General features: G+C 45.3%; 1 protein-coding gene and 1 long non-coding RNA gene across 22 annotated transcripts; one reads left to right on the top strand and one right to left on the bottom strand.

The window, feature by feature from the left end:
- Positions 1-51869: 51869 nt before the first annotated feature.
- Positions 51870-80329, bottom strand: TPM1 (tropomyosin 1; the record flags this gene model as incomplete). 21 transcript variants are annotated; one of them, XM_080809012.1, is made up of 10 exons in its annotated part: positions 58198-58391; positions 59744-59822; positions 61240-61309; positions 61597-61659; positions 62124-62199; positions 62956-63026; positions 64381-64498; positions 66804-66937; positions 78743-78868; positions 79947-80329. In XM_080809012.1, 10 exons carry the CDS (start codon positions 80058-80060, stop codon positions 58388-58390), a joined length of 855 nt encoding a protein of 284 aa, XP_080665138.1. In that variant the 3' UTR covers positions 58198-58387. The 21 variants fall into 21 exon arrangements, with proteins under 21 accessions (XP_080665152.1, XP_080665153.1, XP_080665154.1 ...); XM_080809029.1 differs by lacking the exons at positions 62124-62199; positions 78743-78868 and adding exons at positions 62629-62704; positions 79073-79198 and having other exon boundaries at positions 79947-80200; XM_080809023.1 differs by lacking the exon at positions 78743-78868 and adding an exon at positions 79073-79198 and having other exon boundaries at positions 79947-80200.
- A 58-nt stretch (positions 80330-80387) lies between these two features.
- Positions 80388-85463, top strand: LOC308345890. Its single transcript, XR_013967121.1, has 3 exons — positions 80388-80593; positions 84007-84309; positions 84997-85463. It is a non-coding gene; the product is annotated as an uncharacterized lncRNA (long non-coding RNA).
- The last annotated feature ends 58716 nt before the right edge of the window (positions 85464-144179 follow it).

The raw sequence follows: 144179 nt of genomic DNA, 5'->3' as shown, positions 1-144179 counted from the left end.
AACGGGTGCTCACTTTATCATGCTTTTAAAAATTGTACATATATATTTTATGTACTCTTCTGTACCTCTCGTTGGATGAAAAATGGAACAGAAGCACAGAGCCATGCAGAGAGCAAAAACCAAGTTTCTGGTGGCCTTCTACCAGTTTAGAACCAGGAAGAGGCCACCCGAAGTATGGCTTCTGTGAAGGTAACGGAGAATAAATTCTCTCCGTGCAAGCCAGGTACCTAGGAGGCAACCAAACCAAGCAGCTGGAAGATGTATGGCTGGCTCTTTACTACTACTGTGGGGCAGGAGGCCAGAACTCCACTGTTTTAGCTTGCTCTGGACAGGGAGTCATAGAAACCAGATAGAAGAAAAGTAAAGAACTACACAGGGAGGGGAGGGGGGAAGAAAGGAATAGAGGAAAAGGACAAGAAAGAAAAGGACAAAGGAAATAAATTTTCACTAAAATAAACCCACAAACCAACTTTCTAAAACGTTTGAAGGAAAATACTTCTAAGAAATACTGGCCACAAAATCAAGAATCAAAAAGTGAAATCATGGGCAACCCTCTTGGGTCTTCTCCCTCTTTGGCAACTTTATACTGTCAATAAACTTTGTTTTGCTGCCCACCAAAAAAAGAAAAAAAAAATGAAATCACCTCAAACAAATGAAAGCAGTAGAACAATCTATAGGAAAAGAGAAAAAAAGAGGCCATTCTCTGGTTTTAAAAAAGCCCCCAAAACCCCCCCCAAAACACAGTGGGTTGACAGAAAACAAAGTATGTTCTTTTAAAGAATCCTTTGTTTTGTATTCACAAAACAAACCAGGGATTATGAAAAAACTAGGAATAAATGAAACAACATAAGGATGTAAAAAGGAAATTATCAGAAATTGTGGAAATAAAAAATCATGGGAGATTTAAAAAGAGCATCTTTTCTGAAATTGGATGTATGAATTTGGTGGGCTGTCTCTATGTGAGGTCAGCTTTCATTTTCCATTAATGTTTACTTTTGCAGGCTAACCTTCTCTAGCTGCTCTAATCGTTCTTTATATCTGAAGGTTTCCAGGCCCCAGACTGGCTCTAAGAACTAGTTAGACAGAGTGCTTGAGGGTCCACCAGTAAAGTAAGCCCATCACCTCCCCTCCTCTGGACAGTCAGTATTTTTACCAGTTGAATCACAACATTGGTTCAGAATGAATATGTGGTCAGCAATCAAGTCTTTTTTTTTCTTTTTACATAAACAATATAGTCAAACCCATCTTCCCTTCTATATCATGTATTTGCAAGATTGATTAACCTTCCTCTTATCTGTTTTGGCTAAGTATTTCCATTGGTATTATTACTGTTGTTGTTTGAGAGAGAGAAAAAGAGAGAGAGTGCTATTTTAGAGAGTGAGCACAGGTCCACAGGGGAGGAGCAGAGAGAGAAGAGAGAATCCTTAAGCTTGCTCCCTGTGCCCAGCAAGGAGCCCGACGAGGAGCTCAATCTCACGCCCCTGAGATCATGACCTGAGCTGAAATCAAGAGTTGGACACTTAACTGACTGGGCCATCCCAGTGCCTCTCCATTGGTATTATTTTTAGCCTCAATTCTGACATAGTCTATATTGTAAACCTTTTAACTTCTTATCTTGTTCAAATACTCAATATGACTGGACCTCCTACAGAACATATAGTACACCAATAGAAACTTTTCTCCAGGGGCTCGGAGATCCAGTAGCCAGTTCTCTTTATATGGTTGTTCAAACCAGAGCCCATCATTGCCATCTGTGACACGCTAGTGTGTGATGTCCCTGAAAGTACTTCTGTTTCTTCTGTTTTCCTCTTCAGAATGTTTCCCATTGCACTTTTTTTAAAAAAAGATTTTTATTTATTTATTTGACAGACAGAGATCACAAGTAGGCAGAGAGGCAGGCAGAGAGAGAGGGGAAGCAGGCTCCCCGCTGAGCAGAGAGCCCAATGCAGGGCTTGATCCCAGGACCCTGAGATCATGACCTGAGCCGAAAGCAGAGCCTTTAATTCACTGAGCCACCTAGGCACCTCTCCCATTGCACTTTTAATCTCAGGTTCTTTAAAAGCTGTCGCAGAACCCTACCCTTAAATCATCCAACACATATATATGGATATCTGCTCTTTTTCAGACGAAGTCGGTGCTGAGGTTACTAGGCTTACTCAAAAAAGGCACATGCCCAGCCCTCCTATAGATTATGAGGCTGGAGGGTACTCACTCACGAGTCCTATGAACACACAAGCACATGTAGAATTCTGGCTGTAATAAGTGCTGTGAAGGAGAGATGCATCCTGTGTTGAGAGGTTATGATGGTGAGATTTTATACCATCTAGAAGATTTCTCTGTTGATGTAAAATTAGATCTAAGATCTTAAGGATAAATGGGAATTAACTTGGTCAGAGTACAGACTGAAAGAGAGAGAAAGTATTCCATGCAGAGGAATCAGCAAGAACAAAGACCCTGAGGTAGGAGGGAGGAGGTTTCATTTGAGGAATTAAAAGGTCATGGTGGCCATGAAGAACAAAGGGGACTGGAGTGAGAGATGAGGCTGAGAACTGGCATTCAAGACCCTGTCTCCCTCTTCTATTTCTTTGGAAGAAAGACTCCTCTCCTAGAGCTGCTTCTTGCCACAAGCCCTGTTCTACGATATCTCAGTACAGTTTATAAACTGTACATATCTAGTATTGCTCTTTGTTTTCTTGGGATAATCTCAAAATTTCTTCGTCACTCATACTCTGTGCTTTGGTGTAGAGATATCAGAGGTCATAAATATTACTGTTAGTCAGCTTCCTGCCCCCCCTTCCAACCACAAGAATTCAGAGCACTTCCTCTTTCATGTTGCTACTTTCTGTGTTACATTTGTCACTCCATACTTCTAACGGTTTTGTTTGGGTGGTTTATTCTTTGATCCCTTAAAACGTAGTTGAGGGTACACCGACTTTGGATGGCAGCCTGGGAATATTTATTAACTGTTAAAGAAATGCTTATAACATATGGCCCAGCAAGATCATTTTGAGGTTATATACAACAGAGCTGTGATTTTCAAAGCATGGCATTTGGACCACCATCATTTGCATGACCCGAGTACTTGCTAGAAATGCAAATGTTCAGGTTTTGCCCAGATCTACTAAATCAGACATTCTAAGAGGGGTGCCCAGCAATCTGGTTTTTTTTTTTTTTTTTTTTTTTTGAGAGAGAGAGAGAGAGAGAGAGTGGGAGCTCAGTGGGGAGTCTACTCAGGATTGTCTCTCTCCCTCTGCCCCTACCCAGTTGCTCACTCACTCGTGCACACATTCAGTCTCTCTCAAATAAATGAATAAATCTTAAAAAAAAAAAAGGCAATATGAGAAATCCTTGCAGTGATGGACCTTTTCTCTATCTTGACTGAATTGATTCTTTGCATCCTGGTTGTGATATTATACTATAGTTTTGCAAGATGTTACCATGGGGAAACTGGGAAAAGGGTACACAAGATCTGTCTTATTTCTTGGAACTGGGTGTGAATCTACAATTATCTCAAAATTTGAAAAAGTTTATTTAAAAACAAAAGATGTAGTATGAACCGGGATGAATATTCTGAAACTGAAATACAGTCATGTGTATCCCCTGCTTAAATGCTTTAAAGCTCCCTCTACCAACAGCAGAAAGTCCAGACCCCTGTGGTTTGTCATGTGGCAGAATAACCTATTGAGAAAAACTCTTTTTTTTTTTTTTTTTTTTACCTTTTCAGAACTGGATTCACCATAAAGGAATGAATCACATCTCCTTTCTTGCCAAGAGGGCAGTGAGGCCTCTTGAGTTCTGAAGGTCTGGACTTTCCTTACCCTCTGGAGGTAGTTAATAACTGTTGAGAGGTCTCTACCCATCCAAGCGTGTGCAAGTAGGTGTGGTCTTTCCCAGCTATCTACTTTGCGGGCCAAATCCCTTCCCAGCTGGGTAGAAAGGAACTTTAGTGACATCTCTATCTGGTCCAAAACCTTTTCAGCCACAATTCGCTATGAAAGTAGTGTAATGGGGTGCCTGAGTGGCTCGGTTGTTAAGTGTCTGCCTTCGGCTCATGATCCCAGCATCCTGGGATCGAGCCTCACATCGGGCCTGCTTCTCCCTCTCCCACTTCCCCTGGTTGTATTCCCTCTCTACTACCTCTCTCTGTCAAATAAATAAATAAAATCTTTAAAAAAAAAAGGTGGGGGGGAGTAATATCAAGGGAATATTCAGTTGCTCTAGGTACTATTTCCTTTGCCAAGTGCTGTTCCACGCCTTCCCTCCAGGAGCTGGGCAGGCTGCCTCTTGCATGAAGGCCATGGCAGGGGTTGAAAGGGGGCTTCTGCTTGCTTGCTTTCATCTCCCTTTCCCTTCCTTCCAGTCCCTTGCCCTCACAATCACCACCAGGAGCAGTTGTGGGGCAGCGAGCCCACAGGAGAATAGTGGTCGGTGCAAGCTCCGAGTGTGGCCCTGGGTCTGGGCCAGGCAGCTGGCAGAGCCTTAGAGAGCCACCCCCTAGAAGGCATGGTTGCCTGTGTACATGGAGTGGGAGCCTCCCGAACCGGTGGCTTTGCAAAGCTCAGGGAAGACCTCCCAAGACCATGCTAGATGCTGATGGGGTTAAGTGTCCAGAGAGGATTCCCACCTGCAAGCAGCCTCCATGGACCTGGGGACCCCCACAGAACACTGCAGCAGCAACAGCCATAGATGAGGGCCAGCAACACGACCCCACAACTTTCTGGGGTTCTTGTTTAATACTAAGGAGGTATAAGGGGTCCCTCCCCTACAAAGAAGGTCAATATAGTGCTTTTTACCAACCTTGATGGGTGGAGCTTCTGCTAAATTTGATTTGATTTATGCAGATGAAAAGATAAGTTGTTATTTGTACCCTCAGCCCCAGGGACACTGCCTTTTTTTTTTTTTTTTTTTTTAAGATTTTGTTTATATACTTGAGAGAGAGAAAGAGAGCACAAGCCAGGGCCAGAGTCAGGGAGGGGCGTAAGGGGAGGGAAAAGCAGACTCCCAGCTGAGCTGGGAGCCCAACATGGGGCTTAATCCCAGGACCCCGAGATCATGACCTAAGCCAAAGGCAGACACTTAACCGACTGAGCCACCCGGGTGCTCCAGATACTGCCATTTAAATGAGTGGAATAATTCATTGTGTTCTTCAGCCCTGAATCAAGGTGGAGGGGATATTTGTCATTCCTTTGGGTCCCTTCAAAACCCTTCCTTTCTTTGAGAGAATTTCTTATGAATGCCACCTCCCTAAGGAATAACAATGATAATAGCAAAAGATTACACAGTACTATCCGGTGCTAGGCCAGGTCTAAGCTCTTCACACATCATTTCATCTAAACATCATGCCAACTCCTGAGGCAGCTGGTGTTCTTATCCTTTTCATCTTAGACAGGCAGAAATGGGGGTACAGGGAAGTGAAGTAATTTGCCCGCAGCCTCACAGCTGGCAGGTGGTAGCGTCAGGAATTTATTTTCCCAGTTTCCCTTCACTTGGGGGCAGGTGTGTGAGGTAGGCTCCGCCAATCAGAGGTGCCCACTTTGGGAAGCTGGTAATGCCATCAAGGGCATTTCCTTGGACCAGATTCTCGTCCAGTGTCCAGTGTCTCACTGAGCAGCAGGGCCTGGGCTGTGCTCCAGGCTGCACAGCTGCTCTCATGTTCCCAGACTCAGGGAGTGCCCCCCTGTTAACTCCCTGAGTGTCTCCTGCACATCTGCTCTCAGGCATAATTAAAAATAGTGCCCTTTCCCTCTTAAATGGGGCGAGAAAATATACAGTCATCCCACCCAGTATGTCTCAGGAAATTCCTTTCCTACTATGGGCTATAGGGTTCTCTGTAATTGGCAGCTTACAATATGCTCCCTCCTTTCCTACCTCCCTCATCTCCCACTGCTCCCCAGGGTTCTTGACTCAGTTCTCTGAAAACAGGCTGCTGGATGCCTCTAGGCCTTTGCACAGACTTTTCTTCCTGGAATGTTCTCACCACCAGTGTTCACAAGGCAAACCCCGCCCTGGAAGATGTCAGCTGCTCCCTTCCTGCCTCCATCTTGCCCTATATTCCCCTCTGTGGCACTTAGCCCTGTGGTACAACTTGACCTAACTTTTTGGATTTGCCAATGATCCGTGAGTTCCTTCAGAGTCTAGACTGTTTCATCTGGGTTTAGCCCTAGTGCCTGGCACATGGTAAGCTTTCAACAAGTATGCATTGAAAATTTATATGAAGGAGTGTATAATCATACTTTTTATAGAAAAATAGGTGCAGTCTGCTGCTAGAGTTTCCGAAGGTTTTCATTTGTTTATCTTGATTTGGAGCTTGAGAGAATCCTATCGGAGCACTGGAAAATGGAATTCACATTGGGAGAAGACCTTAACAGCACTGGGCTATCTCATCCCCTTAGGGAGGAGAGCTCGCCATTATTAGACTTTATTATGTGCTGGCTACTTTATACACATTTTGTTCATTGCGTAGTGGGCATTATCTCCTAGACAAGTAAGAAAACTGAGGCTGAGAGAGGCTAAGTTGCTTACAGAAATAAAATCAAATGGAACAACTGGAACTAGGGTTTGCTCTGAGGTCCACCCATTTCCTTGCTTTGCTCCCTGGGGATTTGTACAAAGTGATTCAGGCAAGGGAGTACGCATTTGATGTGGAGACTTACAGGGGAGGAAGGCTACATCCTCCATTCCCTGTCCAACATTTCCGCATACTGCCTTTTCAGCCTGTTTCTTTGGCTCTATCTTCAAATGGAGACAAAACAGCCTGTGGTATTACTGTAGGATGGTAAAGCTGAAAGCCATATTAGACGTTTTCTAGTGTGGTGGTTTTCATGGGATGGGGCTTTTGGAAAGGCACTGAGGTTTTTTTTTTCCCCTTCCTTTTTTTTGCTTATCCTAACTGGAGGAGGGGGAAAAGGGTCCCTGACGTTCAGTAGAAGGGGGCTCAGAATGATTCTGAAAGCCCTTCAAACTGTGGGAGAGTTGTGCTGGCAAAGATTTCCTCCCTGACCAGACTCTGGCCGGCCTCCTCTGAGCCCTTTTCTTGATCTGGCTTCAGCCTTCGCTGTAAAAAACGTGAACTGACACTAACAGTTTCTAGTGGGCCTGCTTGACCAAACTCAAGACTGCCCAAAGCATTTATAGTTTGTTTCAGTCAACGCCTGATAACAGGCCTCTGTCTCCCAGGCCCTGTGGGTGGGTAGGAACCTAACTTGAGCAAGTAGTAGCTAACAAACCCAGATGGCTTTCACACGGACAAGCACCTCACCCAGGTTTTAGTAACATGCCCTTCCCTGACCCTGTTCATTCTGGCCCCTCCCTGCTCCCTCATTCTTCCTTTGAAATACTCCCATCACCTCTGCAGGAATCAGAATGGCCCTCAGCTCTTTCCCCCACTGCCGGTAGTTCCTAAAGAGAATCTGTTTTCACCACATTAACTGATGCCCTGCTGTGTCTACATTTGACAGTGCACAGTGGATTGTTCATCCCCAAATACTACCCTTCAAAAACAGAGATCCTTGTTTTCAAAACAAGGTCTTATGGGTGTGTTCACTTTGTGATAATTCATGGAGACGTATACTCCTAATTTGTGCATATTTCTGTTTTTATTTTACATTTTAATGGAAAAGTTCATGTATAAAAAAATAAGAAAAAAATGATAATGAAGGATAAGTTAAGAAATAATCGTTGAAATAGTGTTAAGTGGAGAAAGTAAAATATTCTGATTGTCAGTGGCAAAAACACAAACATTGTATAAAGACATGAGAACATGGAGGAAAAAGAATTTGTGGGATTGTAGGGGTTTTCAGAAGTATGTTCTTTAATGGTGTACTTACAGGACACTTTGTTGAGATGTAATTGAAATATAATAAATTACATGTATTTAAAATACCAACTTTGATAAGTTTTGACATATGTATACACCTGTGAAACCATGACCAAAATCAAGATAATGAACATATCCATCACTCTCTTAATAATCCTTTCCTCCCTTTCTACTTATTCCCCTACCCACTCCCCAAACAATTACTGATCTATTTTCTGTCACTATAGATTAGTTTGCATTTTTTAGAATTTTATATGAAATAATACTATATGTGTGTGTGTGTGTGTGTGTATATGTGTGTGTATATGTGTGTGTGTGTGTGTGTGTGTGTGTTCTTTTTGGGGCTTTTCTTCTTTTATTCAGCACAATTATTTTGAAATTAATACGTCCTAATTCATGTGTTAATAGTTCCTTCCCTTTAACTGATAGGTGGCATTGCATTGTATGGATATACCACAATTTGTTTATGTACTTATCGGTTGGTAGACCTTTGAGTTGTTTCCACTTTTTGATTTCTACCAATAAAGCTGCTATGACCCTTCAAGTTTTGTGCGAACATACGTTTTCATTTCTCTTGGGAATATACCTAGGAGTGGAATTGCTAGGTCAGATGATAACCATATATTTAATCTTTTGAGAATCTGCCACATTGTTTCTCAAAGCAGCTGCATCATTTCACTGTCCCACCAGCACTTAGGAGAGTCGTCATTTCTCCATATCCCTGCCAACACTGTCTTTTTGATAGTAGCCATCCTTGCAGGTGGGAAGTAGAATCTGATCTGACTCTGCTTGATGGCTGGTGATGTTGAGGTTATTGGTCATTTGTACACCTTTTTTGGAGAAATGTTTATTCAGATCCTTTGCCCATTTATATAACATTCTCCAAATGAGAAAATTAGGGAAATGGAGAACAGATTAGTTGTTACAAGAGGTTATGGACTAGAGCAGGTGGAGTAGAGAAGGGAGGTGGGTAGGCTTATAAAAAGGTAACATGAAGGATATTGGTGATGATGGAATTGTTCTTTATCTTGACTGTGGTAGATACATGAACATACAGTATGTAGGATTAAACTACACAGAACTAAATAGAAACACACACACACACACACACACAAATGAGTGTAAGTAAAGCTGGGGAGGCTGATTTGGATTGGTAGATTGCAGTTATATCAATATCCTGGTTGTCATATTATACTATAGTTTTGCAAGATGGTGACACTGGGGGAAACTGGGTAAAGGGTACATAGGATTTCTCTATATTAATTGTCATTGCATGTGAGTCTACAATTATCTCAGAAAATAAAAAGTTTAGTTTAAAACATGCAATTTAAAAGAATGCTTATGGTCAATTCTTCAACAAAACATAGTAATTCTTAATGTGTATGCACCTGACAACAGAGGGCCAAATAAAGTGAGGCAAAAACTGATAGAACTGTAAGGAGAAACAGATGAATCCACTGTTGTAGTTAGACTCTTCAACTCCCCTCCATCAGAAATGGACAGGCCTTGCAGGCAGAACATCGTTAAGGACACAGTGGAACTCATTAACACCATCAACAAACTGGATATAATGGACATCTATAGTCCATTTCATCCAATAAGAGCAGAAAACATGTTCTTCCCAAGCTCACATGGAACATTCACCAAGGTAGACCACCTTCTGGGCCATAAAACACAAAATACTCCTTAACAAATTTAAAAGAAGAGGGGCACCTTGGTGGCTCAGTGGATTAAAGCCTCTGCCTTCAGCTCAGGGCATGATCCCAGAGTCCTGGGATCGAGCCCCACATCGGGCTCTCCGCTCAGCAGGGAGCTTGCTTCCCCCTCTCTCTCTGCCTGCCTCTCTGCCTACTTGTGATCTCCATCTATCAAATAAATAAAATCTTTAAAAAAAATTTAAAAGAAGAGAAATCATACATCTGTTCTCAGACTCCAATGGAATTAAAATAGAAATTAGTAACAGGACAAAAATTTTTAAAATTTAAAACATTTTTTTTAAAAAAAGTAGTAACAGAGAATAGCTAGAAAAATCCCAAAATACTTGGAAACTAAACAACACACTTTTTGGAAAAGATTTTATTTATTTGAGAGAGAGACAGCAAGCATGAGTAGGAGTTCGGCAGAGGGAGAGGGGGAAGCAGACTTCCCACTGAGCAGGGAGCCTGATGTGGGGCTCTATCCCAGGACCTCAGGGATCATGACCTGAGCTGAAGGCAGAAGCTTAATGGACTGAGACATCCAGAAGCTCCCACACTTCTTTTTTTTCTTAGTAAATAATAACTGAATTATCTTACAGAATTTATATATCATTTAAAATCCTTCCAAAAGTAGGAATATTCTTTATATGGTCTGGAATGAGCTTATATTCAGATTCCGAATTCACTTATTCAGCAAATATATATTAGTCCTATTATAAAGAGGTCCTATGACAGAAGCAGGGAATACAAAGATAAGTAAGACATTGGCTTACCTTCAAAGTATTTATATTTTATGGAGTACAAAAATAAATGGAAATAAAAGGGAAAAATCCAAAATGTAAGAGACACTGGAGAGACAGACACATTGAAGATTCATCCCGCTGACAGTCACTTCTGTAACTACATGTTACACCATCTCTCCAGCCTAAACAATACACTTCTAAATAACACATAGAACAAAGAAGAAACCTCAAGGCAACTAAGTTAAAAATTATTGAACTAAGGGTGCCTGGGTGACTCAGTTAAGTGTCCAACTCTTGATTTCGGCTCAGGTCACGATCTCAGGGTCTTGAGATTGAGCCCCACATCTGGCTCTATGCTGGGCACAGAGTCTGCTTGAGATTCTCTCTCTCCCTCTCTCTCTGCCCCTTGCCTTCCTCTCTCTCTCAAAAAAAATATTGAACTAAATGAAAATGAAAACACAGCTTATCAAAATTTGTGGGATGCAACAAAAGCAATGCTTAAATGGAAATGTATACCACTGGATGTATATATTAAATAAGAAAAAAAGACTAAAATCAATCATTTACATTTCTATCTTAGAAAATTAGAAAAAGAAAAGCAAATTAAATGCAAAGCAAGCAGAAGAAATAAAAATTAGAGCAGAAATAAATGAAATTGAAAATAGAAAATCAATAGGGAAAGGCAATGAAATTGCTGAACCTCAGTCTAGGATAACTAAAGAAAAGAAGAGGAGAAGAGAAGAGGAAAGGGAAGGGATGAGAAGGGAAAGGAAGGAAAGGGGAGGGGAGGGGAGAGGGAAGGGAGACGAGAGAAGAGGAGAGATAAATTATTAATATCAGAAATGAAAGGGGAACATCACCATAAATCCCACAGATATTAAAAGCATAATCAGGGAATAGTATGAACAACGCCATGCCTACATATTTATAACCCAGATGAAATGGACCTATTGCCTGAAAGATACAATCTGCCAAAATGCATACAAGAAGAAACAGACAATCTGAGTAGGCTTATACATATTAAAGAAATTGAATCAATAATTAATAACCTTCCAAAACAGAAAACACCAGGCTCAGATAGGTTCACTGTTGAATGTTAATAAACATTTAAAGAAGAAATTAAACAATTTCTCTACAATCTCTTTCAGAGATTAGAAGCAGAGGGAATACTACCTAACTTATTCTATAAGGCCAGAATGACCCTAATACCAAACCCAGACAAAGATATTACAAGAAAAGAAACTACTGGGGCGCCTGGGTGGCTCAGTCATTAAGTGACTGCCTTCAGTTCAGGTCGTGATCCCAGAGCCCTGGGATCGAGCCCCTTATCAGCTCCCTTCTCTGTGGGGAGTCTGCTTCTCCCTCTCCCACTCCTGCTGCTTGTGTTCCCTCTCTCCCTGCCTCTGTTTGTCAAATAAATAAAATAAAATCTTTTAAAAAAAGAAAGAAAAGAAACTATAGACCAATACCTCTCATGAACAAAGATGCAAAACTCTTCAACAAAATATTAGCAAATTGAATCCAACAATGTATAAAATGAATTATAGGCCATATGCCATGGCCAAGTAGGATTTATCCCAAGTATGCAAAGATGGTTCAACATTCAAATATTGATGAATGTAATACATCACATCAGCAGGCTAAAGAAGAAAAATCACACAATCATTTTAGATGCAGAAAAGCATTTGACAAAATCAATACCCATTCATGATTTTAAAAATGTCTTAGTTAACTAGGAATAGAGAATTTCCTCAGCTTGATAAAGAATATCTACAAAACCCCCTACATCTAACATCATACTTAATGGTGAGGAACTTTCCCACTAAAATCATGAACAAGGCAAAGATGTCCCCTCTCAGCACTGATTTTCCACATTGTATTGGAAGTCCTAACTAACGGAATAAGACAAGAAAGGATATATAATATAATATAATGTAATGCAATATAATATAATATAATATAATATAATATAATATAATATAATATGGATTGGGAAGGAAGAAATAAAACTTTTGTCTTTTGATGAAATGATCATCTATGTAAAAAATCCATAAGAACTGACAAAAAGCTCCTGGAACTAATAAGTCATTACAGCAAGGTTTCAGGATACAAGGCTAATATAGAAAAGCTAATTGCTTCCCTGGTATGCTAACAATGCTCAAGTGGAATTTGAAATTAAAAACAATACCATTTGCAGTAGCACCCCCCAAATGAAGTACTTAGGTACAATCTAACAAAATACAAACAAGATCTATATGAGGAAAACTACAAAACTTTGATGAATGAAATCAAAGAACTAACATTTAGTTAGTTGAAGTGGAGAGTGGAGAGATATTCCATGTTCATGGATAAGAGGACTCAATATTATCAAGATATTAGTTCTTTACAACTTGATCTATAGATTCATTGCAATCCCAATTAAAACCCCAGCAAGTTATTTTGTGGATACCAATACACTGATTCTAAAATTTGTATGGATAAGCAAGAGTCCAAAACAGCCAACACAATATTGAAGGAGAAGGACAAAATTGGAGTATTGACATTACTCAACTTCAAGACTCCCTTTAAAGCTACAGTAATTAAGTACTAGAAAAATAACAGATAAATAGATCAGTGGAACAGAATAGAGAGTCCAAAAATAGACCCACATAATTATAGTCAGCTGGCATTTTTTTTAAAGATTTACTTATTCATTTTAGAGAGAGCGTGCATGCATGAGTCGGGGGGAGGGGCAGAGGGAGAGGGAGACCCCTGCTCAGTGGGGAGGTCAAAACAGGGCTCCATCCCAGGGCCCTGAGATCTTGACATGAGCTGAAATCAAGAGTCAGATGTTTAACTGACTGAGCCACCCAGGTGAACCTATAGTCAACTGGTCTTTGACAAAGGAGTAAAGGCAACATGATGGAGAAAAGTTAGCCTTTCAACAAATGGTGCTGGAACAACCTGACATTCACATGCCAAAAAACAAAACAAAACAAAACAAAAGATACTAGGTACAGATCTTATGCTCTTCACAAAAATTAACTTAAAATGGTCCCAGACCTAAATTAAAAATGAAAACTATATAACTCCTAAAAGATAATATAGGGGAAAATCTAGATGACTCTGGGTTTGGTCATGACTTTATAAATATCACACCAAAGACTGCATGATTCATGAAAAAAATTGATAAGCTTGACATCATTGAAATAAAAAAATTACTGCTCTGCAAAAGATACTATCAAGTAATGAGAAGATAAGCCACACACTAGGAGAAATACTTGCAAAGAATATTACCTGATAAAAAACTGTTGGTGTGGGGTGCTTGGGTGGCTTAATCAGTTAAGCATCTCTCTTTGGCTAAGGTCATGATGCCCGGGTCCAGGGATCCATCCCCATGTTGGGCTCCCTGCTTCTCCCTTTCCTTCTGCTGTTCACCCTACTTGTGCTTGCTCTCTGTCAAGTACATAAATAAAATCTTAAAAAAAAAAACAAAAAACTGTTGGGGTGCCTGGTGGCTCAGTTGGTTAAGTATGTTCCACTCTTGATTTTGGCCCAAGTCATGATCTCAGGGCTGTGAGATCAAGCCCTTTGTCAGGCTCGGTTGGGCATGAAGCTTGCTTAAGATTCTCTCTCTCCCTCTCCCTCTGCCCCCTCCCTGCACACTCCCTTCCCTGCCATGCTTGTGCACATGCTCTCCTCTCAAAACAAGATGAAAAACTGTTTACCAAAAATATATGAAAAACTCTTGAAACTCAACAATAAGAAAGCAAACAACTGAATTAAAAATGTGCCAAAGACTTTCGCAGACACCTCACCAAAGGAAATACAAAGACGGCAAACAAGCATATGAAAGAGTGCTCCACATCATATGTCATCAGGAAATTTCAAGTTAAAATAACAATGAGATATCACACACCTATGTGAATGGTCAAAATCCACAATACTCCAACACTGAATGTTGGCAAGGGTATGGAGCAACAGGAACTCTCATTCATCGCTAAGTAAGTAAGTGGAGAGGTATGCAGAATGGTACAGCCACTTTGGAAAGACAGGTTAGCAATTTCTTACAAAGCTAAACATATTTTACTGTACAATCCAGCATCTCTCTCCTTGGTATCTAGCCAAAGTTGAAAACGTATGTCTACACAAAAACCTGCACATGGATACTTATAGAGCTTTATTCATAATTGTCAAAACTAAGAAGCAATTAAGATGTTCTTCGGTAGGTGAATGGATAAACTGTGGCCCATCAAGACAACGGAATACTGTTCAGCAGTGAAAGAAATAAGCTATTAAGCCAGAAAAGACATGAAGGAAACTTACATGCATATTACTGAGTAAAAGAAGCCACTTAGAAAAGGCTACGTATTATATGATTCCAACTATACCATATTCTGGGAAAGGCAAAACTAGAGAAAGTAAAAAGATCAGTGGTTGCCAGGGATTAATGGAGAGGGAGGGATACATAGGTGGAAAACAGAGGACTTTTAGGGCAGTGAAACTACTCTGTATGATACTATAACGCTCATTAAAATTTGGCCAAACCCATAGAATGTACAACACTGATCATCAACACTAACGTAAAGAGTGGAATTTGGGTGATAATGTTGTGTCAGTTTGGGTTCATCATTTGTAACACATGTACTGCTCTGGTGGGGGATGTTGATGATGGAGGAGGCCATGCATGGGTGGGGGCATGGGATATATGGGAAATCTCTGTACCTTCTGCTCAATATTGTGGCTATCCTAAAATTGCTCTAACAATAGTCTATTTTAGAAAACCTAGGGTACAAATGAAATTGTGATGAGTTCTGAAGTGGGTTCAAATCCCTTCTCTGGCACTAACTGTATATTAGAAAATTCAATCTCACCACCTGCAGAATGTTTTCATGTCTTTTCCCGAATGTGATTATTGCACAACTTCCAAGTTCCATCTCCTGCATGTAGACTTCTTTGATTAAATCAGCCCTAAATGTTCTCTCCTTGACCTCGATCTTTTGTTTTGCAATTACTGCCCATGTTGTTTATTCTGATTTAGTTTGCAAACCACTGAAGGCATAACTTTGTCTTAGACATGTTTGTGTCTCTCCTATACAAAGCTCTGGACCTGTGTTGTGGTCTCTTGGGTCTGATTTTGGGTGATGAGTCCTGAAAACCTCCCACCTCAGTTTCTTCATCTGTAAGTTAGGGCTAATCATAATGACATTGAAAGCTTGTTGCGATGAGAAAATGTGCTTCAACTTGTCAAAAAGATGAAATACAGGAGCGCCTGGGTGGCACAGTTGGTTAAGCATCTGACCTTTCATTTCAGCTCAGGTCCTGATCTCAAGGTTGTGAAATTGAGCCCCACGTTGGCTCGGCGGCCAGGGCAGAGTTGGCTTGACTCTTTCTCCCTCAACCTTGGCCCCACCTCCCCACTCTCTCTCTATCAAACATATAAATGAATCTTTTAAAAAAAGATGAAATATAAACTTTAATGAGGAGACTGGCTGATTAGGAGTAAAAATCCGAACAGTTTATTCCCCTCTAATATTATTTTTAGTGAAAATACAAAAACAAGATGTCAACTACTAAAGTCACCGGCTCTTTTCCTGCTGCATGGGAACTACTCTTCCAGTTTATACTTGGATGGTTTGTCTTCCTCCCACCTCTCTTTCCCTCCACTTGTCAACCTAATTGTTTGGTCACTGCCTCAGTGATTAAAGACAAAATAGGAATTCAATTCTCTGCCTCTCCTGGATTGGGACTGATGGGAAGTTAACAAACAGCCCCATCTTGAAATGTCATAATGACCTTTTTGAGGAAAGGAATGGAGTCACACAAGCATGCGTTCTCACTGGAGTAATAAGAATTTTAAACTCTTGGGAACTGGAAGCAAACCCTGCACCACCACCACCCCCCCCCCAGTCTGTGCCCTATCTCTACAGATCAGCAGGGAGTTGGAAACTCTGCTCCACTGTTCCTGTGGCTCTGGGTCTCCCAATATAGCCACGGGGAACCTGATGGGGATCCCCACTTTGCTGCTGGTCAGCTTGTGCTCAGAAGGGATCCAGTGGAGGGTCTTTCAGAGAGGTGATTTCTCCTGTGGCCTTAATAACAACTAGCCTCAGACAGAGATAAGCTCTGGGGAAAGTAGATTTTTTTCCCCCCAGATCCAAAAAGTAAAGAATGAGGTAATAGACTGCCGCAGGCATCTATTTTAGCCTCAGAGCTCTGAACAATTTGCAGTTGCAGATGTTAAAATAACCAGAATCCATGGAGAATAGAACAGATGACATTATTCCGCCCGCCTCTGCAGCTCAGGGGGCCTCCTGCAATTCACAGCATTTGATGACTCATGTGGGGAGCAACCCTGCGTATGCTCCCATCCCGCAGACAATTCACTTCAGCTTATAAAACCTTTTACAGAGAATCACTGCAGGGCCAGACTTCTGCTCTGGGGATATACAAAGATGAATAAGCTCCAGGGGACCCTCGGGAGCTCACAGCAGAGAAGACAGGTGGGGAAGTGCTGCACATGGTCCAGCAGGCTCTGTCCCGCACACGGGTGCCCGGGGAGGACGAGTGGGCTGAAATCCAGCCTGGGCTCCTATTGCCAAGCCGCATGCCTGGGCCTGGAGGCAGGAGTGCCTTCTTCTAACACACACAAAGGAGCAATGTATGTTCCTGGCAGCCCTGGACCGAGTTACAGACCTAGAACTTAATCACACAGTAACATAAGTGCTCTGATAGAGACAGGGATCAGTAACTGTGACAATAGAGGAGAGAGGAAGGAGTTAGGGAGAGGGACAGAGAGGGAGGGACATTTCCTGAGGGTCTTGGAGGAGAACAGGAAGAGTAGGAATTCACCCCATAGAATCAGTGAAAGAAAGACCAAGAGGCAGGGGAAACAGAGTGAGCGAAGATGCAGAAGCTTGGCAATATAAGGCCTGTTTCTGGAACAGAGAGTGGTTCAACCTGGCACATGGAGGTGAGGCCAGAGGGTGGGCAGGTGTTACAAATCACACTGAGGATGCTGAGCCTCTGCCGGTAGGCTGCCTGGTGGTTCTCCATTCTACGGGTTCATTCATCTCCATTCTATAGGTTAGGAAATGATGATTGAAGGAAGTGATTTGTTTATAATCATTTAACCATTGAGGGGCATAGAGAAGGGATTTTAACTCAGGCCCTTCTAGTGCCAAAGTCTATGCTCTATTTCCCAGAGCTCACCTAACAGCCCACACAGAACGAATAACTATCAGTGACCAGTGTGGTCCTTACAGAGAAGAGCCAGTGGTTCCTGAGGCCAGGCCAGGCTTCCCAGTGGAATGACCTTAGAGGGAAGCTGAAGTCAGTTGTCTGTGTTTCCCACTATGTTTCTGAAATTCATGCAGAATGTTCCATGAGAATAAAATCTTAAAAAAAAAAAGGGGGGGAGGATACCTGAGTGGCTCAGTCATTAAGCGTCTGCCTTCAGCTCAGGTCGTGATCCCAGGGTCCTGGGATTGAGCCCCGAATCCGGCTGCCTGCTCAGCGGGAAGCCTGCTTCTCCCTCTCCCACTCCCCCTCCTTGTGTTCCCTGTCTCTGTCAAAGAAATAAATACAATCTTAAAAAAAAAAAAAAAGAAATGTTCCATGAGAACCTGTGTGTGTGCCAGGCTTGCAGGAAGGACCTAGGTGTACAATAGTGAGCAGACTGACCCCGGCTTTCATGGAACCTAGAGACCAGTAGGGAAGATGGATTTTTGTCAAATAATCACACTCATAAATGTGTAATTAATAATGAAGGTAATTGCTCTTAAGGAAAGAAACATGGTTAATGAAAACTTAAAATAAGGAGACTTGTCCTAGATTGGGGGTCCTCAAGGGACACTTCCTCAGGAAGTGCCATCTGAACTGTGATCATCAGGTGGATGGAGGGGAGCAGAGGAGGAAGCCGTGAGGTTAATATGACCACAGGCCGAGGGGGTTGAACAGGAGGAGGGGTCAGGATGAGGCAGCAGAGGCAGGCAGGGGCCAAGGGAAGCATTTTGAGTTTCAGCCTAAGAGTGAAGGGTCAGACTTGGGTGCTGAAACCATCATTCAAGTTTGAGCACGGATAACAGATTTTAGGTGAGGAGAGGGTGGAACTGGTGCACAGAGAGCAGTTAGGAGGAGGCTCTCCAGGTAACAAAGGCCAGACACGAATGTGACTTGGCCACTGTGGTGGCCATGGAGAAGAAAAGTGATTGGCGGGTTCTTTGTGGAAATCTGGAGGTAAAATCCATGAGGGCATGGTGAGAGTTTGAATACGAAGGCAAAGAGTGGAAGACTTCAAAGAGGAAATGATGCTAAATGGTTTACATAAACTCCAACTAGCGGCACTGCTGTTTACATTCAATTTGCAGTGAAAGACTGTTGAAAGGACAAAATGCCGGCTCTTGTGTATTTTATGAGAGGCCTGATGAGAACAGCTGCCTTGCATGTGAGAGGGCTGCACATCCTCGTGAACCTCAGACATGACCACGTTGGTGGCTTCCGGAAGAAGTTTACATACCCCAGTTCAAGCCCTTGGGTGGCCGACATGGTTACCACTTTTCCCGTCAGAACCCCCTAAGAGTCTCTGTCGTAGGGGGAGGGGCTGCCTCTAAACAGAACCACCAGCCAGAGCCTGCTGACCTCAGAGTGAGAGGCTTACAATAAATCGGAGCATTCTGGGAATCCAACCCCAAGAATGCTGGCCCCCTTCCCCACTTGTGACTGTCTTTCGAACTTTAGGATTTGGCAGTTGTTCAAACCAAATAACTCCGGGGTGCAAAAGGCAGTGGAGCCCAAAACAATCTCTGCCGCGTTGTTTCACATTAAATGTCTCAGAATCCTTGCCCTTTTCCCTTTTCAGTTAGAGTTATCCTCTGCTATAATGAGAATTTGCATAAATATTTTTTTCTCAATATACTTTCCGCTAACGAGGCATTTGGTTGTTTCACTGGGAGAGAATTGCCGACATTTCAAACTTGAGTGTCTGGTCCTAAGTATTCTGGTGGCACCACCTGGACGTCCCGATTAAAGTGTAAAGTCAAGGTCACTTGTTAAAGGCAGCGGGTACCTTTGGAGCAAACATGTTGTCGTGTTCTGCTATCCAAGAGTCAGACACCCAGCCTCCCAGCTCAGCAGAGAGGCAGTGGGGGACAGGAGTGTGTCCCCTGGGATGAACACTGCAGGCTCCTGAACAGGGACCATGGCCAATGGGCTCGGATCGGGACCATTACTTGTGTTCAATTACATGTCAGGAGAAGGGGAAGAAATAAGGAAAGCAAATTAATACTTAATAACCAGTGCACCCAACACATAACTAAGGCTCCAAAATTTTATAGCTGAGATCTATGCACACCTGAGCTCTGACTCCCACCAACCCCCCTACTTCATCATCAGCATCTGTGATTCTCAATCTGCACTTTGAATCATGGGGACTAGGGTTAGGGGCAGAGATGGGAGTGTTAAAAAACAAACGAAGGCCTTTGGTAATGACTTCATGCATTACTGCACAATATGTAAGTCACCCCAACTCACTCTATTTGGGGCCTCTATCTTACCTGATGGCCTATGAGGCAAGCTGTGGCCACTTCTGTTCTGTCATTTCTTCTGCCTGTCCAGCACACTCTTTCCCCCAAAAGGCACACACCTCTGTTTCCTATTTGCGCTCGGTCCCTGTATCTTGTGTTAGCATTGAAACCTTGTACTGTTAAGAACGTGAACATTCACTCATCCCTCTGGCTCTCTCCTTTCTGGCCTCCTCTAATTCTGGCTTCTCTGAACCAGATCTTGGTTCTGACCTGCTTGGTCAGTGCCTACCCCTGGCCTTGGGGAATGTGGGGCAGATACTTAGATTCACATAAGCAATTTGTGAAGTGGAAACCAATACATTCCTCATTTTACAGCGGGGGAAATAAACCTCAACCAGGAAGTTTAAATTGTTATGCCCCAATAACGGGTCCGTGATTAAAGGAGCGAGACTGATACAAAGCGAAGTCAAGCAAAGCTTTATTTCGCGCCAAGCATCAAGAATCTAACCGAACGTTCGGGGCCGCACCTCTTACAAGAGAGGGCGACCCTTCTCTGTTTCACAGTCTAGCTTTTAAGGGCAAAGACCATGCGGTCGGGCCTGGCCACGCACAGGTGGCCAATGAGATTGTAACACACCCAGGAAACTCCACAGTGATGTTAGGTGACCAATTGAATTATAATTTACCCTAGTAGACATTTGAATCAGCCTATTACACCTTGATTAGGATTGGCGCCAAAAGGGTACCCAAAGGGCGGGGGGCCCATACTCTTTGGTAGCTAGGGAGACAGTATGCAACCCCCTACTGATCGGATGTCTCCACCTGGCCTGACCCACCTTTGTATCTGGGCATTGTTACCTGGAGCTGGTTTCCGGGACCGCCTTTAAGTGAATTCCCTGAGGGAAGGGGAGCGAGGACAGTTCAAGGGCTAAACAAGGTTTTGTTTGACCTCAATGAAAGCCTCTTGACAGAATATAAACATAAAATAGGTCCTTACAAAATGATCCACGTGATACCACCCAGCTCTTCACTGCTTTTGAGTCTGTAATCCCAATAATCTATTATTCTAGTTTTAGCTGCAGAACAGAAAAAAAAAAATATGACCCATTTACTTGGATGGTGAGGATTAAAGAGATAGAGATGTAAAATTAGAGAGACTGACATACATAAGACTCGGGTCATTGGGAGCCAACTGAATAAACTGTGGGTGTGAAACGTTACCCACCAAATACCCAGTATTTTGTATTAGTCAGCTCTGGCTTCCATAACAGAATGTCATAGACTGGATGGCTTAAATAGCAGAAATTTGTTTTTTCATAGTTCTGGAGTCAGAAGTCTGAGATCAATGTAGCAGCAAGGTCAGGATCCTGTGACGACCCTCTCCCTGCCTTGATCACATGGTGGACCTTGAGTTTGTTCTTGGGAGGATACCAACCCCGTGGTATCAGATCCTCACCCCTGTGACCTCGGTTAATTATAATTATGGCCTTACGGGCCCTATCTCCAAGGACAGTCACATTGGGGATTTAAACCTCAACTTACAAATTTTGGGGGACAGAATTTAGTCCATAGCAGGTTCCTCTAGGGCTCACTAAAACTTGGAAATCACACAAAGTCTTTCTTTTCTTGCACATTCCTTCCTAGTAACTCATGGATTTGCTCAGCCTTCTTTCCTGTGGTAGGGTGGAGGGAGGGGTACCTTTTGTTTAGATTCTACCCTTAGGCTCCAGGAAAGGTTATCCAAACAGATTTTAATTGTTTCTTTCAAAGGTTTTTCCTGGCCTTGGGTTACTTAGTCACACAAATATATCAGGGATTCCCAGAGAAAGTCACCTAAATTCTAAGAGGCTGGCTTCTACCCTGTATTCAATGATTTGTTCCCTTGTTCACTCAGCCAATCTTTCCATGTTAAGGAAAGGGAAAAACTAAACTGCACAGCAACTTTTCATATCCCCCGAGCCATTTTACGCTTTAGGTAAAGAGGATGTTGGAAATCAGTCCCAAGTGTAGGCTGGAAGGACTCATCCCAATGATAGTATTGGCCTCCAAAAGCATCCTCTGTAGGACGAGGGCAAGCTTCTCTCTGTAAGGTCGTACCTTCCCATTTTTGTCCTAAGAGGCTTTTTCTTATTAAGTTGTTAGAAGCTGTTAGAATCTGGGCTCACTGAGAAAATCTGAAGAGGCCCTTGCCATGATACTCACAAGAAGCTTAAGTGAAGCACTATCAGCAGGCACTCCTGTGAGAGGGAAGCTGGAACACATTACTATGTCAGGGACTTCAATCACACTTAGGAAAATCACAGTTGGGAAATTTCTAGAATGGGCGGGGCCCTCTCTCAGAGATCTGTACTATCAGAATGCAGTAAAGGGGTGAGGACTCAGGAAAGAATCCCCAAGGTCCTTCCACTTCAGAGGATCCGCTCAGGCTTCAACTGACCCACCAAAAGGTAAACCCTGTCTCTGTGGTCTACCATTTTGTTGCCAAGTCCCCCTGGTCAGTCTCCTCTTTCCTGAGCATAAGCCTAGGAGGGAGTGCCTCCTTAAATTTGTGTTAAATGAGAAAAAAAGAAAGAAAGAAAAAAATGGTGTTAAATGTGCCTCCTTAATTTTGAACCCCAAGTGCCTTGTTCCTCTCACCCTAGCCCCGCCCTGGATGATCACATCTGCTTCGTGGGGCTTTGTGAAGATGAAATTATGGAATGTATGGAAGTGCCTGGCAGGAGGTGTACATCGACTAAATGCTAATTTTCTTTCTTGTTCTTCTTCTAAAAATATCATTGTAGGAGGGACTCTACCTTTAGTCATCACCTAAAATCTGACTAACGATAACTGCCATTCATTCAGCTCTCATGTTCCAAGCATTACGCTAAGAATGATCATTTATTGAGTTCTTTCTAGGTGTCAAGAGCTTTATAAGCATGATTCTAAATAGTCCATTCAATGAGGTAGAGATTGTAATCACCTCCAATTTACAGATGAGTCTGAAGCGAGAGGCCGGATAATTTGTTTAAGGTCCTCTCGCTAGGGTGGAACTAGCGCTCAGGAACTGGGCTCCAGGGCCAGTCCTGAGAACAAAATTAGGGAATAAGGCAGTTCTTGAAAGGGGAGAGAGAAGAAACAAAGAGTGAAATGCTTTTTAACATCTTCTTTTAGAAATCAAAAATGGCTGCATACTTTCATCTCTAAGTGAATCCCTGTAATAATCCTGTGAGATAGGTAGATACACTCCTATTTTACGGAGGAACTCGAAGAAGTAAAATTTCTTGTCTAGGGGCACCTAAAATTTCTCAGCAGGTGGACACACGTCCGTGTGGGTTTTCCACTGATAACGACAACATTGTCAGCGTCTCTGGGCTCACGAATATTGTACCAGTCTCAGCCACTAGTCAAGGGCTAATTTTCGGCTCATACTTGTCTTTTTTGGGTCAGGAATGCTTCACAGTGCTGCAGAGGCAGGTATGTATTATCTGGGTTTTGTGACTCTGTACATATACAATAGGTTTTGTATTTGTAGCCGTGTAACTGTTAAAAGCACAAGGAGTTTATATGTAATTCCACACTATGATATATTTAAGTAGCATTCAAATAAAATTAATTTTGGCAAGCCTAGAGGTCTGTAAGATACTGCTCTTTAAATGTATATAACTGTGAACTCCAAATAACTCAAATCAACAACATCAATTTAAAGATGTTTTGCTAGGGATGCCTGGATGGCACAATCAGTCAAGCGTCTGACTCTTGGTTTCAGCTGAGGTTGTGATTTCAGTGTCGTGAGATTGAGCCCTGCGTCGAGCCCCACATCAAGCCCCATGTTGGGCTCAGGCTTAGCATCTAGTCTCTTTGAGATTCTCTCTCCCTTTCCCTCTGCTCCCCCCACCTCTTTCTCTCTCCCTACCTCTATTTAAAAAAAAAAGAAAGAAAAAAAAAAGAAAGAAATTACCATTTGTCGAATTTTGGTGTAATACCAAAGAAGAATGTCCCTAACTATCTGAAAGTCTATTAAAATACTCTTACCTTTCCAACAACATATATGTGTGAGGTCGTATTTTGCTCATAAATTCAACCAAAACAATATTGCTCATAAATTCAACCAAACAATATTGCTCATAAATTCAACCAAAACAATATTGCTCATAAATTCAACCAAAACAAAAAAATGGGTTGAATACATAAGCAAATATGAGAATCCAGCTGTCTTCTGTTTAGCCAGACACTAAATGGATTTGCAAAAATGTAAAATAATGTTACTCTTCTCACTAAAATTTTATTTTGCAAAATATATCTTCATTAAAAATGTTAGTTATGTTAACACATGAGTTGTTATTGTCATTAAAAATAAATTAGTAAACAAATCCCAATTTTAATATGTAATACATAAATACTGATTGATACAACTCATAAGCAAAAGGTCTTTGGGGGAGGTGGGTAGGGAGAGGGTGGTGGGGTTATGGACATTGGGGAGGGTATGTGCTATGGTGAGTGCTGTGCAGTGTGCAAACCTGGCGATTCACAGACCTGTACCCCTGGGACTAATAATATATTATATGTTAATAAAAAATAAAAAATAAAATTTAAAAAAAGCTCTTTGGGATTCTCAATAATTTTTAAGAGCGTAAATGGATTCTGAAACCCAAATCCCTGTGCGGGCCTTCATCCCTATATGCCCTGGAAGGGACACGCTGCTCACCTTTTTTGGGTATCTTCTCTTGACAGGGCTCTCATGTACTTGTTATGTCTGTACCTCAAGAGCTGTGTGGTAACTTTGCATAACTACCAGTTTTCTGGTTGACCGACTGGGAAAGTTTTCCTCATACAATGTTATGTGATGTCTTTGGCCTCTGCTTCTTGACACTACATATATCTCTATTCTTTTTTCCTCTAGTTGTGACAATTCACACAGCATTATTTGGCCCCAATACTATCTAACACAGCGTCTGTGGAGACACTGAAGTCGTGTGGCCCAGAACTTGCAGACATTAATATTATTTTAAATAGGCTTCAAATGACAGGATAAAATCTGAAAGTCCTCACGGAGCATTCACAGACGCCTGAAGGGGGAGTCTGTAGCTCCCAGCTGGCAAACTCCCCGCTAGCTGGCCCAAGCACAGTGGCCAGAGCCCTGTGTTGAATGAACCTCAGAGATACTGGAAATGCTGCTGTTCTCAGCACCAATTACATAGTTACTTAGTAGTTTCTTAAAAGCTGTGCCTAAATACCATCTTAAGAACTGTTCTTATTTCTATGCCTGGGACTCAGTTTAAAATTCTTTCCTCTCAGCCTCCTGGGTCACCAACGCACCAAGATCTACGTCCAAGTCTGCACTTAGTTCTTCCTCCCGCAGTTTCCATCAGACACATCATAAGCCTTGTCTCTCAGATGCCTCCTTGTGTGCGTACAGATGTCCTGAGTCATTTTCCTTCAACCATTCCATACCCTGGCTTCCCCACCTTGCTGCTAAGCTCTCCAACAGGCCATTGTGTGTGTTTCCCAGGTACACTAAACCAAAACCTTCCTTTCTTCCCAAAAAGTCAATCAATGTTTCCTCCATAATCCCTATACTCCACAGTTGCATGCAGACACTCATGGGAGTCTGGTCATATCCTCTTATGTCAAACGGTTCTCAAGTGTTCAGTTCCAGCTCTTCCACTTACTAGCTGGGTGAACTGGGCAAGTCGCTTAGCTCCCTGAGTCTCAGTGTCCCCATCTGTAAAGTGGTCACAATACCACAGGCACTGCCTCTTGTATGGAGTTGTTATGGAACAAAATGTGATCATCTGAAGGGTGTGAACGTAGTTTGAAAACTGTAAAGTGCTAGTCAAAGGCAGGTTGGTAGAAAGACAGACACTGACAAAGTTAATAGCCACTTTATGATTCCTCCCATTGAGGCTGGACATCAGCACAACTGAGGTACTGAAGATTTAGGAACATGAGATTCTTTTTTTTTTTTTTAAGAGTTTATTTATTTATTTGACAGACAGAGATCACAAGCAGGCAGAGAGGCAGGCAGAGAGAGATGGGGAAGCAGGCTCCCCGCTGAGCAGAGAGCCTGATGCGGGGCTCGATCCCAGGACCCTGGGATCGTGACCTGAGCCGAAGGTAGAGGCTTTAACCCACTGAGCCACCCAGGTGGTTAAAGACCCGGAACACGAGATTCTTAAAGAGAAGATTTCTTCCCCCTGCATAGTATCTGCTTCTTATAATTGCAGTATATCGCGTTTGAATGTTGTAGTGCTTGATGACATTTTTTGGCAACCTGTTACTGATGGAAATGAGAAATCATTTGCCTCTCCAAACAGATTGTAACCGCCTCCTTATTCCAAAAAGAGGTGCTCTGTAAAGTAACTAGGTTCAATTTAGAAATAGAATATCTGCACCCTGAAAGGCCAGGCTTCTTTTTATAATGTAACCATATTTAAGACTAGTTGGAAATAAAGAAATAAAAATAACCCAGAATCCTACTCTCTGAGTACATCTTTTTGTGTACTTGCCCATTACTGCCCAGTTATCACCCATAAGCACAGACAGCTTAAGATAGCTGTAATTATAATGTACACACCATTTGGTATTCTACGTTTTTTCTCCTTCAACAGTGTAGCAAACATTTCTCCCCATTTCTACATAGTCTCCATGTTTATCATTATAATGGCAAAATAGTATTCCATGAACCTGATCCCCTTTGGGTTAATCATAATCCCCTTCGGGTCAGGATTTAGGTTGCTTCAGGTCTCTCTTTTGCTACTATTAATGATGCACAATGGATAGCTTCCTAAACATAACGTTTTGCCTTACTGAAAGATAAACTCTCAAGGGTAGAATTATTCTATTCAAAGGGTATGAAAAATCTTTAGTTTGTATATTTGCATTGCTTTCCAAAAGGATTTCCCAAATTATAATGCCATTAGGTGTATTTGATTTTTTTTATTTCATTGCAAACATTCCACAATTGATCAATTTCTTGTAAAATTTTACGGAGTAGGTGTGAAATGCTCTCTTAGAGTTGATTTGTTTTTATCTCCATAAAGGAAAGACAGTTTTCAAGGGCTACATTTTAGAGGAGAAAGTCTGGGCACCAAGAGGAGAAATCCAGGCAGCAGATAGTATCTTCATTTAACAGTTTGTTCACTGCAAGAAGGCAGAGTGTGAGCTGGTTCCTGGTCTCTGTTTCAGAGGATGAGAACAACCAGACCTGCCCTGGAACCCACATGGCACCCAGGCCTAGAGTATGCAGCAGAGGAAGAGTCCTGCAGTAGTCTACACATACTTGCTGGAACTCACCAATAGAGACTTTCAGTTTTGCTGAACTTCAAAACCAGCAATGCAAGTTGTAAATATTCCAGGAAGGGATATTACATTGGCAACATGAAAGTTGATCATCACCCAACTACTGGCATCCAGACCCAGTCAGAAGGAATTTTCAGGCAAACAGAATCTGGTGTGATGTTTATCGCTACTTAGAGGGAGCCAGGCCTCCTTGCTTTGCTAGTTGGACAAATTCTGAAGGGAACTTGGGTGGCAAAAGCCCACTCTAATTTTCTCAGTTTCATGTTCCCCATTTGCTAGATGCTTTGCCTGAAAGAAGTGCTATGAGATGTGTGAACTGGAATCTTGGAAATAACTCTGAGAGTTTCAGAAGCTACAATTTTAATTATGAAAGCTTGTTCCATTAAAGAAAAATCAGCCAACACCAAAGAAATACAAACAATTATAAGAACACATTATGAGAAACTATATGCCAACAAATTAGGCAATCTGGAAGAAATGGATGCATTCCTAGAGACATATAAATGACCAAAACTGAAACAGGAAGAAAGAGAAAATTTGAACAGATCCATAACCAGCAAGTATATTGAAGCAGCCATCAAAAATCTCTCAACAAACAAGAGCCCAGGGCCAGATGGCTTCTCAGAGTAATTCTACCAAACATTTAAGGAAGAATTAATACCTATTCTTCTGAAGCTGTTTCAAAAAATCAAAATGGAAGGAAAATGTCCAAACTCTTTCTATGAGGTCAGAATTACCTTGATTCCAAAACCAGACAAAGACCCCACCAAAAAGGGGAATTACAGACCAATATCCCTGATGAACATGGATGCAAAAATTCTCACCAAAATACTAGCCAATAGGATCCAACAATACATTAAAAGGATTATTCACTGCACAAAATGGTATTTATTCTTGGGTGCAAGGTTGGTTCAACATCCGCAAATCAATCAATGTGATACATGACGTCAATAAAAGAAAGGACAAGAACCATATGATCCTCTCAATAGATGCTGAAAAAGTATTTGAAAAGGTACAGCATCCTTCCTTGATTAAAACTCTTCACAGTGTAGTGATAGTGGGAACGCACCTCAGTATCATAAAAGCCATATACGAGGGGCACCTGGGTGGCTCAGTGGGTTAAGCCTCTGCCTTCGGCTCAGGTCATGATTCCAGGGTCCTGGGATCGAGCCCACTATTGGGCTCTCTGCTCGGTGGGGGGCCTGCTTCCTCCTCTCTCTCTCTCTGCCTGCCTCTCCGCCTACTTGTCATTTCTGTCAAATAAATAAATAAAATCTTTAAAAAAAAAAAAGCCATATTCAAAAAACCCACAGTGAGTATCATTCTCCACTGGGGAAAACTAAGAGCTTTCCCTCTAAGGTCAGGAACATGACGGGGATGTCCACTATCACCATTGTTGTTCAACATAGTACTAGAAGGCTTCAGCAATCAGACAACAAAAAGAAATAAAAGTCATCTGAATTGGCAAAGAAGAAATCAAACTTTTACTCTTTGCAGATGACAAAATACTTTATGTGGAAAACCCGAAAGACTATACCCCAAAATTGCTAGAACTCATACAGGAATTCCGCAAAGCAGCAGGATATAAAGTCAATGCACAGAAATTAGTTGCATTTCTATACACCAACAATGAGAAAAAAAAAAAAAGAGAAATTAAGGAGTCGATCCCATTTATACTTGTACCAAAAACCATAAGATACTTAGGAATAAACCTAACTAAAGAGGCAAAGGATCTGTATTCAGAAAACTACAGAACACTCATGAAAGAAATTGAGGAAGACACAAAGAAATAGAAAAACATTCCATGCTCATGGATTGGAAGAACAAATATTGTTAAAACATCTATGCTACCTAGAGCAATGTAGACATTCAGTGTAATCCCTATCAAAATAACATCAACTTTTTACACAAAATTAGAACAAATAATCCTAAAATTTGTATGGATCCAGAAAAGACCCGAATAGCCAAAGGAATGTTGAAAAAGAAAACCAAAGTTGGTGACATCACAATTCCAAGCTTCAAGCTCTATTACAAAGCTGTCATCATCAAGAGAGTATGGTACTGGCACAAAAACAGACACATAGATCAATGGAACAGAATAGAGAGCCCAGAAATAGAACCTCAACTCTATGGTCAACTAATCTTTGACAAAGCAGGAAAGAATATCCAATGGAAGACAGGCAGTCTCTTCAACAAATGGTGTTGGGAAAAGTGGACAGCCACATGCAGAAGAATGAAACTGGACCATTTTCTTACACCACAGAAAAAAAGACTCAAAATGGATGAAAGACCTAAATGTGACGCAGGAATCCATCAAAATCATTGAGGAGAACACAGGCAGCAGCCTCTTCGACCTCAGCTGCAGGAACTGCTTGCTAGACACGTCTCCAAAGGAAAGGGAAGCAAGGGCAAAAATGAACTATTGGGACTTCATCAAGATCAAAAAGGAAACAGCTGACAAAACCAAAAGATAACTGACAGAATGGGAAAAGATATTTGTAAATGTCTTATCAGATAAAGGGCTAGTATCCAAAATCTATAAAAAACTTATCAAACTCAACACCCAAAGAACAAATAATTGAATTAAGAAATGGGCAGAAGACACGACAGACATTTCTGCAAAGAAGACATCCAAATGGCCAATAGACACATGAAAAAGTGCTCAGCATCACTCGGCATCAGGGAAATACAAATCAAAACCACAATGAGATACCACCTCACACCAGTCAGAATGGCTAAAATTAACAAATCAGGAAATGACAGATGCCGGCGAGGATGCAGAGAAAGGGGAACCTCTTACGCTGTTGGTGGAAATGCAAGCTGGTGCAGCCACTCTGAAAACAGTACAGAAGTTCCTCAAAAAGTTGAAAATAGAGCTACCCTACAACCCAGCAATTGAACTACTAGGTATTTTCCCCAGAGATACAAGCATAGTGATCCAAAGGGGTACCTGCACCCCAGTGTTTATAGCAGCAATGTCCACAATAGTTAACATCCATCCATCAACAGATGAATGGATAAAGAAGATGTGATACACACACACACACACACACACACACACACAATGGAATATTACTCAGCAACCAAGAAAATGAAATTTTGCCATTTGCAATGATGTGGATGGAACTAGAGAGTATTATGTTAAGTAAAATGAGTCAATCAGAGAAAGACAATTATATGATTTCACTCATATGTAGAATTTAAGAAATAAGACAGAGGAGTGTAGGAGAAGGGAGGGGAAAAATAAAACAAGACAAAATCAGAGAGGGAGACGAATCTTAAGAGACTTTTTTTTTCTTAAGAGACTCTTAATCATAGGAAACAGATGGAGGGTTGCTGGAGGGGAGGGAGTGGAGTATGGAGTAACTGGGTGATGGACATTAAGGAGGGCATGAGATGTAATGAGCGCTGGGTGCTATATAAGACTGATGAATCACTGACCGCTACCTCTGAAATGAATTATACACTATATGTTAATTAATTGAAATTTAAATAAAAAATTAAAGAAAAATCAGACACTCCTTTTCACTATTTCATATTCTGGTTCAGATATTCTTTTTAATTTTTAATTTTTTTTTTTTTTTAAGAGAGGGAGAGAGAGAGGTGGGGGAGGGAGCAGCAGACAGAGAGGGAGAGAGACAATCTTAAGCCCATGCTGGGCATGGAGCCCAAGGTGGGACTCAATCTCAGGACCCTGACATCATGACCTGAGTTAATATCAAGAGTTAGACACTGCACCGACTGAGCCACCCAGAAGCCCTGGTTCAGATATTCTTTTTAAATATTTTTTAGGGGGCGCCTGAGTGGCTCAGTGGGTTAAGGCCTCTGCCTTCAGCTCGGGTCATGATCCCAGGGTCCTGGGATCGAGCCCCATATCGGGCTCTCTGCTCCGCAGGGAGCCTGCTTCCTCCTCTCTCTCTGCCTGCCTCTCTGCCTACTTGTGATCTCTGTCTGTCAAATAAATAAATAAAATCTTTTTAAAAAATAAATAAATATTTTTTTAGATTTTGTAAAAAACTATTATTTTTCTGATTTAAATTCAAGTTAGTTAACAAAGAGTGTATTTTTGGTTATAGGGATAGAATTTAGTGATTCATCAGTTGCATACAACACCCAGTGCTCATTACATCAAATGCCCTCCTTAATGCCCATCACCCAGTTACCCTATTCCCCACTCACTTCCCTGATTTTCAGATATTTTTTTAAAAGATTTTATTTATTTATTTGAGAGAGAGAGAGAGACAGAGCATGAGCAGGGGCAGGGGAGAGGGAGAAGTAGGCTCCCCAATGAGCAGGGGTCCTGATACGGGGTTCCACTCCAGGACCCTGAGATCATAACCCAAGCAGAAGACAGATGCTTAACCAACTGAGCCACCCAGGTACCCTGTTTTCATATATTCTTTTTTTTTTTTTTTAAGATTTTATTTATTTGACAGAGAGAGACACAGCGATAGAGGCAACACAAGCAGCGAGAGTGGGAGAGGGAGAAGCAGGCTTCCCGCTGAGCAGGGAGACAGATGAGGGGCTCGATCCCAGGACCCTGGGTTCATGACCTAAGCTGAAGGCAGATGCTTAGCTTACTGAGCCACCCAGGTGCCCCCATTTTCACATATTCTTAATAAAACAAAAAATGACTTGAGCCTTAATTTTGAAAAATTCAAAAGCAGTAGCAAAATATAAAGGGGAACCCTCTATTAGAAAGAATGTTTCTTTTTTTAATCTTATTTTATTGTTCTCAAATATTTTTATTTATTTGAGAGAGAGAGAGAGAGAGAGAGCGTGCGTGCGCATAAGCAGGAAGAGGGGCAGAGGCAGAGGGAGAAGCAAACTCCCCGCTGAGCAGGGAACCCAACACGGGACTTTATCCCAGAACCCTGGAATCATGACCTGAACTGAAGGCAGATGATTCACCGACTGAGGCATGATGGTGCCCCAGAAAAGACATTTTTTTTAAAAAGATTTTATTTATTTATTTGACAGAGAGATCACAAGCAGGCAGAGAGGCAGGCAGAGAGAGGAAGGGAAGCAGGCTCCCCGCCGAGCAGAGAGCCAGACACGGGGCTCGATCCCAGGACCCTGGGATCATGACCTGAGCCGAAGGCAGAGGCTTTAACCCACTGAGCCACCCAGGCGCCCCTGAAAAGACATTTTTTAATTGTTAAAAATGTTAATGTAAGCAGAGGTGATTTCAGGCTTGTACGCACGTTTACTTGTTCCCTATCCTGGCTGGTCTTTTACAGATCTAATTTTTTGTTTCTGGTAAGTAGGTAGAATGTAGAGTGGAAAAAAAAGTCTTATTTCATCTTAAAAACAATTCTATGGAGCAGATATTACTGTTGTCTTCATTTTACAGATGAAGACACAGACTCAAAGAAGCCAAGGGCCTTGTCTCCAAGGTCACATGGCTCAGAGCGAATCTCTGCTCTCCTCTTCCAGCCCTTCTACTAGGCTAAGAGTTCACTCTTCCTGCATCTGAAATTGAGCAAAGGTTGATACTCTTCTACCGGGTGCTAGAAGGGGTCTAGGAAAGACAGTGATGAGGATCCTGAGAAGCCCTTGGACGGAGAACGTGTGAACAGCAGGTGGCAGCAGTGTCCTTGGAGTCGTGGTTATCCCCCGAGTGCTTGGAAAGCGAGGTCAAAGCGCGCACAGAGCAGTGGAAAGTGGAGGGTGTGGATCTGATGCCTGACCTCTGCTCTATGACCTGTCTCCCACCCTCCATCCACCTCCTCTGGAGCCAACTGGACTATCTGACACCTAGGATGTTTGATAGAGAAAGGGTTTCCCTTTCTCTGCAGTAGGTATCCCTGAGGAACCCGTGTGGAAGATTGGGGGAAATGACCCAGAAGTCATTTACATTGGAAAGTCTCCATCTAGATAATCATGTACAGTTGTGTGATCGTGGCATGTTGCCCTCTCTGTTCCTTGATATCCTGTTCTGTAAAATGGGGATCATAATGGCCACCTGCTTCTCAGGGTCATTGAGATGATTGAAGAAACATGATCTATGCAAAGCCTTAGAATAGCTACTCGTCAGTACTATCCTTTGTAGAGGGCTTTATCATTTGCAGTGGGCTTTCATACCTATCATCTCATCCCATCCTCCCTCCATATTTTGAGATGCAGATATTATGTCCATTTAACAGAGAAGGACTCTTCAGGTGAGTCAGAAGAAATAAAACTTAACGTGAACTTTGAGGTCAGACGGAGGAAGTCAGATTCCCCTGAGCCGTGGGCACACATGCAAGTTGATCTATGGTTCAGAGCCTCAGTTTCTTTGCAAAATGGTGAGAATCTTACCTATCTTGTGTGCTTGTTATGAGGATTAAATAAAACAACATACATGAAGCTCTCTGGTGTAGTTCCTCTTACGTAAGGAACAATTAACATCATTAAAGTTACGTCTTAAAAATCAAACATACAGAAAAGTCACATGGAAGGCAAATTACACACAGTCCCACCACCCAGAAATAACTCTGTTATTATTGTGGTGTGTTTTTTCCCTTGGTGTTTACGTGCAATGTGGCTGAGATCGCATCATGTGTGTAGAAATAACCTGACCAAAGTGCGGCCCCCAAGAAGGGGCAGAGCTGGGCTGGTGCACCAGCTGGCACTGTCCTGTGTAACCTCTTCTCTACCCTGCCTCTACAAAGTTAAGGCTTACGTGACTTTTGAGAAACTGAGGAAAAAATGTTGAACTGCTTCAAGTCTGAAAATACATACTTATATTCAAAAGCATGTAAAGGAACCAGAAGCAGCCAAAACAATCCTATCGTATAGTTAAAGGCTGGAATTTTGCCTGGAAAAAGGGTTTCATGTGGGAAAATTATTTTAATTTCTGCCCATTTCTATTTAGCCAACATTTTAGTCGTTAAAATATTACTGTTCAGGCTGTTATCATTACAATGAGTAAATTTGGTAAAACCAGTAAACTAGTCATCTGACAGATTGATTAAATTGATAAACTGCGTGAATTGATCATTCAGCAGCCTGGGTTCTGGGGTGCACTGATCTTTGGCTAATTGGCTTGCATCTATTGGATGTGGAGTAGCGTTCAGTATATAAACTTGTTGAGTAAATGAAGACATGAAGGAATGAATGCACTGAATCTTGCTATAAACAAGATGATCTTTCTTTCTAAAATTCAACTTTTCAATCTACAGATTCAATACAATCCCTCTCAAAACACCAAGAGCATTTTTCACAAAACTAGAACAAGTAACACTAAAATTTGTATGGAACCACAGAAGAGCCTGAATAGCCAAAGAAACCTTAAGAAAGAAGAACAAAGCTGAAGGTATCGTAATTCCAGATTTCAAGCTATACTACCAGCTGTAGTAATCAAACGGTATGGTATTGGCAAAGAAAGAGACACAGATCAATAGAGCAGAGAGACCCTAAATATAAACCCATGATTACACGGTCAATTAATTTATGACAAAGGAGACAAGAATATAAATGGGGAAAAGACACTCTTTTCTTTTCTTTTTTTTTTTTTTAAGATTTTATTTATCAGAGCAAAAGCAAGCACAAGCAGGCAGAGGGAGAAGCAGGGTCCCTGTGGAGCAAGGAGCCGGATGTGGCGCTCGATCCCAGGACCTTGGGATCATGACCTGAGCCAAAGGCAGCCGTTTAACCAGCTGAGCCACCCAGGTGCCCCAAGACAGTCTTTTCAATAAACAGTGCTGGGAAAACTGGACAGCTACATGCAAAAGAATGAAACAGGACTACTTTCTTATGCCATACACAAAAATAAACTCAAGATGGATTAAAGATCTAAATGTGAGACCTGACACTATAAAAATCCCGGAAGAGAATACAGGCAGTAACTTCTCTAACATTGGCTGTAGCAAATTTCCTAGATAGGTCTCCTGAGGTAAGGGAAACAAAACTACAATGAACTATTGGGACTACATCAAAATAAAAAGCTTTTGCATAGCAAAGGAAACCATCAACAAAACAAAGACAACCTACTGAATGGGAGAAGATATTTGCTAATGATTTTTCTGAGAAGGAGTCAATATCCAAAATATATAAAGAACTTACACAACTCAACACCAAAAAAAGCAATCCTATTAAAAGATGGGCACAGGATCTGAATAGACATTTTTCTAAAGAAGACATATACATGGCCAACAGACACACGAAAAGATGCTCAACATCATTAATCATCAGGGAAATAAAAATCAAAACCACAATGAGATCTCACCTTACACAAGTTAAAATGGTTAAAATAAAAAAAAAGATAAATAACAAGTGTTGGTGTGGATGTGGAGAGAAAGGAACTGTGTACTGTTGTTGGGAATGTAAATTGGTGCAGCTATTGTGGAAAACAGGATGGAAATTCCTCAAAAAATGACAAATAGAACTATCATATGATCTCATAATTCCACTACTGGGTATTTATTCAGGGAAACCAGAAACACAAACTCAAAAAGATGTGTGCACCCCTATGATTGTTACAGCACTATTTACAATAGCCAAGACATGGAAGCAGCCCAAGTGTCCATCAATAGATGAATGGATGAGGAAAATGTAGTATATATATGTAGATATACAATGGAATATTACCAGCCTGAAAAGGATAAGATCGTGCCTTTTGAGACAACATGGATGGACCTAAAGGGTATCATGCTAAGTGAAATAAGTAAGACTGAGAAAGACAAATACCATACGATTCTACTCATAAGTAAAATCTAAGTTTAAAAAAAGCCAAATGAATAAACAAATAAAAAGCAGAATCAGAGAACAAACTGATGGTTCCCAGAGGGGAGGGTGTCAAGGGTTCGGCAAAATGGGTGAAGGGGAGTGGGAGGCACAGTTTTCCAGTTATGGAATGAATAAGGAATCCATAGGCCCAGCATAAGGAACACAGTCAATGATCCTGTAACAGTGATGTGATGGGACGGATTGTACTGCACCTGTGGTGAGCAGAGCATACCATATAGAGTTATGGAATCACCGTGTGGTACACCTGAAACTAACGTAACACTGTGTGTCCGCTAGACTCATATCAAAGAGGGAGCCAGAGGGAGGGATCAGATTTGTGGTTACCAGAGGCAGAAGAAGGAGGGAGAGAAGTAGGATGGGGGTCAGAAGGTACAAACTCCCAGTGATCAGTAAGGTAGTACTGGAGATGTCCTGTCCAACACGATGACGAGAGCTAACACTGCCGTATGAGGGACAGGGAAGTTGTTAAGAGAATCAATCCTAAGAGTTCTCATCATAAGGAGGACATTTTTTTCCTTCTATTCTTATTGTATCTATATGAGACAGTGGAGGCTAGCCAAACCTACTGTGGTCATCAAGTCACAATACATGTGAATTACACCATCACACTGTATGCCTTAAATGTATACAGCGATGTATGTCAATTATTTCTCTATAAAACCAGAAAACAAAAATAAGATAAAATAAAGTAACACACACACGCGCACACACACACACTCAATGACTTTACATGATGTCAGCATTTTAAGAGCCTTGCAAGTTTCGTGAGACAGAAATTCTGGTTCTAGAATTACATTCGGTATACCCCTACTCCAAATCCATGCTTGGGGCCCGGATGGCTGCTTAGCGACAGCCAGTGCGTCCCGGTGGTTCAGGGTCAAAGCCCACACACTTTGGAGTCAGAAGAACCAGGTTCCAACTTCACTCAGCTCACCCACTTACCAGCCCCAGAACACTGGCCAGCCGGTTCACCCTTGAACTGTTTTCTCATCGATCAAATGGGCATAGTTCTGATGTCTGTCCCCTCCCTTGTTTCTGGCATCACTGTCAAAATAAAAAAAAATAAGTAAATGTTCGTTGGGAGCGGGGGAGTGCTAGATGAATGTGAGTTCATTATTGTGACACTATTAGACCTTGGCGTCCAAAGGGCACATGATGGTGAGGAAGGGGTAGGATTTCCCTGGGGAAGGAGGGCCTGGTCTACTCCCGAGGAAGGCCACTCCCCGACTGTGCTCTTCGGCCTCTGCCCTTCTGGTCACTGACACCAGCGGCAGAGAGACCCACGGACCTCTTAACTGCCCCATGTAGGTCACCTGCCAGGAAAGAGCAGACAAACAGCAGTGGCCTCATAACCAGCACCTCCTGCCTGGACACGTTAGCCTGAGGTTGTTGGTGCAGAGCCACTGAGGGCAGGGTGAGGAGAGCAGCCTGGCCTCTCCCACAGTCACTCCCGGGCCTGTGAGGCCCAGCTGCAGATATCCCCCTCGTCTGGCCTCTCCCTCTCGGCCATGCACAGCTCTGAAGCTAGCCTCCCAGTGTTCAGAGCCAGTGTCTACAGGCCACCTTTGCTGACTGGCAGGAAGAAAGCTATCGTCAACGAAAGCTAGCTGGGGAGGGCCGGGGACAGGACAGAACACAGCTGCATGAGACAAGACAGCCTGGGAACACCAAAGACAGAAAACTGGTGGGAGATTGGGGAGAAGGCTGGAGAGCACTGTTTCTTTTCTCCTCCCTTTCCTCAAGTGTAAGAGTGAATGAAGGGAGGGGAAGGGCATTTTTCAAGGGGGAAACCAGCAACCAGTGTCAGCGTCCAGAGCTTATATGGGTGACGGGACATTCTTGCAGCTGTCAGGAGTCCTACCATCACTCAGTGATGCTGCAGGACAGCCGGTCCAGGCCAGACGCCCCCCCACCTCCCCGCTCCAGCTCCTGGCCTCACACCCAGGCCATGGGACCCGTGCAGGTCTCCCGCCACTAGCCAAGCAGTAACGTTTCACCTCCTCACTCTGGCTGACTTTCTCTTTCATGACTTAGATTAGCCCTGGTAGAGACTAAGCCTAGCAGTTCACTGTACCTGTCAGGGACTTCTTTCCAGAAAGCTTCTCACCTGCCATCTAAACCTTGCACACTGGAACAGCCCTACACGGGTTTAAGCAGCTGTGTACAGATGGACTCTGCATGGAAAGGTTCTGAGCTTCTCAATACATTTATGATCTCATATCAGCTGGGGCCTCCATCTTACCCCTCAGAGATCCGGTTCAAGTTAGCCCGAAGCCCAATTCCACGGCCTGTGACAAGGGCTGGTTTTAGATGGTAACAGGCCCCAGTGCCTTTCAATTAATTATGGAATTCACATTCCACACCATACCAAACACATTGGAATAAACCTTTCACATTAAATATAACATTTTTGGATAGCAAAAAAAAAAACAAAATGAATTTTGCTTTTGAAATTATGTAGCTACTGGTCATCCATTTACTATATGATCGTGAGTTCTGAGCCGTCATCACACATGCACAGGAAATTTTATGAAGTGAGAAAAGTCAAACCATAGCATTATTTCCAAATATGAAGGATTATAAATACAAAATTTAAAAATGCAGTTGACATAATCATATGTTTTATAGATGTTTAATTAAAATGCTTTACTTTCAATTCTATACTTTCCTCCTTGTTTCAGATCCAGTCATTGTTTTTCTCATCTCACATGTTTTCACAGGCCTTTGAAAACTGTTCCTCTGCCAGAGGCCCTGTGCCAGCGGGGCCTGCACACCAGACGGCCCTGTCTGAGGTTGCTAAAAGCCCTTCCTAAGATTCTGGCCTGTCCCTCACCTCATTTCTAGCCTCTTTCTGTTCCCTTACTCCTGCACATCTGCTCATTCTTCGGCTTTAGCTCGTACCCAAACTGGTCACAAGGCTCAGTTCCTTCCCTGTTTCCTATAAAAGACCACCAAGAGGTACTTTTGGTGGAATCTGGATCAGGGCTGGTCACCACAAAGACCAAGGACAATCGGGCGCTTAGAACTTTCAGCCTCAACCCCCTTTCTCTGGAGAGGACAGGGGCCTAGAAAGGGTGTTAATAAACAACCATGCCTACATGATGAAGCCTCCATAACAATCCCAACAATACTGGGTTGGGGGGCTTCTGTGTGGCTGAGCACACCTGCAGGCTGGGATGGTGGCTGACTCCCCCTGCACAGGCATGGCAGGTCCTGGGCTCGGGACCCTTCCGGATCTTGTCCTCCGTAGCTCTTCATCTGCCTGTTTATTCATTACCTTTACTGTGTCCTTTGTAATAAACTGGTAAGACCTAACTGTTTCCCTGATTCCCCTGAGCCGTTCTAGGGAATTATGGACGCCAAGGAGGGGATCATGGGAACTCTGACTGCGAGCTGGTTGGTGAGAAGTACCGGTGACAGCCTGGACTTGGGATTGGCTCCTTAAGTGGGGGCAGTCTCGCGGGATCGAGCCCTGAACCTGTGGGATCTGATGCCAACTCAGGTACACAGTGTCAGGACTGAACTGAACTGCAAGACGCCCGGGACTGTGAGGTGTGAGCGTCGGGGAAATGCCTGAAGTGTAGAAAAGCCACACGTCTGGTGTCAGAAGTGTTACGAGTATGGTAGTACTTTGATTTCATGATTCTGGGCAAATTCAAAGTTTCTTCACATCAGGAAAAGATTGAGGATTCTTTGTTTAAAGGTATTTCATGACATCTAACACATTACACTACGAAAACAGGGAGATGGAAAAATTCACCGGTGCAGGTGGAATGGAAGCCTGCTGTTTTCCATTAACTCCCTTCAGTTCACGTCCTGGAGGTGGAGCTGATTTTAAATTGCTCCCCAGCAATCCAGAGTGTGGCTCCAACACTTCCATATTGCTACCGCTCTGTGAATTCTCACAGTACTGGGCTGAGACACCCTAAGGTAAGAAGGGAAAATGGAGCTTCAAGGCTCATACTGGTGAGAACAACAGAATCCCTCTGGCAAATCTAGGAAAATGTAGAATTCCAGAAAGCCATGGGAAATCACAACTTTCAGACTGGGATCAAACTTCATCAACTCTCCTAACTGGGAGGTGACCTCTAGCTTGAAAACCTTGTGCTGCCAGCTCAATCCAAGTCCACTTTCCTTGAAGCTGAGCGGCTGCAAAACTGGAAGTTTGGGGAGAGAGCACTTGTGGGGATGTGGGGGCCCAAATGACAATCCCATCTTTACGGATAAGCTTGAGGGTGGGGTGGGGGACAATGGAAGAAATACTAATTCTGGAATTCCTGTCCTTGTTTTGTTCCTGTCTTGTCCTCCCCACATTTCCCCTCCCTGCCCCCACCCCATCCTCCTAACACACACACACACACACACACACACACACACACACACACACTCCTTACAGGATGGAAACCATTTAGCCGCAGACAGATGATGTCCCAGGCATACTGCTGGGAGTACCTGGAGTACATCGCTTCCTTTTCTACCCCTGGGAAAGGTCTCCCTCTTGCTTGAATCACAATTCAGACAGTCTGCCTCCAGTGAGCTGAGACTGAGATGAAGTATGGGGTGCATCAGCACCAATGGCCTGAGCTCCGAGAATTAGGAGCAGAGAAAAGGTAAGATAAAGAGAGGGTGCCTCTGGGAAAACGCAGTGGTTGCTTCAGACAAACCTGACTGCCAAAACTCAGAACATTTTCATTTCTCTAAACCAAAATAATTATTTTAAGTAGAAATATAAGAAATATTCTGAAATATGATTCTAAGGACACCCGGGTGGCTCAGTCATTAAGCGTCTGCCTTCGGCTCAAGTCGTGATCCCCGGGTCCTGGGATGGAGCCTCCATCGGGCTCCCTGCTCAGTGGGGAGCCTGCTTTTCCCTCTCCCTCTGCCCCTCCCCCTGCTCATTCTCTCTCTCTCTCTCTAAAATAAATAAATAAAATCTTTTTTAAAAAAATAGTTTTATTCATAAGATTTCTATTTGCACACTGCTTTCCGGGAATCTATGTATCTCATAAAATGAGTGTCACTTCCTCACTAGATTCTATCTAGTGATTTTGTAAAAACTATTGGAACAAGCTGACGGGGTAAGTAGACGAGCCTCCCTTTAGAGTAGACAATCAGCAAACCTTTTCTGTAAAAAGCCAGACAGTAAATATTTTAGACGCTTGGACCATACGTCTCTGTTATGACTACTCAGCCCCATAGCTGTAGCACAAAAGCAGCCCTAGACATCACATAAACGAATGGATGTAAGTGTTCCAATAAAACTTTATAAACAATGAAGTGTGAGCCTCATATACTTTTCACATATCATGAACTATAATTCTTCTTTTGAATTTTTTCCAACCATTAAAAAAATGTGAAAACCAAGCTTAGCTCTCGGGTTGTACAAAAACAGATGGTGGGTTGAATTTGGCTCACAGATAGTAATCTGTCTAGTTTATAAAATTTCCAGGACAAAGACATGCAAAGGTAAAGTTTTGGTTTTGGTTAATGTAGTCCTTCCCTTGCGGTTCTGGTATTTTATTTTACTTTATTATTTATTTATAAATGAGATTTATTTATTTATTAGAGAGAGAGAGAGAGCACGCAAGCACACAGTGGTGGGGAAGGGCAGAGGGAGAAAGAGAATCTCAAGCCGATTCCCTGCTGAGCGTGGAGCCCAGTGGGGCCCCGTCTCACAACCTGGAGATCACAACCTGAGCCTAAACTAAGAGTTGGACCCTTAACCAACTGAGCCACCCAGGCACCCCTGGTTCTAGTATTTTATTTTATTTTAAAGATTTTATTTATTTATTTATTTATTTATTTTAGAGAGAGAGATTGGGGGGGAGGAGAAGAGGGAGAAAGCGTCTCAAGCAGACTCCCTGCTGAGTGCAGAGCCTGACATGGCGCTTGATCTCCCGACCCCAAGATCACGACCTGAGCTGAAACCAAGAGATCAGTCATCTAACTGACGGCACCATCCAGGCACCCCGGTTCTGGTATTTTGAAACAAGACAAGTGGGTAAGGAAAATGAAAGTCAAAGGAATACATTATTAATACAGGAATTCAAGAAGAATAGAGAGAAATATTTTGGAGGTCTGTCATCTGACACTTTGTAAAACAAGTACGGACTTCACCTTCAGACGGAATGGGTTTCACCTCTATCAAAGTCACACTCTTACTGACCTCTGTTATTTTCTAGGAACACACTAAGTGCAAAGACCATGAAAAAACAGCCCCTGCCCTTTGACAGGGGCAACTGCTCATCAGAGGTCCTTTCCTTTTAGTAATAGTATCCAATCATTCACGGAACACCAACTTCACGCTAGGTCCTGGGTTAGGTGTCACACCTTCCAAGATAAATAAATTCTGAGGAAGTTTATGGTAAAGTAACTTTCTTCCCTGCTTTCATTTAGTTATTTTTTTGAGGGAAAACCAAAGGCACAGAGGGTCTAGCTGGCTGTCTCACATGGACTGTCCAAGTGGGAAACCAGAGCACGACTAGTCCCGGCCTTAGCAGGGCTGGCGCTAGGGTGAGGTGAGTGAAGCCTCAAGGACACAGAGGTCAAGGAGGCCTCACACACAAGTACTACATGACCTTGAGAGTGAGCACCTCCTTAAATTTTTCACCTGGTGCCTCACTTGCCTCATGCCAGTCCTGGCTGGTGCCTTAGATTGCCAAAGGCCAGCTGTGGTCCTGGAAGGGCTGGAATGGGCTTGGATGAACCTCACGTTCATATCCCCATCCTGAGATGCCCTAACTTCCTGGTGAGGAATTCCTTCTTTCTTGTGGTGTAGTCTTGTGGAACTCCTTGTTGGCCTCACGCCCAAATGTGAGGCCCTGAGCACAGTGTGGGCATCGTGTCTAGACTGTGACTTCTGAGCTGGATGAATTGTTTTCTGTTTCTTCTCACCACCCACAGGAAATCTATAGTCTCTCTGAATAATGCCCATGTTACATTCCAGGGCCCACCTGAGAGCCCTGCTCTTCCAACCGTGGTCCACAGACCAGCGGCACTGGCATTGTCTGGAGCTGGTGAGAAATACAGACTCTCCAGCCTGCCTCAGACCACAGCCAGAATCTGCATTTGGACGAGGTTCCAGGTGATTCCTGTGCTCATTTAGATGTGGGAAGTGCTAATGCACACTTTCCCCTCACCGTCCCGCCAGAGTCCCCTCGGGCTTCACAGCCACAGGGGCCTGGGGAAGGGCCTTCGTGGGAAATGTATAACCTGCTGAAAGTCTAGAAGGTGCAGGGCTGGCCCTCCCCTTCCCAGATGGGCTTGCTCCCTGAAGAATCCTCGGCCCAGGGCTCCCTAGACACACTCCTACGGTCTCCAGTTGATGGCTGACACCAAAAGAAAAAAATAGGCACTGACCTCAGAAAATGGTGACAGCATCACCCTTTGAATAAGCCCCTCTCCAGGGAAGCTCCTCCCCTTTTAAAGTTTGGGGTGGTGGAGGCAGGAGATTCAGGAAACTATTTCAAAGGGTGACGTTTCCCTTCAAAGTCCCTCAGACTAACACGGGGTGGTTGGGGATGGTGGTGGCTCTCTCAGAGAAGAGACCTGTTCTATCTACCTTTCAGGATGGGCCAGGAGTGAAGAAAGGGCATCGACGGTCCTACTATTTATTGACAGCCTGTCATGTGGCTGGGACACATTTTACCTTTTATTTTTTAACATAACCATAAAGGACAGGCTTTCACAGAGGAGAGACTGAAATTCAGAGAGGTCAAGTAACTTGCCTCGAGTTCCCCATTTGTTTGCTGGGAAGAACCAGGGACAGAACCAGGTTTTGTCAGTGGTGCAGCTTCACAAAAACACATGAAACATAACACCTAAGATGTAACCACAGTTGGCGTTTGTCCCATGCGGGTACTGGTGGTGGCAGTGATGATGGCTCGGGTGTGGGCGTGTGTGAGCTTCCGTTGGATGATGGTGGGATGGAGTCCTTGGGAGAGTCAAGGGCACAAGTGAGAAGCAAGAAGCTGGCAGAGGAACCCAGCCCATCTTGGTGGTGGACAGCAATGAGATACGCGGTCCACTTATGACACCATTTACACATTTATAATTCGAAATAAAGCATCATTATAGAATAAGTGGAAGTAGACCGAGGATATACAGATGTTTCCGGTGATGACTTTATCAGTGCTCTTTTTTTTGGGGGGGGATATAAAATATTAAATTCTGTCTCCTTTTCTTTTGAGGGCTCTTCTTTTGCTGATGCAGTCAGGACCCATCCCTGTAGGCCTATCTTAACAGCAACACTGAGGCCGAGAGACGCTCACCCGGCTATCTGGAGGTGGTGCTGACACCCTCCTCTTGGAAGACCGGCAGCGTGCCTCATTGTTAGAGAGGTGGGGACACTGCAAACCTGAGAGAGTCACTGCTTTGAGGATTTCTGGAGTGCCTGCTCTCCCCATTCCTGGGCTCTGAGTCAAGAATGTAACTGAAGCCCCAGACAATAGGGTGTGAAAGAAAAGATGTTCCCGAGTGTCAGATACCCGGGCCAACCAGACCCAAAAGCACAGAGCAGGTGCTTGGCGTTAGTTCCTGGTGCTGGCTGGGTCCCTGCGTCCTGCCCCACACCCCACACCTCTCTAGACAAAAGCCATAGCTAAGAAGCTTGAACCCCTGCCTCCTCCCACATATCTAGGAACAGCTCCAATGAGAACAGCCTGCTTTCTCTGGCCAACCTCTTCTTTCAAGGCTAAAGATATGGAAAGCAGGAACTGTGTCCCAAGAGCGGAAAGCATGAAGCAGGGCCTTACACATAAAGGATTTCACCAGAGGAGGATGAGGGTATTTTATCGTCTGAAGGAAACTTTCAAGTGCCCTAAGTAACCTTCTAGTGTCTGAGAATAAGATCAACAACCAGGTGGGCTGAGTTTTCTGAGTGTTACTGAGAAGTCCCCAGGAAACCAATCCCTGGAGGCAGACCCCCATCAGGCTCTGGTGGAGACACAGGACCTAGGCACGCTTTTCTGGAAGAGGGGACTCCCTGAGAGCTGGTCATCGAGGGTCTACTCAGGCCCCTCTCCTCCCCCCTGCAGAGGGGCTGTTCTGCTCCCAACACTGGATTTGAATCCTGAAGGACCATGAAACCTTGCCACCTTGTGACTTCAGGGGGGAGAACCCACTGAGCTTTCTGGTCCTATACTGGCCTGATGGGCATCCAAGGCAGCCTCACAGGTGAGTATGGAAGGGACGAGGGCAGCCTTTCCTTTGAAGCCTGGGCAGAGTGGCTATAAGGGTGGGTTGCAAGGACACAAAACTCAGGTGTGTTTAAGGGATGATAACACAACAGAAGTTGTCTGTCATGGAGTTTTATATCAGGCACTGTACTAACTTCACAGGCACTATCTTCTTTAGTCATGACCTTAGTGCAGGTACTATTAGTTACCTCCCCGTTTTGCAGAGAGAAAAGTTAAGTAGCTTCCTTAAAGTCACCCAGCCACAGGAGGCCTTCCAATTCTGCTCTAACTTCCACACCTGGGATTGTAACCACAGTCCTAGGCTGTCTCCTCTGAATTGACTTTCATTGCTGCTGTTCCCCTCCATCACTGTTCATTATCCCTAAGGAAGGGGCTTCCTAAAACTGAAGCAAGAATGGCCAAAGATGGCGCCTCTGAGCCCACACACCGTTATTCACTTTTATCAGTTCCGGGTCCAGACATGGGGTAAGAGCAGGGAACTGCTGTGAGAGTATTGCTCAAAGTTCAAGTTTCTGTGTTTTTGTTGGCAGGAGGAGATTGGGGAGAAACCGAGATCACATTTCTCAAAAGTCTCTATTTCAACCAGTTTGGGAAGTGTTTGTTTTGTTTCTTTTTTAAGAACCCAAAGCCTGGAACCCAAATGGGCTGTGTAGTTCTGGCTTGGGCATTATATTTAGGGTAGGCCTGTACCTAAAAAGAAAAAGATTTTTTTTTTAACTGTATGTTTTTATGTCCCATCCGTCAGGAAATATCCAAATTATAATGAATCTCTTCTTATTAGTTCTCGTTATGAAAGCAAAAAAAAAAAAAAAAAATCAGAAACATTCCAGATGATTAAAACTAGAGTAACGAATTATGGCACATTAACCAGATGGAAGAGCATATAGTAATACCAGGAAGGCTAGTGTAGCACCATAGAAAGTAGATACCTATGCAAAATTTTTTTGGATTTAAAAATAATGGAGTTTTGAATAAAAAGACTTAAATATACACACAGGCAAAACATGAAAAATAATTATTTTTAAAAGTGGTTGTGAGGTTATGAATGACTTTTCCTTTACTGATTTTCTCTATAGTGTTAATAACATGTGACAAATGAAACACTCAAAGTGTATACAATTATATGATGGTGTGCACCTTATGTATATGTCCTGGCTTATTTACTGTGGAACCTTGTATCCAAATATGGCAGAGCTTTTCATTTGAACTTGCAAATCACTGCATGAAATTTACATGTCCCTTTAAATACATAATACACATTCACTGCTCTTATACAAATTGGGATTAATTCTTTGGGTTAGAGTCTTTGTCACCCAATTTAATTATACCATATTGATCCCTAGCACTTGCCTTTTTGAGTAGAAATGCACAAGAAGTGCCCCCGACCCCCAGCAGTTTCTACCAATGCAGTAGCAAAACTCAGTTTTCTCTCACACACCACCTTATTTTTCATCTTTCCATGAAAGCTGGAAAATGAATTATCTGGAGATGCCCAGGGCCCCTAACCTATTAGGAAGGTTAAAGTCTGAAGGTTGAAGACCAGCAGATCAGGTCATTGTCTTCTCTAAGGGCTACAAAAAGAGTGCTGGGGAATCTTTCCACGGAAGAAGGGAGTGTTCATGCCATCTCTCAACCATTTGGTTTTCCAGAAATCCCTGCAAATTTCCCTACTGGGATAGAATGTCTCTAAAAAGTCTATGTAATTATTCATTTATACTCTACTGTTTGCTCTGAAGATTGAGAGATGCTCTCAGATAAAAGCAAAGGTACGGTAAGACCAAAACCAAAGATTAATTTAAAACAAGTTAAATAGCATAAAACAAAGAACAGGAAGGTGGGGGAAGAAGGTAGAATTTTTCAATTAGAGTCTGGTAAAAGAAAACTACAGTGAAGAACGAAATGTCTGGTGGCCTGAGTAAAAAGCAAAACCAAGGTATCTGAAATGAGCAGAGGTCTTGTTTCTAAGGTTTAAGAGGTCATGGTGAGTCATGAACTGCCTGTGATGGGAGAACTTCTAGGAAAACAATCCAGCAGGCCCAGGAAGGCCTCTTCCACTGGTTTTAGGTGGTTAACAATCTTCCAGGAGGAAAGAGGTATGATGCCTGATTTCAACACACTCCTATATCATTTACTTTCAATTTGCTGTGTAATCATATCCTGTTGTTTGTAAACATGTGTGCACTGCTTCTATACATTGTGAGGGCAAGAAGTCTATTTTATGCTGCTTCTATATTGTCCTATAACCCCTAACCTATAGTTCCTAAAATGATGTGTAAGCTTCTTAAGTGAAAGTGGAATTTCTTAGTCCCATAGGCCAAGTCATGTATAATCTTAATTTACTAGAAGACAATAATAGGCGTCCCTTCTGTGTTTAAGAGAAAGTGAGCACTACTAGGTATTTACCCTAAAGATACAAATGTAGTGATCCAAAGGGGCACGTGCTCCCAATGTTTATAGTAACAATGTCCACAATAGCCAAACTATGGAAAGAGTCTAAATGTCCAACAACAGATGAATGGATAAAGAAGATGTGGTATATATATATATATATATATATATACACATATACACACACACACATATATATACACACACATATATATATACACATACACACATACACACAATGGAATATTACACAGCCATCAAAAACCTGAAATCTTGCCATTTGCAATAACATGGATGGAACTAGACGGTATTATACTAAGCAAAATAAGTCAATCAGAGAAAGACAATTATCATATGATCTCCCTGATATGAAAAATTTGAGAAACAAGACAGAGGATCATAGGGGAAGGGAGGGAAAAATGAAACAAGACAAAACCAGATAGGGGGACAAACCATAAGAGACTCTTAATGTCAGGATACAGACTGAGGGTTGCTGGGGGAGTGGGGAGGGTGGGAAGAATGGGGTGGCTGGGTGATGCATGGGGGAGGGCATGTGTTGTGGTGAGTGCTGTGAGTTGTGTAAGAGTGATGAACCAAGTATCTGAAACAAGTAATACATTATATGTTTAATTATATAATTGAATTTATTAAAATAAATAAACATGGGGGGGAAAGTTAGCAGAACAAGAGATTATAGAGTAGTAAAAAAATGGTAGCTGGAGAGGAGAGATCACATGCCAGAAACAGACATGAGCTTTCAAGGATGGGATTAGTAACTGAAGAGATGTGATGGGGTTTGCCAGGATTTGAGTCTGGAAACACTTCTATGGAGGCACATTTTCTTTACATTTATTATATTCTTATAACATGAGAATATTCTTTTTCTTGAGAATATAATATTCTTATATGACTTGTTCCTTTTTAATTTCTTGGCAAGGTACTAAGGCAGGTAATCCTGGAGTATTCTGCAAAGGAGTACTTTGTGAGAACACAGGAGGAAGACAAATCATGGGAATGGCAGTCTTCAACCTGAATAAATCAGCAATTCATCACTTTCCACCTGGGTTCTGAGATGTAATACGTAGCAGTCCCTTAAGAGCAAAAATGAAAAACCCTATTGCCTGGGGGGGCTGGCTCATGCTTCTAATATACTGCCCGAGCTTTTAGCACCAGTACTAAACCCTTTTGGGATAGTGACAGGGCTTGCTTCAGAGAACGGTGTCCTTGACCACAGCATGATTCAAGTAGTTATTTGGCAAATTGTTTTAGTGTGAAAAATGGTTTTCATAGAGGAAGTCGGCTTGGGACAGAATGGAGGGTTGGGGATGCTGAGGCAGACTGTGGTCAGCCCATCAAAACCTAGCTACTGGAAGGCCAAAGGGCTACACCATCCTACTGTGTGTACCTGGAAGTTTAACACCCCATCTGTGAGTCAAAGGAACAAGAATTACAGTTCCTGAGCATCCAAAGTTGAAAACAGATCAGGACTCACCATCAGGACGTATGCTTCCCTCTTACACCCCCCTCCCCTACAGTCCTTCAGCATCCTCCCAGAAGGCCGCCTGGGAGACAGAGCAGTCCTGGGCCACACACACAAAGGGCTTGTTTGGCTGTCACTAGCTTTCCTCTGGAGACGTGGGTTCTGCAGTGGTCCTGCCCAGTGGCTGCTCAAGAATGCACCAGGGCTGCCTGCCCTCGTTCACGTCTGCTTCAGGGCCCCTGGGCCGTATTCATGCATTCCTACTGTCGGCTTCACCCCCTAGCATGTCCAAATGCAGTTTGAGAACCCAGCAACAGAAACTTATTTCCAAAGGCCAGTGTTTTGCCTTAAAAAAGGAATCTGAATCTATTGCTTCGAAACACTCTTTAACTTCTGTGCGCTGTTGGTACCGCTCCAGAATTGTTACTTGAGCGTTTGTGTCTGGGCCATTTGTCCCATCAACGACCATACTATGTGTGGTACAGAGGCCATGCGATGGATGGCCTCCAGGGGAACGGTCCTGAAGATCTGTCACTCCAAAAGGAACAGAGTGACTGTCAGTCTCCCTAAAGATTCCCAAGGAAGTGGGGGAGAAGGCTCAGGCTGAGGAGCAGGAAAAGGCCTGGAGGTGGTGGGGGCATCAACACACAGCACTTTGTTGAGATCCCCGGCTTGTGAGAAGCGCAGGACATGCGAAGAGGCAAACCCTGTCCCTCAAGGCTGAAGAAACTGCTGCTCAAAATGGTACCATGAACCGAGGTCACACAGGGAGTGGTGGACAGGTTTCCAGCTTGCCGCTCTGCTTTCCAGGCCTGCAGGGGAGCTGAACTTCACCAGCGGAGTGACCTTGAGCAAGCCACTGAACCTCTCTAGGCCTGGATTATAAGCCTCCTTCCAGCAGGGATCTGAATCAGCATTTCGGTGAGGGCATCCGCCTTGGCAGGCTCTAATAAGGCCTTGACTTGACTCTTTGTTCTCCATGGCCTTGGAAACCGATGGAAATAAAGCTCTCACATGCAGCAGGAACCAGTCTTATCCTCTAGGTCGATGCCCATTTGTCAAAAACTTGGCAAAAATTGCGTTCATATTAGTGAACCCTCAACACAGCTTCATTCATTGTTTGACACACAAAATTTATGACATCTGTTGGAGGAATGTGGCTCTGAACACTCTCAATGTCAAAAAGCATATTTAATGGAACACTCCTTGCACTGCCTAACATTTCTGATTTTTTCCCAAACCCCTGTCTCCAATTCTGGAAATGATGGCTCCCTGAGCACCCCAGAGCTTTTTGTTTTGATTAGAGAATTCAGATTTTTTTGTTCTTTCTGTTATGTACATTTGACTGCAGATTTGAAAACAAAATCACATCTACAAATAGTGTTGACAAGTTGAAAAAATGGTTAACATACCTTCAAATATTTGTTCAAGCAAAAAGACGTTCCCCACCCCCACCCCCGGAGGGGGGGAAAAATCAGGCCAAAAGTATTACACCCTAGAGGATACATACCAGCATACACAAAAATTAGGTTTTCTTTCTGCTAAAGACCTCTCCAGGAACAATAAGGAGGGGAACTGCTCTCCTCAATGCCAGTCTTAAAAAGTTAAGAATGTATCCAGAAAGTGCTTTTTTCCCCCTCAGCAACAGATCATAAATTTAAACATTTGGGGGAGATGCTGATTTCTTACTTGTACCTTCTCTGCGGAGAGCCCCAGTGTTTTACTCTGAATATGACAACTTCTCCAGTTGCTCATCCTGAAATCCAGGCCTGCTAATGGAATTTAGGGTATGAATCTTGAACTATTTCTCTGTACTTCATGGTTTTCTAAATGGTGACCGTTATCAGCTTCCAGCCCTGGTGCTCCCACTTGAAGAGCCCTTATCTTATTCCTGACCTCGCAGGGGCAGTCTGTTCAGAGATGATCACATTGGAACAGAACCAAGGTGTGTGCCATGTGGAGACCGGTTGTTCCCTCCTATCTATCCCAGAAAGGTCAGGGAAGAATTCTTGGAATTGCCCTGATGCTTCATAAATTCGTGATTTCACCGGACCCCTGGAAGTTAGGCGGTAAAGCACTCACTAGTGGTCATGGCAGCCCCGAAGCTGACTCCACCTACATCTTCCCTGTCTCCTCCCCCAACAGTGTTTCTGGCTTCACCTGTTTCTAGCTATGTCCAGCAGTGGCTTTTCTTCTGCTGCACAACGCCTGAAACAAATGAGAGGATCCGCACAGGTCTTTGGAGTCGCACGGGCCTGAAACCTGAAGCCCGACCCCATTTCCCGGGAGCCGTGGGACTGTCAGTAGTTTCAGGGACTGTCTGAGCCTCGGGGTCTGTGTTAATGAAACAGGGACTGATGGGAAGCGGAAAGAACCCTCCTGAGGTACTTCTGACAGGTTCTGGCATATGATATCTGAGGACAGTATTGATAACCATCGTCACGTGGGGTGAGGTCAGTGTTGTCCCAGTTTGACTGAGTCAGGTAGTCAATCCCCTCCAGGGTGGTTGCTGGAGCACGTGTGGCATGAGGAGGAAAAGGCAGGTGCTGGTTATCAAGCATATCACAGGTGCTGTGCTGTGTACTTTATGACATGGGTGCTACATTCCAGTCCCCACAGAAATACCCCGGGAGCTACGTGCTAATCTTGTCCCATTTCACAGATGAAGAATCTGATTCAGGGACTTGACCGGCTAGGCAGCTAGTAAAGGGGAGGCCAGACCTGGCTCCCAAAGTGAATGGGTACTGGGTTCAGGAAAGGCCTCTTTGACTACAGTGAGCAGCATTCTTGGTCTAGCTGAGGACGGGCAGTGGGGAGCTTAGGGGTGGTGAAGACAAGGCAAGACCCAGAGCATTTCCTTGCTTCGAGCAAGGGGACAGTTTTGAAGAAGCAGGAACCCGCAGCCTGGCCTCCAGGCTTCTTGCTGGGTTCTTTTGCCTTATGTGCCCTTCCTTTCTGTGGGGAGAAAATACACGATCAAAGGGCTTAGAAGAATAGCTACAGATATATTTTCTTTCTTTCTTTCTTTTTTATTATGTTAGTCACCATACAGTACATCATTAGTTATTTAATACTTTTCAGTGAAAACATGATCTGTCATCCAAATGAGTTTTCGTTCATTTTCATTCTACTGAGTTTGCTTTTCAGGAGAACATCCTTTTCTGCCCCGCAGCCCAAATTTGGCCAACTTATATTGTTTGTAATCTCCTTTCGTTTGCCTGAAGTTTTCAAGAGTGACCTATGATATTTTCAGTTTCCACGTCGGAGAAAATGAAGATGGATTGGAATTTAGGACTCAGCATAAGTGAGAAAGCAGAAAATCACAAAGACCCCCTAGAGTGATACTTTTAAGTAGAGTCCCATGGCTGGGGGACGAGAGCTCGGTTGGTGCATTCATTCACGACCTGATGTGTGTGCCGCCGCTAAAGACTTAGCTGAGACTTGAGGGAAAATCCCCCAAACAGTACAACCATGGCAAAAGCCTTATGTATGTGCAGACATACGCCCGTAACACGGAGAAAGGCTCTTGGAGGGGGTCTTTCCTGCTGGGTTCTAACTGTGTCAGACCAAAGAGATGCTACCTTAAGTGCTTGGGGGAGGATGATGCACAAAATGTAGCTTCCCCCGATCTCGGAGTTACTGTTCTAAGAAACCATTCATGAGCGAAGGTAGGTCAACCACACCATCTGAAGTTCACCAAGGAAAAATGTACAAATGACAGGACCACCAAATTTAGAAAATGTCCTACAGTGTGCATTTTATTCCATACCATTATACAATGTTTACATATAGTTATAACTCTTAAATGTTTTTTCTTTACCAATTGTAAGTAGTGCCTAAATCTTTCATTTTAACATGGAGAAATGGAGAGTGGAAAACCACATTGAATGCTATCCTACAAGTTGTAATGAGCCACAAGTGTGCCAATGAAGAGACAGAAGTCTTACAAGAGCAGCGTGCCTTACAAATCCCTGGCTTTTGTGAATTCAGGCATACAGGACCCACAGCCTCATCTTGTAGTAAAACTCAAGACAAAATAAATTAGTGTTGGACAGAATTCTAAATTGTACAATATTGAACAAAAGACCACAGTGGGACTTTTTATTTAAAGTAGCACCAAACCACACCTGATTGTGTTTTCAACATTAATCTGCCTGTTGATACATCGTTGGCACTTTGAGTGGAAATCTTTCTGCTTCTGTGAGGATTCCTGGGCTGGCTGAGTACCCTGTGTTGCAAAACTCTCTATGAAGTATGGCAATGGCAACCTGGGAAATGGCACATTTAAGTCATTATGGCCCTGCCACGGGCTCGCCTTTGTGTGTGTGTGTGTGTGTGTATGTGTTTTCCCCATCCCCTGATCTAGCTGGTATTTCGTGGATGTTTTCTGTGACAGTGTAAAAGTAAATAAAAATGCATTTAAGGGGTTTCATGATAAGCATGGTGTTTCAAAACAAAACAAACAAAACAAAACAGAACAACATGAAAGAATGTGGTCGCAGCTAAGGAGGTTTTCACATGTTGTTTAACTCCAGTAAAGTCTGATCCAGCATCTGATGCATACTAAGGTTTTCTTCTTTGGCATGAGCCACTTTCTCTGTGGTGGGATTAGAAAATTAAGTCATGAATAGCTGCACTTTGGACACAGCGGTGGTTCGCTCGTTTACGCAGGCAAACATCAGTCACAAACAAAGATGAGCGGATTAGGACAAGGCATGCTGGTAAGATATTACTCAATTCCAGACAAGGACCTACAAAGGGGGAAGACGGCTTTGACCCAAAGGAACCACAGGCACAACAGGCTCTCACAGAGCGGAGCGGACAGGGGAACCTTCGCCAAGGGTCCACTCAGAATACAGTGCAGGTGGGGCTTGGCGGAGGTCCACAGGCCGTATGCCATGGGGCCGGGCAGGGGTGCTTGCCGCGCTGAAGTTAATACAGCAGACATTTCTGAGTTACAGGTGGTTAAAGGTCTGGGAGCTGTGTTGTAACACAATCTCACAGAAGACAAGGATGACGTAAGTGGGTTTTCTGACAACTTTTAGAATGATTTATTTCTCTTGCTCATTAAAAAAAAAAAAAAGAATATCAACATATTTCATGCACACTTCAATAGAACATTCTCTTACTATTCTTATAGTGTTCTATTTATTAATAGCATGACATTCTCACCAGATTCCAACAACACCATTAGACGGAATAAAAGCATACCTTTCAGACAATCAGGGACTTCTGACATGAGCTCCTGTTTTCAAAAGCTATTTTGCCCAAGCATAGGTACATTTAATCAAACACTATACCAGATATTATGAAATTAGGAATATGAGTATGTAATAGCTATATATATATTATATATATTGTACCCTAATTTATATATAATATATATATATGTATATGTGTGTATAGTTACTCCTCTGCTTTGGCTTTCTAATTAAAAGCAGGACTCAGTTCTCTGTAGGAAACAGAAAACAATTTTTGGTCCTCTTTATGTATCAGTTCAAACAAGAGGACCGGCAATTGCTGAATTGTTATAAATATTTAATCCATATACACATACGTAACTTTACCACAAAAGCGGTTTTGGGGTTTAGAGAGAACTTAGTTATTCCAGATATAAGAGGAAAATGCAGGTGAAGCCAGCATTTTAGCTAATTCCTTCCATGTACGATTCTGCAGAAAGCAAGTGTTGTCAGCCCTATCAGTTGAAGGTACGGCAGTCTTAGATTTCCTGCCCATGGGCTCCATTCCTAGAAATCAGCCCAAGCTCTTTCCCACTTAGAGTTTAATCCTCATTCAGAGCCAGCTTTAGTTGGTTAGTTAGGCGGCGGTTTTGCTCAAGTTGCTGGTAGAGTTGATCTGTACAGGTCAGCAAGCAGGTTAGCAGAAGAGAGGAGGCAGAAGGAAGAGAGAGGTTAGCCAGACTTGGTAAAGAAGTTAACAGACAGCACACAGAGATACCTCGGTCACCGGCCAGGCAGCTCACCCTTCCCCGGTGGTCATCTGTCCCATGCCCAGGAAGGGGGGGGGCGGTAAAGGCCTGACAGATCGAGGAGGAGCCAGGATTTCTCTCTTGGTGGCCGGGGAGGGAAAGGGAGCGACAGGGGTGAGGGAGGGAGAGAGAGAGGGGAGATATTCCTCTTGCACCTTACTAAAACCACTGTGTGAACGAGCCACCTGCAGCTTCTGGCAACAGCCCAAGGAACCACGGCAGAGTGACAGTGGAGATTTCACAGTGAAACCTCAACCTGACCATTTCGCCCACCTCTTTCCAGAACCCCTTTCACCTGCACTCCTGGGGCTGGCTCTCCTTTCAGGATGTACCAAGAGGGGCCCCAGGGGCTGCTGCATTCACAGTTTCTGAAATGCAGAGCGAAGCTCCCTGTCCCTCCCCCAGTCACCACCATACAGGGTGCTACCCTGCTCAAATAACAACACCAACGAGCACTCATCTCCACACCAGACTTAAAATTCATTTGCTTACTTCTTGAAGAGAACAGCATTCATGTGTGGTGCGGGATGGAGGCCTAGAGACAAACACCCACAGGGAGAGCAGTGCAACGTCAATTTTACACAAGTGCCTGTAATCTGCTCACATGGCAGGGAGGCCAACCACAGCTGTCAGGCAGCATGATGATCCAGGGGATGCTGCCAAAATGACAAGAACCTGGCACTCACCACGAAACGCTGGAGGATATACAACTGGTTCGAATGACCATGACAACCTGGACCAGAAATTCTACTTACTGATCTTGAAAAGCTGACAATCCTACCCCTGGGGAGACTGCAACCATCCAGCCTCTGGCTCCCAGCTGTGCTGGGAAATTAACCAGTCTTATTTCAGCTTCCTCTCCTAAGTGGTAGGAGACGGGGAAAGAGGTCCTGTGCACTAGGCTTTCTATCTTAAAGTATCTGCTACCCTGTCCTCTTTGCTCATCCCCATTCTCTGGCTATTCAAAACCCTAGTCAAACATCACCTTCTCCATGTAGCTCCAAATGTACACCATCTAGGAGTTCACTCCTCTGCCTTTCAGCAAAATGGCCAGCTCATCGGGCCAAAGAACATTTCCAGCTCATCTCTTCACACCTCCACTGCCTTCCACAATGTCTCGGGTAAGGCACGTGGCTCTGAGGTTGCAAATCTAAACCCCATGGGCACATTCACATGAACACAAGCTGGGTGATCGCCATGGGCAGGCAGATATGATATCTCAGTTTGCTGAGCCCATGTCTGGCCAAACAGGAATGAAAGAACTTTAGAGAAACCCTAGAGAGCCCCAAGAGTCAATGAGAACTCAGCTTAAATGACAGCTGTCCATACCACATCCCCTAGTGGACCTGTTCCACTGAAGCTGTCATGGAGCTGTCTGGCCGGGTGGGCTGAGGGCAGGGACCAGAAACAGTTACACATTTGGAAGGGCTTCCCCCTCCTGTCCTACCTCCCAGATGTCTGGAGCCTCTAGTGCCCAGAGTCAGCAAGGCTTTCTGTTTGGTCCTACCAGGTTCTTGCACCAGCAGCAGCTATGGTCTGGCCCTGTGAACTGAAAACCTGGGCCCTGACAATTTCTGGACAGAATCAAGTTGCTACTTAGCCTCCTGTGAACCTGTACGTTCGTGGGCTATTATAGATCTGCCTTCCCGAACCATCAGTTTCCCATTTCCCCTTGCAGAATGTACTTACAGATAGTGTGAAACTCTCTGGAAGGGTTTCCAAAGGGGGAGGGGGGGGGGAGACGTGCCTCCAGAATTAACTGTACACCTGCTCAGCAGAACTTTAAGATTCTTCATTTTGTCTATAAGCAGGAAGCGGGGTCACTCAGAGAAGGACCCACTTCTATCACAAGGAATTAAAAAGAAAAAAAAAAAAAAAAAGACAGGAGTCATAGTCAAAAGCAGACCCAAGGAGGCTTAGGGAAAAAAAGCCATGAAATTGTAGAAGTCTGCACTCTCAAGGGACAGACACAGACTCTAGATTCTAAATTTTAGACGTCTACTATACCGCTATTAAAATGCCTTAATACGTGGTCCTCTTAAAGAGTATTTTTCTTCTGCTCTAAGGTCTCTGTAGAGTGACTGACATTATCTTCAGTTTGTCTAAATTTATTTGAGTATAGTGGTATATAGCAACCTTCTTAGGCTAACAAAAACACATGAAAATCACCCACATTTAAAACACAGGAGAAGTAGAGCCAGAGTGTTGAGGATGCAGAAATGTTGGGAATTAAGAAACAAAAGTCCACATCATTTGAAAGTTCTAATTTTGCAATGTGTTTCTCTTTGAAAATCACTTCACTGCTGTTTTGAAGTGAACTAGTAAAGCCTAAATATAACTGTATTCTGAACAATTTCTAGTGCTTTTAGAAAGAAAAAATAATCAACTCTAATGGCTATACTTTAAAAATGTCTACAAATGAAAGAAAAAAATCCAGCCATTATCACAAAGATCATATACATACAAACCCTCCTAAAAAAATATGTGATGTCCTTGAGGGCACAAAAAGGAACCTTGACTTAAATGTTACCATACTTAGAAAACTTAAGGGGCGCCTGGGTGGCTCAGTCAGTTAAGTGTATGCCTTCGTCTCAGGCCATGATCCTGGGGTCCTGAGATCAAGTCCTACGTTAGGCTCCCTGCTCAGTGGGGAGTCTGCTTCTCCCTCTGCCCCTCCCCACAGCTCGTGCTCTTGCTCTCTCTCAAATAAATAAATAAAATCTTTAAAAAAACAAAACAAAACAAAACTTATGGAGTCATGTCATGATCAAAATGAAGGTGGCCAAGTAAGGAATCTAAGCTTTAACTGTTCTCTGGGCTATGAAAGGATGATCAACAATAACCTCAACTACGACTGCCTGGATCCAAGTTCTTGTCCGAGATGCTGGTATGTGAATTCCCGGCAGCGTGGGCTGCTAGTCAGCCATGTCACTGCAAGCAGGGCCACCTCAGCATCCATGCAAGGGGCTCACCACATCCCACACCAAACCTCGGGCAGAACGAGACACTGCTCAAGGCACATCTTCTCACTCCTGCAAGCAAACGTCCCCCATGTGGACGTTCTCAATGAGGACTATATACCAGAACCATCACCTTCTCAAAAACACAGGACAACCCCCTGCCGCAGATGCCCTGGTCTCACTCTAACCCCTGCAAACCACAACTCTCAGGGGAACCCACGCAGGAGTATTTTTTAAAAGTTCCGTAAGGAACTACCACTTTAGAAACTTAATATTAATGTTCAGCATGGAAAAAAAAAAAAAAGAGCAGCCAAAAACTAACCCTCACATACGTGAAGTAGACTTGTAGTTTCATTCAGTGTTGAAATGAAAAATGTCAATAAATAAGGAGTAAAAAGAAGAGCAAACAGAAACAGCTTGCACAGTGTTTATTTGACACTGAAACGAGGAGCTTCTGTACAATGGAAAGCAGTGTGCCTGGCCCTTAGGCCGGAGGCTAAAGGAACGAGCCAGGTCAGCTGGAGAAGAGACAGACTGCAGAGCTCAGAGAGGTGGGACAGCCAGCTTGATGAAGGGGTCTCGGGAGAAGTGAAGCAAAGAAACTTATCTGCATGAGGAGAAAAGGTGGGAGAAAAAGAAAACAAGTGGCACAATGGTAAAAGGAAAACCAAACTGACAGAGGCAAGCAGCACTTGACACACACTCCAGAAGCAGACATGCAAACCCGCTGCCAGCCGCACCTGCAGGAGGATGTCCATCCTCACCCACCAGCGTCGGGACCCAAGGCCAGCACGCACCCCTCCGCATCAGGGGTCGTTGCTGAGAAGGCCCAAGAACAGAGTTTAACAATAGGCTTTAAGCTAACCCACCTTTCAGAATAGTTAATCATAGGCGGTGACTCCCCTCTAGAATCACATTTTAGCATTGGAAGAGACCTTACAGACAGAGGTTCTGACTCACTCCCACATTTACAAATGAGGGAAGGGAGGATGGAATTCTCTCTACTTTTCACGGGGACAGCCAATGGCTCTCATGGTGATGTGGAGATTCTAAAACCTGTGACGTGGCAGGCATGGGCCATACCCTTCAGGCTACCATTTTCCTGCATGGGTGGGTCTGGAAATTTCCAGGTTAGATGGAATTCAGTGCCATATTATTAGAATGAAGGGAACCCTCTGTGTAAAGCTCCAGGTTAGAGTTTAAAGAGGCAGAAGAAGTATGATGCTTGGGTCTGGTTAGCAATATGCAGATTAGTCGTGTGTGCTCAGAGTTCTCATGAGAACATGGGATCTACTTCAACTCTCACTGCCTCACACAGTTAAGTTGGGTCATTAACTCCCAACTCATACCAGGCAATCAGGGTTTTATTTCCCAATTCTTTTACACCAGCTGTGGTGCTCATTGTGAATATTTCAATTCCTTTTATCTAAACACAGAAAATTAAAGGCTCTGGTACTCAGCTGATGAACCATTTCTCTCCAGAATTCTTAAAAGCAAGGAAGAGATGATCTCTCACAGCCCCATTCCTTAGGCTGTACCAGATCAATTTCCTCTCAGTTCATCAGTAACCGGACACTTTTGGGTTTCTTTTTGATATCTCTGGGAAGTTCCTCACAATTATATGTATGGCCTTCTAATTTTACTTGAGCCTAGTTTAATTTCCTAAAATGGCAGCTCTCGAGTCCTTCCTATTTTAGTTCACTGCTTGGTGGGAACCATCTAGCTCAGAGATTGTGAAAGAAACAATCTGAAAGGAAAATGATTTGTACAGACAGACTGAATCTGCTTGGCTTTTCTATTAGTAGAATGTGAGCAAAAACCAACTATCCTAGGTGATGCAGAGAGTAAACAGAAAGGCGTGAAGACAGAGCTTCTGGAAGTAGAGAAGGGAGCAGTGGTGAGTTTATCGTATTAGCGTGAGGGCACGGATGTGAGCAGGCAGGATGGATGAACATTTACATGGAAGTCATATCGTTGAGAGCGTGGTCCAGCTCCTCGCTGATGGCTTTGTACTTCAGTTTCTGAGCGTACAGCTCGTCTATGACCAGGAAGTGGAAGGCAGAAGTGCAAGGGCATGGAGAGTGATCAAGAGATGGAGGGTGAGCGGGGGTGGCGTGGACGCCATCCCGACACAGCAGCAAGAAAGGGGCAGTGCATGAAGGAAGTGGTATCGCAGCAGGTGGCCAATGCAGGAGGCGTGCGTTTTGGTTTTAAATGAATTGAAACAAAAACAAAAAGAACAAAAGCCATTAGAAAATAAAACAAGAGAGACCCAATATGAAAATCATCACAAATATGGTTGGTCTAGCAGTAAATCAGGTTAAACCCTAAATGAAACCACAGAAGGCTATCTGCTGGGTTGGCGACCGGACACCTCTCCCGTCTACAGCTCTGTTTTCATGGCGCTGGAGCAGGGAGCCACCTGCGACTATAAACAGTGGGGAAAATATCCAAGGGCAGTGTTTTGGAAGAATAATTTGTGACTCTGGTCTGTCATCCGGATCTGGCTCCGCCCGCCAACCACTGATTTCCTGACCAAACTAGACTCCTGCGATATCGGTTTCTGAGGACCCTGGGAGATACTCCTGGGGGTCTTGCTAAGCTACCCAGTTCCTGGTCCAGGGGAGCGAGGGGAGCCACACATTGAGGGTGGTGCTGGGCCAAGTCTGCAGTGCAGTCTCTGTAACGATGAGGGTTTCATTCTTTGCTGAACTCTGGCAGGCTGTTTTGCAACCATCTGTCACCCTCTCTCCCCACCAGCTTGGTTCTCATCGGCACCAACATCCGGTGCCTTCGCCAGCCCCTTCTGCCTTTCTTGTCCATTTTAAATATTTCCCTTTCTATTCTTTTTCATAGTTGACCCTCCACAAGCCTCAGAGTTCAACATTTAGGGTTTCTGTGAGACAAAGGTGGGTGTTACTTAAACAAAACCTACATACCTTAGGGAAAAAGGGCTTAAATATAATCTCAAAAAACAATGTCCTATTATCCCCACACCCCTTCCAGAATGCGGAGCATCTGCCAAGATATGAAGGACTTAAACCCCACCCTTACATTGGATTCTTACTTGGAAGACAAGTTGTGTCTAAAAACAAATCCATGCTGCTCTGACAAATAGGAATCACTAAGCAGAAAATACGCTAGTCACTCTCACCTACAACCACCTCACCCACAGTGACAAATAAACCTGCCACACTTCTCAGAGTGTGAAGTCAAAGCTGGATGGCAGCTGCCGTTACAGAGGGATGGACCTCATCTGCTGGCTAGCAGTCATCTGATGAGCAGAGGACTCAGGTCCAAGAGTTTAAGAGCCACAGAATGAAAACCCCAGAGGGCAGACAGGAAGAATGTGCAAAAGCAAAGAAGTGTATCAATGTGGGTGCACTTGGATTGGAAAACTGCTTTGCAAGTTCAGTAGTCAACCGTAAGAACAGAATTAAAACTTAAGATCTTACCTTCTAAGTCATCAATGCTTTTCTCCAATTTAGTTACTGACCTCTCTGCAAACTCAGCCCGAGTCTCGGCCTGTAATGATTTCATTTATTTCAGTCAAACTTGGGAAGTTTTACGTTGCTAGTAGCTACACATACAGGGAGAACTAGAGAATGAAAATCAAGGACAGCACCCATGAAATGGGTCTGGAACGGTCTGTCAGTCAGTCACGAGCACAGCACATTAACCCCGGGACCACCTCTAAATATTCCTGACTAGGCTCACCATACTTTTGAGACGGAGGAGCCCTGACCAGATCCATTAAAAACGGGACTCAGTTAAAATCCAGTTGGCGTCATCTGAAACACTCATAGTATTACCTCCTTCAGCTTGTCAGAAAGGACCTTGATCTCTTCCTCATATTTGTCTTCCTTCTGCGAGTACTGTAATTAGAAAGAGCATTCCAGATGTCAGGCCCCCGTTTACTCGAGACTCAGGTCTTCTAATACAAAGAAAGTGCCAGCCCAGCCAACAGATGTTGAGGATCTCTTAGGAGGTAATGGAGCCTCGGGTATCAAATGGCACGCTACAATACATACTCTGTTTTCCTGCCTATTGTTTTACATGGGATAAGAATGAGATAACTCGGCCATGTGGCGCTTGGTTTAAATTAAATTGTTACAGACGACTCACATGCTCAACATAAAATACGTTCTCTACTAAAGAAAAAAAAAAAAGACTGTTATCCAATACCCATCAGGAAATCACCTCAAAATGATGCTATTTGCTAAGGAAAATGCCTAAGGGACAGTTGCTTTCATCGGCGGGGCCTCAGACGAGGAAGAGCGAGCCTGTGCTGAGCAGCTCTGAGGAGGCGCCTTTCCCCCATACCGTGCTCCTGGCCTACCTTCTCAGCCTGAGCCTCCAGGGACTTCAGGTTGTTCGTCACAGTTTTCAATTCTTCTTCAAGCTCGGCACATTTGCTAACGTTTTCGATCAGAGGCAGAAAGGGTGGGAGACAAGCCCAAGGAGGGAGGAGAGAAAAAGGAGAGGGATGGGAAAAAGTGAGAACTGAGTCCCAGAGAACAAAGGGCTGCCTTAAAGTAGCCAAATCGTCAGGTTTTAAAGCACTCCATTTTGCCAAGGACACTGTCCCCAACCTTGCAACAGTACAAAGGCAGGGTGACAAAATCCAACAACTCTGAAGGGTGATAATTTGGCTTCTTTTTTGGCTGCACCGAAAAGCATTTATGAAGGAAAAACAAAGAAGTATAAAGGGCCCAAAGAAAGCACTTAAAGCAGGACAGAAGACAGCAGCGGGTGTCGTTATACCAAACGAACCAGGAGACACTGGAAGCTGAAAGACGTCTGGGTTGCAGTTCAACCTAAAACCACACATGAGCCATCAGTACCTTATCCTCTGCAGCCATTAATGCTTTCAAGGTCTGATCCATTATTCTTAATTGTTCTTCCAGCTGTCGGACTTGGCTGTTAGTGGACACAGGAAATGCACAAGGCCATTCTCAACATCAGTGTGCAGGTAAGGCATGCAGTGACACACGCATTCACACAGACGCCCCACGCGAGTCCTCCGTGTTCCGTACTGGCATCCCCGGCAGATGAGTGCCAGAGGAGCCCGGAGCCAGAACAGGGCAATGTGCAGCTGCCAGCAGATCATGCCGTTTAGTCACCGCTCCAGAGTACGCCACGTACAGCAGGCTGGCACCCGGCCCGCTTACCTTTCCGAGAGTTCGGCCCGCTCCTCCGCGCGTTCCAGGTCACTCTCAATGATGACCAGCTTACGGGCCACCTGCAGCACCAGAGACACAACACGCGCACATACACACCATGGGGCTGACAAGCTCTGAGGAAGAGGGCAGGCCACGGAAGCGGGTCCTGGATCCCCCAGCCCCTAGATGTTCCTACAGACCAATAAGATGACCCTCTTTCCCCTGGACTGGAGAGAAGCCACCCTCTACCAGGAGAACCAATGGAGGGTAGACCAGAGGCTTCTGCCCACAAAGACCCAGAATGGTTGGTTTTGAGTAGGCAGTGTCATTTTAAGTCTGACCCAGGTGAAGTCCATATAATTACACAGCAGCCAGCCAAAGTGTGGAAGGAGGGAGAGAGAAAATTTACTATCTCAAAAATAGCCACATGATGAGACAGGATGCATTTGATGCTGTCAAGGTAGGGACTGACAAAAAACACTGAAAATAATCCTGAGAACCCTATCAATTTAGAGCTCTGTACCTCAACCTCCTCTTTGGAGGAGGTTAAAAATGACAACAGAAGAGCAACAAAATCTAACAAGAGATGAGCTGGTAAGATGACTAATGAAGTCAACTTGGTATTCAGTGGAGGAAAGAACCTGAGAGAACAGATCCTCTGAAGCATTTCTGGAAGTAGTAGTAATAATAATAATAATAATGGTGGTCATAATAATACAGTGGTCGTAATAATATTACTGGAAGTAGTAGTAATAATACTAATAATGGTGGTCATAATAATAATAATTATAATGGAAAAAAAGGAACGTAGTACCATTTCAAGATAGCTATGATACATTAAAGGAAAACTAACACAAGTCATATTAGTTTTGTTATCATGGGAGGTTGTTCTCATGGGGACATGACCAGAAGCTGATCCACCTGTGAACCTCTCTTGACAGTGGGATTCTACCATCTTGAAAAGGGAGGAAAGATCGAAAAGGGCCTCTTGAATATACATGGCCTTCAGTGCATGGACTTGTCTTTATGCTGCCTGAACGGGATGGTGCTAGGCAAATCACACCAGGAAGAGCGGCCTACATGGTGATAATACGAGAGGCTCTTTCCACAAGGGACAAGAGGCCCAACTCTCTCTTCTCCTGGCCAAAGTTCTCTTGTCCTGGTCTGGGGGTTGCAAAGGTAGGGAATCATGGGGAAAGCTTCAGTCCTTCTCAGTGCTATGGACTGGCTCCATGATAAAGCCTGGGATCCCCTAGGAGGATCAAATCACAACTGTGTTCTTGAGACAAAGGAACTCTGCTTCTCAAAATTATCCATTTCCACCCACAAAGCAGACTGTTTCCCTAAAGAGCACAAGGCTGTAAGCACTGCTCCCTGGCCCCCATCGAGGCCACTGCTAGGGAGTCCACGAGGCTTTGGGCCCCAAGATCTGACCTCTTCATACTTGCGGTCGGCATCTTCAGCGATGTGCTTGGCCTCTTTCAGTTGGATCTCCTGAATTTCCATTTTCTCCTCATCTTTTTGGGCTCGACTTTCAATGACTTTCATGCCTCTGAAAAGGAAGACAAGCAGAAGACCCAAGGTTTAGAGATGACCAACATAAACCCACACTGCACTGCAGGGCTTGCGCAGCCTGGTGTAACGGGCAGACCAAAACAGAGCACAGAGCCACTTTTATTTTCCAAACCATGAGGCAAGAGTTTCCAGAGCTGAAGGTAGAAAAAGCCATACACGTCTCTGTTTATTGTGAATGAAACCTCACTTTCGATACTGGTGAAACTGTCCAGGGATCTAATGCTAAATGAAAGGTACCATGTCAGGATCCTGTTAGAAACTGGGAAGCATGGAAACAGGAAAAGCCAACATACTTGACTTGCTATACAAATAATGGGATTTCTTCCTTTTGCTGGTGGGAAGCTTCAGCTTGAAAGTGGACCAAAGTTATAACAAAAACATACTTGTCTTCATGTACTTTTTCCTACAAAGAAGGTAGCTGTTCTCATCCCATTAGCTACAAATGTAAGTATCAGATTGAACCATATGAGACTGGTGATACTTAAGGATGTTAGACCTGTAAAAATGGCAATTTCATACGGGTCAACCTATACTTTAGATGAGAAACTATGAATTTTGCCTTTAATAGAATTCTTTCATAATAGACATGCTGAGAAACAGACTGATACCAATGTCTACGCTGATACGGAAGTTTGGATCCCACGGTGTTAAGTTTTGGAAAATATTAATTGTTCTGTGATATACTACAGTTTTATGGAATAAGTCATGTTAAAATGGGATTCATTTAGCAAAATCTAAGCAGGCAGTTCAGATAAATAAATCACTATTTTTTTTGATGAAGCACTACGGTATATATTAGAAGACTGAGATTCAAGTCTTGGCTTGGCCATAAATTCACTGTGAGATTTGGGCAGGCTGTATCAACTGCAAAGCCCTTGTTTCTCATTTGTAAAACGAGGGGGCTGGGGTAAACAACCTCTAAATTCCTTTTTACTAAAAAGTCTAACATTGCCAGATTGCCTTTTAGGTTCACTAACAAGTATATTTCAGGAAGAATCGGCCACAGAACCACTGGGATGTGTGCACTGTAAGAGATGATGAGTCATCCTAAAGAATTCCAAAACTCTTGGTTCGGGAAGAAACAATAAGCAGCAATGAATAATGAGCTGGGAACTTCAACTTAAAAGCTTCTTGAATCTTCAAGTCTGAAATCACTCCTTATCTCTGGCGGCAGGGAGCAGAAACTCACTTTTATCGAAGAGAGAAGAGAAATGCAAAGAATGGCTGAGTGCATTCACCTGCCCAGATCCCAGCACAGAGCCACACGCCCAGGGTTCTGAGCCACCACACTACTCTCGGGTCCCTCCAGCAGGAAGAACTCTCTCTCATCTCGTGGAGCTGTGCTGGGACTGCTTCTGGGCAACATGAATACATGAGCCTGAGCAGCTGAGCGGAGGAGAAAAATGCCTTCTAGCATTCACAGAGCTGTGCCGGTCTCTATGGCTCTATGGTCTCTATGGTTCTCCCTTCCTACCCCAAAGCTGAATCTGGGAGCAGTCAGTCAGGCAGAGCCAGGTTACAGGGAGCAGGCTCAGAATCCACAGGTAGCTGACTATCTACGTGTGCACGAGTGTCCTACCAGAGTTACTAAGTCCAAAACAATTTACTGTTGCTGATCATATTTCTGTTTTATTGGTGCTTCCTCTTCTACTTATCTGTTGGGTTAGTTGACCACTGAGAGTCCCTGGTTCGTTTATCCAGGCACAGTCTCCTCTGAGTATTCTAAAATAAAGTGTATCTTTTAAAAAATGCCTAACTTCTCTGTAGTCAGCAGGAATGAAAGAAACAGCAGGCATCCCTAGAATATCACATTTAAATGTCCATGTCCCTCACCAGACAGTGAGCTCTAGGAGGGCAGGAATAGGGTCTTTTTCTTCCTTGTAACCTCGGGGTTTAAAACGGTACTTGGCACACAGGCGCCCCACTAACGTTAAACGAACAAACCCAGTAAAATTATACCTGGCATCGACTGAGGAAACGATCCCACCAGGGGACTGTAGAACTTTTTTTTTTTTTTTTAAAGATTTTATTTATTTGACAGAGAGAGATCACAAGTAGGCAGAGAGGCAGGCGGAGAGAGAGGAGGAAGCAGGCTTCCTGCCGAGCAGAGAGCCCGATGTGGGGCTCGATCCCAGGACCCTGGGATCATGACCTGAGCCGAAGGCAGAGGCTTTAACCCACTGAGCCACCCAGGCGCCCTGGGGACTGTAGAACTCTTAAGCCCTGTCGGGGAAGCCCTCCTGTCACACCTGGGAAAGGTGGGCTGGGAGAGGCGCGCTCACCTCTCGCTCTCGTCGGCAGCCTTCTCGGCCTCCTCCAGCTTCTGCAAAGCTGTTGCCAGTCGCTCTTGGGCACGATCCAACTCTTCCTCAACCAGCTGGATGCGTCTGTTCAGAGAAGCTACGTCGGCTTCAGCCTAGGCAGAGAGAGGGAAAGGCCTCTCAGAATGGGAGAGAAGGCAAGTGCGGTGCCTTCAGTAAGTGGCGGAGCCCGAAACACTCGTCTCAGACGGGAAGCCTGGCCCTGTGGGGAGCTACCTCCAAGTGCCACCGGTGCCCAGTGCGCAGGGCCACTCTGGAGATTGCAGAGGCAGGGCTGTGTTGATCCAATACCGTGAACGCACACACTGGTGTGTTTACACACGCACCATCACAGGGACCGTAAGCAAGTGCTCTCTCGCTGGGTTCCCTTCACAGAACTCCACACTGGCCCTACCTGACGGCCACCTCACACATGAGGGCCTGAGGGCCAGACAAAGGAGAGCCTTATGCAGGCTCGGCTACACAAGATAAGAGGACAGCCAGAAATCAGACTCAGGGGTCTGCATTCTCCTTTCTCCTGACCACTTGCTCGAAGGGTTCTCATAAAGGAACTAAAATGTTTGAGAATTCAGCCATTCTACAACATACACCATAAAGACGCCACAAAATCCAGTAACTGCCCCTCCCCCACCCTCTTCTCAGTAACCCCTGCAGGACTGGGTCAGCTGGAACAGGGCCAAGACAAATTTCCCATGTGTTTCTGAGATAAGCTTACTGGCATTTCTAACGAGACTGCTACAAGAAAAGTTTCAAACTCCTTAAAAGCAGTATAGAGACTATTTTTATTGGTATCCGTATCTGAATTAAGATGTTTCTTTTTCGGGGATGCAACGATTACCTACTATTGCAGGCGCTTGCTACTGTGAGCCTCAGAACACTTGGAAGGCTGTGACAGTCCCTCATACACACTGGCACTGGGGTCTGTTTAAATACCACGCATGGAAGTCAAAGCCAGCACTTACCAATCAGGTACCATTTTCTTGTTTGGATCCACTTTTATGTGCTTATCACAGGGTGACAAGGTTTTCTGGACACTTGAGTTTTCTAAAGATTACAATACATACTGAGGCACCCATGCAGTTCTATCTACATTCCTGTCTTCTTTACGCAACAGGAAGCTTCTTACATGTAGGGAGTCACAGCTCTCCGCACACGATACAGGCTCAGTAAATGTCTACTAAATAAAACAAGTAAAGTCAACCTAATTTAAACAAAACCAACTTTCTTAGCTCATGGACCCATGATGTACACAGTCTGAAAGGCACATGTAGTTAGAGAGAGGCTGTGATTATGGCCTTGAATGAAATGAATATGAGAACATCCAGCTCTTTGCTCATCAGGATTTGTAAAATTTTAAATACCAAGTTTTGTCTGGGAAAGAGGTGATTAGGGCTTCTCCAACTGTGGTAAAGGACTCTCTCTATAAAACATTGAAATACACTTTCATCTCGTCAAAAATTAACTATGTAGTAAAAATCGGCTAACGGAGACAGGGAATAGGGTAAAAGGGAAATGGACCTGAGGACAGTTTACAACCACAATGGCCTACAAGGTAAATGCTTACTGGGTTCTGCTAAGTCTGACCAGCTGGTGAGTATGGTTTTTTCTAAAGGAGGGGTGACGGCAATAACAATAACATTTCTTATGTACAAGGAACAGTCTTTTAGCTCTATTTTTAAAAAAACTAAAAGGAAGTGTACATGAAGGGTATACTTTGGGTCAGGTCCACTTTGTTCATTTTTCTGTATTCTCCATTTCTAGTAAAATTCTAATCCCTTTATGAAGGTGGGGGAGGGGGGAGATAAGCAAGCAAGTTGCAAAGTTGAAAAAATGAAGAGCAAAAACAAAAATACTGTAGTACAATGTCTACCTCAGGTACTCAAAAGTATTTCTCTCCCCACCCCCTTCTTTCATTATTATTTCTTTTAATATGAAGGCAAATATCTTTGTTACAGGTGCTGGGGCCAGAGAAATGTCAACAAGATTTTCCAAATGTTTTCTTGTAGCCACTACATGCTAAGTTTCTGCTTTGTGTTTCATCTGGGCCCCAAACTTGAGAACTTTGTAGTCACAGAAAGAAGACTGTTTCTTCTCTAGGGAAAGGACCTTCTGGGTGACAGGGCAATCTAGGTCCTCAGCTCCTCATGTGGCTGAGGCACAAGAGAATAAGGAAACTGTACCCCACGCTCGTTCCTGCCTCTGTACATAAGATCTCCCTGAGAGGTCCCCCCAACAATCTGTATCTCCCCCCTTATTGCCCCCCACTCTAACATTCCCTCCTTTAGTTCTGGATCCAGTTTTATAAATGTCACTAACTCTTTCCCTGGGGGCATGTTGTAAAAACTTAGACCTCCTGACATTATGAGTTGTGTCCTATAGGAACACCAGCCCATATAGCCTCACATAGGGCACCCAAGCAACAATTGGGAATGGGAGTCCATTCTAGGAGCTAGGACTACACGCAAACAGAGAGCACACCTGTGGGTGGCTCACAAAATGGGGTCTCAACTGATTAGCTGGGAGAGTCCCTAGGCATCATTCAGCAGTTCCCACAGCTGGCTGAGTGTCAGAATCCACGAGGTGTGCATTAATAATGCAAAGTTCCAGGCCGCATTCCTAGAGATTCTGATTCAGGAGATCAAAGGGGAGGGCAGGCTCTGCAATATAAATAAGCAACCAGTTCCATTCCCGCACCTTCTCCACCCTACCCCCCACAGAAGCTGGCTAATCCTGTGCAAACCACTCTTTGAGGTCTCTGTTCAATAGAAAGGAGAGGGATCTTTGATTCAGAGGGATGACAATGCTTGGGCCATCAGGGGGAGACAAGACTAAAACCCCAGTTGTCTGGGTCCTCATGTGTGTGCTCTGACACTTCTCATGGTCTCCAGGGATGTCACAGCAGCCCTGGAACTGGAAGTTCTCACTCCTGGCACTTTCTCTCTTCCTATATCAGAGTGGGAGATCCTCTACAGCTTCCCCTAACACAACTCCCCTCGTGAAGAAAGGCTTCTGTGACAGGCCAGCCAGAACTAGAGTTCTTGTATTGAATACCATCCACATAACAAGTCTTCTCAGTCCTTTCTGGAATAAGGTATGGTATTACATTGAAAAACTTCAACACACAGCACTCATGGGTGACTCCTCCCATATGGACACAGAGCATTTGCTCTCAAGCCAGGAAGCCGATGCCTGCTGCCCCTGAGGTGTCCCAGGACAGGCACAGGTGCTTGTAGGCTACCACTGGGACCTGAGAGCAGTGTCTGGGGTAAGTCTATCCCCATGAAAGCTTTCCCTGGGAAAAACCTGGACTCTCACTGGCTTCTCAGGTCCTACCATACTGGTATGATTACAGTGCTGTCTGGGTCCCCAGAATTCAAATTAAGTTTAATTCCACAAATGAATTAAGATGCACCTCTTTCTCTTATTTTTACTTGCATGTGCGTTGTCTGTGTGCATGCATGCACACGTGTATGTGTGTATTTGGGATTATGCCCTGCGTTCAAAAGCCCCTATCTCTCACCTTCACTAGCTTTTATTTCTGGTGTTTTCTAAGTTCTGAGGTTTACTGAGGTATTCTCTAAGGCTCCTTTCATCACAGAACTTGGGCAGTCTACTTAAGATCTAACCTGCGATTCCGTTTGCCAGTACAAGCCCACAGCCACATGAGTATCTGTTACTTTAAAAGCACATACAAATAACAAGGCGTTTGGGAAGGGGCAAGACCCCAGAAGCAGATTATTTCCAGGCATGGAAATCACCCTGAGTGTGCTGGGTTAGCTTCTTCTAACAACGGGCCCATGTGTTGCCACTGCTGGTGGAGTCTTTCAGTTTGGGATGCTGGTTTCTTTTACTTCAAAAGTGCTATTGTGTCCCAACATGTAATGAGCTCCTCAGAAAAGAGACTGCTATATTAGCAAAGGCTACCAATTATCTTCCTGCAAGATCTGTTGTTAACCACCAGGCACTTTGCAGTTATGCTGCCCTGTCCCCTCACCCAACCCAAAGGTATGAGCTACCTACACAGAAACCAAGGGCAGGCACACCACTCCCCCGACCCAACACAGTACCACATGGAAATCAACGGTATGGCCCCCTCAATACAGCAAAATATTACTCCAAATCAGATTTGAAAGAAAACTTTTACAAGGCCTAGATTTTCATGAAATCCAGATGTTTTAGCCAAAACAACCAAAAAACCAAAAAAAAAAACCCCACAAAAAAACCCCAAAAGCAAGGATTTTTACTTTTTAAAAAAGTGTTCTAGTTAAGACTATTAAGAAAAAAACACCTGTAGGAAAATAACACCATACCCTAAAAAGTGATCCTCCAGAATACATCTTCAAAGTCCTGCCTGAACCAGAGTGGAACATGAGATGATCAAAGGTCAGGCATTTTTATTTCACGCAAACTGTAGTTATACAGAGAAGGTTTCACTCAACTTGCTGTGTAAGACCAAGTGACTACGGCCAAGTTAAACTTCTGCCCTTATATGGTAAGCAGAGGGGGAAAAAAACCACTGATGACATTAAGGGGCACTCCCATGGATAACAGATAAACACAACCTCCTCTATCTGTGCCAAAGCCTATAATTTATGAGGCATATTTGTATAATGAGGGAGAACGGACATGAACAGGGCATTGTAGTGCCCTTGCCTTGCCTACATATGAAAACAGAAATCATGAGTGTATATTCCAGTTACTGCCAGTAACTGGGGGTGCCAATGTGAGCACAAAGCACACCCTCGAGCCTCCTGGTCTCAGGGATATTTACCAACCCAAAAGTGGGAGACGGCAGGAGATTTCTGTAAACTGGCTACTTTCCACGATTTAATAAAATGACCAGTTAAGAACCTATAGGCTACAACTGTAAGTCTCCTTGTTCGCTGGATACTACCCAGAAAGGAGGAAAGACTGGCTCCTTCCTGCTATTTTTTCCTTTGATAATGACAAAAAACATACAAAACCCTAGTGGGTCACAAGATCCAGAGTCAATCATTATATCAAGCAAAGTATCCTCATTCCAACAGTTTGAAGGGCCCACACACCTTGGAAAAACAAACCAGTAGGAAATAAGCGATAGCCAATTTTTCCAAGGTAAGTGCTGGCATAATAGGGCCAATTAACTACAGCATGTCCAAACTCTCAAGAATCAGAATTTAGGGCCAACTCTGAAAACATTTTTTGCAGTGGCTCATGATTCTGTCACTAAACCTGTATCTTTGCTGCCAAGAGAAACTGACTAAGCTTAACTCACAGCTCTGACCACTACCAAGAGACTGCCGTCAACAAGCTAGAGGTTTCCAGATGCAGAAGTCAGGAGCAACTCTCAATCTGAAATGGTCTCTTCAATGGTCGGATTCAGTCCTCAAACTGCCACCTTAAAAGGTTCTGTGTCCAGTCACCTGGATAGAGTGTTTTCCAAATTACTTACAAAAAACAGAACCAATTAAACCACTTTAGGGACACCTGGGTGGTTCAGGTGGTTAAGCGCCTGCCTTGGGCTCAGGTCATGATCCCAGGGTCCTGGGATAGAGTCACATTGGGCTCCTTGCTCAGCAGGGTGCCTGCTTCTGCCTCTGCCTGCTGTTCTCCCTGCTTGTGCTCTCTCTCTTGATCTCTCTCTATCAAATAAATAAATAAAATCTTAAAAAAAAAACACACCACTTTAAATACAAAACTGTTAAAAGAACAAAAGCATCTTTAGCCAACAGGCAAAAGTAGGAAGACTACTGTTAGGAAAACGATGCACAAAAGAGAAGATGCATGTAAGAGTAACAACGTGCCCCTCATGAAGTTTATCTTCTGCTTCTAACATCAATCGCTGGGGTAGGAGTCGATACAAGGTGCCGCTGGATAGGGCCACACATTCCCTTTCTTAGGAGGGTGAGGGGAGGTCTACCGACTTCCGCCACTGATACCATTTCAACCAAACATCTTCCCCAGTCTGCCCATGTCCTCTCTCCAAGTTCCAAAAGAAAAAGAAATTGTTGATTAAAAGCATGTATATGGAGTGTTTTCAGATGTAGTGAAACGAGCAGGCCATTTTTAAAGACCCTCTGATAGGTGGTGAACCGAAGGCAAAGCGGCAATGAGCAAAGCCAACTGCTATGCAGTTTTAACACCAGCTGACACTTAGCACTTACTCTGCTGTGCCCAACAGCGCTGTAACTTCTTTACACAAACTAAATCCCTTCGCCACCTCAACAGGCAAGTGCTACTAGGATTATGCACATTTTAAAGTTAGGGATCTGAGAGACTGAGAAGTTTATTTGCCCAGTGTCTCACAGGTAGTAAGTAGCAGAAACCAGAATTCAAATTCTGCCAGTCTGGGTCGAGTTCTCATTCTTATCCATCATGTTCTATTAGTTTTAAAGGTTCAAGGACAGCAGTTAGCCAATAAGAGAGGAAATTGGAATCAGTTTATTGCCCTGTCAAATTCAGACACATCTATGCGGTCTCTGCTGACTTGGTCTCAAGAAAATTATCTTTTGCTTATTAACTTCCTGATTCCTGTCTGCATTTTATCTGAAATTTCCCCTAGTTAGGGCTTCCTAAGTGAACCCATTTGCTTCTATGTATTTTATGCAAAACAGGTCTTGAAGTTCCCGCAGCCATATTGCCATTACCAACACCTAACCAATAGGATTTGCTCAACTCAGAATGGGTCCATATTAAGCACAGCTGGACACCATATTACGCTTGCCATAAAATTCCCAAGGTGTCTGAGTATGCTGATTTGAAACACACACTCAAAAACAAATAGCAAATGCCTGGACTACCTCTGAAATCCTGTTCCTGTCTGTTGGATACATTTATTTGCCTCGGAATAAAGGAAGGAAGCCACCAGGTATTACACTCAGCATGGGGGAGGGGGAAGCCGGCAAGAGAATACACCCAATAATTGTTGACATTTAGCCAACTTTTTTTCAATACTCCGTAACAAAGGAACGGCTGTATAAGACCACTAGGAAGGAGAGATGGTTAATACAAAGGGAAAGGTGAACAGGTCTTATACTGTGTAAGTCAGAATCTGGCGCTGTCAATGTCTCAACCACCACAAAGAAATAGGCTTCCAGAAAACCGATGATCAACGGGGATGGTGGAGTTTAGCATCCCCAGGCCCTAAAGTCTGGCAGTACCCCAGACTTGCCCTGTCAGCGTCCCTTTCCAAAGGAACGGATTTCCAAAAGGATTTCCCTCTTCCCTCCCCACCCTTCGAGTAAATACTGCTAACAGCGCAAAGTGCACATCCCGGGGGACCCAAGACACCGGGTCGAAAGCAAATAACCCCAAAATAGAGCCCTTTCTGGGAAACTGGAGCTTCCAGAACCTTCTCAACACCACTCCTGCTCCCCCTCTGGGCTTTTACTTTAAACCAGCGAAGATGGAAAAAAGGGCTGAAAAGAACAGGCAGGGCCGCTCCCTAGAACCAGACGCCAGCTGCCCCAGGTGCGCCAGGTGCACTCCCAGAGGCGTGAGGGCAGGGGCAGGCAGGCTATGGAAGGCCCTGCACCTCGCAGTGGGCCCGACTGCGGGGGAGGCGCCTCTGGGTGGGGGTGGGTGGGCGATGGGTGGGTCCCTTACGGTCTCCCTCAGCTTCCTCTCGTAGTCCAGCTCACGCTGCAGACTGCCCGCGCGCTCCTCCGCGGCGTCCGCCTGCTCCTGCAAGCTCCGGATTTTCCTCCGCACCGCCTCCAGCGAGCTGCTCCCGGCCATCGCTCCGGGCGGCGGCGGCGGCGGGCTGGCGGGCAGGCTGCGGTGTGGGAGGCCGGCTGCTGCGCTCCAGCCGCCGCTGCCGCACTCCTGAGCGCCCGGCCGCCCCGCCCAGGCCGCGCCGCGCAACGGCGGCGCCCCCAGCGGCCCAGGACCAGCCCGGAAGTGGCGGTCTCCCGGGCGGCGCAGGCGAACCGCAGGCGGGTGCGCGAGCGCCGGGGGCGGGCACAGCGGGCGGGGCGGGGCGCGCGCCACGGACCCCGGGAATTTGCAAACCTCGGGAGATACTGCGCATGCTCGCGGCAGCCGGGCGGGCGGAGGCAGTGGGTACGCTGAGGGACACCTGGAGAGCAGAGCTCGGCCGGGCGGCCAGCGTGCCAGGAATTTTACTTGGACTCCCAGTGGCCTTCCCTGGTTCCACGGTGACCGGGGTAACGGACCTGGCTGCTAAGGGCGACGGTGCCGCCTAGTGGCGGCGGGAGCATCGCACTCGGGAGTTCTAGATTCCCAAGCCAAGAGGGAGAGAAGCTGAGGGGTTTGGGGCCTGAATGTGTCCCCAGAGGGACAGTTCCTCGTTGCAGAAAACCCCAGCACGCAAGATCCTAACCACAACAACCTTCCTACCTCACCAAACTTGCGAAGTGAAAGCCACTAACATATTGCATTGTGATTAAACCTTCTCCTAAATACATCCTTTCTAGGTTGGAATCCGGCTCCTAGATCTCTCCAGGCTGTTGACTTTGGCCAAATAACTTGACTTTTCTAGGCTTCATCTATAAAAGTGGGGTTAATAGTAGTACTTTCCTCATAGAGCTGTGGCGAGGATTATGAAATCATACAAAGCACTCAGCACCATACATTGTGCATAGTTAAACGATCGCTTTCGTGATAAAGATGCAGGCACTGTCTTAAGGTTCGGGCGGGGGTGCATAACCAGCTGTGTTCTCAGAGCCCCGAGTCTCTTTGGGACTCACTTTCCTTTCCATAAAGACAATCATCTGGAGGGTCTCTTAAACTTCCAAACGTCTTTGGTTTGAGTTCAGCCTCAGATCTTCTGGAATCTGACCAATTCTGGGCTGGACTGGGATGCCTTTAAAAGGCACAGCCGTGAAGGCTACAGAACCCTATGAGAGCCTCTGACTACAGCTGGATGAAAACCCAATCTCTGGGAACGGTCCTCTGCCAATCCTCCCTCTGGGGTGCATTTTTAGATGCCTTCTAGATCTCACGGCTTTCTTCTTCACCTTTCTCACAGGAGGTCCTTCATGTCAATTTCTGATTGTTTAAGTGTGGGAATAATGAAGAAAAAAAGAAAAAATATATACCCCCCCCCAAAGCCCTAACAATGACCCTCCTCCTTTGCTTTCCCCCCTGACTCATTTTCCTCGGACTTTGTCACAGTCTCCCTGGAGACTCTTACAAACCTCAGCATGTGCCCTCACGTCTGTAGGTGGAGCCACTCGCTTTGTTTCCGTACAGTTCATCTGGTCAGGCAGGAGTTACAACTCCTCCCCTAGAGGAGTACCAGACAGTGAGTGGGCCTCCAACTTTGAAGGTGGAGGAAGGGGGTGTCTCGGGGCCTCCAGGAGAAGCCAGGGAAACTGCTGGACACTTGCAAGTGCTCTCGGCAGCCAACTAATGACTTAATGTCCTGCTTTTCAAACACCTGGGAAAGACAGTTTCAGGTGAGTTCATTTTCAAGCTGATGTCATTATACAAGAGTTTAGGACAGTTCTCAACCTTGGCTGCACATTTAAAAAATAACTAATGCGTGGGTTCCACTCCCAGAGATTCTGATTTAATTGACCTGGGATGCAGCCTGGATTCGGGGTTTTAAAACCACCCTAGGAAAATTCTGTTTACATAAGGTTGAGAATTACTGATTTAGGAAGCAAAGACCTACAAGGAATAAAGACTCACATACTGCAAATATTAGATATGTCACAATTATTGGGGAAGGGTTGAGGGGCTGGCGAGAAAATGGAGTCTTGGATCCCCTTCAGGCTCATTTAGGCGGAACACCAAAAATTTCACACCAAAACCACCGGGGTGCTACCTTGTGAATTACAATTGTTTATGCCAGGAAGCCCCCTCCTTGTGGAATAAGATTTGAAAAGTATGTTGGTAAATAAGCAGAAAAATATTTTTAGTGGGAAAAAAAATGAAAATGTTTTTACACTGTTGAGTAATGACAGTGTAGTATCCTAATTCCAAATGTAATATGATTCTACTTCAGGAAGCTGACCTGCTCCCTCCCTCTTTCTCCAGTGTTATCAGTCTCTTCCTCCTGAAGTCTTGCCTATTTTTACTAGTTAGGAATCACTTTAAATATAGCTTTTCCTCACAAATGTCCTTCAACATCCCTACAGGTTCCAGACAACCTAAAATGTTTTAAAAGGGAAGACAATCAATATATTACCAAAAGAAAGAAAGAAAAGTACCATATTAGGGATAGTTTTCCAGTAGGAAAAAAAAAAAAGAACCAAAACAGTTTCAAAAATGTCCCTCCCCTGCTAACCACGCCTCCCCCAGGTGGCTTTAAATACCCTCATTTCCACTGCTGCCCCACCTCATTCCAGCACTCCCTGAAACAAGACTTTTCCATAAAGACATGATAGCACCACATAGTTAAAATAATTATGATCTTTTTTCCCTTTTAAGAATTGTAGTAGCTTTTTTCTCTTTCTCTTGCCTTCAGTCTTACTGGGCTATTTTCAAATTCTCTGCATTCTTTTCCTTATAAGGAATATCTCTCCTTGATCTATCAGCGGCTCTTTTGAAAAAAACTAAATAAACGTCCTGCTGGAGAATTTGGGGGAGACAGACATCCTCCATTTAACCTTATACAGAGCAGACATCTGATCTACATTATACAAAGCAGGCGCAGAGTTATATGTATTTTTTGGCTTGGTTTCTGAAGCCAGGTAGTTTGTAACTTTAATGTTTTAGCTAAGTTGGTGCTTCTGTGAACCCCCTTTCCAGTAATCTTGACGGTCATTGAAATATTTTTGTCGATTTTCAAGGTTTTATGTCTAGATTTCTCATTTACAAAGCATGCTTGGAGATCACACTTTAAGCCTTTCAAGCCACAAAAAGCCGTTACTGGTTTCAAGACCCAAGACCCTCCAGCAATTTGCATTTCACACTCATACAAGAAATTCTGCCATTGTGCTTGGTAGTTCAGCTTCTGGGCACAGCCTTCCCTGGTGCTCATACATTCTTGGAATTGTTACTAACTTCCCAAGGAATTCTTTCCTAATTGGGCCTCTAGCCTTAATGAGCTTCTACAATGGAATCCAACAGTGTGAAAAGAAGTCGTTCCTTTGGAAGTCTAATGCTTGGCTTGACTTATGGGGCAGAAGAGGGAGGCTCTTCAGTGAAAAAAGATTCCAAAGCGCAGTGGGCAAAGTGCTGGTAGAGTTTTTGCAGTGTGTGTATCACCCCTGAAACTATGTGGTGGTTGTCAAAAGGCTGACAGGTGGGGGTGGGGCAAGCAGGAGGGGCAGGGGGCAGTTAGCTCACTATACCATATAAAGCACTGAGCTATATATAACTCTCAGGGTACTTTCAGGATCTAGCACTGTCAGACTGCGGACCCAAGCAAGTATCATCTTCCCAGGCAGATCTTAAGGGCTGGATTAAGGCTTCCCTAGTAAGAAAGGAGGCCTCAATGGCCGCTGCACCCCAACATCGAGCTCAGCCTTCTAAGTCAAAGTAGCACCATGCCATTCCTTCCATTTAGAGCCAGGCCCTCTGTATCCTGACTAGACTCACCATGGAAAACCAGGCATTCCCACCCACCAGAGACCCCAAAAGAAAGAAAGCAAAGAAAACCAGGCATTCTGTTTGCACCAACCTTGGTGATGACACCTCAGAGGTTTTCTGCCACCGGGGAGGCAAGGTTCACCACCAGCATCCAATTTCAGCCACTCCACTGCCCGCCTGTCACCCACCCACCTCCACCCCCAGGAATGGGAAAGAAGGAGAAAAAGAGGAGTGGATGAAATATAAATGAATGTGTGCAACAGAAGTCTGAGGCAGCATCCAGTGCTCTGGGCCGTGTCAGGGCTGTGTGCGGGTGTCCAGCAGGAGGAGGTGACCCTCTTCCATTGCTCCTTGGCTACTGTGCTGACCGTAGAGTGGCCACTAGGCAGGAGGGGAGGGAGGTAGTGTGTGCATGCACTTACGTCCGTGGCCTTTTTCTCTGCCAGCTCCAACTTCTCCTGGGCATCTTTGAGAGCCTCGGAGTATTTGTCCAGTTCATCTTCGGTGGCCTTGAGTTTCTTTTGCAGCGACACCAGCTCATCTTCCAGCTGGGAGTTGGCCGTGGGGGACGGGGAGGGGTGGGGGTGGGGTGCAGCAGGCAGCGTGATCCCGCAGGGGAGGGGTGTGGGTGCACAGAACCAGAAGGACAGGGACAGCGGGAGAGAGAGAGAGGGAAGGACAGGGAGGGAGAGAGAAAGAGAGAGACAGAGTTAGCCATTCGTGCGCCGCGCCACGCCGCGCGCCCTGGGTACCTTGGCGGCGGCCTCATCCGCGGCCAGGAGGCTGTCCTCCGCCTTGTGCAGCTCCTCCAGCACCCGGTCCCGCTCGTCCTCCGACGCCCGCAGCAGCTTCTCCTTCGCCGCGATGTCCTCCTCGAGCTGGGGGGCAGCGGCGGGCGGGCGCGGGTGGCCGGCACGGACCGGGTGTTAGACACACACACACAACACACGGGCGCCTCGTTGGCTGGGGCCCCTGGCTGGGGGCGCCGCCGACTTGGAGTTCAAGGGTCTTTAGGTAACCTCTTCTCTCCCGAAGCTGGAACCGCACGGTGGCCCACCCTGCACCCCCACCTCCCGCGGGACGAGTCTCCTGCCGAGGTCTCAGCGGGCTCAAGTCCACAAGTGGGGTGCAGAAAAACGCCCCTGCGTCCCTGGCCTTCGAGCCGTACTCTCTATTCTGTCCCATCTTTGTTCCTAGGAAAAAACTTCATGACTCCCCCCACCCCCGCCCCACGCCCAGTCTCTATCCCTGTTGAAACTTTCATCCTTTCCAGTCAAAAGTCCAGAATAACGTCTAACACCTTCTGGACTCGATTTCCCTCAAACCATCCCCTCCCCCAAACCAACACTGATCCCCAACCCTGAGAATCAAGTGCCTCTAGGACTTGAGTTGACTTCGCGGGCTCTGGAAACCAGAGGAGGGAAATAAATGTCCCCAGACGAGACCAAAAAGTTAGAATTAGCCCGAGTCTTGCTCTTCCCCTCCCCCTTCTCAGCTGTGCGTCCCTGGCCGCCCAGGAGTAGGGGGGTGGCTCCCCCCGTCCTCGAGGTGAGCGGCCTGGAAGGGGTGCCAGGCGCCCAGGGCTCAGGGGCACCCGGGCGGGCGCGGGGCTGGGGACGCGCAGACCTGCTTGCTCCTGTCCTCCGCCGCCTTCTTATCGGCTTCGGCTTGCTCGGCTCGATCCAAGGCGTTCTCCTTGTCGAGCTTGAGCATCTGCATCTTTTTCTTGATGGCGTCCATGGTGGCGGCGGCGAGGGGCCCTGGGGCTGCGGCGGGAGCGGCGAGGAGAGTGCGCGGTGGGGCGGCCGAGCCGGAGTGCGAGCGCGGAGCAGCCTGCTGCTCCCAGATATGTACTTTCCCAAGGGGGCGACCGCATTCCTCGAGACAGCCAATACTTTTTTGGAAAAGCTTTTTTCTCCTGCCCCCTTCCCCCCCTCTCCTCCCTCCGCCCCCTGCCCCCTCCCCGCTCCTTCCCGCGGGGGCCGCGCGCCCATTCGCTGCCGCCTGCCGGCCTCCCAGTTGACGGTGGATATGACTATATATGGGGACCGGAGCCGCTGAGGCGGCGGCCGGCTGAGGCCGCCCTGTTTCCAAACCTGCGCGCCAGGGAGAGGTTGCCGAGGCCTAGCTGTGGCTGAGCGTGGCCGAGGCGCTGACCTCTGCCCTGTGCCCCCCGCGCCCCTTCCTCCCGGGGCCAACGCCCCGCCATCGGGGTCCCCAGACGGGCCTTCCCGAGCCGCCGCCACCCCCGGGAGGCCGGGAGAGTGGAGCAGGTAGTGGGTGCGCGTCGCCCTGGGGAGTCGCCGGACCCGGCGCTCTCAGCATCCCGCCCAGGGGGCCTCCCAGCAGCCGCCGCGCCCGGCCCCGGGCCTGCGCATTCCCCGCACCCGCCCCCAGCTTGCCCCCTAGGCGGCTCTTAGCTTGCTTGGTGTCATCTGGGAGATCCCTCTCTAGAAGAGGGAAGGGAGAGTTGAGAGGAAGACTTGGGGGAAGGCCTCCTGAGACTTTCCTGCTGGTGAGGGTCAGGATGTCTGGGAATCCGTCTTCTGTGCGCCGTTCTCCCCAGAGGGGGGGCAGTCAAAGACTTTAGGGACAGGGGACCCAGTTGGCTTAGTTGTGCATGTTCACGTGCCTGTGTGTGGTGGTACAGCAAAGGGTAGGCTGTGTGTGTCTGTGTGTAGGTGGGTGGGTGGGAGTTTAAGGGGAAAGAACTTTGAGCTTAGACTTAGGCACCCTGGTCTTCAGTCTCTTATCACTAGCAGCTGTGTGACCTTAACAAGTAACTTAGGTTCAGTATCTTTTTAAATCCAGGGGGTGGATGATCCCTGAGGTGCTTCCAGATCTAACTTTGTCATTATTCCTGCACTGATTTTAGGGAGTCAGCCTCTTTCCATGTTTAGATGCTCAGATACTAGGTTGCCAAAATGCTGGCCAAGTGTTATCCCCATCTAAGTCATTGTATCCACAGCCATAGCCCTGAGGAGGGATCAGGTCCAGCTGTGTATAGTGAGCTCTGCTTGGAGGCAGGAGGATTTCCCCTCCATCTCTTACTCTTTCCCAAGGGGGAAAAGCCCCTTTTTCGAGCTTTGGTGGGAGGGGAAGAAAGGGGGCTTCCCTAGGACTCTGTCTGACACTGGCTAACACAGAGTTGGTGAGGGTCTTGTTAACAGTCCCTACAGAGTAATTCACAACCTGTACTACATGGATACCGAATATTCCCCAGACGGTGTCTGAGTAGATTAGGCAGGCCAAACAACTTGTAAGTCCTTCAGAGAATGATCAAGTTCCTCTCCAGGATTTTATCAGGTTTCTTCCACTAACCCAACTGCCCAGGCAGGAAAAAATACCCTGACCTAATGGTCAGAACATTAGACCTGTGTGCATAGGAGCTGCCTGGCACAGAAATTCACCAGGACCCTTTAATCACCATATGTCAGCCCAGTGACTGGAGCACAGAAAAGGTTCAAGGCCTCTGGGCAGTAGACAGATGCATGGACCACAGGGAGCTGACTCCCTAGCTTGGAGCTCAGCAGAGAGGGCAAGAGTAGGGACTCAGGAGATAGAATGTAGATTCCAAAGCTGGTCTGTCTACCTCCTTGCAATGCAAAGGGGCTCTTTAAGCCCCTGTTTTCTCTTCTGTAAAAGTAGGTGTAAAAAGTCTTCCTTCTTAGGGTTGTCACAAGGATGAAAATGAGACCAAGAGTGAAAAGCATTTGTCTAGCACATAGCCAAGTGCTCAGTCGATAGTGGCTCTTTGGGTGGCAGACAGCAAATCATTTCTCCTCTCTGGGACTCAATTTTCTCATCTATGAAACTAGACAGCTGAACTAGAGAAACTCCTGGAGAGATCATATATATTACTGACTTTCCTCCATTGTGCCTAATAGAGCAGAGAAACTCGTTAAAGTTTCCTTAAATGTCTGGTGCTACAGATAATTTATCAAACACACCGTTGGTGAGTGCCTTCTATATACTAGACAGGCACTAAGCCCTGGGATTCCAAAGTGAGTAAGACATGTTCATGCTCTCCAGGTGTTCAGCATAAGCAGGGGTAGAAGAATTCAGAGGAGGAAGACCTAGAAATCACCAGAGGTCATAGCAGACAGAAGAAAACTTTTCTGAAAAGTGGTGATTTTTAAATCGATTTTAGAGGGGCACCTGGGTGGCTCAGCTGGTTAAGCATCTGCCTTTGGCTTTGGGTCATGATCTCAGGGTCTTGAGATCCAGGACCTGCTCAGCAGGGAGCCTGCTTCTCCCTCTCCGTTTGCTGCTCCCCCTGCTTGTGCTCTCTTGCTCTCTCTCTCTCTTTCAAATAAATAAATAAATAAAATCTTTTTAAAAAAATAAACTGATTTTAGAGGAAGGGTAGCAGTTAGGGAGCAGGGTATTGTATGAGCCAAGAGAAAAACAAGGAATGTTTGATGGTGGCCGGACAGTAGGTTTATTTGGGGGGTGAACTGGGACATGAGACTGGAAAGATAGATGGGGGGGCATATGGGACTTGAATCTCAAAGTTCACATGTTCAGCTTTTCTTGTGTGGGTTGAAGCCATCCACTTCTGCTCCCCTCCCTGCACCTCCCACCTAAGTCTATGTTCAGAGGAGGAAAACCGTGGTGTCCAAGTGTGGAAATAGAGCAGCATAGAGCCAATTTTTTAAAAATCCCGTACTACTGTATCATTGACTGTTAGACTGATGGGTTAACCTAGCAGGTCCCTGGGCTCCGTAATTTCCATTTCACCACTGTTGAGAGTTTCCTCCATAAATAGCCTGACAGCCAAACCCCACCCAGCTTGATGGACTGCACATCCGTGTCCTGTCATGCAGAGCCAGGACAAGCAAACATCATGACTTAACTCAAACAATTTCTTCCATATGGGACAGGTCTTCTGGTGGCTGGAGAGGATCAAGAGGGCTGGGCTGGACAGCAGCATGCTACAGTGTCTATCCCTGTTCCCAGCAGACGGACCATGACTCAGGGACAGACCGTAGGCTAAGCAGGGACCTAGGTTGCAGCCTGTCAGACAGAAGGACTGGGCTACTCAGCTTCTCTCTCACTGCATTTTGAATGAAGGAACATAGAAAATATGAATCATTAGCTGTGGCTACTGAAACAAAAGGGGTTTGCAGTCTTGGGCTGGAGATGTCTTGAATGAGGGTAATTAAGGCCATTCATGCATATTTGGGCTTTCTCTCCAATCACGCTCTTGGTAAGATTGCTCATCCCCACCCAGCTAAGTTAGTTGTGGTCAATGACTTGTTTTGGCTAAGGAAATGTGAGCAGAAGTGACATATGGTGGACACGTTAAGAGCACATGCCTCCTCCTGTTTCTTTTTCTAGACAGTCGCTGCTCTGTCATTTTGGGTTCCCAAGGAGCTATGATAAGAGGAACTCCCCTTCTCCCCCAACTAACTCTTGGTGGACATGTAGCCAGAGCGAGATATAAACTTTTGCTATTTTAGGCCACTGAGATTGGGGGTTACTTCTCTTGACTAATACACTAGAATAGGCCGTGTATCCTCCAAGTTACGAGGAAGCAGAGAAATTTGGTTATGGAGAAAGAATGGAACAGACTTACCAAGATAAACACAAAGATCATGGAGAGAAAGAGATTGGGAGAATCTGATCATATTTCAGTTCCAAAGGTCCTTATAATAACTCTCTTTCTTTCCTGGGGTAACATGAGAGAGTCTGTGTTCTTTGAAAGTAAAAAGCCGACCAAATCATGCTGGTGGAGAATCCTGCACAACACCTTTGGCCCCGAGCTTCTGTGTGGACACTAACAGCGTCTGTGGAATTTCCAGATTATTCCAGGTCTTGGTATCAGTCATTTCTCAATAAATGTTTGTTGAATGACGGTTTATTGGCTATTAGTCATACGAGTAAGTAGGAGAAACAATACCCGGAAGGAAAGATAACAAAGCGAGGTGCAAAAGTTTCATCTCCATTGCAAATAAGGACTCCATGGTTTATTTTCTGAAGAATAAATGTAAGTATTATGTTAGGGTAGCGCAAACGTCCCTCAAATATTTATGGAACACCTTTGGTGTGCAAGGGGTTTAATTAGAGTTTGTGAGGCTAGGGAAGGTGGATAAGAGACATGAATCTTTTCCTCCAGGAAAATATGTATGTTGTTGAGAAAACCCTCTCTCTGGTGGTCATTTAATGTGCATTTCCCACAGTGTTATGATCATTGTCCCAAATGCTGTCTGGGCCCTCCCTAGCTATGAGGATCACATATCTCAGGTTTTCTCGGAGAGCTTTAATATTAAATATACTGTCCCTTTACCCCCATAAGAGCATCCATACTTGCCATACAACATTTCCCAATATTTTGTTAGAAAAGAGAGTTAACATGAGCAAAGCTTGCTACCAGGACACCATTAATAGGAACACTTACTTGAATATGTCCATGAGGGTTTGTTTGTCTAAAAACACAAAACAAAAACAAAACCTCATTACCTGATAGTTACACCTTCTTTCACAGCAATGGCTTTGTGTACGGGGACTGCCCCAGAGTCAACAGTGCTGACTCAAGCAATTAAGGGAAAGTGAAGAATCTATAATTAAATTGAGAGACAATTGCTTCTTCTACTGGGTTTTGGAATGCAGTGTTATTATGCTCAGGGCTCATTGTCTCACAGAACAAGATACAGCGTGTTCTCTTCATCCACAGGGAGTTTTCTTTCTCATGGGCTTGGGATGCCACCACCACCAAGGACCCAAGGAAAATAGGCTCTGCTTCCACGAAGAGTTCAGAGCTCTGAGAAAAGTCTTCAGGCCCCGTGGCTGGCCCTGACTCCTCGGAGAGGCCCCCGAGTGCGGGCACTACCTGGATGGTTCACATAGGCAATGTGGTTCTCCCAGTACAAAAAAGAAAAAAAAAAAGGGGCTTTTCCTGCCCTGTATCTTCTCTTCTTACAACAGCACCAACTGTGTAAAGGATTGATCAAGACTGACTTGCAGGGGGAACCTGGGTGGCTCAGTGGGTTAAAGCCTTGGCTTTTGGCTCAGGTCATGATCCCAGGCTCCTGGGATCGAGTCCCGCATCCGGCTCTCTGCTCCGTGGGGAGCCTGCTTCCTCCTCTCTCTCTGCCTGCCTGCCTACTTGTGATCTCTGTCAAATAAATAAATAAAATCTTTAAAAAAAAAAAGGACTGACTTGCAGGATTTAGCAGCCTCAAGAACAGCAATATTCCATATATATGTGTAATTTATTCTTGTTTATTATCTCCTCCTTGCCGGTTATGACAGCACCAGGATGAGGACTATTATTCCCACTCTACAGATTGGGATGTCAAGGGCAGAGGAGGATCACCCAGCTGGGAGGTCGCAGTGCAGAGACATGAACGTGGGTGTCCCTGCTTCCGGCAATGGTGCTCTTTCCACTAACCCTGCCCCAGCCTGTGTTTATATTAATATTTGATCTCATATTTAAAAGCAACACATTACAAGGTGAAGAAAAGAGAACAGAGGGCCACCAGAGGTCATTTCTACATATGAATGTGGTTGACAGGTGACAGTAGGAGGCTGGGACTGAAAGGGTATGTTATCTTGTACAGGCCCAGTTCTGTACTGCAACCCTGGGCCCCTAGACCCCGCCCTCAGCTGTTGGGAGAACCCGGGCCAAGGAGACCTTATCCTCCTCTCACGTAGATGGCTCAAGATGGGACAGGAAGGACATCTTCATGAAGAAAGGCAGGTGCATTAATTTTGTTCCTAGTACTTTCAAGGGATAGTTCAAAGTAATTGCTAGAAATCTAAACCTGCTTCTCTCAAAACCTATGGGTTGGGAAAGGAAGAGCCACCGATCAATCCAAGTAGTGCGTTCTGGGGGGGGGGGGGGGAAACAAAGACATAATATGTGGTCAGCATAGCAGCTAATGGCTCCTCAAGACTCCAGCTGTGCCGAATGAAAGCGTCCATAGACTCTGCAGTCCAGAGACTCAAGCCAGCCTCGGGGGGCCACGTTCCAGCTTTGGAATGGTTTTAATCATCACTTCCCAGCAAACCCTGCATTCTTTTCGTATTGGATGCCACCTGTTCATTTTTATATTTTTATACTTGGTTCTCAAATTTCCACTGATGTCCTTAACAGGAACATATGTGAGAGTGACCTTTTCTGGCGGGCAGAACTCCACTCTCGCTCTGTAGACTGTGAAATCGGATGCAAAAGGGCCCGTGGAGGTGGGCCTAGGTAGAGCCCCTAGCTCTAGCTGACATCTAGCTACTGCTCACCCAGGCTCTCGGACGGCTGCTGCGTTAGGTGGGCTCCAACTTGGGATTTCCAAAATTTTTGTTCCTGTGACTGTGCCATAGCCCCCGCCAACAGCTTAATTTTCAGTTGAGATTATTTGGTTTGGAGGCCTACAGGTAGGCCCAGATGACTGAAAAGAAGCAGTGGACTTCGGTGTTAATTGTAAAGACTCTTTCTTGGCTGACTAGCAAAACCCTTCTCCCCCAGTACTTTCTGCTGGGACTCTGGCTTCTCCTTAAGAGAGCCCGTTTTCTTGACTTAACAGAAATCTCTATTCTTCAGTAGAAAAGCTTCCTTGAGTGTGTGTCCTCTGGAGGACCATTTCTACCTCAATAACTTCAGTGGAGGAAAGAGCCAGACCTTTCTGACTGCTCTAGGTGGAGGAGACTCTGTTCTTTTTCTGAGGTGCTGCTGCTTGAAGATGGAGTTCCCAGCTAGAGGCAGGGTTCCAGAAGAGGCTGGTTATTTTTAGCATGGCCTTCTTTCCTTCCCAGCACCTGCTGTGATCTGTAACCCAAGGGGCTACTTAAATGCTAGTGAGATGACTGAGGACAAGGCAGCCTGAGCTAATGTCCTAAAATACCACCAAGGGAGGCTTTTCTTGCAAGAGCCAGATCATTTCTAGCTCTGTTCCTCTTCTTGTCCCTCCCCCAAACTGTGGGGCTGTTGCAGATCCTGGCTGAGATGTGTGGCTTCTGCCTTGGGAAGGGGTTGGAGAAAACCACTGGATCTGCCAACCTTGATGGCAGCTAGTTTAGTTATAATGATTCTACTCTTGGCTCCCATCTTCAGCTTTTCTCTCTACCATTCATGCCAGACAGACACAAGAAGAGGCTCTCAACACATATTTCCCTGAAGCAAAACCCTCTTTTGATATCCATGGAAATATGTAAAGGTGAGAGACAAAATCCAGTCAATGCTCTAGATCAACGATGATCATGGGGATGCAAACATCTTTCTCACTGCAGATAGAATTTGTTGAATTCATTATCCCCTAAAGAGGGTGCAAGCTGGAAATAGAAATATGTCCTCAAGGAGCCTGATACATTTGTGGAGCACAGATGCTTCATGGGTCATGGAGGACAATGATAGAGAGTCTTAGGAGGTCTCTAATCCTGGAGTCTGACGTCAGCCCATGTTATCCACCACATTCCTCAGGGCCTGTCACGTGTCAGGGCTGTGCTGATAAATTCTAGGGCTAGCCCATGAGGAAATTCTTACGTGCATCTGCTGACGTCTTGGGCCCCTCTAAATTCTCCCAAATGCTGTGGAAGTCAGGAGCTTATTTCCAAAGGAAGTGAACCAGAACTTAAACATTTAAATGGGTTTTGTCCCCTGTAAAGTGGTCAGTTTTACTTTACTTGGCTGAAAAAATGTAAGCAGTGAATCATACAGAGAGTGCTACAATTTAGTAAAAAATGATAGGTATACTTAAGATAATGTATGAACACACAAACACAGAATAATTGGAAAGTTGCCTATCAATCTATTAGCTGAATTCATTTCCTCTGAGGAGCTGGGGGGTGGATAGGATTGAAAATGGTGGTCAAAAATATAGCCATGTATTTAATGTTTCATTTTTATAAGTGGAATATTTTTATGACTTATATAATTAATGTGTTAACAATCTCTTATTTTCCCTTTACCGTTCTTTCAAAAAATATATATTTGTGACTATATTATGGAATATTCTGGAGAGTTTATAATTGCCTGAGACTCTTAGAGGAAGGACTGCTAGCCAAAGCCACACAGCAATTAAAAATCAATTAAGAAATAAAGGGGCCCATCTCCATCAGGGCATCCAACTGTTTTTAAGTGCCTGTTATTTGTCAGGCGTAACACTGGGCACCGGAAATTAAAAATGAACAACCCAGCATTGTGACCTTCCTTGAGATCTCTTATTTTTAAGTCGCTCCTTGTGGCCAGTTCAAATTTCAAGCTTTTCACTGAAACTCTTGTTAGTATTATTTTACAAGGCCCGCAATAAAATTAGTTTCATTACTCTATCATTTTGTGTTTGGACCCAAAGCAATGTGCCCTTGGCTTGATTACGTCAAATTTACCGCACCTGGTTTCTGATGACTTACGAATGTTTGCGAAATGCAGCCTCCCTACAAAGGATCAGGGTCTCACTAGGCAAAGTCGGAAGAATGTGCTACAGAGTCTATGGGAACAGAGGTGCCGAACGTGGAGCTCGGAAATACTTCTGGAAAAGTTGCAAATAAAAGAACATATGCACACTATTGACTATAGTTTCTTGGATGATGGGATTATGAGACATTTCTGAAATACTTCACGTACTTTCTAAAGTTTAAAAAATACATATGGGGACGCCAGCCTGGCTCAGTCGGTAGAGCATGGGACTCGAAATCAGGGTTGTGAAGTCAAACCCCACGTTGGGGTAGAGATTACTTTAAAAAAAAAAAAGTAAAAAATATGTTTTACTCTTATAATAATGATAAATCAATAAATGTTAAAAAGTTCCTTTAACCATTTGCAACAGTGCTTTATATGTAAATATAAGGCCTCCCCAAGGAACAGTTTTGAAAGACAGTGCTTATAATGCTAAGTAGCCTATTAGGTTACTCCTCATGGGCTGAATGTTTCCTATTTCACAATCGTGGGCTATTTGTGTACTTGTCTTAATGCCTCTCCTAGCAGGAATGCTCCTTCAGTAGTATCCCTCTCCCCACCGGCCACCCAGCTTAGGACTTCCACTGAGTAATAAGATGAGTAATTATAGCAGCAGACTCCCCCTAGACGAGGTCTGAACAAGGCTAGGACTCGAACCCATTTCAGACAGGCCCCAGAATTCCCTTCCTTGACTGCTAGACCGCGTCACACCTCCTAATGTTTACCGGGAATAGGCCCACAACGCATATTTTTCTTACGTTTATCAAGTGAACGAATGTTCCACGTGTGCGTTAAAAAAGTGCAGTCCCAAGATCTTGCGGTTACACATCATGAAGAGCAACAGGAAAGCCCACAGCCAGTATCCTGTCAGCTAAGAGAAGAGAGAAAGTGAAGCTCACCGTAGTTTGCTTTCACCTCCACTCACTGTCCGCTTTGACATCTGAGTGAGGGTGTTGAGCTCATGGCTGGGAAAGGTGTGCTTCTCCCAGGTGAGTGGTTAGGAGGGAAGCTGTTACCCGTGTCCTTCTCTTCTCAGTCATCTATCAAATTCTTCCAAGGCATGAGTGCTGGTGGTGGCTCTCTGGGTCCCTCCATTCCAGGGAATCCATGGTGGGTTTGTTCCTTGGAATGGTTATTTCTTCTTGGTGCTTGCTGAGCCAGTGGATCTAGGAACCCTGGTATTGCTGGAGACAAATAGAAGCCGAGAAAAACCCAGTCACTGAGCGTACCTGATTTAGTGCAAGGCCAGGCCAGACACAAGGCGTCCTGTCCAACCCAACAGCCTGGACAGTCCAGGTCAGAGGTCAGCACAAGGATGTAGACTGCCATGTTTGGGGGGAAAACGCCTTCGTGGGCTTTGGAGTCACCCAGGTAAGAGTCTGAATAGGGATAAAGGTCCTCAATCTCTCCCAGCCTCAGTTTCTCCTGTAAACCAGACAAAAATACCCATCTCATAAAATTGTCAGGAGGAGTGAGTGTGAGAATGGAACTACCGTGTTTGTTGTTTCCCTTCCAACTTTCACATATGGAAGAATGACCAGCCAATTAATGATGTCCTATCTACCCCCTTGAAATTTACCCTGTGAAACAAGCCCACTGGTCTTGCTATCAGATGTGCCTTCAGTATAAACCACTGATGAAGGAAACTGAGTATATTATTTTTTTTAATTTATGTGACAGAGAGAGAAAGGGGGAAAGCACGGGGAGTGACAAAAGGGAGGGGCAGGCGGAGGGAGAGGGAGAAGCAGGCTCCCAGCATGATGCGGGGCTCCATCCCAGGACCCCGGGACCACAACCCAAGCCCAGGGCCGACACTTAACCTACTGAGCCACCCAGGCACCCCGAAACTGAGTATTTCTTATATTTACATGGTGGAGTCAAGCATACAAACCTCTGTTTATACTTTTTAGGAGCTGGGAATTATTCTTTTAAAAATACAAGTTTTGGAATTAAGACTAACCTGATTTTGCCATTTATTAGCTTTTGACATTAATCAAGTCACTAAAACCTCCCTGTGCCTCAGTCTCCTCATCTGAGAAATGAGAATAATGATACTTCATTGGACTGTTGTGATAATCGAGCTAATTAACAAATGTAAACCACAAATGCCTGCTATGTAGAAAGATTCAGTAAGTACTACTTTTATAATTATTTTGAATTTATTAACATGTCCAAGGCTGTGAACATATATGCTCACACACCTATGTGTTTCTTGGTCTGTGTATAAAGCATTGCCCCAAACACACTGTTATTACACCATTTGGGGTTGAGTTCTTAGCAATGAGCTCTTCTCCACCCCAAAGTCTTCTCAGAAAAAGGCTGCTCTTCCATGACTTGGCCTTCTGATTCCTGTGCTCTTCCAGACCACCTAAGTTAGTCACTTTAACCAGATACCACTTGTATGAAATGCTAGGGAGGTGGATCCTTGAAGTCCTGCCAGAACTGTATCAGGTAGGCTCTGGGGGCAAGTCAAGACCTGACCTTTATTTGTTTTATTTTTTATTTATTTATTTTTTAAAAAGATTTTATTTATTTTAGTTGACGGACAGAGATCACAAGCAGGCAGAGGCAGGCAGAGAGAGAGGAAGAGAAACAGGCTCCCTGCTGAGCAGAGAGCCCAATGCGGGGCTGGATCCCAGGACCCTGGGATCATGACCTGAGCCGAAGGCAGAAGCCTTAACCCACTGAGCCACCCAGGCGCCCCTATTTGTTTTATTTTTAAAATTTTTAATGAAATGTAACATACATATCGAGATAAACATATATCATAAACATACAACTCCCTGAATTCTCACAAACTCAACAGACCCGTGTAACCAGCACCCAGACTGGGAATCAGAACATTCCAGAAGCCCCTGTGCTCCTCCCATATACTACTATCTCTCTGAGGATAACCACTATCCTGATGAGTTATATCCTGGCTTTGAACTTCATATAAATCTGGCTGCTGATTTTGAGCAGCTCAGTGCCCGTTTCTCCCCTGTGATTAGGTTTCCACCTGTTTTTGATGATTAGTTGAAGGGTCAACAAGCTTTTATACAGCAGCAACTACACGCAAGACGCCATGTTAATTAACTAAAGCCATGAGGCAAAAGCAGCTTGGTGACTTTGGCGAGTGATTTTTGCCATCTTCCTCCCACAGGGCCACCTCCCTGAGCTGTTTCTCTCTAGAATGAGTTTCGAGTTCTTGTCTGGTTTCCACTCTGTGTTCAATCAGTGGAAACGAGTCTTCCTTGGTAAAGGTCCCAACGGAAACCTACCAGTGTGTCTGATTTTCAACTCCAGGATTCCAGGATGAGTATCTGACTGGCTTGACCTGGCCCACTCTTGGTCATGTCAACTGTGGCTAGAGGGTTAGGGACGGGAGGTGCTAAAGGGCTGTGGACTGCCCGTCTCTCCCAGAGGAGGGAGTGCTGCTGAGGAAGGGGGAGGTTCTTGACTTTGAGGTTCTCAGCAAGGACCATGGTCTAAACTGGCTCCTTCCAGCTCTGACAGTCTATGATCTCTTGTCCTTCTCATATACAGATCTCCGAACTCCCATCTGAGGGAGACTTTCTGGCTCTGACGCGGCGGCCAGCCCCTCAGGATGGTGGCCCTTTCATCTCGCTCTGAGGATCAGCTGTGGTTTTACAGACACACATGCTCCCCAGTCTCTCCCTGGTTTGGGGCAGGGTGGGGGTGGGTAAGGAGAGGCGTGTTCTATCACAGCCAGACCTGGCCCCTAAAAACTAATTTCCTAGACGGAGCGACCACCAACTGTTTATGATGATGATGATGATTGCAGAGCATTGGAATTCCTGCCCAGATGTCAAAAGTCACCCATGTGGAGGAGTGCTTGCAAAGGCATCCTGAATCCTGCCTAACCTCGTGGTCAGAGTGAAGAGCATAAAGCTGGGTCTGTGGTTCCAGCTCTGCTCATATCATGTGTGGAACAGACGGGAAGGCAGGGAACTGTGCTCAGTGTGCTTTGCAGATGTGAGCCCATTTAATCCTTGCTGCAAATCCAAGAGGGAGACACTATTCCTACTCCTCATTTTTATGAATGTGCAAGCTGGGGCAGAGAGTGGTTAACCATAACACCAGTAAAGCCTATTATCGTTTACAAAATGCTTTCTTCCTGATCATTGCAGTTCCTCCTCAAGAAACCCCATTTTACAGATGAACTTCTTCTGGCTCAGTTTCCCAATTTTGCACAGGTCATATGTGGCATAGGTAGGATGCAGATTCAGAGCTCTGACTTTGATCCCCTACGGCAGATGCACAAATGAGTAGAGTATAAGAAGCATCAGATGCTGAAGCACGCCTGCAAATGACCCCAGTGAAACTCTGGTGTTTTAGCAACTGGTGAGCTCATATACAGATGGAGGAAACTGAGGTAGGCTGGAAGGAGACGGTAATATCTAGACTGAATTCTTGCCAGTGGGCAGTACTGGACAAGCATAATTTGAAGGAAGGGTACTCCGGGAGGGAAGGACATGAGCTCGAGCCTGGGGAGGGGGAGAAATAGTGGAATATTCTCTCTGACAGGAGGGAGCAGGTGGGAGAGTGTGTCATCAACCTACAGGGGGAGGTCTGGGATCTCAGAAGCCCCTGACCATGTTTCTTCAGCTTCCCTGGTGTGTCTGGGGTTAGGAACGGGGTGGGAGCAGGGGTGCAGTGCTGTATTATTTACAGGGGCTGGGGAGATCTAGCCACTTTCTAAAAGAAGGAACAATAAAACTTTTATAGACTGCTGCAGAGTCAATTGCACCATACAATAGAGGCAGGTTGTGTGTGTGTATGTGCTGGGAAATTTGCAGGTCAGGGCAGGAGGATGGGGAGCAAGGTGGTGAGTGGTGGGCTTGGTGGGGGCTGTAACAGCTTGTCTGGTCCCGTGTTAGTTTCCACCACCAGAAGCATGGTTTATGAGAGGACAGGATCCCTTTTCTGAGTCTCAATTTCCCATCTACAAAATGGGGGGTCATGACACCACTCAGGATTGCTGCAGGAAACCAATGAGATTGGTCCATTTGTCTTGTGACCTTACTTTCATTGTTACTTTATACAGTTACTAAGTTTCATCCTTCTCGTGGGTGCTACCTTCCCAGTTAGAAAATCGTAGTGTTTGGGGGAGGGACCATGTCATCTTTTAGTCTTCCACAACGCCTGACAAACACACAAGTTGTTTCAACAAACAAAATAGACAAATTCTTAGTGAGGTATATTTACCCATAGCACAAGCCAGTCCCTAGGTTTGTTTGTTGGTTTGTTTCGGAGTCTTACCTTAGTTCCTGAAATCAGAACAAGCCAGGTCTCGGTGAGCTGAAAAAGGCAAGGTGAGTTTCACACAATCTTTCAGTCCTCATAGGTAAAGCTGCACTGAGCCCCCTGTTGTGTGCCTGGCCACAAGTGAGTCCTATTACACTGAATCTTCTGCTCTAAAGAAAGAGATTATTTTAGCATCAAGAACATGAAATGTGTTTAGGTGATGATAAATTAACCATCAAATTACTGGAAAATGAGGGTCTTGTCCTTTCTGCTGCTACGGGCGCATCAGCAGAAGAACAGAGTTAATCCCCCCGCCCCCAACCCCTGAGCCTCATAGTGTAGCACACCAGCCTTTCTGTTCTTAAGTCCTGCACAACTTGCCCTGAGGTATGGGGTGGAGGGCTGGCAATGGCCAGCCTTTTGTGGGTGTGATTGAAAGACCAAGAGGAAAAGCATCAAGCATCAGGGCTTTTTTGGAAGGTTCAGGCCCAGCTAGGACGAAGGCCAGATCATCCTAGAGGAGAAGAGATCGGGTTTGGGGCTTGGGTGGGGAAGAAGATGGGAGACCTCCATTCCTGAGTGTGGCAGGAATGGGCTGGTGGATGCTTAAGGACCGTGGCCCAAACACCATATCTATGGAGCTCTGGCTTCTGTCCCATTGTGGAGCTGGGTATGGTGGTCGTGAATATTTTTTTGGAGCAGCCCTCCTTTGAATGGATCCTACAAGCTTTGACCAGGGATCCTAACTGACCATGATAGGCCACAACTAGAGAACTTGCTTCTGTTTTCTCATGGGTCAAGAAAACGCTGGGGAAGGGGCAAGGGAGCCACAAAATATGACCAACATGGGACTTAGCACTGAGGTTGGTTTATTCGGGAATTGGAGCCTGATTTGATTGAATTCAGAAACACTTCAATAGTAACAATTCTTACAGCTCAAGCAAGGAACAAACTTCATGTCAGTTAAGCTAAGTGGTGAACGTTGTGTAGAGAAATTGCTATGGAAAACTCTCCTGGGCCTGAACATTGTGAGTTAGGGGTGGGGAAGGGCAGAGGTTGACGTGGAAGAGCTCAGCATCAATCTGCATAATCTTTGGGTGACAAACCTTTTTTTGGAGAGCTTACCACTTGGGATGAATGCCTGGAAAATTTGTGTCTTTGATATATTTGAAAAACAAGGGTATGTGACAAAACCACTGGTAGTCTCCACGGTGTTAGGAGGAATTTTGGATTTGAGTTTGTCATCTCACATTATGTTATACTTTTGTGGTTAGTCTCCAGCTTTAGGAGAAAGCAAGGATATTTTGGGGAGGGAGGGCCTTACTATGTCTACTCTGTATTTTGTTTCCATTTGTTTATCTCCAGAGCTCCTGGACTAAGTCCTTCTTTTATCAGTGAAGTTTCCTGCCTTGATTCCCCACCAGAGTCTCACAATCTGGTGTCATCTCTAGATTTTCATTGTTTTGGGGACATTGTCTATTGCTCCAGAAGTCCAGGGCCTATGAAAGGGAAAACCGTGAAGGTAGAGTTAAAGAGAGACAGCTTCCCCTTTGATTTTTTTTTTAATTTATTTATTTGATAGAGACCACAAGTAAGGAGAGAGGCAGGGAAGCAGGCTCCCTGTTGAGCAGAGAGCCCCATGTGGGGCTCAATCCCAGGACCCTGAGATCATGACCCGAGCCGAAGGCAGAGGCTTTAACTCACTGAGCCACCCAGGAGCCCCTCCCCTTTGATTTTGATATGGAAGGACTGTATTACACTCCCCTATCCCAAATCAAGGTGAATTCAGACTTAGGAGCCAGTTTTGATGGGGGATCAGAGGATGAAATAAGCAAAGTGAATATGGTGGGAGCTCTACTAGCAGGAGGGCAAGATGGTCTGGCTAAGAAGGTCCAAGTGGCAGGTGAAAGGGGAAGGGTGTTGTTTAGAGGAAGCAGCTCAGGGATGTTTTGTCAGGTTGAGGATGAAGAATTACAGTGGGAAGAAGTCAAAGCCAAAACCAAGAGTACCACAACAGGGGTTAAATACAAAATGAGACAGGTGAGGGGGATTTAGGGGAAGAAGCTGGGTTGAAGTATGGACCAGATCTGTGACGGGAGATGGTGTGCTAGCGCGCCCATGACACTCAGTAGCTGGTTCATTCCCCAGAGGAGAGTGCTGATCCTCAGGGGCCAGAAGCTGAACATTCCGTCTAGTTCCTTGAGAATCTATGGAACTCAGCTTCATGCCTATGTGCTTTTCTGAGCCAGCTTAAGTGTTTGAACCCATCTGTCTACCTGACTCTCCATCCCAAAGTGACCAGGGAGAAGGAAGCACAGAGAAAGCACAACGGCCAATGAGTAACAACACCACCACCAACAAAAACCAGTTTTGACAGAGGACCAGAGATTGAAACAAGCATTTCAACTCATGGCTTGCTTTATGTCTCCTTGGCTGTCTCTACTCTGAGGAAAGAGATCTAGAAATACACACCAGCCAGAGCCCTCTCTCAAAGAGCAGATGAATCTGATGTTTGCCCACTCTTCTCTCTTCACTTCATTTGACAGGAGCGTCTGTAACTGTCTCCTCTGAACACTGTACTATGTTCCGGGCTCGGGGATCAAGACAGATCTTAGGGAGAATGGCAGAGATCTGGAGCTGCAGCTCTGTGGAGAGCTACTGTGTCAGCTTCGTAGCTGTTCCTTTCATAACCTTGCTGCACCCGTTAGCTCTACTTGGGCCTGAGCTCCAGGTTTGGGCTCCTGACTTTCTTACTCTTTCTATCTTGATTTCCGAAGTCTCTGAGACTGGGTTCCTCTATCTAGCCCCCCATACTCCACCTCAAAATCTTGGTCCGAGGTTTTTTGCCCTTCCTTCAAATTATACTTGTCCAATACTTTCCTCCCTCTCATCCAGACCCTCCAGCCTCAATCTGCCTGAATGTTTTGATCTGACGAGCTACCGGGATGTCCATTGGTTACCCTCAGACTACCCTAAGGCCAGCCCACCTCTCTGGACTTCCAGGATTACTTGTCACTGAGACCATCCTTGAACATCTTCCCTCCTTTGGTGGGTCTGCCTTGGCCAACCATCTCTCTTGTGTGACCCATTCCCTGCCCTATAAGCCATAGCTTATAATTCAGCAGCCAACAAATAATTCTTTATGGGACACAGGCTCAGGCTACATGGTTAGTGCTATGGGAACAAGTTTCCCAAACAAGTGACAATTGAGAGGCAAAAGATATCAGTTTGTAGTGATATGAGGTCAAATGTGGAATTAGCTTCATTTAACCTTTTGGAAGAATTATTTGATGAATATTAGTTAGATATTGCTGCATAACAAATTACCTCAAAATATAATGGCTTAAAACAAGAATAAATACTTATCTGTCACAGTTTCTAGGGCTCAGATATTAAGAAGTGGTCTAGCTGGGCAACTATGGCTTGGAGATTCTCATCAGCTTATAGTTAAGATGTCAATGGGACTGCAGTTATCTGAACGCTTCTCTGGTACTAAAGGATTTACTTCCAAAGTAGGGCACGCCTGGCAATTTGGTGCTAGAGTCTGAGAGAACACCACATTTATTCCCACAAGCCTCTCCATGGTTTCACAAATGTCCCCATAACATGGTGGCTGGCTTCCTCCAGAGCAAGTCATCTAAGAGACCAAGGAGGAAGCAGTAATGTATTTTATGACCTTACCCTGGAAGTCACAGACTGTCCCTCCTACCATATTCCATTGGTCACATAGGTCAGATTCAATGTGGTAGGGACAACATCCCATAACAGAAGTGAGTGTTACTGGGAGCCATCTTGGAAACTGATCATCACATCAAAGAACCATTCAGCTTAAAGACCAGAAAAAGAATCAATTTTATATTAAAAAGATAATAGTATGTAGTTTAATGCTTTATCTCTGGTGTTGGAGTAGTGCCTAAGCATATAGGAAGTACTTGGGGCGCCTGGGTGGCTCAGTGGGTTAAAGCCTCTGTCTTCAGCTCAGGTCATGATCCCAGGGTCCTGGGATCGAGCCCCATATCAGGCTCTCTGCTCAGCGGGGAGACTGCTTCCCCCCACCCCGCCTCTCTCTCTGCCTACTTGTGATCTCTGTCTGTCAAATAAATAAATAATCTTAAAAAAAAAAGCATATAGGAGGTACTCAATAAACATTTAGTGAGCACATGATTGCATGAACAATATACATTGCTTTCAGGAAGTGCTTTGTAGTTTATTAAGTACTTTTCCGGATCTTATACAATTTGATCCTTACCACTGAGAGGTAGGTAAGGCTGTATTATTAATACTAATTTATAGAAGTATTGATAGTATTAATATACTTTTATTTTAGATTTATAAAATATCATTCAATCAGATGGGACGGGGTCCAGAATCTGTTGCTCCTCCCCTCATGCTCCAGTCATATACACCATCAGGATGTGACACCCTTTACCAGACTCAGCACATGCGCATGGGCTGTGAGGTAGGTATTTTGAAGCAGAGGTGAAATGACCCTTGGGATGCTGGGCCAACCCCCTTTTCTGGCTGACAGGGAGGATTTACTGTGAAGCAAGTAACACCTAGGCTGACTTGCACGGGCTCTTCCAGGTCAATTCTAAACATTTTGGCAAGTGAAAACCATCTCTCTGTGACACAAATTCTAGAAGATGGTCACCCCCTCCTAACAATGTTCGCAGTCACCATGATAGTGCAGCTACAAACGGGCTGTAAGAGCATTAAAGGCTCCCAGAATAGGTGCCAGGTCTAGCTGATTTCCTCTGTCTCACAGGAGAAATCTCTCTTCCATGATACCTGAAGTTATTGATATTTTCAGTGTTTCCCAAGAGCTACATTTTTTTCTTTTCAGGTTTGTCTCATTGATGGAATATTTAAAATATAGATACTAAGACCGGGATGTTTTTTCCTTAAAGAAACTAGTTTTTCTATAGCTAAATAACAGAAAATCAGATAAAAAATTAATAGTTCATGAAGTCAATGAGATGGTCATAAATTATTCTGATATCAAGAAATACCTTGTAGCGGGGCACCTGGGTGGCTCAGTAGGTTGGGGCCTCTGCCTTCGGCTCAGGTCATGATCCCAGGGTTCTGGGATCGAGCCCCACATTGGACTCTCTGCTCAGCGGGGAGCCTGCTTCCTCCTCTCTCTCTGCCTGCCTCTCTGCCTACTTGTGACCATTCTCTCTCTCTCTCTCTCTGTCAAATTAAAAAAAAAAAAATCTTAAAAAAAAAAAAGAAATACCTTGTAGCAACTGAAATTTCAGTGTCAAAGGCAGTTTTTTAATAAAGAAGAAGTACATTTTGAAGATAAGTATCAAATGGGGTCTTAGACTGGTGACAATCCCATCTTCAGGGAGGGGCTCATCTGGGTGAAGGGAGGTTTCCCTTGGAAGATAGACTTCCTCTCAGCCACAGTCTATGTGGCACAGCTCCTAACAGTCTCGGCCAGCCAAGGGACTCCGTGAGCCTGGGCTCCTGCAGGCTTATGACCGCCCAGCTCCTCCGGTGACCTACACGACCCAGCCTGTCTCTAATGAGCTACTTAGGGGTTCTTGGGCATGAGCAAATAAAAAGAAACCCAGAGGAAACATTCTGTGTATAGTTAAAGTAAATATTTGCTTCCCCTCACTCCCCTATCCTTCTCCAGTTTCAGAAGAATCTTTGTCTCTGGATTAGTTCAGCTGAAGTTATTTTTCTTGCCATCTGTAAGGAGGATTTTCCATTTTTTCCAACAAGAAAATAACCCTTGAGCCAAAGGAACTGCGAAAATGTTTAGTCTCCAGGCTGGCATGCCGACTCTCAGGGTGTCAGAATCCCTGCAACTCAACTTTGGAGACTGCCATTATGTCATTTACGAAATGACCTCTCTTGGTTTTCCTCTGCACATTCACCATCAAATTCCTGGCTCCCACAATTCACAATAACTGTCCTTCGGGATGTCATGGGGGAGATTTATTGGGGTGGGGTGGGGTGCTGTTGGAATGCCACAGACTTGTCCAAAAAGGTGGTGTGGAACAGGAGAATGGATGTCAGGCTCAGAGACTGGAGAACGGCCTCTAGTTTCTGTTTCCTGCTGTGTGATCATGGGCAAGTCATTTCTTTCCTTTGTGCCTCAGTTTCCCCAATTATAAAATGAGTATGATGAACTGGCTGCTCTCCTTTTTAGGTTCAGTGATTTATATGACTCACCCTGAAAGAGGGGGCAAGGTGAGACAAGAATCAGGATGGTTTGTAAAATGATTTACATGAAGTGAGTGATGAAAAAGCCCATTCTCCGAAATTCTTGGGGGCGGGAAGAGGCCTTATCTTTAAAGCATGTATTTGTATTAGTGAACTGTATCAGGTCAGGCCAGTGGATGTCAGGGAGCCGGGACTGTGATGACCAAAGCAGACAGATGAGGACTTGGCTCAGGAGGACAGTGGCTGAAGCCATTGGTAGAGGTAGACCAGGAAGCCAGGTGAATAATTAGGTACCAGGAGACAGTCGTAAGGTCAAGGTCAAAGCAAGACAGAGCGAGAGACTGAGTAGTATATATAGCAACAACCAAACTAGCTTGCAAATGAAGCCTCTCCTGCCTTAGTCAGGAAACCTTTTACATGCTTCCTGCTGAACCAGGGCTGACGGTGAGACCACACTGGCCAGCTCACTGTTTGCTGGTCCAGGAAGGGCCCCATGGGAGATAAGAGAGTGTGGCTGGAATGGGGAGTGAACCCATCTAATGTTTTCAAGTGACTAAATATTTATGCAAATAAATATGCAAAATAGTCTATTGAAATTAAAAGACAGGGCATAACTGATATTAAATTCATGTCAACTTAAAAACTCAACATTTAGAGAAAAATTGTTATGTAACCTTTCGAAAATGTAGTTAAATCTTTAAAAATATTTTTGTAAAAATAAAACTCTTTATAATTTTATCTTTCAGTGTCTGCCTGCGTTCAACATAAAGAATTAGCATCATGCTTTCTGTATGTTATGGGTAGGCCTGCAAATACACAAATTTAAAGTATGATTTGTTCACTATTACAAAATACTCTCTAACCATCATGTGTAACTGCTGTGAATACTTCATTAACTTTTGAGTGTCTTCAGAACCACACATTAGAACACAGAAGAAACAGACACTCAGCACTACTAGGAGAAGATACTTTACAACATGAATCTGTTGTGTTCATATCAGAGAGGAAGAATATAGTAAGTTAATTTGCCTTTACTCTTATCTAGGCATCCACTGCTCAAAGCTTGCCCACCCCCCATAAGGAAAGTTCCATTTTTTGGAGTGTCCTTTGGTGAAGCTTTCCCTGATCTCTCCTCTTTCCATATAGACAGGATTAGTTACCAGCCTTTGAACCACTCCTGTATGTATTTTTGTATAATTACAAATATCACATTGTAATAAATAATTTAAGAATATGCTAATATTTGTTTCCCTGGCTAGGCTGAAAACTTGGGGATCACATTGACATCTTAATTGTCCCTATGTCTCCTGCATGTAACACAGCCCCCGACTTATCACAGGTGTGTGGGCGGAAGTGCACCATGTCAAGGGCTTGTGCTTTGGTGCCAGACACTCTTGAATTTGAATCCTGGTCTCACCACTTCCCAGCTGGGTGACTTCAGAAGTTTCTTAATCCCCTAAGCCTCATTTTACTCATCTGAAAATGGGGATAAGTGGCATTCCCACCTCATACGGCTGTTCTGAGACTTACTTATGGTATTTGTCAAATATTTAGTACAATGTTAGCTGTTGTAGCTGTTCCCACTCTTAATCTTAATCTTAATCTTAATCTTAATCTTAATCTTAATCTTAATCTTAAACCATCTCCGTGTCCTGCCTCCCAGTGCTGGCATGCAGACACACCCAGCAGTGCCTCCAAGGGCCCGCGCTTTGTAAGCATACTGCAAGGAGGCATTACTGTCAGGTTAGTTTCTCATCTTAAAAGGGACATGGAGAGTATGGAAAGTCTGCAGGTCTTTGAGCCGAGTGGGAAGGAGGGAGGATTAAGGAATCTATCTAAGCTAAGACAGTCCTGGAACAAACGAAATGTAGATCTTCAGTTGTCATTCTCCTCCTGGATGGTGATGTTCTCTGGCAAATATTTCCTGCACTAATGGGGTGGTGGTGACGGCCCCATCCTTAGGCAGCTCCCATCCAAAGCTGAGCAGCTGGAGTGGGGGGTGTAACCTGAGACCTCCCTCCAGCAGGCCTGAAATCGCAGGCGGGCCAGCACCAGCTTTCTGAGCAGCAGACTTGCTGGTGTCTCAGCTCTGTTTTGGGGATGGTTGTGGCCTGCGGGTCAGGCACAGGACATGTCCTCTCTCTGTCACCTGGAAAAACGCACAGGCTGCGTTGGGCTGGCTAGTTGCTATCTATTGGCTGACTTGCCCCGAGAGAGGCCTCGGCCTCCCATCGCCCCACTCACCCAATATTTATTCTTTTGGGCCAAGGGAGGCAAGGTCTGCAGCCTGAGCTCTATGCCCTCAGTGCAGCAGAGGGCACTGAATGTTTCAGCCACTGAAACATTTCTAAGCTCTGATTCATCCCCAGGCACCATGCCAGGTGTGCAGGGGACCGGAAGAAAGGCAGAAGGCTCTCTGTTCCCAGCAACTTGTACTCTAGTTGGGGAAAGATAATGGGGTGCTAGTCAGCTGTTAATGTAGTAAATGTATGTCCTAAGTGTCAAATTAATGCTTTGGAGGGCAGAGGAGGGGCCCCATAGAGTTGTCTGGGATGTTCTAGGAGGGAGTCTGAGAACAAGTGAGGTTTCTTGCTACGTTAGGATGATTCCCTGGCCCTACAGTTGCCCATTTATCTTTGGCGGCCTCAAAGCCAGCCTAGGTGGCCCCAGCCAATCACCAGGACTTGGGGCAGGGGGCAGAGGAGAGGAGTCAGACTCTTGCTCAGACCACTGTGAGGCTGGAATTCTTAAGAGCGGCCTGGGATGAGACTCACACACCCCTTCTCATGAACACCCTAGGCTTGGGATAACCCTTGGGAGAGGTGACACACCGTGTTACTGCTCCCCTTAGTTCGAAAAAGGAATGCGAAAGGAAAGCACTGCTGCTCGAGCACAGCAACTCCGAGTGTGGCTTTCCATCTAGTATGTGTCTCTAGCTGCCACAAGGTTATACAGCAGGCGGGGGCCCAGGCCAAAGTTTTGGTCAACCTGGGACCACACTGCAAGGACCGCAGCGGGGTGTGAAGTAGCTCATCTTGGATGCTCTAGGATCCCAGGATAGGCCACAGAGAGTCCCATTTGCAAAGCACTGCAGATGGGGGTCGGGGGGTGGGAGGAGGTTGTCTCTTGATCATGCTCTGGATTAGTCTCTGGGTGGGTGGGGGGGAGGGGCTTTAGCAAGTTCCTGGGTAGACAAGTCTATTCAACTTCACAAGTAGGACCAGCTTTGAGGGTTCTAGAGAGCAATTATTACTGAGAGACCAGGCCATTGAAGGTAGCTTGAAAGACCTGTCATCAGATGGGAGTAACTTTGGCTCTTCACGAAACCCTGAAATGCACCACATAAGGAGGGGCCACTGCCCACATCCACCGTTGTTGTCATCCTTAACATTGTCATTTGTCATATAAGAGCAGTCATTAAGTACCAACGGGGTGTCAGGCACCGTGCTATGGGCCGATCCTCATGGCAGTCTTGCAAGCTAAAAGTTACTCTCATCATTTTACAGAAGCAACTCCAGTTCAGAGATGTTAAATAGCTTGTTGGAAACTAACTTATTGCAGAAGGCGGCAGGGCTGGGGCTGGAACCTAGGCCTGTCCGACTCTGAAGCAGGTGTTCTACCTTGGCCACTGTTTCCACAACAGCAACAGAGACCTACCGGCTTTGGCCCCAAAGGAGCGTCCTTTGAGTGTAGCTAATTTAAACAATGAAGGGATTTATTGGCGAGTCATAGGGTAAATCAGGTACTGACAGAAAGGCTGAAGAACCAGGCAGGAGCCTGCCCCTACGAAGACTCCCACATGGGAAATTCCTCTGGGAAAGTAACTGGATGCCAGGAATCCAAAACAGAAAGATAAACATTTACTGCACACCCCTAGAAATGGCACATCCAGGAAAATGTGCAGTCAAATGTAGCTAAAATCCACAACCATTGGTACCTGAGCCTTGATGCCTCAAGACAGGGCCTAAAAATACAAGTCACTTATACTTACACATATACATATTACACATATTTATACATACTTATACATATTCGTGTCCCTTCTATTTGCCCCCCACTCATGCAACAACCAAACTTAAGTGGGTGGCTTTTGTAGTGACCACCCCCAGGGGGGTGTTAGCCTCAGGACCCACTCCGTCTACCCGGCCTCCAAGATGGCCCCTAATGATCCTTGCCTCCTGGTATCCTTACTCGTTTATAGTCCCTCCCACATTGAATCAGGGCTGACCCGTGGGAACAAGAGAATACAGTAGATAGGACAACATGTGACTTCCAGAGCTTGGTCATAGAGGCACTGTGGCTTCTTCCTTGGTCTCTGAGTTAGGGGACCGTGGGGTAAGACAGCTGCCATGTTGTGAGGACACTCAAGCAGCCTCATGCTCACCACAGGAGTGAGCGATTGAGTTTTGGAGTAATTTGTTGCACAATAATAATTAGAGGTGAGAAAGAAAGGAGGTAATATGTATGAAAGCAATAACCAATGATGGCACACGGTGTTTCCTGGGGCTGAGAGGGACCTTCCAGCAAGTATGGACATTTTCTCAGTAATAGCCATGATAGTCTCAGCAAACCTAGAGCTCCCTTATCTGTTTTTCATATGAAGGTGTGTTTGTAAGAGATGCCAAATATTTTGGCCTCCTGGGAGAAGGGTAAGGCATTCATGGTCCCAGGGTAAGGCAGTTGAGGAATAGCCTTCCCTCTATGGGTAGTGTCCTTCTGGCCCCTTAAGCCTCTCTGACCAAAGACTTTCATGTATTGTGTTTTCCCTCTGTGGAAACCAGGGATTGGCACACTATGGCCCTTGGATCACTCACCAGTTTTGTTTTGTTTTGTTTTGTTTTTGATTTTATTTATTTATTTGACAGACAGAGATTACAAGTAGGCAGAGAGGCAGGCAGAGAGAGAGAGGAGGAAGCCGGCTCCCTGCCGAGCAGAGAGCCCGATGCGGGGCTTGATCCCAGGACCCTGGGATCATGACCTGAGCCGAAGGCAGAGGCTTTAACCCACTGAGCCACCCAGGCGCCCCCACTCACCAGTTTTTATAAATAAAGCTTTATTAGTAAATGCCTGATCCTTTGTGTATTGTCTAATGCTGCTTCTGTGCTATAATGGCAGAGTTAAGGAGTTGTAGCAAACATCTTCTGTGGCCTGCAAGGCCTAAAATACTTTCTCTCTGGCCTTCCAAGGAATGCTTTGCTGACTCCTAGTAGAGATGGCCAAAGCATTGCTGGTTAGCAGAGCTGAGGGCCAGAGAGGCAGCTGTGGTTGTCTAGTCCCTGTTCCCACCTCTACAGAGGGGAGGGAGGCACCAGGGCTGCTGTCCACCTCCCTCAAAGCAAAGGACTTTCCAACACAGAGAGTAGAAATGTCAAGGGGAATCTCACCAAATCCTGACACGTGAGCCAATTCAGGTCTGCCCTCCCCTGTTAGCTACCTGTTGCTGTTTAACAATTACCCCAAAATGTGATGCCTCAAAGCAGTAAACAATTATTATCTCTCACAGTTTCTGTAGGGCAGGAATGTAGGAATGACTTCGCTTGGTTCTGCTGGCCGTTCTAGGCTGTTTCACTGTAAGCCACAGCATTTTCGCTTTAAAACTCCTTGGTGGTAAGGCAACTTTGTTGTAAAAGAAAAAAAAACAACTGGTTGACAGTTTGTTTTGACAGTTGGTTGGTTTCATCACCAGTGGACAGTTTGGTTTCATTTCCCCAGTGACGACAGTACTCCTGTTTTATATTATGTAAATCTCAGTCCTCATCATGGTTTATACAGTGGCCCAGAATTTTGAATCTACATTTCCCATGGAACTTCAGGATGTCTTTCTGTGGACACGGGACACACACAGACATGGAACAGACAAGTTCACCAGAGTAGAAGGCTTTCACGAGCAGCTCAAAGTTCAGGGACAAATATATATCCTAGTATTTGTAAACCCATACCTCTCTTAATGAAGACAGAAATTTTAGCCAAAAAATAAATAAATAAATAAATAAATCAGTGTGTCCCGAACAAGGAGATGAATCAACAAGCAAACAAAATGTATTTTTGATATTATGAATGAAAAACAATGAAGACAAGTGCTTAGATAAAATCTACAATATAAAGCCTTTTTTGTGTACAGAATTGCTGTGAATCTATACACATTTTATTTATTTATTTATTTATTTTTAAAATTCCATTTATTTATTTTGACAGAGAGAGATCACAAGTAGGCAGAGAGGCAGGCAGAGAGAGAAGGGGAAGCAGACTCCCCGCTGAGCAGAGAGCCCAATGCGGGGCTCAATCCCAGGACCCTGAGACCATGACCTGAGCTGAAGGCAGAGGCTTTAACCCACTGAGCCACACATTTAAAGTGTGTATAGGCGGCCCTATACACACTTTAAATGGCTTCAAATATTTTGCATTTCACACCGAAGTTTTAAACATCTTATTACTCACTTTTCACGTTTCATCATGTCCTTTTTAATGAACGTCCCTCCTTTGTTTTTTTATGCTTTTATCTTTGATGTTAAAATTGCCTTATGGCTAATTAGTTACGAGGCAAACAGACTTGGCAGCGAAGATGCTTACAGTGAAAATACCACACATGGGTCGTGGCTTAGGGTCTTCCATGAGGTCAAGATGTTGGGGCTTGACTGGGGCTGGAGGATGTGGTTTCAAGGTGGCTCGCTCACATGGCTACCAATTCAGAGCTGGTTGTTGACACAAGGCTTCACTTCTACCCCGCATGGAGCTTTCCATAGGTTGGTTGAGGGTCCCCCCCAACATGGTGGCTGGCTTCTCTGAGAGAAAGCACACTGTCATTTCTATAGCATCCTATTAGCTGCCCAGTGGGCAGAGAGGGACTACACACAGGGTGAATACCTAAAGGCGAGATTCATTGTGAAGTCTCCTAGAGGCTGGATACCACTCATCTCACCTCAAATACTCGTGCATGGTGGAATGTCTTTTGGATAGGGAAAGCGATGGGTTCCCTAAGTGGTCTCCACATGGTGGGCTGGAGAGAACAGTGGAATGGCAGTCAGGAGACCTGAGCATCAGTCCTGCTCTGCCCCTGACCTTCTCAGTGTCCTAGGATGAGCCATGTCCCATGATGGAGATGCCATTTTCTCATCCCCGGATAAGAAGGTCTTTGGCAGTCAGGTCAATGCGGCGTGGGGGTTAAGTCCCCGCCACTTAGCCAGTTCCTCATCTCCGTGGATGTCAATTTTCTCATCCGTAAGTGCAAGGGTAAGAATACCTCCTCCTTAGGCTGGTATGAAGAATAAATGAGCTGGGCCACGTAAGAGGCCTAGCACACAGAAAGCACCCAATACATAGTAGTGGCCATTACAGCAGAAATAGCAGTATCGCCTCTAGCTTTAAGATCTCTGATTCCAGGGGCGCCTGGGTGGCTCAGTGGGTTAAATCCTCTGCCTTCGGCTCAGGTCATGATCCCAGGGTCCTGGGATCGAGCCCCACATGAGGCTCTCTGCTCAGCGGGGAGCCTGCTTCCTCCTCTCTATCTGTCTGCCTCTCTGCCTACTTGTGATCTCTGTCTGTCAAATAAATAAATAAAATCTTAAAAAAAAAAATCTCTGATTCCACAGTCTGCTATGAGCAGAACCTGGGGCTTCTGTATGTTCCCTTCTCTCCATCAGTCCAGACCCCTCCTGATTCCCTCTGGAGTGGGCTTTGGGCAGCTGTGCTCAGACCTCTGGGGAAGGCCGGGGATACCCATTTCCTCTCTCAGCATTTTGTGGTCAAGGCCCTGTATGCCTGTTATAGCTAGCTGAAATTAGAAACTGAGCAACGACAACAGCTTCAAGTTCAGAGTTGGGGCCTCTCCCTGGGACAACTGTGAAGCATGAGTCACAGAGCAGCAGAGGCAGGCTGCATCTCAGAACTCATCTAGTCCCCGGTCGGACCACCCCTCCAGCCTGTGGGGCTGTCATCCCTTCTCACAAGCCCCGCTGGAGCCGTGGTCTGAAGAGCCACCACCCAGCATGCAAAGTCCGGGGAAGCGGCCCTTTGGATAACCACTAGCTCAAGACTGGTCTGCCCAGACCCACGCTGTGGCCAAGCCACCGTGGGATGCCCTCAGCTTCAAGTCCTCACCCCACTGTGACCATGGGGATGACATCCATCGTATCCATCCCCACTCTCTTTAGCCTCAGCCAGGAGCCCAGGAGTCTTCCTGTACCCACTGGCTCCCAGACTCCATCCCCATATTAATCCATTCATCTTCTCACGGGCTTGGGACCCTGTCTTATTCCCCCTCATCTTCTTACTGCTCCATGACAGCAAATCCTCTGTACCCTTCGCTTTTCCTGGAAAATTCTCTTTTCTCAGCCTGTTGTCCTCTTACATGGGGGCTGCTATTACCCTATACCTCCCTCACAGTCGGGGAGGGGGTCAGTTTGAAATCTTCCTGGCTCCCCAAGCCACTCCTATACTCCCCTTCATCTTGTGAACGTCCCTGCTCCTTTAGACGCACATAATTCAGCTCCTTCCCCTCCCCTCATGTTCTCCAGGTCTCCTGGTCAACCAACCCAATCACCAATCACCTTAGCTCCTGGGTTCCTAGATGCCCTTTCCACCCCAACTCCCTCATCATTCCTGGGCCTTCATCATCCCTGAGGATGATTTCGCTAGGATCCCAATCTGGACCTCGTTGCCAAGAACACTTTCATAGCTCAGCTGCCCACTCCCTTCCCAACACTGAAAGGCCATAACCTCCCAAATCCCAAACCCAGTTTTTCACTCTCTGGCCATCATTTCCTGTTCTTCCAGCTTCCTCAAGCTTTCCTACAACCACTCTTTGTCCTCATCATGAACCCAGACCTACCGGGCCCAGTTCTTTCTCACTACCCATCGGTGTCCTGCTGGCCTCATTTCCCTTTCTTTCTGCCCTAAATTCCACGGTCCTTCACTGGAGTCACGCCCTTGCACACGCCCCCAGCTCCCTCGCTGCTCCAGCCCTGCTTGGCACTTTCCCCAACTTGCCATGATGCCTGGCCTTACTACAAGGCTCTTCATAGTCTGTAGAGCTCTAGAAGCTACATGATTTCATTTGGACATCTAGGTGGTCATATACAGTGTAGGGCAGGGATTCATATTTTTTGTCGTACAGATGAGGTGCTAATCCCGAAGAGGCAAAGTGGCTTTTCCAGAGTTGCCCAAAGTGGAGCCTCAAACCTGTGCCTCCTGGCCCAAGTCTACCTCGCCTCTTGAAGGCAGCTCTTGTAGAACAGGTTGGGATTTGGATACCTGGTGATGGGAGTGTGAGTGGGGGCAGGGCACCCCAGCACAGGGGAGACTGTTCCTTCATGATGCAGGGGGCAGGAAAGGGGAGCGGTCCAGAGAGGGCTGTGGTGCTCCTCACAGGCCTCTTAGAGGCTGAGAAATCCTTTCTCACAGGCTGCCTTGCAGAGGTACGGCTGGTTGTGAAATGCAAAACCAGATGCCTTTGGTGAAGCGTCCTTTGTGACAGAGCATTTCTCCGGCTCCCCAGCCTTCTGCAAATCCCATTTCTTTCCTTGTTGGGACTCAGGGGGCCGAGGTCTCTGCAGCACTCTACACATCAAAGACACCACCAAGTTTCCCAGCACAGCTCTCAGAGGCTTCTAACCAGCTTCTGACAGTAAAATCACTTTTAAATAAAAACCAAGACTCGGTATTTGGCAGAAGAGGGATTAACAGGATCAGTGGTGTGGGAGGGGTTGGGGGAGATGACATCACGCTATTTTTGTTGGCACTTCCCCAGCTCAAGTGTGAGGAGTCTGGGCATGGAGGGAGGATATATGCTTTTTTATTTTCAACTCACTTGGCCACTCGGAGTCTAGATCTGGAAAATGCAGGGAGCTGGAGGGAGCTGGCATGGCGGGGGGTGACCTTCCAGCAGTGGTAGGGCATCCACTGGCCTGAGTGGGTGAGCCCATTGGGTCTGGAGGAGCAGAGCAGGGACCTGAGAGTCGTTCTCCTGGGACCTCAAGCAGCAGGAGAGGGGAGACCCTGTTTGGGGACTGGGTGCTGAACTTGGAGAAAGGTGCCAAAGTGGGCAAATGTCCTGGTCCAACCAGCAGGAGAGACAGATGGACCTTGAGAAGCATGGCCTGGCCCCTTCCCAAGCAGACCTCTGGGTACTGGTGGCTAGCGATGCCCACAGTGACAGGGCCATGAGGGTCTTAGGAGATACTGCTCCAGTGGGGGTCAAACTTACTCTTTTTTTTTTTTTTTTTTTTAGTTATCTTGCTTCAGAAGAGCTACTGAGGCCTGGAGAAAGAATTGCTGCAAGACTTGGTGCCTCCTGGCTGCGGCTGCCCAGCACCTGAGGCTCCCTGGGAATTGAACATGAAAAACAAATGGAAATTACCATCATTTATTAGATGAACACTTACTAAGTGCCTGCTCCATACCTGGCACTCCTCCAGGCACAGCCCCCCCCCCCACAGGGCTCACACTGTGCTGCGAGAGACAGATGTTAATTAAATGACACAAATAAATGTTCACTTCCTCCTCCCCCCAACTGCATGAAGAAACTGGTTTGGGAGGTGCCAGATTCTTAGCGGGGCACTCAAGGCTCTGGGCTACCCAGCCCCAAGCTGCCTCTAGTGTTGGCCCACCTTGCCCTCCCACCCATCCTGCTGCACCATCCAGACCCTCAGTGCCTTGCCCATGTATGACTTATCTTTTCCTGCCCCCAGTTTCCCCTGGGCTGCCTCATTTCCCTTCTCCTCCTTTCTCCCCTCCAGCTACCTCCGCCACCCCTGGAGGGTCCCGTGACAATCCCACATGTCTGAGAAGCCTCCTCAGTTGGAGAGGACCCTGCCAGCCCTCTTCAGCACTTGAGCCTGGCCCAGAGAGAAGAGGAGCAGCTAGCACTGGTGAAAGGGCAAGAAACCTGGGCAATGTCCTTGTCCTGCTCCTGAGATGTCAGGTGTCACCCAACTTCACAGAGATGCCCATGAACTCACCTTGGACTGGTGTGATCCCCTCGGGTATACACGGGATTTCCTCAAGGAACTTTCTGAAGGCCAGGACTGACTCTCTCCTCTGTCTTCTCCCAATACCAAGTTCAGGACCTTGAGCTCCTTCGGGGCTTACTGTGACATTTGTTCATTGACCATCACGTTTGGTTCTGAGCTCCCGGGCCGGTGACTCTTATTTGCTCACTGCTGCCTGTCTCACAGCTGGTTCCAGTCCAGCTGTTCTGGGTTTTCTTCTCATAAGGAGACTGAAGGCACCTCCTTCTGGAATCACATTCATATCCTCAGACATGTATTGGGTACCTACTACATACTAAGTCTGTACTCAGAATGACATCCTCTCTTCCCTTCAAACAGTGTAGGATCTAAGAGAGGAAGCAGACCAGGAAAGCAACCATGGTGGATCATGCACTGGATAGAGTCAGGGAAGCTATGCAGACGTGGGGGCCGCTCCCATCCTCCTTCTGAAGGCAGCATCCACTCATCTACAGGAACGAGCAGAAGGTTGGGTTATCTGTCTGTCCTCTCAGGGTCTCCCCTGGTATTGTGGGTCTACCTCCGTAAACCACAAGTCACACACTGGACACTTGAGAAGCAAATGGTCGGTCCCTCTTCTCTGAGGCCAGTGACTGGATGAGGATTCCTTTGCTACACCATTATTGGGCTTCCTTAAAAAAACCACATCATGCTGAACAGGCATGAGCTGAATTCTCTACTGAAGGGTTCTAACAGTTATGGGTTCTGAAGTGTTCTTCCCCTATTTCTTGTTAATTTAAACTTTCCCCTGAATCTTAAAGGAAAGATACTTAAAACTAAGTTTACTGCAAACAGGGGTCCCTGATGACATCCCTTCACACCTGACCTGTTTCACCAAACCCCGAGTTTCTCCCATATTTTGGCAAGTCCAGTCGTCAGATCTCTACGCAATACCTTTGGGAGTCCTCTCTCCCTCTCTATTTGAAGTTCCTAACTTCCATCCTTCTGATACACCTGCCCTGGACCTTCATTTTGGAGTATTTTCCATTCAGCCAGCCTCTCGTCTCCAATCCCTCTCAGGGCCACTCAAATCCTAGGGACCTGCCAAGACCAGGGAAGGAGAAGTTCCAAGCCCTGCAGTCCATGGGCAACAGTGGATAAGGATCCTTCCCTTTGGATTTCTTTTCCACATCCCCATCAGCATAAGCCGCAAACACATGGGTTCCATGACCTAATAGAGCTATTAAATTACGGATATACATTTCTCCCCCAGACAATCATTAATTTTGGGAGATAGCATTGCTTAACCCATGCCAGACAAATCCAGCCGCTTAATGGTGTGCTGGAGGTAGCCCACCCTGGCTCGCGAGAGCTGATTGATAACATTTTTAGGAATTTTGCAAGCCTGTTGTTTAACATTGCCATTCGGAAGTAGTAAATTATATAAACATGAGCAAATATATCATACTAAAAAACAAATTTAATAAGTACTACAAACGCAGTACTTTCTAATGGTTTTACTCTATCACTAATGTTCTTGATGTTATGTCCATCCCATATGTGGGCTACTTCGTCCCATCACTATCCACCTCCACCTTCAGTGACATCACACTGGTAGCTCCAAGTCAGCCACAGTGGGAATACTGACACCGTGGAAATTGGCAAACGTCAACCTCTGGGGCTCCCCTCCCCACAACCGGAGCTGGTTGATAAACCTTCAGCAGCTCTTCACTGGGAAAGATCACGTGTCTTCAATGGACATGGTGCTCCTCCGCCTTCCTGGGGATGCCACGTCATTTTGCAGGGTTGTACTTGGCCCCTTGCCTGCCCTGTCTGGCGCCTTTTAGAACTAACAGCTCCTAATGGCAGCTGCCTTAATGACTCAAGGAAGGACTGAGTCACTATCTTAGGGGATGGGAGAATTGACAGTTGGTTCTGGAAATGAGAGGTGTGTGTTGAATGCTCAGTGAGCATGGGCTCTAGCTCAGTCTGGGGGAGGAGACTTAGGGCAGGTTTGCCTGGGGAAGCCGGGCTGGGGCTAAGGAGGACTTCATATTCCTGGAGGATGTGGGGCCTGTGTGGGGGGCTGGGTAAAGTCAGAGGATAAACCTGGTGCCTCTCTCTAGAGCATCAGCTTACTCAGGGGTAAGTAACTAAAGACACTGTTCTACCAAAGAAATGCACATGTAAATACTCTGTAGAAGAGTACAACATTGGGAAGAATTTTTAAATGAAAACAGGAGACTGCAGAGACATTTTTCCTCCATGACAGGCTCCTCCAGGTGATGGCTCCAGACCCTGGGAGTATCCAATCCTTCTCCTCTGACACAAAGTCTTGGGATGGAAAAATCTGAGCACCCTTGAGCTAATAAGGTCTTTGAGATATCCATAGGAATGAACTGAACAGAGGCTGGGAGGAAGTGGCTAGGGCATTCTAGAAAGTGGAATTTAATAGAAAACAGCAAGGGCTTGGATTAGATTCCTTAGGTTGGAATTCCTGCTCTGCTCCTTATAAATAAGCTGTGAAGTATTAGGTAGGTTACTTAACTGCTCTGTGCCTCCATTTCTCACAGCTGTCAGCCAGTCAGAATACCTATCGAGGGGCGTGTTTCAGAGAGGAAATGAGAGGTGGGTACAGCACTTGGAGTGGCCTTAGCACTTGTTCTTTCCAGTCACTTCTTTTTCTTTTCTTTTCTTTTTTTTTAGGTTTTTATATATTTATTTGAGAGAGAACAGAGTGAGAACATGAGGCAGCGGGAGTGGCAGGCAGAGGGAGAAGCAGACTCCCCACTGAACAGGGAGCCTGATGTGAGGCTGGATCCCAGGGCCCTGGGATCATGACCTGAGCTGAAGGCAGATGTTTAACCCACTGAGCCACCCAGGTGCCCTCTTCTAGTCACTTCAAGCAGAAGGAACAGCATGAGCAAAGCCCAAAGCCTGGACAGGCTGCTTCACATGGCGAGGGCATGGTATGCTTGTGGTGGAAGGTGAGGTCTCAGTGCTGTGGTGGCTCATGGCTTTTATGGCTCTCAACTCACTTGCCCTCTTGGGTCTTCCCTACATGGGGGTGGGGGGGAAGTGCAGTGAGCTTGATGACCACCAAGGTCCATTCTGGTGCCCACAGCCTATATCTCACTTCATCTTTTCCCTACCACTTTTCTTTCTGAACACCACCCAGAACATTCAGGTCCCCCATTTAGTGATTTAATATATTTTTTTATTGCTCACCAGTTACTTTATGAATTAGTCTTCCCATCCCTAATCAAAAAGTATTATTTGATTTAAAAAGCTAAGGTGAAATAATCCAATCAAGAAATAGGCAGAGTTCATGGATTGGAAGGACAAATATTGTGAAAATGTCTATGCTACCTAAAGCAATCTACACATTTAATGCAATCCTTATAAAAATCCCATCCATTTTTTTTCAAAGAAATGGAACAAATAATCCTAAAATTTATATGGAACCAGAAAAGACCTCGAGTAGCCAAAGGAATATTGAAAAAGAAAGTCAGGGGTGCCTGGGTGGCTCAGTGGGTTAAAGCCTCTGCCTTTGGCTCAGGTCATGATCCCAGGGTCCTGGGATCGAGCCCCGCATTGGGCTCTCTGCTCCGCGGGGAGCCTGCTTCCTCCTCTCTCTCTCTCTGCCTGCCTCTCTGCCTACTTGTGATCTCTGTCTGTCAAATAAATAAATAAATAATTTTAAAAAAAGAAAAAGAAAGTCAAAGTTGGTGGCATCACAATTCCAGACTTCAAGCTCTATTACAAAGCCGTCATCATCAAGACAGTATAGTACTGGCACAAAAACAGACACATAGATCAATGGAACAGAATAGAGAGCCCAGAAATAGACCCTCAACTCTATGGTCAACTAATCTTCGACAAAGCAGGGAAGAATGTCCAATGGAAAAATGACAGCCTCTTCAACAAATGGTGTTGAGAAAATTGGACAGCCACATGCAGAAAAATGAAACTGGACCATTTCCTTACATCACACACAAAAATAGACTCCAAATGGATGAAGGACCTCAATGTGAGAAAGGAATCCATCAAAATCCTTGAGGAGAACACAGGCAGCAACCTCTTTGACCTCTGTTGCAGCAACTTCTTCCTACGAACATTGCCAAAGGCAAGGGAAGCAAGGGCAAAAATGAACTATTGGGACTTCATCAAGATCAAAACCTTTTGGACAGCAAAGGAAACAGTCAACAAAACCAAAAGACAACTGACAGAATGGGAGAAGATATTTGCAAATGACCTATCAGATAAAGGGCTAGTATCCAAAATCTACAAAGAGCTTAGCAAACTCAACACCCAAAGAACAAATAATCCAATCAAGAAATGAGCGGAGGACACGAACAGACATTTCTGCAAAGAAGACATCCAGATGGCCAACACACACATGAAAAGTGCTCCATATCACTTGGCATTAGGGAAATACAAATCAAGACCACAATGAGATACCACCTCACACCAGTCAGAATGGCTAAAATTAACAAGTCAGGAAATGACAGATGTTGGAGAGGATGCAGAGAAAGGGGAAACCTCCTACATTGTTGGTGGGAATGCAAGCTGGTGCAACCACTCAGGAAAACAGTATGGAGGTTCCTCAAAATGTTGAAAATAGAGCTACCCTATGACCCAGCAATCACACTACTGGGTATTTACCCTAAAGATACAAATGTAGTGATCCAAAGGGACACATGAACCCGAATATTTATAGCGGCAATCTCCACAATACCAAACTATGGAAAGAACTTAGATGGCCATCAACAGATGAATGGTTAAAGAAGCTGTGGTGTATATATACAATGGAATACTATGCAGCCATCAAAAGAAATGAAATCTTGCCATTTGCAATGACGTGGATGGAACTAGAGGGTATTATTCTGAGCAAAATAAGTCAATCAGAGAAAAACAATTATCATATGATCTCCCTGATATGAGGAATTCGAGAGGCAGAGTGGGGAGCTTGGCGGGTAGGAAAGGAATAAATGAAACAAGATGGGATCAGGATGGAGAGAAACCATGAGACTCTTAATCTCACAAAACAAACAGAGGGTTGCCGGGGGGGAGGGGAGTAGGGAGAGGGTGATTGGGTTATGGACATTGGGGAAGGTCTGTGCTATGGTGAGTGCTATGAAGTGTGTAAACCTGGTGATTCACAGACCTGTACCCTTGGGGCTAATGATACATTATATGTTAATTTAAAAAATTTAAAAATTAAAAAATAAAATAAAAAGCTAAGGTGAAGAGATAATCCAGGTCTATAGCTACTTTTAAAAATATTCATTAGGCTAGTTTAATGGCAAAGTGTGGCACAACACATGAGAACAGAAGAACCCTGTGGCCCATGGAGTCACCGAGATTTGGGGAAAAATCCTGGCCCACCGAAGTTCTTTTACCTTTAGTTTTTTCCTGTCTGAAATGGGCTGCTGAGAAAAGTACCTACCTCCCAGGGCTGCAGCGGGAAGTTAAATGATCTAAGTCAGGTCTGATTCTGAGAGGGCAAGGCTAACTTCCATTGGCTCCTCTGGATCCCACACAGGAAGGAGGAGGCCGAGGCTGGCTCCCTCCCTGTGGGACACCATCACCATCAGTAGGCCGTGTCCCCTGATCCCGTGTTGCGGCCCAGGGAGCTCTGTGCCATCCACCCTGGGACACTGCATTCTCCTACATGGGTCCCTCACGTTCACCAGTCTTGGGATGATAAACCACACAGAGCTCATATCTGCAAGCGAGCAGGAAGTCGTTCCCAGGAGGAGCGGGGTTCCCCCACTGAGTGCTCTCTGGGGAGGACAGGTGCCCAGTGGGGTAAGTGGCCCTGTCAGAACAGGCCTTTCTCTGGTCCTAACCTAGAGGTGAAGTCGTGTGTCCGAGGCTTGGGGGGTTCCCTAAAGCGAGGGAAGAGCCCTGGAGGGGGTCAGAGTACTGGTTGTGGGCTCCTGCCTCGTGGCAACGCTTCTGGGGGTGGACAGTGATGACCCTCCTCAGGACGTAGTTTCCTTCTCTGTAAATCCGGATGGCTGGGGTATTGTTTGTGAAGGCGGCAACACACCGGCTGCAAACCAGGGGGCTACACACGATAGGGATGTATTCTCTCAGCGTGTGGAGGCTGGAAGTCTGAAATCAAGGTGACTATAGGGTCATGCTCCCTCTGAAGTTTCTCGGGGAGAATCCTGCCTTGTCTTCCAGCTCCCCGTGGCTCCTGGTATTCCTTGGTGTGGTAGCATAGCTCCAATGTCCACCTCCCAGGGTCTTCTTCCCTGTGTGTGTCCCAGAGTGTCCTCCTCTCTTCCCATAAGGATGCTGTCGCTGGACTTAGGGCCCACCCCTCATCCAGATCCTTAATTAATTACATCTGCAAAGACCTCATTCCTAAATAAGGTCACATTCTGAGGTTCAGGTGGATATAAGTTTTGTGTTGGGGGAGATAGGGTGGGGTAGGGAACACTATTCAACCCAGTACAGTTAGATTATAGGGCCTCAACGGTTCTTACTAGTCCCAGGCCTTTGGAAGTCAGTGGGTAGGTAGAATTCCCTCTCTTTTGCTGGGACTCCTTTGGTAGAGATTGGGCGAGGCAGGAAATGCTCTGAGCTGTGTGAAAGAGAGTCAAGAGTTACCTGGGTGGTAATTACCACCAGGGGGACTGTCACCACTCAGCACTGTATCATATCCCCCTCCTCTTCTCCCCCTACATGTCCCTATGGACATACCTCCACCCCTCCTGCACCCCTCTTCCCCCCCCGGCTCTTACTACTGGCCTCTGTTAGAGCCTGTCCATGCTCTTGTCACCAACCTAGATACACCCATCATTTCCCTTCCTTCCATTGGCTCTATGAAATCAGTTGTTTTGGGATACCTGCATGGCCCAGATGGTTAAGTGTCTGCCTTTGGCTCAGGTCATGATCTCCAGGTCCCAGGATCAAGGCCCATGTCCAGTTCCCTGCTCATGGGGAAGTCTGCTTCTCCCTCTCCCTTTCCCTCTCCCCCTGTTTGTGCTCTGTCTCTCTCTCTCTCTCAAATGAATAAATAAAATCTTAAAAAAAAAAAAAAAAGAAAAGAAATTAGTAGTATTACCATTTCCACTGAAAGTTAAAAAACTGGGCATGGAAAGTCAGAACCAGGATCTGAACAAAGGTCTGATAGATCCAAAACTCAAGCTCTTGCCACACACCTGGAAGTTTCAGCCGCAGAAACAGGCCCCAGCTCTGGCTTTCATTTGAGGTTACTTGTTTTCAATGGAAGATTGTGAAACTGTCGAATTAGTTTATAGGATTTCCCTGCGAGTTGCCTGATCTTATCTCTTCCTTCAGTTAAGTGTCTCCCTTCGGCTCAGGTCATGATCCCAGGATCCTGGGATCGAGACCTGCATTGGGCTCCCTGCTCAGTGGGGAGTCTGCTTCTCCCTCTCCCTCCGCCTGCTGCTCTGCCTACTTGTGCTCTCCCTCTGTCAAATAAATAAATAAAACCATTAAAAAAACCAAAAGTGTACAGTCTCGTAGCACATAGCAGTTTTTCTTCGACTCAACACCCTTAAAAACAAACAAACCTTAAGCACACACTTTAGCCAGTTCCTAAATAATAATATTGACAGAAACATTTTTTTTAAAAAATGTTTCACAGTGTTTCCAATGCATTAAAAAACTTGGTTCATTTATAGCCTAATGTCAGCTCCTGTAGTCAGCAGTATAGGAGTCACACTGGTGGAGAAGCCAGAATTCTGCTGTTTAATTGAGGCATCTGCTAAGAATTTCTGGGGGGACCAGAAGGTTGGGGGCTTATACGTTGATGTAACCCTTTTGGCCATTGGCGTGGTAGCATGTGTCAGGAGCCTTACAACATTTAACTTCATACTGACACTTCTAGAAAATAATTCCTGAAATTACTCCCCAAGCAGAAAAAGCTTGCTTTATTGCCTAGTGCCATTTACAAGTATTTACAGATTTACACATGCCATAAGCAAATGTTTTGGCAGCTGGCTAGGGTTCCAGTGATGGGGATAAATAAATCATGATGTGTCCTTCTTTATGGAATATTATGTGACAGTTCAAATGAAACTTACTCTGTAAAATTGAATGGAAGAAGCAGCACATACACACGGCTAGTAAATACTCCGGATGATCATTACCATGTAAAATAAAATAGGCATAAAAGAAAGATGTAAGAGATATTGCCAAATGCTAGCAAAGGTTTTTGGGAGAACTATAGTTTTTTCCCCCTCTATATTCTACCTCTGTATTATCTCCAAGTTTAAAAAAATAAGCTTAAAGATGGGGGGTTAAACCATCGACAAGATTATTTATGTATCTTTTTTTAAAAAAAGATTTTATTAATTTATTTGACAGAGAAAGACGCAGCGAGAGAGTGAGCACAAGCCGGGGGAGTGGGAGAGGGAGAAGCAGGCTTCCCGCTGAGCAGGGAGCCCAATGCGGGTCTCCATCCCAGGACCCTGGGCTCATGACCTGAGCTGAAGGCAGACGCCCAACTACTGAGCCACCCAGGCATCCCTATTTATGTATCTTTTATGTTCACTCTCTGGACAGGGACATTGCCATTGCAGTGATGGTCCCACGTCTTTCAGTTCGAGCCACAGTCTCTGAAAAGGTGAGGCATAATGGGGTATAGAAGCCTGTCATGTGAGTGCCTACTGAGGACCCCTACAGATGGACAGGGAATCCCCAGGAGAGGGACCCTGCATGCTGTTTCCAGGCAGTGCCTGAAAACATGTCATTGTCCTCTAGAGAAATGTCCAGTCTGACATCTCAAATTACTGCCCAGGGCCAGGGGAAGAGAGGAGAGAGTTTCCCCAGGGGTGGGGTGCCTCCTCCTGGATGTCTTCAAGACACTCCCTACCGCTGTGGAGGTTCTGGCCAGCAAGCACCATGGGGGCCCTGGGGCAGGCACTGAGCCAGACACGGTGGGAGTTAGGAAACAAAATGACGTGAATTAAGGAGAACAGAATGACCATCACAACAAAATAGCTACTCTTTACTGGGTGCCTAAATGCATGTGCATACAGGGACATGGGAACTTTATCCTGTCGAACACTCATAACTGCCCAACTAGGGGAGAGGGTTATAGCACCCACTTTGTGGGTGAGCAAACAGACTCAGAGAGGTTAAGCAACTTCTGCAAGGTCACACAGCTAGGATGCACACTCAGGTCTCGCTGATTCTAACACTCCCACTTGTTCAGTGATGCTCCCTGGCTCTCCATGGAAGGGATCTAATGCTATTCATACCCTCTCTGCTTTACCAGGTATGGTAAAACACTGGGTAATTGGGGATGTGGTCATAAATCAAGCAATGGCTCCTGAGGGATAAAAACTACAAGTGCGGCTTCCATTTGCTTAAGTCAAGTTCATCTTAGTCTACTTTTGGGGTTGCCACAGTGCTCAGCCATGGAGAATGCCAGGATGTACAGGAGGTGCTGAGATGCTGATGGGTACACGTGTGGTCTACTGAGGCCTCACAGACCAGGTTATAAAATAAGGATTATATTTTATTAGGCAGTCATGTTGGTTACCTTCATATTAATAAGAAAAAGTATGGCTAGGAGCCCTTCCTTCTCCATGGCTCCCTCTCCCTCATCAGGTTTCAGCCTGAGGCACATATATCTGTGCTTAAAGCATTAACCCCTAAAACTGAAGAGTAATCCCAAACACACACGAGCATATGCACACACCGTGCACACGCACGCACATGCACACACACTCCTTCACGTCATAGCAATTTGCTGAAAATGCTGACTAAATCATATTAACCTAATTGCTAGGTTGAAATAATGGTAATGATGATGATAGTAATAATAAAAGAATTGCTCTCAAATTATTCTGAGTGATGTTGCAACACCAGCTGCCACACTCATTCCCCAAGAAGGAATTTGCATTTTCAGACTTAGTTCAGATCAGGCAGACGGCTCCCTGGGAAGATAGATGACAGTCCTCAAGGAGGTGTTCCCTTGCCCAGAGTTTTTCTTTCTTTCTTCTTTGTGCAAAAGCAGGAAGCCCCAGTTTCAGGCCAAATGTCCAAATTTACAAACTTCCTGGGGACAAATCAGAATCTGAAATCTGCTAAACATCCTGGGCTCTGATTTCAAGTGTTCTCTTTCGGGGTGGCGTTGCATTTTAGCTGTGAGGGTTATTCCCTAGTAGGATTGTGGCTCTCTGGCTCTCTCTCTGGCGCAGAAAGTGTGGGATCTTTTGTGGAACACCTCTGGAAGCTAGGATGGAGGTCTTCTCTCTGGCTGTGGCAGGCAGGCCATGGTCCAAAATGCCCCCACTAATTAAAGACATAGGGTAGAGATGAAGATGCTAAGGGGCTCGCCGCAAAGGCTTACTGAATCCCCGCGGAGCGTGGCTCTGCCTAGGGGAAGGTGACCAGGCTGCAGCCCTTGCTTGCTCTCTGGAGTTTACAGAGACTACAGGAAAAACATGCACACAGAAAAGAAGTGCTTTGGGAGCCGAGGGTAAGCTAAGTCAGTGACACCTAACAATGATCACTGAACCGGGTCTTCAAGTTCAAAAAAAAATTTCATGAAAAACACGAGCTTTGGGCTGGGGAGGTGGATTGGAGGGTAAGCAGGGGAAGAAGGGCATTCCAGACAGAGACAATAACATAAGCCAAAGCAGGAAGGAATAAAAATTATCGAAAAATAATCTTGTCCAGCACAACAGTACCGCTTCTTCTGTCCACCTGCCCTAGTTTCCAGGGCACCTGTCTGCCACCTTAAGCCCACTCTCTTGAAATGCCCCTGAGCTAGGAAGACGTCCCTGGGGCAGTAACCATATTTGTGATGCTCCATGCGGTATCGTGATTTATCATCATTCAGTTACAAAATCTTCTAATAATTCCACGAGTATTCTTTCTTTGACCCATTAATTATTTCGAAGTGTATTTAGAAATTTTATGTGGAAATGGTTCGGTTTCTGACTTATAATTTTATTGCACTAAATATAAATAAATCAGGGGCACCTGGGTGGCTCGGTGGGTTAAGGCCTCTGCCTTCGGCTCAGGTCATGGTCTCAGGGTCCTGAGGTCGAGCCCGGCGTCAGGCTCTCTGCTCAGCAGGCAGCCTGCTTCCCCCTCTCTCTCTGCCTGCCTCTCTGCCTACTTGTGATCTCTGTCTGTCAAATGGATAAATACAATCTTTAAAATAAATAAATAAATAAATAAATAAATAAATAAATAAAATCAGAGAACGTGACCTGTATAATATCAGTTCTCTGGTGCCTTTTTTTTTTTTTTTTTAAGATTTTATTTATTTATTTGTCAGAGAGAGAGAGAGCGAGGAGCGATAGAGCGAGCACAGGCAGACAGAGTGGCAGGCAGAGTGGCAGGCAGAGGCAGAGGGAGAAGCAGGCTCCCTGCTGAGCAAGGAGCCCGATGTGGGACTCGATCCCAGGATCGCTGGGATCATGACCTGAGCCGAAGGCAGCCGCTTAACCAACTGAGCCACCCAGGCGCCCCTCTCTGGTGCCTTTTGATAGTTCTTTTGTGGCCTAGGGTATGTGACTGACTCCTGTAAGTACATATTTGAAAAGCTATTTATGAGACACAAGGGTCCATAAATAACTGTTCGAATCTTCTGTATCCTTCACAATTATTTTTGTCCGTTTGAACAATTTCTGGGAAAAGTTATTAAAATCTACCACTATGATTGTGGCTTGCCCATATCTCTTTATAATGTTGTAGGGATTTGCTTTATGTACTTTGAGGCTATGCTGTAATATGCATATAGGTTCTGGATAGCTCTATTTCTTGGTGAACTGTTACCTTTGTCAAGAACTTCTTTATTGCCAACTTTTGGTCTTAAGGCCTACTTTGTTTCAAATTAATACTGCTAAGTTGGCTTTTAGTGAATACTTATCTGGTATATTTTGTTTCAGTCTTTTGCTTTCGACCTTTTTCTGTCTTTGGTTTTCGACCTGTCTTTTGTGAATAGCTTTTAGCTGGATTCCAAGCCCTAGATGAGTGCCTAGAACATAGTAAGTACTCAGTAATTATTTCTTGAATGAGTTAATGAATGGGAAAATTAAATCCAATTTGAAAATTTGTCCTATAGATGAGTTTTACCTGTTTACATTTGTTGTGATTACTGACATATTTGACTGACTTACACTACTTTGTTTTCTGATTATATGTAATCTTTCTATTTTTTTTTCTGCTTTATTGCTTGGATTAGATTGGTCAAATATGCCTTATCTCCTTCTCTTCTAGCTTGAAAATGATTCCTTTTCTTTTCCTTGTTTCAATGATGGCATAATCACTTTCACTATGTCTTTAGATCAGCACAAAGTCTTGCCAATTCAGTATGAGTATCCCTATTTTACAGATAGGAAAACTGAGACTCTGAGTTAAGCAACCTGTGTAAGGCCTGACAGCCGGTGACCAGCAGATCCGAGATTAGAACCTGTTCTGTGTGATGTGGAGTTTACGTACCGCTCCCCATCCCCCACTGCAGGCTGCACGCGGACAAAGGCCAGCTGCAGATTGCTGAAGGACGGTTATCACCGTATTTCTTAATCCCCACAGCAGTACTCGGATCAGCAGACACTGTTATCTCTGTGTCCTAGTGATAATTCAGAAATGGAAATGCATGAGCACAGGCCCCGGGACAAGTTCTGAGCGAGAGAAAGTCAAAGGCTGAGAAGTAAACAGAACTCTTAAAACTCTCCAAAATGAAATCCTCCCCCAAGCTGGATGACTGTCAACTTTTTTTTTTTTCTTTTTTTAACTATATCTCAGATCTGACCCCTTAACTATTTTCCCGGAAGCCTTCTCTTTTCCCCAGACACAGTCATCCGCAGCCATAGCCCTTTACTAAGCAGTAACTGTGGTTCTTGCTACTGTCTCTACACACCGCTCTCCAGATACTGTTCTTTTCTTCAAACAGTTTGCTCTGCTTTGATGCCTCCCTTCTGGAGGGGAGGGGGGGCGGGGCGAGGATCTGAGGACTGGGATTAGGGAGAGGCGGAGACACAGGGCCGCACAGTCGCCTTTGTAGGAAGGGAAGGACAGAGAAACTTCTGAGGCAGTGTGAACACGCATAAGGCTCTGATGAGGTCACCCCCAGAGGAGGCCGGTGCTATGAGGAACATTACCCATAATCCCTCTAGCTTCCAGAGTTCCTATTGCAGTAAACAATGCCCAGTGGAATGATAATCCTGGTGTCAAATGTCCTGCTGATTTTGTAGGGGTACAGGTGCATCTTTGTCTGAAAGAGTGGCATTCCTTTTCAGGATGAGGGTAGGAAAGAATGTGACCGAATTCCTGAGATACCACTAAGGGACAGCAGCCATGCCCAGGGACAGCACCAGCATGGGTGTTTCCCCGAAAGAGCAGTCCCACTCTGGCCAGAGGGCCTCAACGGTCCTGCTCAGGATTTCATCTTTTTGTGGAGGCACAGGATGGAGACTGGCTTTTTTTTTTTTTTCTCCACTGAATTTTTTTTTTAATTGTGTCATGTTCATTCATCACCATTAAAGCCATTTTTAGCTTTTGATGCAGTGTTCCAAGATTCTTTGTTTATATACAACACCCAGTTCTCCATGCAATATGTGCCCTCCTTAATACCCATCACCAGGCTCAACCATCCCCCTCCTCTCTCCCCTCTAAAACCCTCAGTTTGTTTCTCAGAGTCCACAGTCTCTCATGGTTCGTCTCCCCCTCTGATTTCCCCCAATTCACTCTTCCTTTCCTTCTCCTATTGTCCTCCATGTTATTCCTTATGTTCCTCAAGTAAGTAAAACCATATGATAATTGACTCTCTCTGCTTGACTTATTTCACTCAGCATAATTTCCTCCAGTCCCATTCATGTTGATGCAAAAGTTGGGTATTCATTGTTTCTGATGGGTGAGTAATACGGCATTGTATATATGGACCATATCTTCTTTATCGATTTGTCTGTTGAAGGGCATCTCAGCTCTTTCCACAATTTGGTTATTGTGGACATAGCTGCTATGAACACTGGGGTACATATGGCCCTTCTTTTCACTACATCTGTATCTTTGGGGTAAATACCCAGTAGTGCAATTGCCGGGTCATAGGGTAGCTTTATTTTTAATTTTTTGAGAAATCTCCACACTGTTTTCCAAAGTGGCTATACCAACTTTCATTCCCACCAACAGTGTAAGAGGGTTCCCCTTTCTCCACAACCTCTCCAACATTTGTTTCCTGCCTCACCAATCTTTGCCATTCTAACTGGTGTAAGGTGGTGTCTCAATGTGGTTTTGATTTGAATCTCCCTGATGGCTAATGATGATGAACATTTTTTCATGTGTCTGCTAGCCAGTTGTATGTCTTCATTGGAGAAGTGTCTGTTCATGTCTTCTGCCCATTTTTTGACATAATTATCTGTTTTTTGGGGTGCTAAGTTTGAGAAGTTCTTTATAGATCTTGGATATCATCCCTTTGTCTCTAGTGTCATTTGCGAATATCTTCTCCCATTCCTTGGTTTGTCTCTTTCCTTTACTGTGCAGAAGCTTTTTACCTAGATGAAGTCCCAAAAGTTCATTTTCACTTTTGTTTCCTTTGCCTTTGGAGATGTATCTTGAAAGAAGTTGCTGTGGCCGATGTGGAAGAGGTTACTGCCTATGTTCTCCTCTAGGATTTTGATGGATTCCTGGGAAGACTGGCTCCTGAGAGGCAATTTTCAAAGTGTACCTGAATCAGAATCACTCGGTTGGGGGGAGAGGCAGAGGTAGGCTTGTGAAAGTGTTAATTTAGGACTCCACCCTAGACTTACTGAATCAGAATCCTGTATGGGTCCCCAGGAATCCCCATTTTTAATAAGTGGCCCAGATAATCTGGGTACTGAGTCTACTGATTTTGGTACTGTTCTTCAAGGGCTCTGTAGGTACCTGAAACTTCCTGTGAGGCAGCCAAGCTGGTGTAAGGAGGCACATGACAAGTGACCAGGAGTCCTGAGCCCCAGCTTTCTCTTTGGTTTTGCAGTGTGACCTTGAGCGAGTCACTTCACCAGCCTGGGCTTCATTTCCTTATCTGCTAAATAAGCTTGCAGAGCTTCTTAATGGCATGATCAGGCCAGCCCCATGGACTCAGGTCTTTGTTTTGACACTTGAGTTTGAAATGAGAGCAGGACTTCTGAAAGCAGATGGGAATTACAGCAACTTTTATTACGCATAGTGTGTCCCAGGCATTGGTGTACAGACCAAGGTAGATGAGTTCATTTTCTCTCCACCCTAACTCTCTGAATTTGGTGCTTTCCGATTCCCATTTTACAGATTAAGGAATGGAGGCAAAGTTCAAAGGAAAGTTAAGGTTGCATAGGTAGTAAGAAGTGGAGCTGGATTCCGAACTCCGACCCAGAGCCCTTGTTCTTCACAACAAAGATACACTATCTCTCAGCCATAAATGTCCTGCTGGCAATCGGAAATACCCGACACAGCTAAGAGGTTTGATCACCCAGCAAATGTGGCAGTTCCCTAAATAGAGGTGACAGATGGAAAGCCCGAGGAGCACGGAAGGAGTAGAGAGCTGGAGCACCAAGAAACACCGGCCGACTTAACCAACCCAAGGTAACCCAGTCTTACCCACTTCTGGAGGATTACACATGGGATGTAGATGGAGGAACTTAAAGCTTCCGGACAGGTGGGTGAGGAAAATCTTGGGGAAGGGGAGCAAAAGTCTATCTCAGAGTACCCTGCCCAGCTCACTCTGGGGATAATGGCTCTAACCTTACCTTTTCGTTTGTAGAGATCTGAGGGCAGAAATAGGTCCCTGCTTTTTCCTAAGCTTTGAAGATTGTTTCAGAAAGTTAAAAACTGACCACCATGAAACCATACTCCCTTCACCAGAGGAGACTTGTCCCGCAGATAGCACCAGGAACTTAGCTGGCCTCAAGCAGAGACTGGGCCAGAATTTGGTGGTGGAAGAAGCAGGTTTGCTCAGAAGGTGCAGTTGCAGTGAGCATGGCCTTCTGCTCCTGGATGAGTGAGGGGTTGGATTTCTCAGCGAAGGCAAGGATCTCTCTCTTCTCAGCATGCTGTCCCGGGGAAGGAGGTTGGTATTCCCTTTTCTGCCCCAGCATCAACTCTCACCTTCATGGTAAAGACTTTCCAATGCGTACATCTAGTCTGGGCCTTGGATAGACTCTTCTATCCAATAGCTTCCTGGACATCTCCCTGTAGAGGTCCAACTGGTGACACAAACTCATGTCTCCATCCAAATTTAGGCTGTTTGTCCTGACCCCTTGCCCTCTTTTGCTCTTCTTTTGGTTAACGGAATCAGTTCACCAAGTCCTACGATGCTTCCTATCATCTACAGGTGAAGCCCAGACTTCCAGTTCAGAAGTCAGGGAACTCTGGGAGGCAGACCCACCTGCCTGCCCAGCCCCCCGGGCCCAGTCCCAGGCCCAGTCTTTTCATTCCAGCCACACCTGTGCCCTTTAACACCTGGGTGTCTTCCTTCTGACTAGTTTTGTTTTTATTTTTATTGGTTTTGTTTTTGTTAGAGGGCCTTTTCTTGGTCTGGCAGTCTGATTGCACTCTCTGTCTTCAAGACCTGGCTCAACTCCTTCGAGAAGCCTTCCAAGATTGCAACAACCCCTCTCCAGGAGAGTTCCTTTCCTCCTTGGAGTTCCCACCGCCCTTCTTGCACACCAAGCGCGTGTTTGTCACTTTGCATTGTTAACATCTGTTCACATGTCCTGCCTCTGGACACCAAGCTTCCCCACGGAGAGGACTATCTGTCACAGATGTGCATACGCAACTCCTGACAACCGCTCAGGAGATGTGGTTGAATAAATGAATACATGATTCAATAACTAGGTCAGAATTTCTGGGAAAATGGACCTGTAGAACTGCAAGATTTTATCCAAAGCATAAAATGGTGGTATAAGGGCAGATGCCTAGAGGGACTGCCCAGGGGTCATCCAGCCTGGGACTCTGTGTGTGATTCTCCACGAAGTGCCAGGCTCAGTCCATGTATGTGACCTCCAGGTACCCTGGCCCACCCTTCCATGGCTACCTCCTCTCCTGCTGTCCCCAATCCTGCAACAGTTCACCCCCTTTCTTGTCTGGAGCCCAGTACACTCCCTTTGTTCTGCCCCTTCTGGAAACCATCCCTCCCCACCTTGCCTCCCCACCTTGCCTCTTCTAGGGAGCCTCTCCTGGGGAAATGGGATAGGGAACATGATGCGAGCTTTCCCAAACTTCCAAATTCCAGCAACCTCCCCTCCCTGGCATTTCAGATCAACTGGCAGAGTGAGGAGGTAGAAGCACAAGACAGGCTGGGTGCTCCTCTTGGTCCCAACGAGCAGCGGGTCCCTAAACTCATGAGGATTGTCTGGGCCACATGGGCTCTATCCAGGACATGCTGAATCAGAACCTCTAGGTCAGGGGCCCGCGGTCTCTATTTTTAACAAGTGCCTTGGCTTAAAAAAATCATCAGACAAGTTAGGGAAAAACTACGTTATAGTTTAGATGCCAAACAAATTAAATAAGCTTCTGTTAGGCTCATTTTGTGAGAGTGCAACATAATCATCATCTTCACAGTGAAAATTTATTGGGCACTAAGTATGTGCTTGGCACAACTTTAAGCCATTTATATATATTAACTCATTTGTTCTCTATTATAACCCTATGAGTTAGTCACTATTAACGAATGAGGCACAGCGAAGTTACTTACCCAAGGTCACCGGCTAGCAATTAGAGCGCTAGGATTAACATCCAATCAGTCTGGATCCTGAGTTAAAATCTGCTCTTAACCTATGATACAAAAAAAAAAAAAAAAAAAAAAAAAAAAAATGCGCATTACTACAGCTGGGGCAGCCTGCTGTAGACATTGAGTAAATATTCCCTGAAAGGAGAATCTGGAAACAGGCAGAATGAGGGTGTTAGATTTATTGGTCCCTTTCACTCGGAGATGGCCAGTTCTTTGCCATCAGTCACCAGTTCACCTCTGCAGCATCCCGGGGGAGCAGCTCAGAGGTCAGCAGGGTTCTTCTGGTTCTGCAGTTGCAGAAATGAGGCCAAGAAGGGTCACAGTCAGGCTTCAGTGGGGACACCCACCTCCCTCCGACGGATGGCTAGGCAAGTCTACACACAAGGTTTCCTTTCCACGGTACACCACGGACTCGAGGCTCCAGGGATCTAGTGCAGTAAATCATTTATGGGAATATGCACACTGGGTAACAGTGGTGATCATCAAGCTAGGATGATTCTCTGCGATGACAGCCTAAAGCCGGCTTCTGCTGCCATAATATCTCACTCTCAATGGCTTCAGTGGATGGCATCAGATTAGCAGGACCGCACTGCTCCGGGTCTCAGGTCAGTGCCCTTGACCACCTCATCTCATGTTCCCAGGTGAATCCAGATGGATTCCAGAGCATGTTCTAGTTGCTGCTGGCTGGAGAGAACTGCCTACTCCCTGAGAAAGCATCAAGAATGTGGGGTAGGGGAAGCTGACCTCACAACGACCCCTAACACCTTGGGGTAGAGTTTTGAGGGACTGCAGGCACTGGTGTTCCTTCTCTGGGTCACTGAGAGGTGAGGGGTGGGAAGATGCTGAGGGGTAGACCAGCTCCGCAGCTGTGTTGGCACCCGCCGTGCTCCAGACCCCGGCCTCCCTTGGGCTGTGCACCTGGGCCACTCTGGCCATGGGCAGGAAGGAGGTTATAAGTCTCTCCTCATTCTCCTGAGAACTCTGAGGCAATGAGGGGGAAGGGGGTTTCACCAGCGAGAGCTGGCCTACCTCATATACCTCACAATTCAACCCCACGGGCGGCTGCTTCTGTGGTGTGACTGAAAAGAGTCCTTAGGGGCCCAGCACACCTCGTCTCTATGCTTCATTCACTCACCATTATGACCACGGAGTTACCCCCTAGAAGGTCCCTTCTAAATATAATCTTGGGACCTGAGAGTAACAAATCAAGCCCTTGGTGGGGATGGACCCAGGAGCATGTCTCAGCCCCCTGCTAGGTAGCTGGGAGGGAGCTCAGAGAAGGACACCAGGAGACGGCAGTTTCAGGGACAAAGAAGGGGAGGCAGAGGAAAAAGAAGTAATGAGACAGAATCAGAACAGCACAACCGTGTCCCCATACCACCCCAATCTTTCTGTCAGGTTTACTACTTTGGCTGCCTATTGGAATCAAGTGGGACATTTCCCCATGGACCCATGACTGTCACCCCTTCCGCCACTCTGACTTCAGTGCCTTGGGGCAGGCCTGGCACCCGGATTTTTTTTATGGCTCTCTGGGTGTTTCAGACATAAGCCAGGGTTGAGCCCGCTGTCTTGAGAGTGCTTGCAGGCCTCCCGCCCGGTGTTGCTGCCTCCTTCACGCCTATGCTCCCAGCTTCAGTCTGTGGAAAAAGCCATTTCTTTAGGTCTTTCACTAATTGCTGAGCTAAAGATGGTTCCACAGGGAGAATTTACACTCCTCAAGTTCTATGAGTCTAGCCCGTAAGCTCATGAGGGCGGGACCGTGGCTGACTTGTTCTCCTGGGACCTCAGCATTTCGTAAGAATGACTGTTTGATATCAGCGTTAAAACAGCTACTTGTTTTCCTGAAGTCCTTCAAGCTGGGGAAGCTCATTGCTAGGAGTGATTCTTAGCTTCCTCAACAGTAAAATGGGCTTAACAACCCTGAAGTTGACCTCAAGGTATTACAGAGATCAGGTGGACCTGGTGTGAGAGAGAGCTGGAGAGTCCGATTCAAATGCTCATGTTGCCTTGCCCCCTTGCTCTGACACCTGAGCGCCTATGCATCCTTCATTTATTTATTTGTGTAGTTAGTTAGTTAGTTAGCTCAGTTTACCAGCACATAATACATCCTAAGTTTTTGCTGTAGTGTTCAACGATTTGTTAGCTGTGGATAACACTCAGTGCTCATCACCACATGTGTCCACCTTAATACCCATCACCTGGTTGCCCCATCCTTCTACCCCCCCTCCCTTCTGTAACTTTCAGTTTGTTTCCCGGAGTCCTGAGTCAATCATGGTTTGTTTCGGGGCGCCTGGGTGGCTCAGTCATTAAGCGGCTGCCTTCAGCTCTGGTCATGATCCCAGGGTCCTACGATCGAGTCTGGCATCAGGCTCCTTGCTCAGCGGGAAGGCTGCTTCTCCCTCTCCCACTCCCTCTGCTTGTGTTCCCTTTCTTGCTGTGTCTCTCTGTCAAATAAATAAATAAAATCTAAAAAAAAAAAAAAAAACACAAAACATGGTTTGTCTCCCTCTCTGATTTCTTCCCGTTCAGTTTTCCCTCCCTTTCCCTGTGGTCCTCCGAGCTATTCCTTATGTTCCTCGTATGCATGAAACCATATAATTGTGTTTCTCTGCTTGACTTATTTCACTCAGCATAATCCCCTGCAGTTCCATCTATGTCGATGCAAATGGTGAGTATTCATCCTTTCTGATGGGTGAATATTCCATTGTATATATGGACCACATCTTCTTTATCCATTCATCTGCTGAAGGGCATCTCAGTTCCTTCCACAGTTTGGCTGTTGTGGACATTACTGCTATGAACATTGGGGTGCGGGTGCCCCTTCTTTTTACTACATCTATGTCTTTGGGGTCAATACCTAGTAGTGCCATCGCTGGTTGTAGGGTAGCTCTATTTTCCTTTAAAACCTCCTATGCATCCTGTAAAACCTAGTTCAAATGTCACCCCTCCGTGAATTCTTCAGAAGAGGAGTTCCATGCTGTAGGCGTGACTCTGTTTCAGTACATACCACTCTACGTTCAACATGTCAGTCAATGGCTATTAAGCTGTTCCTCTGGCAGACACTGTGCCAAAGCCTTACTGTAATGATTACATACTTATTCATCTACTGCCTGAGAATCTGAGGTCCTTAAGGATGGAGGCTTTAAGATAAATCAGTATATCCCCTATAATGCCTAGAAAGACTTTGCCTCTAGCAACTTCTTCCTGCAAGAGGATGTCCGTGCTTGTGTTTCTGCATCTTGAATAACTATTGGGGATTTATAGAAAAATAGGATTTTGGAGTTGGGAGAATAAGAGTGAGCAGAAGGCATGGTGAGTGGGAGCAGATGGCTTTAGAATGTCAAGGGATGGAGGGAAAGTCACCTGGTCCCACAAGGGCACTTGGAGTTGGAGAGTCAGGCTGCTTGGAGTTGGAGAGTCACCTGGCCCCACAAGGGCACTTGGAGTTGGAGACTCAGGCTGCTTGGGATGAGGACGTTGCAGGTGGATGGCCAGGGCCACACAGCCCCGTGAACTGGGGAGAAGACAGAAGAGCCACTCAAGCATGGAAGGATGATTACGTAAAGACAATTGCCAAATGAATCCATCTGAGGATTCAGAGTTTTTCTGCATCCTTGAGATCCCAAAGGGACTCAGTGGAGTGAGACAGTATCTCAGAGCCATGAAGCTGAAGAGCATAAACCTAGATTGGAAGGTGGCTACAGAAAACAAGGAGTATCTTAGTGGGTAAGGCAGCAGCACTAGGGGTTAGCCGATTGTAAACCTTTCATGAGAACTTCGGAGAAGGGAGAGGCTTTCCAGTGAAACCAGTGTGATTTTGATACCCAAACTGACAAAGGCAGTATTTCCAAGTGCATGCCTCATACATGAACTCTGCAAGATGTTAATAGCAATTGTGTCAAATAGGGACTCCATGGCCAATCATTTTGGGAATGTGAGATTATACAACTTTAAGCACGAGTTTATTTTTTTCTTTTTTAAACTCTCAGACTCTTTGGAATGGGAATGTACCTTGTGAGTCTCCAAGGGGCAATGTATTTTCCAAACCAATTTCAACACAGAACTTCCCTCCCTTCCCCTTCTCACCCCTTTTTTCTCCTTCTCTTCCTTTCCCTTTTCTGGCAGCATAACTTACAGCAACGGTGTTCCATAGAACACACTTTGGGACACGCTGCTATAAACTACCTCGCATGTATATATAGCAGTTGTGAAAATCCGAAATAGAACATGAAAGGATTAACTTCAATACTACCTTTAAAAATTTCACTAAGAAAAGGTGGATTTGGTTTTAGAAATGTAAAGATATCTTAATATTGGGAAATTATGAAGGTAATTCCTAACAGTAAGAGGTAAAATAAGAAAAAAATATGGAACTCTCAACAGATCACGAAAATGTATCTGATAAGTTTCAATATCCATTCCTGCCTTCAAAGTCTAAAAACTAAGATTGGGGAAATATCTCCTTAATGGGGTAAAAATAATCCAGAGTAAATGAAGACAAGATCACTGATTTTACTGCTATTGTTTAACATGGTTCTTGAAGCTGTATAGTCATTCACAAAACAAAATTATACATATAAAGGAGAAGATAAAGTTATCATTATTTGCACCCATGTGCAAATACCTTCCTCAGAAAAGGTATCCTAATTACCTTCCTCAGAAAAAGAGGAAAGCAACTGAAAACCTATTCAAATGATTGAGGGAGTAAGATAAGAGCTAGTTGCAGGATACATTTTCCAAACCAATAATTCAAATTGGGAGCATTTAGAGAAAAAGATCCAATTCCCAATTTAAACAAAAATGAAATAAAACCTCAACCAGAAAGTATAGGACCCATTTGAAGGAAATCTTTTTACCTGATCAGAAGAATTAAAGAAAGTCTGACTGAACTGGTAGCCATCCAATATTTCTGATGGACTCTGGAACATTGCAAAGATGCCAATTTTATCCAGTTAAGTTATAAATTTAATGAACTTGCATCCTGCAAAGCACTGGCTTTAGTCTTTTTTATCACAATGAATCTAAAATTCATCAGGAAAAAGAAAGAGTGGAGAACAATATTTTAAATCCTGAGAAAAAGGGATGAGGGAGGATTTGATCCATCAGGGATTAACGGCTACTATAAAACAATGACCATCTCAGCACTGTGGTATGGGGGACTGGCAGGCACAGCAAGCAAACCGCACAGCCTTCAAGCAGCCCCTGAAATATATATATATATAAAAAATAGCCTCACATGCGTAAATACACATCACACTGAGAGAACTGGAAAGAAATAGATTAAAGAGTTAATGGAACTTTCTCAGAGTGGTGGGATTGTGGACTTTTCCTGCTTTCTATCTTCTGTACTTTTCAGATGTTCTATGCTGGGCACGTGTTAATTCCTTAATTATAGACACAGTAACTGTTGTGTGCGCACGACCGAGTGTGCGTGCTTGCACTTAAAGGATGCACTCGTTTTAATACGACACTCTCCTGGGAAACAGAACCCGTTTGCTGCCATGCTGATCTCTGGCCTCCCTGGTGGGAGCTGCTGTGGGTGAAGCGGGGGTAACGAGGCCCAGGGATGGGGGTGGAGGTGAGGATGATGGGACCTCAGAGGGAGGAAAAGGTGCAGAGCAGAGAGGCATGGGGGTGGTGGGGACGAGAGTTGCCGGCTTCACAGTTTTGCCCTGAGTGGGGAATTTTGAGGCCAGAACACAACAGAAAGTTGAGAGTTATTTTCCTTGGCCGAGGGCTTTGCTCTGAGGTTCGAATACTGCCCTGAGGTTAAGTGATGATGAGTGGAGAAAGGGGGAGAGATTGCTAGATTGGGTCTGCAAAATGTATACCCTGTGATTTCAGTGAAACCCCAGATTGGTGAGAGTTAGGGGAATATTTGTAGAAGCTGGCTCTGAGCCCGGGGTGGGACGGGGAGATGCTGGTGACACCCCCCACCCCCCAGCTGCTGCAGCTCCTGGTCTGTGGAACTGCTGCGGAGGGGGAGAGGGGCGAAGGATGGGGAGGGAGAGATCCTATTGCTTGTTACCATGCCAGCCGCTCAGAGGCCTCACTGCCCCCCCATCTGCCCAGCAGGGGTCTGCTGTGCTGAGGGACAAGGCGCTGTCGCTGTCGTGTATTCAGTCCTGCCTTCTGTGCTTTGCACAGTGACCTTATGCAAGTCACTTAACCTTTGGTGCCTGCAGTGTCTGCCTTTGTGGACCGGAAGTAGCAACCCCTATTTCCCTTTAGCAACTACTAGGGGTAGGGGGGAAGCTTTCTGAAACAAGAGGAATTCAAGTTTGGATCAGAGGGAAAAAAGGAAAAGTCTAAGTAGTATTTAAGCAACAGTTCCCTTGGTGAAACCCAAACAGTCTTTGTTTGGATTTTTCTTTTCTTTTCTTTTTTCAAAGATTTTATTTATTTATTTGAAAGAGACAGAATGGGAAAGAGAGAGAGCAGGAGATGGAGGAGAGTCAGAGGGAGAAGCAGCAGACTCCCCGCTGAGCAGGGAGCCGTATGCCAGACTCCATCCTGAGACTCCAGGATTATGCCCTGAGCCTAAGGCAGTCGCTTAATCAACTGAGCCACCCATGCACCCTTTGTTCGGGTTTCTTTGATAAGTTCTATAGTTTCTGGAATGGCAGCCTTGGATGTGGTGACCAGGCAGTCATCTGAGAGTGGGGGAAGATGGAATGGAAACCCTAGGGACCCTGCTGCAGGATCAGGGGACACAAGGCTTCTCTGCTATTTGGTTAATCACACGTTCAGAACCGAAGAGGTCTCAGTTTAGCAGGGAGCGATCAGAAGCTCTGTGACTGGCATCCGAGATCTGGCGGCGGATTCACGGTAGATTCTCAAATAAGGACCTCAAGTAGGGAGCGTTCCCTGCCCTTCCCCCCCCCTCCCCGCCCCTGTATGAATTGGTCTGGAAAAGTCAGAGGTGCTGGGATTACAATGGGGCTTCCTATTTCTTTCTCTTGGTCGCTTGGTGCTATTATGTTAAGTGCCCCCCACCCCCAAATAAATAAATTCAGGACAACTGTGAATCTTCCTTGGTTTTCATTTTCATTTAAAACACAATTGCAGGGAAACACTTAAGTCAAGATGGCTTTGAGGGAGGATCCTTTTAGGGATCCTCTGTTCTCTGCGTGTTGAGTGAAGATAGACTAGAAAGAGAAGAAAACCCAAAAGACACAGGAACACTTAGGTGCAAGACAAAAGCCCCAGGGCACAACAAATAGGGTAAGACCCAAACCTGCAAGATGGAGTAGATGAAGCTATGGGTCTCAGAGCAGTCAGGGGAAACCAGCCATTTCAGCTCCTTGACATCATGGGGAGTTAAAGCACCCCAAGTCGGGGGAGACAAGAGCCAGTGCCCTGTGTGGGACAGAGAGGAGCGGGGCTGCCCTGCCCCGGCAATGCTGGGCCTGACTCTGCTCAGATCTGTCACCTCACCAAGCCCCGACTTTAGAGTTGGTTCTGAACTGGGGCCGCTGGGGTCCTAGTGGGAGGCAACAGGACAACTAGAGAGGGACGGACAGATGAGCCCAGAGGGAGGGAAAAAGGCACAATGACACACAGTAGGCTCCACCTCCAGAGGCCCTGTCACCCCAAATTCCCCGCCAGGAGACAAAGGGATGCCAGGAAAGAGGGTCCACAAAACTGACATCCAGGAGAAGGCTTTCCAAGAGATACAAGGAGAAAAAACCTTGAAAACCCAAGGCATTTGTAAACAAAGAGCAGGCAGATAGGAGGCAAGACCAGATACCTATAAAGAAAAGCCAGTTGCAGACCCTGCTAATGAAAACACTGGCACGGACAAATCCAATGTCAGGATCAAGCTGGGCTGTGGGCCGTGGAGGAGAGGACTGGGAACCTCACCCCGAGTACGCACACACAAATTTACACACCGGGGAGCCAACGGGTGAGAATCAGAGGCTTGGCCGAGAGACGCTACCATGTATTTAATCGGAGAAGACTTCCAGAAGATGAGGATGGACGGAAGGGAGGAGAATTATTTGAAGAGACAATGCGTGAGTATTTTCCAGATCTGAAATAAACAGAAGCTGGGCACTGAGGCGGGGCTTCACCAGGCCCACCAGTGGGGGAGCTCGCCCTTTCCCACAGGGCCTGGTATACAGCAGGACGTTATTACATGCACGCTCTCTTTGAACACTCACAGCTTCCTTCTGGGACAGATGTGGTCCTTCTTATTTTCTGATGAGGAATGTGGCAAACCAGGCTGGGCAGGCTTGCCTGACGTCTCACCGGCAGGAGTGGTGGATCTGAGTCTCCATCTCTGGCTGGAATCGCCAAGTCAGGGCAGGGAGACCAGCCCTCCAGTGTGCCCAGGACTTGGTGGGTTCCAGCACAGGACATCCCAGGTGTTAGGGAGGCCTTTGGTCCCTGGCAAACCGGGACAGTCATTCCCCCTGGGTCCAGTGCATGGACTTCGGAATTTGACCGATTTCAGTCTGAACTCCAATTCTACCTTCTCTGTGTGTCCCTGGACAAATTAACCATTCTAAACCTCTCTCTCTTTTTTTTTAATCTGCAAAATGGTAATAACAGAGCCAGTGTGCCCATTAAATGGGGATTCATTTAAAGCTCTTATTCTATATCTGACACCTGGCATGTATCCAATAAATGTCATCTCTTGTCATTTATGTCCTTATTACCTCATGTGTGTGTGTTTCCCACTATGAGCCCCACCTATTAAGAGGAGGGCGGGCTCCCAGAGGCCTTGAGTGCCGGGATGAAGGGTATGGATGCCATTCTTTAGGGTAGTTCCCAAACCTCACTGCGCATCAGAATCTGCAGGGAGCTTTGTTTAAAACCTACCTTCCCAGCACACATCCCTCTAAGATTCTGATTCAGTCTGTCTGGAGAAGGGTCTGCTAGTCTGCACTAGAAGTGTCTGAAAGTTGTTTATATACCACAGAAACCTTAGAAAACATCGTAAGGAGTGTCTTGGGGGCAGTTTTGCCGCATACAAATGTTTTGAGTTGAGCAGGCCTTAGCGGCCATCAGGAGGATGATGTTAACTCAAGGGGAAGCCCTCTCCTAGCTGGGAGCCCACTGTTTTTCTTTTTGTTTTTGTCTTTTTTTCCTTGAGGCTTGAGCCTGGAGGAGGAGTGAAACTGTGAAACCCCTCACGGAGACCCCCAAAGATGGCTCCTGGGCCAAGGGCAAGGGCAGGACTCATTTTCCCTGTCTCAGGGCCCACGCTTCCTAGACCACACTCTTGGCAGCTCTCCCAGGCTCTTACCTCTGCTGAAGAAGGCATTCCCTCCCCATGACCTCATCAGAAACTGTCCCCTCCTCAGGCCAGAACTTTCCATCACAAATCCTCCCTCAGCAGGGGCCCCTTAGGCAACCTGAGGGTGGGCATGTTAGGGCGGGTGTTCTCTGAGTCACAACAGGACCCTGCTTCGGGGCATGCTTTATCTTCAGAAGCAGTCTGGCTCGGCGCAGGTTTCTTAAATGTTTGCAGATTGCAAAACAGCAAACAATATATTTTTATCCGAAACACCTGGGAACATTTTTGAACATTAGCAGAGAAAAAGTGAAAGAAATTCCAGCCCTTCTCCTTCAAACTGACATATCCAACAACAACAACAACAAAAAAATAAGGGAACCCGTTAGTAGGACCTTGCTCTAGTGAAGACATGGTGTCTTACCTTTTTTTCCTGAGGACATGTGTAACTTCGCGTTCTGTCTTTTCTTGTTGCACACTCGTGCATCGTTCAGGGAATAGCTTCTGCTAAATGATAATTTAGGAACACTGCAAAAATGGGGGGAAAAAGTATGGGATGTCAGTCTGGGTTTGTCACAGATGGGCCCAGTTACTTCTCCCCTATGAGAGGTGGTGGGGTGGGTGTGGTTGGGAGATGGGATTAGTTTAGGGCTGTGTGGTCCAATGCGGTAGCTGCTAGCTGCACGTGGCTATTTAAATGTAAATTAATTAAAGAACTAAAATTTCAAATTTTCAGTTGCGCCAGCCACATTTCAAGGATTTGAAAGCCACGTGTGGTAGTGGCCACTATGTGGGACGAAGTGGAAAAAACATTTCCATCAATGCACAGAGCTGTATTTGCAGCAAGGGGGGTGTGGGCGGAGCAGATTGGAGAGTATAGGTATCCTCCCCCTCATCCTGCCCGTTTCCAAAGTTTGAGTTATGCCACTTTGCTTTTACAAAAGACCTGTGTTGGCTCACCGAAAAGAAATCCGAAGATTTTGCTTTTATGAAAAAAGACATCCAGTGTTGGTTTGCAGAGCAGTGAGAGTGGTGCTGTGGAGCCCCATCCCTGGGACGACACTCAGCATCTCCGAACCAAGCCACCATAGCTTTCAACTGTGCCTGTGAGCATCTGGGCTTTATTTTGATTTATATTGTGCTTCTCTTAACAAGATGTGTCCTATGGGATCAGAAAAGAAGGTTATTTTAAGGTCTGGGAATGCTCAAAAATTTTTCCTTATAAATTAATGGCAATTGCTTCTTTGCAATTACTATCTCAGCTTGCAAAGGGTTTTTGTAGGAATGTTCTACTTCCAGATAGTGGGTGGAACCTGTGGTTAATTACATCCTACCACTCTTCTCCATGATGTGCCCAGGGCAGACACAGCTAATCAATCGCAGTATTCTTTCCTGCTGCCCCCTGATGTGTCTGCATGCGCCTTCTCAGAGATCCTGAAATATGTGTGTGAGACAAGCCATGTACCTCCAGGGAACAGACCTGAGTTCTTCACCTTTTTTGTGCCAGGGCCCCACTTTGGCAGTCTGGTGAAACCCAGAGATTCCCCTCCTAGAAGAACGTTTTTAAATGCATTAAACAAAATATTAAGGATTACAAAAGAAACCAGTTATGTTGATACAGCTTTCAGTATAATTGAAAAAGCACACATGCTTGATAGAATAGTAACATGCTTCACTACTAATGCATCAAATTACAAGATCGGCTGGCAGGTAAATTTTTAGTTATAATGTTGTAATTTTACCATAATTTTATAATAGTGTTGAAAGTAAGAGACTTTTTGAGATTTTTGTAATAGCTATAATGAGGTATAAAAACGAGCATGAATTCTTAGGTGAAAAAGTCACGGGTAGTGCTGAAGTAATTGCGGTGTGTTGCTTTCACTCCTAATTGAAGGAAGTGCTAAATTGTAATAGTTAGTGAAACTAAAGATGCAATCTTTACCATCCAAATTCATGGCCTCATTGATTTCTATAGACAGATCCCACAGAGTGACATGGTCCCTGGTAAGCAATCACCCTTTGTTGGGTGATCTGTGAAGTCCCAGACTTGCCATTTTGTAACCACATAAAATCAATTTCTCTCATCTTTTCATGCACTTATGGAGCATCAGTGTGCCAAGACTGATCCCCCTTCTTCTAGAATGTCCCATTAAGTGCCAGGAGTGGGGAGGGCAGACGGAGTGGAGAACGAAGAAGGGGAGCAAAGAAGACAGGAAATCTCGGCCATGTCTGTGGTGACAAATGCAAAATGAATGTCACTTTCTGCAGTGAAGTTGGGGAGAGAGAGGTTAATTGTCATTGCTGACCATAGCAGACCACAGAACCATTCCCTCCACAAAGAACTCAGAGTTAATACCGTGAACTCAAGGTATGAAGGTAGAAAACCAAATGGTCAGCATCTGGAGATGACACTCCCTCCTTTTAATGCCCCCCCCCCCCCACCAATGGCCTTTTATGTCATGACCTTTCAGTGCTTTTTGGACAGTTTTATGTCTTTCTCAAAACAAATGGAATGCCCATTAGTGAAAAGGAAATTTCTACAAACACCAGTGGCAGTGTGGGAATAAATATTTATAGCTGGGCTTTGAAACCAACATAGTCTCATTATTTATAGAGCCTTGAGCCAGGCCTATGCCATATGAAAATTAATTCACACAGGAATTTCTCTTCAGTTTATAAGAAACACTTGCCTGACACTTTCTTCTGAGAGTCCTGACAGATCACAAACTCAGACTCAGTCAAACTTAGAAAAAATGAGCTGACTACAGCAGAAATACCCAGATCAAACTTGATTTCCCATTAATCAACATTTCATGATCTTCGAGCCAAGCAGGAACTATTTCCTCCACAGTTCTCCCTCTGGCAGAATGTCTCTCATGCCAGCCAAGGAAAGGCCCTCTATTTCTCTGAAAAGGCCATTCTGGTGTGTTTAGAATGCATTATTTCTTTCTTGCAGTTCTTTGTCATTCATTTACTCATTCATTCCTTCTGCAAATAATTGCTTTGAAGTCACTATATTTTCAGCTCAGGATCAGACGTCGAGGAGCTGGGAACTAACATTGACTGGGTACTTTCTATTTACCAGGCACAGTGCGATGTCTTTCTCATCTGGTACCACATTTGCGTTCCCACAACCACTCTGTAATGTTGGAATTACTGTCTCCAGTCCTAGACATGAAGAGCTTAAGGTTCAGAGAAGTAAAGTGATTAACTAGTTCACTATGCAGCTATTAACAAATAATTAACTACTTAACTAGTTCTCCAGAAAGGGAAACATGTATAACAAGATTCTAGGGAGTTGCAGTCTAGATGGGGAGACAGTATTGATAGAGCTGAGGATAGCTATTGCTAGAACATAGAGAGAGAAAGAATTAAATTGCATGCCAGAGAGGGTGATTATTTGAAATGAGAGAAGAGGTAAGAAAGGTCTAGGGTTCACCGTAGACTAGGATGGCCAGTAAAAAGGGCTGCCATCAAAGGATGGAGGACGGGATGAAAGAGGAGATTATGGGTGGTGGGATGGTGGGGCACAAAGGCCCAGAACCAGAAATCGAATGCATTTGGGAGATGGGATGGAGCCAAAATGGCCAAAATTAGGGTATTCCTTAGCATAGTGCCTGGTCTGGACTCAGTACTAAATAAATACCCAATTAAGGAACAACCAGTTGCCTAAGAAAGTGAATGAGGGAGTAGACAAATACTGGCATGTGGGCAGGAATGGAGCTGACTGGATATGGCAGGACTGGGCTAGGGGAGGACTCTGTCAGGCTGCGGAGTGGTATGTCCACTCACGGAAACATACTGGAATCCCCACTCCCCTTGAATTTATACCGCATAGGACTTTGGAGATAGATTTGTTCTGTATAGAAGGGAATCAGATGATTATTCCTGATGTTTTATTTGTAAAACATACCTTAGATTCAAATATATTAACATCATGAAATAACAATCCGGCCTAACAAAGAACTCAAGTAGCTACGTCTTAAAAAAAAAAAAAGTATGACATGTGCAACCCCCTAAGACATCCCGTGATAGAAGAGTGAAGTAAATCACGGGGCAAGACAGGAGACGGGGAGATGAGCTAAGAGCTGGGGATGGTGACGGTGAGTGGTATTGGAGAGTTGGCAGTGGGGATCAAGAAAAGCGAATGGATTCTAGGGCTATAGCAGAGATCGAATCCACAGGACCTGGTGACTGATGGATGGGAGACATGAAGGACAGGGGTGGGGCTCAAGAATAACTCATGCCTGGGCTCCCGGAGTGGATAAAGGTGCCATTTGCTGAGATGGGGGAACACAGGAGGAGTCGATGTGTTTGGGGGAAATGATAAATCTCGTTTTCAACAGGTGAATGTGAGATCTTCATAAAGCTACTCATTGCACAGTCGGTTATATGGGCTTGAAGCTCAGAGAGACATCTGAGCTAGAGGCATAGATTTGAAAAAGCACCAGCTTGTAGTTGGTGAATGAAGGCATGGGGATGGACGAGGCTCCTTTGGCAACGTGTGTAGAGTGAGAAGGGTGTCTAGGACAGAGGTTTGTGGAACCCCAACAGCTAAGGGGAGAGAGAACAGGAGCCCAGAATAGAGACCGGTAAGGGGGTGGTCAGAGAAGCAAGAGAAAAACCAGGGAAAGGAGGCTGTGGCATTAGATGGAGCCAAGAGGTCAGATAAGAAAAGGACTTAACGGTATCCATCGGATTTAGCAACCAAAAGGTCACTGTTGACTTTGGCAGGCACAATGTGGAATAGTTGAGTCTGAAGCTAGATTAAGTGGTTTGAGGAGCAGCTGGGATGTGAGGAGTTGAGCCAAGTGTTTAAGATGTTAGGCTGTGAAGGGGCTGCAAGAGATAAGGGAAAAGCTGAAGGGAACAGAGGGGAAGGAAAAGTTTTGTTACGATAGGACAGATGTACACCTCTTTAAATGCTGTTAGGAGGGGAGCCAGCAGACAGGACATAGAAAAGACCTAGAAGGACATATGTCAAAATGTTAACAGTGGTTATCTGTGGGCAGTGAAGTCAAGAGACCTCTGAATGTTCAAAAACAGCCCCAGTGATGTTCGACAGTGTTTTGGCGTTGTCTACTTTTATTGCTACAAAATTCTCTAAAGTGTGTCCATTTACACATAGTTTTGGTGATATATGCAGGGATTTGGTGAATGGGAATGTCCTACTGCTTATGTTGCTCAGCAGAGGACTGAGTCTGAAGCATTTGTAATGATGCATCCTGGTGGTGGCCCTTCCCACACCGAGTCAGTGCTGCCTGTGTGGCCAACAGAGTATTGTAAAAATGACAGTTTAGACCAAAGAGAGGTCCTAAAAGGCACTGCCACTTCGGTCTCTGGTATTGCTCACTCGGGACGAAGCCAGCTGCTATACCTTAAGGACACTCAAGATGCCCCTTGGAAAGGCCCACATGGAGAGGAGTGGGCCCCTGGCCGATGTCCCCCCTCAACATGCCAGTCATGGGATGAGCCCCTTTGGATACAGACCCTCCAGCCCTAGTCAAACCTTCAGGCACATTTCCAGCTGACACTGGATGGACACGTCATGGGAGACCATGAGCCAGGACCTAGAGCTGACCTGTTCCCAAATGCCTGACCCACAGAAATCACGAGAAATATTAAGTGATTATCATTTTAAGCTGCTATGTTTTGGAGTGACTCCATGTAACAATAGACAACGAATGCGGGCACCTTGCACGCTTCCCTCTGGTGGCTCCATCCACAACCACGTCCACAACTCCAGATGCGTGGCACTTAGAGATGGACACACCAATTGTGCGTGACATTCAAACAATGGGCCACACATTCAGACATCACACACACACACACACACACACACACACACACATTTATAACGCTGGTTATTTTATAGATGGTATTTAGTGTGTACGTGCAAATGACTCAAATATAAATCAAGGATGTGTAGAGGCTTTCTGACGCCATAGTTTCAGGAAGTAATTTTGATGGAAGTGGACTTGAACAGTTTCAAATTGCATAATTAATCACGTTCCATTTTCATGACAACTACTTGTTAATTATGCCTGTTGGTGTGAACTTTTAGCCTGTGAGAGTGCAGGTCTTCCTAGCTCCCATGGGGGGAGCAAATTATGTTAGGCTTTCATTTTTTAATAAAATGGCTGGCAGTAGAAGGAAGGGGTGGAGCGGGAGGGCGGTGCCG

Source organism: Martes martes, assembly GCF_963455335.1.
Source record: "Martes martes genome assembly, chromosome: 7".
Lineage (NCBI taxonomy): Eukaryota > Metazoa > Chordata > Mammalia > Carnivora > Mustelidae > Martes > Martes martes.
The sequence above is the reverse complement of the archived record's forward strand: the minus strand, read 5'-3'. Positions and strand labels throughout refer to the sequence as shown.